At 43.4% G+C, this 143,276-nt stretch overlaps 2 protein-coding genes across 5 annotated transcripts; one reads left to right on the top strand and one right to left on the bottom strand.

The window, feature by feature from the left end:
• The first annotated feature begins 29,991 nt into the window (after positions 1-29,991).
• On the top strand, positions 29,992-107,103 carry LOC138753950 (cGMP-dependent protein kinase 1-like). 2 transcript variants are annotated; one of them, XM_069917578.1, is made up of 18 exons: positions 29,992-30,308; positions 54,241-54,407; positions 56,560-56,673; positions 71,312-71,417; positions 73,142-73,205; positions 74,183-74,260; positions 75,024-75,118; positions 76,456-76,521; positions 78,164-78,238; positions 84,846-84,942; positions 87,118-87,257; positions 89,229-89,318; positions 92,715-92,856; positions 95,726-95,889; positions 100,052-100,174; positions 104,418-104,480; positions 105,223-105,289; positions 106,685-107,103. In XM_069917578.1, the coding sequence occupies exons 1-18, from the start codon at positions 29,992-29,994 to the stop codon at positions 106,781-106,783; spliced, it is 2,067 nt and encodes a 688-aa protein (XP_069773679.1). In that variant the 3' UTR covers positions 106,784-107,103. The 2 variants fall into 2 exon arrangements, with proteins under 2 accessions (XP_069773679.1, XP_069773678.1); XM_069917577.1 differs by lacking the exon at positions 29,992-30,308 and adding an exon at positions 31,038-31,176.
• A 1,647-nt stretch (positions 107,104-108,750) lies between these two features.
• Positions 108,751-140,410, bottom strand: vdac3 (voltage-dependent anion channel 3). 3 transcript variants are annotated; one of them, XM_069917575.1, is made up of 9 exons: positions 140,306-140,410; positions 135,269-135,340; positions 130,172-130,221; positions 120,000-120,152; positions 118,539-118,591; positions 116,718-116,945; positions 112,992-113,142; positions 109,938-109,995; positions 108,751-109,240 (listed from the first exon to the last, which is right to left on the bottom strand). In XM_069917575.1, the coding sequence occupies exons 2-9, from the start codon at positions 135,333-135,335 to the stop codon at positions 109,149-109,151; spliced, it is 852 nt and encodes a 283-aa protein (XP_069773676.1). In that variant the 5' UTR covers positions 135,336-135,340; positions 140,306-140,410; the 3' UTR covers positions 108,751-109,148. The 3 variants fall into 3 exon arrangements, with proteins under 3 accessions (XP_069773676.1, XP_069773677.1, XP_069773675.1); XM_069917576.1 differs by having other exon boundaries at positions 135,269-135,336; positions 140,306-140,373; XM_069917574.1 differs by lacking the exon at positions 140,306-140,410 and adding an exon at positions 138,108-138,144.
• Positions 140,411-143,276: the final 2,866 nt, after the last annotated feature.

Below are 143,276 nucleotides of genomic sequence, written 5' to 3'. Positions count from 1 at the left end.
CTATCTTCTCTCAGTCCTGCTGCAGGGTGTTGGCCTGAAATCGCTAGCCACTCTTTTCCCTCCTCAGATGCTGCTCGCCCTACTGAGTTCTCCAGTAGTTTGTGTTGCAACTGATGTGGTACTAGTGCTGATGTCCATTTTACAATGGTCATCCCCCTCTGCTGATATCTGTCTGGCTGGTAACCACCCAACTTACCAACTTGGAGCTTCATGTTGCTTTGGTTACCACAGTGAAGTTGGTTGGTAAGGGCCTAGGCCTTTTAATGTGGGACTTGCTTTTGGTTCATTGGGGTTCTAAAAATGAGCCATGTAATTTATTCAATGTAAATATCCCACCTTTTCCAAGTTTTTGCCATTAATTGCTCACTGAAATATGACAATAAGTTGAATAAACCATGGCAACTGGATTGATTGCTATGGAAACTATCTTGTATTGACGGATCTCTGAACTCAGCGATGAAATGAAGTACGTCGAACAGTGCTTAAGAGTGGGAGATAAACCAATCTGCTGGAGAAACTCAGAGGTTTGAGAAGCATCAGTGGGAGATGGTCGATGCTTTGGGTCAGATCCTCTCATCATGACACAAGGGCTTCAGAGAAATGTCCACGAGTACCTCTTGGTTGTGTGGAATAGAATGTTACAGCACAGTGCAGACCTTTTTCCCCTCGATGTTGGGTCAACCTATACATTCCTACCAAAAAAATATGAAAAATTCTTTCATCCATGTGCCTGTCTAAGGTTGGATGTGGGTAGGAAGGGAAGGTTGAGAATCACTGCTCTAGACCAAATTGTCACTGAAATATTTTGCTTGAGAAAAATTGTCATTGGCCCTTTTCCTTTGGAGTTCTGAAATGGTGCACATAATGAGTCATTGAGGGACAATTAAAACAGTGGGTTTCAAACTTATTCTTTCCACCCACATCCCACCTTAAGCAATCCCTTACTAATCACAGAGCACCAATGGCATAAGGATTACTTAAAGTGGAAAGAAAAAGATTGAGAACCACCATCCTAGACCGCTAGTAAATTTCCCAGTACACCTGCAATCTAAAGTTAACCGCAGGAATTCCGTGAACAATGGGCTAATGAATAGGACGTATTGATGATGCAAAGTCCTGCCCCTTTAATTACTGCCTTTCTGGCACACTGTCAAAACTCGTGTAAGGAACTGGAGATTTCGTGTTTTGTTCGCTTGTGTGAGAACGGCCAATGCCGAGACCTCCAACATTCTTCAGACTAGTACAATCACAAAAATTCTATCTAAAAAACATAAATGAATCACATCAGCAGCATTGGTGGATGTGAAAGGTTGGGCCACAGGATGCTCCTTCTGACTCCATCCACATTTTTTGCACTTAACCATATAACCATATAACCACTTACAGCACAGAACAGGCCAGTTCGGCCCTACTAGTCCATGCCGTAACAAATCCCCACCCTCCTAGTCCCACTGACCAGCACTCGGTCCATACCCCTCCAGTCCTCTCCTATCCATGTAACGATCCAGTCTTTCCTTAAATGTAACCAATGATCCCGCCTCAACCACATCTGTCGGAAGCTCATTCCACATCCCCACCACCCTTTGCGTAAAGAAATTTCCCCTCATGTTCCCCTTATAATTTTCCCCCTTCAATCTTAAACCATGCCCTCTAGTTTGAATCTCCCCCACTCTTAATTGAAAAAGCCTATCCACGTTTACTCTGTCTGTCCTTTTTAAAATCTTAAACACCTCTATCAAGTCCCCTCTCAATCTTCTACGCTCCAGAGAAAAAAGCCCCAGTCTGCACAACCTTTCCCTATAACTCAAACCTTGAAATCCTGTCAACATTCTCGTGAACCTTCTCTGCACTCTCTCTATTTTGAAACCGTTTGTGTTTCAGATGCTTCCACCAATGGATTTAGTAATCCTGAGGGCACAGGTTCAAACTATGCCAGAAAATAAACACTTTTGATAGCAAAAATAAAGTCAAGTTACCTTTATTTATCACTTATGCCATGCATGCATGGTAAAGACAAGATAGCAGTTCTCTAGGACCACAGAGCATATTTACATAAATATGTTAGAATAGTTACTACATTGAAATATTAAAATATTAAGATATATGGAGTAAAAAGTCCCCGGTGCACTATCCACATCTGCTCTGGGAATTCAGGAGCCTGACGGCTTGGGGGAAATAGCTGTTGCCCAATCTGGGCATTAGGGCCCAAGTGGTATGGTCCCTCCTACCAGATGGCAGAAGGGAGAACAGTTTACCTGAGGGGTATGTGGGACCCTTCACAATGTTTATGGCCTTTCACCTACATTGAGTGTTGTCGATGTCCATCATGGTAGAAAGGGAGCTCCCAATGGTCTTTTCCGCTGACTTCACTATCCTCTGCAGGGCCTTGCGATCCGAGGAGGCACATCTTCCAGACCAGGCAGTATTGTTCTCAATACATCCCCTGTAAAGACGCTGCTGGGTTTTCTTGGCTATGGAGCTGGTGTTAGGCTTATGCTGGCTTGAGCCCTTCATCAAGGTATGGGCAAAATGTAGGAGCGCCTGAATTGAATGCCTGCCCACATTTTGCTCATACCTTGATGGAGGGCTCAAGCCAGCAATATTAGTTATGTATCTTTATACTTGCTACATAAAGTATATTGTCTGCCCAGCTGAGTTTCTCTAGCATTGTGTTTTTACCTCAATCATAATGTTTTACTCCAGAGAAAATTAAATTCATTTAATTAAAAACTTAATTAAGATTGTGACAGCAATAATGATTGTGAAATGATTGAAGTGATTTATCGGGTTCATTAATGTCCTTCTGGAGTGGAGATTCCCCATCCTTGTTCAACAATGCTGATCTCTGTCCGAGGTCGAGATTGATATAAACAATGTTCTTGTTCATGACAACCGCACCAAGTAACACAACTCTGCCAACCAGATGAAGACTCGTTCATGCCTTCACCCTTCTGCCAATCTTTTATGAAACACATTACCTTCTATGCCATGAACGCATCATTCCTGCAATTACTGCACCTGGCCAAATGCTCTCTGAACTAAAGGAGAATGGGCATGAAAGGCAATTAATTTGAGAACTAGTGCTCACCGTGACATTAGATGCCGTTTCAGGTCTGGCATCCAAAATAAAATATGGGTTTCGTCAGACTTCTCCAAAATGGATTGGTGTGTTGGGAGGCAGTAGTGAGCTGAGAGGGTGGTGGGATGTTGTACAGTCAGACAGAGAGTGGTGGGATGCTGTAGTGTCAGAGAGAGAGTAGTGGGATGTTGTACGGTTAGAGAAAGGGTGGTGAGCTGCTGTACGGTCAATGAGAGAGTGGTGGGTTACTGCACTGTCAGAGAGAGAGTGGAGGGCAGCTGTACTATCAGAGAGAGGGTGGTGGGCTGTTGTATTGTCAGAGAGAGAGTGGTGGGCTGCTGTACTGTAAGAGGGAGTGCTAGGTTACTGTACTGTTGGAGAGAGAGTGGTGGGCTGCTGTACTGTAAGAGGGAGTGCTAGGTTACTGTACTGTTGGAGAGAGAGTGGTGGGCTGCTATACTGTGAGAGGGAATGCTAGGTTACTGTACTGTTGGAGAGAGAGTGGTGGGCTGCTATACTGTGAGAGCGAGTGCTAGGTTACTGTACTGTTGGAGAGAGAGTGGTGGGCTGCTGTACTGTAAGAGGGAGTGCTAGGTTACTGTACTGTTGGAGAGAGAGTGGTGGGCTGCTATACTGTGAGAGCGAGTGCTAGGTTACTGTACTGTTGGAGAGAGAGTGGTGGGCTGCTGTACTGTAAGAGGGAGTGCTAGGTTACTGTACTGTTGGAGAGAGAGTGGTGGGCTGCTGTACTGTGAGAGGGAGTGCTAGGTTACTGTACTGTTGGAGAGAGAGTGGTGGGCTGCTATACTGTGAGAGGGAGTGCTAGGTTACTGTACTGTTGGAGAGAGAGTGGTGGGCTGCTATACTGTGAGAGCGAGTGCTAGGTTACTGTACTGTTGGAGAGAGAGTGGTGGGCTGCTATACTGTGAGAGCGAGTGCTAGGTTACTGTACTGTTGGAGAGAGAGTGGTGGGCTGCTATACTGTGAGAGGGAGTGCTAGGTTACTGTACTGTTGGAGAGAGAGTGGTGGGCTGCTATACTGTGAGAGGGAGTGCTAGGTTACTGTACTGTTGGAGAGAGAGTGGTGGGCTGCTATACTGTGAGAGGGAGTGCTAGGTTACTGTACTGTTGGAGAGAGAGTGGTGGGCTGCTGTACTGTGAGAGGGAGTGCTAGGTTACTGTACTGTTGGAGAGAGAGTGGTGGGCTGCTATACTGTGAGAGGGAGTGCTAGGTTACTGTACTGTTGGAGAGAGAGTGGTGGGCTGCTATACTGTGAGAGCGAGTGCTAGGTTACTGTACTGTTGGAGAGAGAGTGGTGGGCTGCTATACTGTGAGAGCGAGTGCTAGGTTACTGTACTGTTGGAGAGAGAGTGGTGGGCTGATGTACTGTAAGAGGGAATGCTAGGTTACTGTACTGTTGGAGAGAGAGTGGTGGGCTGCTGTACTGTAAGAGGGAATGCTAGGTTACTGTACTGTTGGAGAGAGAGTGGTGGGCTGCTGTACTGTAAGAGGGAATGCTAGGTTACTGTACTGTTGGAGAGAGAGTGGTGGGCTGCTATACTGTGAGAGCGAGTGCTAGGTTACTGTACTGTTGGAGAGAGAGTGGTGGGCTGCTGTACTGTGAGAGCGAGTGCTAGGTTACTGTACTGTTGGAGAGAGAGTGGTGGGCTGCTATACTGTGAGAGGGAATGCTAGGTTACTGTACTGTTGGAGAGAGAGTGGTGGGCTGCTATACTGTGAGAGCGAGTGCTAGGTTACTGTACTGTTGGAGAGAGAGTGGTGGGCTGATGTACTGTAAGAGGGAATGCTAGGTTACTGTACTGTTGGAGAGAGAGTGGTGGGCTGCTATACTGTGAGAGCGAGTGCTAGGTTACTGTACTGTTGGAGAGAGAGTGGTGGGCTGCTATACTGTGAGAGCGAGTGCTAGGTTACTGTACTGTTGGAGAGAGAGTGGTGGGCTGCTGTACTGTAAGAGGGAGTGCTAGGTTACTGTACTGTTGGAGAGAGAGTGGTGGGCTGCTATACTGTGAGAGCGAGTGCTAGGTTACTGTACTGTTGGAGAGAGAGTGGTGGGCTGCTGTACTGTAAGAGGGAATGCTAGGTTACTGTACTGTTGGAGAGAGAGTGGTGGGCTGCTATACTGTGAGAGGGAATGCTAGATTACTGTACTGTTGGAGAGAGAGTGGTGGGCTGCTGTACTGTGAGAGCGAGTGCTAGGTTACTGTACTGTTGGAGAGAGAGTGGTGGGCTGCTGTACTGTAAGAGGGAGTGCTAGGTTACTGTACTGTTGGAGAGAGAGTGGTGGGCTGCTATACTGTGAGAGCGAGTGCTAGGTTACTGTACTGTTGGAGAGAGAGTGGTGAGCTGCTATACTGTGAGAGCGAGTGCTAGGTTACTGTACTGTTGGAGAGAGAGTGGTGGGCTGCTGTACTGTAAGAGGGAATGCTAGGTTACTGTACTGTTGGAGAGAGAGTGGTGGGCTGCTATACTGTGAGAGCGAGTGCTAGGTTACTGTACTGTTGGAGAGAGAGTGGTGGGCTGCTGTACTGTAAGAGGGAATGCTAGGTTACTGTACTGTTGGAGAGAGAGTGGTGGGCTGCTATACTGTGAGAGGGAATGCTAGGTTACTGTACTGTTGGAGAGAGAGTGGTGGGCTGCTATACTGTGAGAGCGAGTGCTAGGTTACTGTACTGTTGGAGAGAGAGTGGTGGGCTGATGTACTGTAAGAGGGAATGCTAGGTTACTGTACTGTTGGAGAGAGAGTGGTGGGCTGCTATACTGTGAGAGCGAGTGCTAGGTTACTGTACTGTTGGAGAGAGAGTGGTGGGCTGCTATACTGTGAGAGCGAGTGCTAGGTTACTGTACTGTTGGAGAGAGAGTGGTGGGCTGCTGTACTGTAAGAGGGAATGCTAGGTTACTGTACTGTTGGAGAGAGAGTGGTGGGCTGCTATACTGTGAGAGCGAGTGCTAGGTTACTGTACTGTTGGAGAGAGAGTGGTGGGCTGCTATACTGTGAGAGCGAGTGCTAGGTTACTGTACTGTTGGAGAGAGAGTGGTGGGCTGCTATACTGTGAGAGGGAGTGCTAGGTTACTGTACTGTTGGAGAGAGTGTGGTGGGCTGCTATACTGTGAGAGGGAGTGCTAGGTTACTGTACTGTTGGAGAGAGAGTGGTGGGCTGCTATACTGTGAGAGGGAGTGCTAGGTTACTGTACTGTTGGAGAGAGAGTGGTGGGCTGCTGTACTGTGAGAGGGAGTGCTAGGTTACTGTACTGTTGGAGAGAGAGTGGTGGGCTGCTATACTGTGAGAGGGAGTGCTAGGTTACTGTACTGTTGGAGAGAGAGTGGTGGGCTGCTATACTGTGAGAGCGAGTGCTAGGTTACTGTACTGTTGGAGAGAGAGTGGTGGGCTGTTGTACTGTAAGAGGGAATGCGAGGTTACTGTACTGTTGGAGAGGGAATGGTGGGCTGCTGTACTATAAGAGGGAATGCTAGGTTACTGTACTATTGGAGAGAGAGTGGTGGGCTGATGTACTGTAAGAGGGAGTGCTAGGTTACTGTACTGTTGGAGAGAGAGTGGTGGGCTGATGAACTGTAAGAGGGAATGCTAGGTTACTGTACTGTTGGAGAGAGAGTGGTGGGCTGTTGTAATGTAAGAGGGAATGCTAGGTTACTGTACTGTTGGGGAGAGTGTGGTGGGCTGTTGTAATGTAAGAGGGAATGCTAGGTTACTGTACTGTTGGGGAGAGTGTGGTGGGCTGTTGTAATGTAAGAGGGAATGCTAGGTTACTGTACTGTTGGAGAGAGAGTGGTGGGCTGATGTACTGTAAGAGGGAATGCTAGGTTACTGTACTGTTGGAGAGAGAGTGGTGGGCTGATGTACTGCAAGAGGGGATGCTAGGTTACTGTACTGTTGGAGAGAGAGTGGTGGGCTGCTATACTGTGAGAGCGAGTGCTAGGTTACTGTACTGTTGGAGAGAGAGTGGTGGGCTGCTGTACTGTGAGAGGGAATGCTAGGTTACTGTACTGTTGGAGAGAGAGTGGTGGGCTGTTGTACTGTAAGAGGGAGTGCTAGGTTACTGTACTGTTGGAGAGAGAGTGGTGGGCTGCTATACTGTGAGAGCGAGTGCTAGGTTACTGTACTGTTGGAGAGAGAGTGGTGGGCTGCTGTACTGTAAGAGGGAGTGCTAGGTTACTGTACTGTTGGAGAGAGAGTGGTGGGCTGCTATACTGTGAGAGCGAGTGCTAGGTTACTGTACTGTTGGAGAGAGAGTGGTGGGCTGCTGTACTGTAAGAGGGAATGCTAGGTTACTGTACTGTTGGAGAGAGAGTGGTGGGCTGTTGTACTGTAAGAGGGAATGCGAGGTTACTGTACTGTTGGAGAGGGAATGGTGGGCTGCTGTACTATAAGAGGGAATGCTAGGTTACTGTACTATTGGAGAGAGAGTGGTGGGCTGATGTACTGTAAGAGGGAGTGCTAGGTTACTGTACTGTTGGAGAGAGAGTGGTGGGCTGATGAACTGTAAGAGGGAATGCTAGGTTACTGTACTGTTGGAGAGAGAGTGGTGGGCTGTTGTAATGTAAGAGGGAATGCTAGGTTACTGTACTGTTGGGGAGAGTGTGGTGGGCTGTTGTAATGTAAGAGGGAATGCTAGGTTACTGTACTGTTGGAGAGAGAGTGGTGGGCTGATGTACTGTAAGTGGGAATGCTAGGTTACTGTGCTGTAGGAGAGAGAGTGGTGGGCTGTTGTACTGTAAGAGGGAATGCTAGGTTACTGTACTGTTGGAGAGGGAATGGTGGGCTGCTGTAGTGTAAGAGGGAATGCTAGGTTACTGTACTGTTGGAGAGAGAGTGGTGGGCTGCTATACTTTAAGAGGGAATGCTAGGTTACTGTACTGTTGGAGAGAGAGTGGTGGGCTGCTATAGTGTAAGTGGGAATGCTAGGTTACTGTACTGTTGGAGAGAGAGTGGTGGTCTGCTGTACTGTGAGAGGGAATGCTAGATTACTGTACTGTTGGAGAGAGAGTGGTGGGCTGCTGTACTGTAAGTGGGAGTGCTAGGTTACTGTACTGTTGGAGAGAGAGTGGTGGGCTGCTATACTGTGAGAGCGAGTGCTAGGTTACTGTACTGTTGGAGAGAGAGTGGTGGGCTGCTGTACTGTGAGAGGGAATGCTAGGTTACTGTACTGTTGGAGAGAGAGTGGTGGGCTGTTGTACTGTAAGAGGGAATGCGAGGTTACTGTACTGTTGGAGAGGGAATGGTGGGCTGCTGTACTATAAGAGGGAATGCTAGGTTACTGTACTATTGGAGAGAGAGTGGTGGGCTGATGTACTGTAAGAGGGAGTGCTAGGTTACTGTACTGTTGGAGAGAGAGTGGTGGGCTGATGAACTGTAAGAGGGAATGCTAGGTTACTGTACTGTTGGAGAGAGAGTGGTGGGCTGCTGTACTGTGAGAGGGAATGCTAGGTTACTGTACTGTTGGGGAGAGTGTGGTGGGCTGTTGTAATGTAAGAGGGAATGCTAGGTTACTGTACTGTTGGAGAGAGAGTGGTGGGCTGATGTACTGTAAGAGGGAATGCTAGGTTACTGTACTGTTGGAGAGAGAGTGGTGGGCTGATGTACTGCAAGAGGGGATGCTAGGTTACTGTACTGTTGGAGAGAGAGTGGTGGGCTGATGTACTGTAAGAGGGAATGCTAGGTTACTGTGCTGTTGGAGAGAGAGTGGTGGGCTGCTGTACTGTAAGAGGGAATGCTAGGTTACTGTACTGTTGGAGAGAGAGTGGTGGGCTGATGTACTATAAGAGGGAATGCTAGGTTACTGTACTGTTGGAGAGAGAGTGGTGGGCTGCTATACTTTAAGAGGGAATGCTAGGTTACTGTACTGTTGGAGAGAGAGTGGTGGGCTGCTATAGTGTAAGTGGGAATGCTAGGTTACTGTACTGTTGGAGAGAGAGTGGTGGTCTGCTGTACTGTAAGAGGGAATGCTAGGTTACTGTACTGTTGGAGAGAGAGTGGTGGGCTGATGTACTATAAGAGGGAATGCTAGGTTACTGTACTGTTGGAGAGAGAGTGGTGGGCTGCTATACTGTGAGAGCGAGTGCTAGGTTACTGTACTGTTGGAGAGAGAGTGGTGGGCTGCTATAGTGTAAGTGGGAATGCTAGGTTACTGTACTGTTGGAGAGGGAGTGATGGGCTTCTGTACTGTAAGAGGGAATGCTAGGATACTGTACTGTTGGAGAGAGAGTGGTGGGCTGCTATACTTTAAGAGGGAATGCTAGGTTACTGTACTGTTGGAGAGAGAGTGGTGGGCTGCTATAGTGTAAGTGGGAATGCTAGGTTACTGTACTGTTGGAGAGGGAGTGATGGGCTTCTGTACTGTAAGAGGGAATGCTAGGTTACTGTACTGTTGGAGAGAGAGTGGTGTGCTGCTATACTGTAAGAGGGAATGCTAGGTTACTGTACTGTTGGAGAGAGAGTGGTGGGCTGATGTACTATAAGAGGGAATGCTAGGTTACTGTACTGTTGGAGAGAGAGTGGTGGGCTGCTATACTTTAAGAGGGAATGCTAGGTTACTGTACTGTTGGAGAGAGAGTGGTGGGCTGCTATAGTGTAAGTGGGAATGCTAGGTTACTGTACTGTTGGAGAGAGAGTGGTGGGCTGCTATAGTGTAAGTGGGAATGCTAGGTTACTGTACTGTTGGAGAGAGAGTGGTGGGCTGCTGTACTGTAAGAGGGAATGCTAGGTTACTGTACTGTTGGAGAGGGAATGGTGGGCTGATGTACTATAAGAGGGAATGCTAGGTTACTGTACTGTTGGAGAGAGAGTGGTGGGCTGCTATACTTTAAGAGGGAATGCTAGGTTACTGTACTGTTGGAGAGGGAATGGTGGGCTGATGTACTGTAAGAGGGAATGCTAGGTTACTGTACTGTTGGAGAGGGAGTGATGGGCTTCTGTACTGTAAGAGGGAATGCTAGGTTACTGTACTGTTGGAGAGAGAGTGGTGGGCTGATGTACTGTAAGAGGGAATGCTAGGTTACTGTACTGTTGGAGAGAGAGTGGTGGGCTGCTATACTGTAAGAGGGAATGCTAGGTTACTGTACTGTTGGAGAGAGAGTGGTGGGCTGATGTACTGTAAGAGGGAATGCTAGGTTACTGTACTCTTGGTGTGGGAGTGGTGGGCTGCTATACTGTAAGAGGGAATGCTAGGTTACTGTACTGTTGGAGAGAGAGTGGTGGGCTGATGTACTGTAAGAGGGAATGCTAGGTTACTGTACTGTTGGAGAGAGAGTGGTGGGCTGATGTACTGTAAGAGGGAATGCTAGGTTACTGTACTGTTGGAGAGAGAGTGGTGGGCTGATGTACTGTAAGAGGGAATGCTAGGTTACTGTACTGTTGGAGAGAGAGTGGTGGGCTGCTATACTGTAAGAGGGAATGCTAGGTTACTGTACTGTTGGAGAGAGAGTGGTGGGCTGATGTACTGTAAGAGGGAATGCTAGGTTACTGTACTGTTGGAGAGGGAATGGTGGGCTGCTGTACTGTAAGAGGGAATGCTAGTTTACTGTACTGTTGGAGAGAGAGTGGTGGGCTGCTATACTGTAAGAGGGAATGCTAGGTTACTGTACTGTTGGAGAGAGAGTGGTGGTCTGCTATACTGTAAGAGGGAATGCTAGGTTACTGTACTGTTGGAGAGAGAGTGGTGGGCTGCTATAGTGTAAGTGGGAATGCTAGGTTACTTTACTGTTGGAGAGAAAGTGGTGGGCTACTGTACTGTAAGAGGGAATGCTAGATTACTGTACTGTTGGAGAGGGAGTGGTGGGCTGCTATAGTGTAAGTGGGAATGCTAGGTTACTTTACTGTTGGAGAGAAAGTGGTGGGCTACTGTACTGTAAGAGGGAATGCTAGGTTACTGTACTGTTGGAGAGAGAGTGGTGGGCTGCTGTACTGTAAGAGGGAATGCTAGGTTACTGTACTGTTGGAGAGAGAGTGGTGGGCTGCTATACTTTAAGAGGGAATGCTAGGTTACTGTACTGTTGGAGAGAGAGTGGTGGGCTGCTGTACTGTAAGAGGGAATGCTAGGTTACTGTACTGTTGGAGAGAGAGTGGTGTGCTGCTATACTGTAAGAGGGAATGCTAGGTTACTGTACTGTTGGAGAGAGAGTGGTGGGCTGATGTACTGTAAGAGGGAATGCTAGGTTACTGTACTGTTGGAGAGAGAGTGGTGGGCTGATGTACTGTAAGAGGGAATGCTAGGTTACTGTACTGTTGGAGAGAGAGTGGTGGGCTGCTATACTGTAAGAGGGAATGCTAGGTTACTGTACTGTTGGAGAGAGAGTGGTGGGCTGATGTACTGTAAGAGGGAATGCTAGGTTACTGTACTGTTGGAGAGGGAATGGTGGGCTGCTGTACTGTAAGAGGGAATGCTAGGTTACTGTACTGTTGGAGAGAGAGTGGTGGTCTGCTATACTGTAAGAGGGAATGCTAGGTTACTGTACTGTTGGAGAGAGAGTGGTGTGCTGCTATACTGTAAGAGGGAATGCTAGGTTACTGTACTGTTGGAGAGGGAGTGGTGGGCTGCTGTACTGTAAGAGGGAGTGCTAGGTTACTGTACTGTTGGAGAGAGAGTGGTGGGCTGATGTACTGTAAGAGGGAGTGCTAGGTTACTGTACTGTTGGAGAGAGAGTGGTGGGCTGATGTATGTAAGAGGGAGTGCTAGGTTACTGTACTGTTGGAGAGAGAGTGGTGTGCTGCTATACTGTAAGAGGGAATGCTAGGTTACTGTACTGTTGGAGAGGGAGTGGTGGGCTGCTGTACTGTAAGAGGGAGTGCTAGGTTACTGTACTGTTGGAGAGAGAGTGGTGGGCTGATGTACTGTAAGAGGGAGTGCTAGGTTACTGTACTGTTGGAGAGAGAGTGGTGGGCTGATGTATGTAAGAGGGAGTGCTAGGTTACTGTACTGTTGGAGAGGGAATGGTGGGCTGCTGTACTGTAAGAGGGAGTGCTAGGTTACTGTAGTGTTGGAGAGGGAATGGTGGGCTGCTGTACTGTAAGAGGGAGTGCTAGGTTACTGTACTGTTGGAGAGAGAGTGGTGGGCTGATGTACTGTAAGAGGGAGTGCTAGGTTACTGTACTGTTGGAGAGAGAGTGGTGGGCTGATGTATGTAAGAGGGAGTGCTAGGTTACTGTACTGTTGGAGAGGGAATGGTGGGCTGCTGTACTGTAAGAGGGAGTGCTAGGTTACTGTAGTGTTGGAGAGGGAATGGTGGGCTGCTGTACTGTAAGAGGGAGTGCTAGGTTACTGTAGTGTTGGAGAGGGAATGGTGGGCTGCTGTACTGTAAGAGGGAGTGCTAGGTTACTGTACTGTTGGAGAGAGAGTGGTGGGCTGATGTACTGTAAGAGGGAGTGCTAGGTTACTGTACTGTTGGAGAGGGAATGGTGGGCTGCTGTACTGTAAGAGGGAGTGCTAGGTTACTGTAGTGTTGGAGAGGGAATGGTGGGCTGCTGTACTGTAAGAGGGAGTGCTAGGTTACTGTACTGTTGGAGAGAGAGTGGTGGGCTGATGTACTGTAAGAGGGAATGCTAGGTTACTGTACTGTTGGAGAGGGAATGGTGGGCTGTTGTACCGTTGGAGGTGGAGTCACTGACTAATACATTTTTAAGAAGGCTGTGGAAGGCAGTGATGAAAAAGTATATGCTACGGTATTGTATTCAGCAAGCCTGGCACTGGCCTGTGCCAATTGGAGGCAAGAATATCTTTCCCCAACTATAACCATATATTCTTCTTTGGCTTGGCTTCACGGACGAATATTTATGGAGGGGGTAAATGTCCACGTCAGCTGCAGGCTCGTTTGTGGCTGACAAGTCCGATGCGGGACAGGCAGACACGGTTGCAGCGGTTGCAGGGGAAAATTGGTTGGTTGGGGTTGGGTATTGGGTTTTTCCTCCTTTGGCTTTTGTCAGTGAGGTGGGCTCTGTGGTCTTCTTCAAAGGAGTTTGCTGCCCGCCGAACTGTGAGGCGCCAAGATGCACGGTTTGAGGCGATGTCAGCCCACTGGCGGTGGTCAATGTGGTAGGCACCAAGAGATTTCTTTAGGCAGTCCTTGTACCTTTTCTTTGGTGCATATTACCATATAATCATTTACGGAGCGGAAACAGGCCATGTTGGCTTTTCGAGTCCGCACCGGTTCACTGATTTTGTGCGCCCTCTTCAGGGATTGGTCCTGGTAGATCTTCATTCATTAACGATGGGCGAATTCAATGCAGGTGGAATCTTATTGAAATTGAATGCAAGATTATTGTCCTGGCACCACACAACCAGATTCTTGATCTCCATCCTGCTTTCTGACTCATGGTTTCCAATTGTGGTGTTATCAGCATTGCACTGGGGCCAAACTTGTATAGGGAGAGGGAACAGAACTGATTGGTGAATTCCCCAATATGGGAAATGGGGTAAATGCAGGTGTAGAAAGTGTTCATGATTGATATGAAAAAGTGTGGAAGAGTGACAATTTCTCTGATAATGTTTGACTACTTTTGCTGAAATGTTCATGCTATCTGACACACGAAAGGCTACAAGTGATTTATTGACTGGCCACACGATCTGTTGGTTTGACAGTTTAAATTTAGATTACAGCATTTCAGCCCACAAGCCCGTACCACCTAATTACACCCAATTGACCTAATTGAAGGGTGGGAGGAAGCTGAAACCACCAGGAAAAACCCATGTACAAACTCCTTACAGACAATGCAGGATTTGAACCCACGTCCTGATCGCTGGCGCTGTAACAGCATTGCACTAACCGCTACACCAACCGAGCTGTCTCCTTAAGCCTGGAAAGGTACAGACGGCCAGGAATTAACACTGTGATACAGAAGAAGGATATTTTGTTAGAACAGCGTTAATATAATCTTAGTGGCTTTGCATAACGTGTTGATGGTATTGCCTGCAATTGTCAGGGGCCTCTGGACAGGGACCTTGGATCAAGTGCTATGTGATCCTCAAGTTCAAGCTCAACCTGACCAAACAGTGTTTTCTGGTTCTCAGTGCAAAAAATATGCAAACACGCATTCAGATATAGCACATATGCAATCAATACACATGCAATATGTCTATACATATATAAAAATAAATAAATATTGATATAAATAGTAATGTTTCAGATAGTCAGTTCCTTAGCCTGGTGGTGCTGGCTCTGATCCTCCTGGATGTCTTCCTCAATGGAGTAGCTCAAACATGTAGGGTGGTAGGGGACTTTTTTTTCGAAATTTATTTATAGTATCTCCATACATTCATTTCAAATTGACTTAGTATAATATTACATAATAGATACTAAATAATTTTCTAATTTTCACCCCCCCCCCCCACCTCCCCTAACCCCTTAGGAAACCACCTTGTGGTGGTTAATTCCCAAAAACCCAAATGGGTGTGGTATAAACCACAAGTGGCATATGACTTTCGGGAGCAGAAGTACCACTCCCTCCCCCCCCAGGCAGACAAAATACACGTATAAACCGAAAAATCATCATTTCTTATATCCATAAAACCTCAGTCCATCAATTTAACCAATCTTATTCATAAACTCTTTTTTTTTGAAAATCCAAACTTGATATTAAATTTTGCACCCTTTCCACCTTCCCAACACTAAGTTAAACATTGTTTACAATCAATAAAAGCTTTTTTTAACATTTTTTTTTCAAGTCTTCCTGAATTTCATCCACTGAATTAAAACACCTCTGAACATCCTAGTTCAACACCGAATCTTCCATTCTTCTCAGTCTCAAGTTGAATTTGTAGCTTACTTTCAAAAAAAGTTTTTTCAAATCTTTTAAAATTTTCTTGAACATAATTCCTTCGGTCTTGATCTTCTAAAGCATCAATGTTATTCATAAGTTCTTTCTTCTGTGTTTCCCAATTTAATACCAAATTTTCCACTTTGTCAATCTTCTCAATGTTAAGTTGAAATTATTGTTTATTTTCAAGAAAAACTTATTCAAAATTTTTAACTCTTCTTGGACATTGCTCCTTCGACTTTAATTTTATAAATCATCAATCTTGTTCATAGTTTCTTTCTACTGAATTTCCAAATTTAATAATAAAGTTTCCATTTTTTCCAATTTTCTCAATATTAAACTGATCTTGTTGCTTAATTTAAAAAAAACATTTTCAAAACTATTAAAATCTGTTTGCAATGTATGCATACTCACAGATAATAAATTCACTCTTCCAATATTCCATCCAAAAAAATTCACTGATAAACCTTATTGCAGGTCAAGGAGTTCCATATATATGTTTATCTTCATAAAATATTTCAAATATTTCAAATCAACATTCGTCGCCATCTTTCAAAAAGGAGTCCGAAATCAACTTTAATAAGTTCTGTTCTTGAGAAAATTCCAGCACCAACTCCGGCTCTGTCTGGGCAAATAGGTCAAATTTCTTTCAAAGTCAAAGAATATAATTTTGTTCTGTATTTATAGATAATAAATTCATCCTTCCGATATTCCATCCAAAAAAAATCACTAATAAACTTTAATATTATCTGGATTTTTAAAACTCACGGGCAACCAATGCCAATTACTGCAATTTATCTTCATAAAACATTTCAAATCAATATTCATCACCATCTTTCAGAGGGGTGTCCAAGGCCAGCTTATCCGACAGTCCAATTAATGAGCTCCGTTCTTAAGAAAATTCCAGCCTTGACTCCATGGTTCTGTCTGGGCAAGTAGGCCGAGTTTCTTCCAAAGTCGGAGAGTGTAGTTTTGTTCTGTATTTGAACTCTATTTTCCTTAATTTTTGTTGCCATTTTAAACATCTTTCAGAGGGGTGTCCAAGGCCAGCTTATCCGACAGTCCAATTAATGAGCTCCGTTCTTAAGAAAATTCCAGCCTTGACTCCGTGGTTCTGTCTGGGCAAGTAGGCCGAGTTTCTTCCAAAGTCGGAGAGTGTAGTTTTGTTCTGTATTTGAACTCTATTTTCCTTAATCTTTGTTGCCATTTTAAACGAAAAACAATTGATAAACAAAACAAAGACTTTTAACAGAAAAGAAATATTCTTAAAACGGGTATTTATATAACTGCCTGGGGGAGACCGGGAATGCACGTCCGCTCCCTACGCCATCTTGCCACGCCCCCCCGGTGGTAGGGGACTTTAATGATTTTGCGAGCCCTCTCCAAGCCGTGGGCTGCAGGAAAATGTTTCCTCGGTATTGGAGTCAGGATTGGAGAGGGCGCTGAGGGCAAGGGCTTCCGTAGAGGCCTTGGGGTGTTGATCGTGTCGGAAGGAGCTCAAGCTGTCGACGAATCGAACAGGGGTCTGTGTAGCTGCAGAGACCGTGGGAGCACTGGATGCGAATCTACAGACAGTTAGTGTCTCTTTTGCTTCTCTTTCTCTCTTACTGTAAGGGGCATCAGGCAACACTAATGGTGACTCTTTGCCCTGCGGCAGGCAGAAGGGAATTTCGTGTAATATTACATGTTCCTTATTATTACATGACAATAAAGGAAACTTGAAAGTTTGTTAAATTTTGCAACAGTTTGGTAGTTTTATAGTTACGTAATTGATACCAATTTTTAAAAAACATCCTGAATTATTTAATTACTTCAATTTAAATTCTCCAGAGGCTGAGGTAGGATTTAAACTTGTCTCTGGTAAATATTCCAGACCGCTGGATTCTAAATGAGTGATTGGACTCCTAAACTGCTGTATCCCTTTATGTACTAAATGCACAATGTGAATGGAACAATATGGAAGAGTAAATGACATCTGACATATAACATGACTGTGTTAGAAAATGACAATGTTACTGATCACGTCCTGATTTACAAGAGCAAAAATTACTTATCATGATTTTCTAAGGCTCTAGTGAGAATGCACCTGGAATGTTCCTTGAGGCTCTGCTCTCCCGACATAAAAGAGGGTGTGTCGGGAGTGCAGCAAAGATGAATTGGATTGTAGAGGTGAGGGTGTCGAGTGGTCAGAGACATTGGACAAACTTGAGTTCCTAGCAGTGAGAGGTGATTTTTATCAATATGGTTATACATCCACAGCACTGGGCTGCGTGCCCACCAGGCTACTGCAGGGGGTGACCTCTGTACCTGCAGGAAGACCACCTGGGAGGCTGACTCCACCTGGCTGGCTGTCAATCACCGACCTGCATATAGACTTGAGGCAGGCCCTCCCGGGCCAGTCATACGTGGAGCCATCGAGACTACTACTGGTGTGCAACAGAGTTAAAGTGGATTAAAGCCTGTAGTACAGTCTTTTCCGTGTTTTGTGTCTGCTTGCTGCACCACAATCAAGACCTACAGAATTCTTGCGGGCTTGGCAGGAGGGGGGGGAGACCTGATGTATTTCTGGAGGGAGGGTCTGCCTCTCAAACTATGAGGTTGAGCAGGCAACTAATAACCTGGCAGGGAGGTTTGCTAAAATGTTGGAGGTGGAGGTGGGTTTAAACTAGATTCCCGAGGTTGGGGTGGGAACTAAGTTCAAAGTTCAGATTTATTGTCAGATACGTGACTGTGGTCAACTGCAGTATTCCTGATTACCTGCCCCGTCCTGTGACTGTACCTATGGCCGCTCTCTCTTTAAACTTTGTATAAAGCCTCTAGCTCCTTGACCCTTCCCCAGAGAGCCCGGGTCATAGTGCAGGACGAGGTCCTTGTCCATTGTGAATAAAAGCCTCTAGATCAGTGACTCAGCTTCTCAAGTTACTTACTGTGCGTCAATGACATCACGTACAACCCTGAGATTCTTCTTCCTGTGGGCTAAGCAGAATTACCACTTATTGGCAGTGCAAAAAAAAACTGTACTCAATGTACACACATAAACAAATAAAGAAATGTAAACAAACGGACTGTGCAATATAGAGAAATTTTTAAAAAATCAATAAAGTGCAAAATTAAGAGTCCTTAAGTGACCCCCCTGATTGAGGAGTCTGATGGTGGAGGGGGAGCAGCTGTTCTTGAACCTGGTGGGGCAAGTCTTGTGGCACCTACACCTCTTTCCTGATGGCAGCAGTGAGAACAGAGCATGCGCTGGGTGGGGCAGATCCTTGATGGTTGCTGCTGCCTCTCTCCAAAGGCAGCGTCCCCTGCATAGGGTTTTGGATGGTGGAGAGGGTTTTGCCTGTGACATCCACTACATTTTGCAGGGGTTTACACTCAGGGGTGTTGGTGTCCCCATATCTGACCATAATGCAGCAGTCAGCACACTTTCCACCACACCTCTGTAGAAATTTGCCAGGGTGAAGAAGCAGAGGAAGAGGTGGTTAGAGTACAAGTGGGTGCAGCTGGTGGGGAGTTTGTGTGGAAGGACAGGCAGAGAGGGCAAAATTGCAGCCATGGGGATGCATTGCAATGCAACAAGGACACCTAATCAAATGTAACAAATAAAGGGGTAAAGGGTTTGTATCTAAATGCACACAGTCTAGGAAATAAATTCGATGGCCTTGTAGGACAGCTACATATTGGCAGCCATGATGTAGTTGCTATCACAGAGTCGTGGCTAAAGGATGGATGTTATTGGGAGATGAATGTCCCAAGGATACAGTGTATTGAAAAGATAGGCAGGTAGGCAGATGGAACAGCATCAAATCATTAGAAAGAGGTGACACGGGCCACTAGAGAGCGGTGAATGGAACAAGTTGCAACGCTCCTGCAAACTGTATTAATAAAGTATAATTTAACGGCAATCTAGATAGTGTTCTACCACTCGATTATAGTTGACAATGCGTTTTAATGACAGGTGTGGAGTTTGAAGTGTTAAAATGCTTAATAAAACTATGAAGTCACCCCAGAGGCCTGCCCCACAGAATGAAGCCTCAACCTTGCCTGATCCTGTCTCACCGGGCAGTTCATCATCCAGCCACGAAGAATTGGCAATTGTGGTATTGAAGCTAGAAATGCTAATTGCACTAGGTAAAGACATCGTAGAGACTATTAAAACAGAGATAAGGGCATATATCGGAGAGGATCTAGCTGCCATCAAGTCGGAGCCACAGACTGTAAAAATGCAAATCACGGCTGAAAGAACACCCATAGACAGCAGACTGAGAGAAATTAAAGAGACTATTAGTCAGATAGAACATTCACTGTCTGGATGACATCTGCTTAATGCAAAAGAAAATTAAAACTCTTGCTGTTGATATGATAAAGTTGGAAAACAGATGTGTTAGATTTGGAAGCGATGTTTCGGCACAATTTATAGGTGTTCCTGAAGGAAGCAACAGCGCGAGTACAAAATCAATATCAGTTTTATTAAAAGAGGCATTTCACCTGAATAAAGAACCATTGAAGGACAGAGCACACCACACCCTATGGCCTGAACCAAGACCAGGGGGGTGCCTATGGGCCATAGTGGCCAGACTTCATTATTACAGTGATTGCGTGGATGTCCCACTCCGTGTCAGAGAATGCCACAAGTTAAACAGAAGGGGATGACTATCTCAGTTTTCCCCGACCTTGCTGTGAAAGTGGCTGGGCGATGTTCAGTGATGTCAGATGGGAACTGCGAATTCTGGAGGGGGTCTGATATGGGCTATGGTGAAGGATTTCCTCTTGGCTGTAGAAGCGAGAGCATACGTCAGGATGTTGAAAAACGATTGATTGAAGTGCGAGTCCAATGGGGCTCTGCCACTTGTTGGGCATTCTTATTTTAATTTATTAAACTGCAAATTAAACTGGGACGGCCTGGTTGGCATAGCGGTTAGCACAACACCTTTACAGTGCTAGTGATCGGGACTGGGGCTTGAATCTCATGCTCTCTGTAAGGAGTTTTTAACGTTCAGCCCCTTCCTGCATGGATTTTCCCCCGGGGCACCAGTTTCCTCCCACTGTTCAAAATGTACCAGAGGTGTAGGCCAATGGGGTGTAAATTGGGTGGCACAGAATCGTGGGCTGAAATGGCCTGTATGTCTAATTTTTATTTTTAAAAAAAGTTAATTTTAAATTTAATGAATTTAAATTTAAGGTTGTTAAGGTGGAATTCCAAGGCTTATATGGTATGGAAACATTTACTATTAAATTTGCATTCCCACTTATTGGGCCAAGCGATGCAGAGTCGATTGAAGTGCTTGTCAATCTAATTCAAAGTTCATGGGAGGGATGACTGTGCTTCTTTTTTGTTTAAACTCACTCTCTGAGTCCTGAGCATTTAGGTATAAGGATATTTGGACCAAGTGTTGCCACCCCCCCCCTCCCCCCCCCCCGCCATGGCTTAGTTTTAACACAGGGACAAGCCCACCCTCGTTGGATGTGAATGTGTCCACAGTTTTGTTTGTGTATGTCGGGTGCGAGGGGAGTCGGTGGGGGGGGGGTAGGGGTGGTGCAGGGGAACCACCTTGGCCCTCATACTCAATTATGGCACTATAGACCACAAAATTTAAATGAATCTGGACACGCCTCAGTTGGAATATTAGTGGAATGGGCAATCCTATCAAAAGATCAATGGTCTTCTCCCATCTGAATCAGTTAAAACTTGATATTGTATTCTTACTGGAGACTCACCTTGGCATTAAACACCACTTAAGGCTCTGTGGTCCATGGGCAAGTCAGGTCTTTCATTCTAATTTCAACTCTAAATTACAAGGGGTTGTTATTTTAATAAATCCAATTTTAATAGATCCAATTTGAACCATCTAATGTGGTAGCAGGCTGAAATGGTTGATATATCATAGTGGCAGACATAAGTGCTACTGGTCAATGTTTACGCACCCAACTTCAATGCCGTCTCATTTGCTAGCACGCACTTACGTAGCCTTCCCTCGTTAGATACCCACACAGTAATTTTGGGGAGGGAATTAAATTGTGTTATGGACCCAGCTCTAGATTGATCCCAATCAGCCATGGCTAGGTCATCTTGCGATTTTATCTTGTAGAATGGCCTGATTGACCCTTGGATGTTTTTTTTACCAAAGTTTGTAATTCGTACTCTTGGATGGATTATTTCTTTTTAGATGGCTCTCTCAATCCATGCATGGTTGTTTTTGGATTAGTTGAGTACTGTGATCTCTGATCATCATTAGACCTTCAACTATCCAACCACCCCATTAACCCACCGCACTGGAGGTTCAACTCTCTCCTATTGGCAGACGAAAAATTTGGTGAACTTGTGCCAGTGATTTCCTTTCTCATAATCAAAATGAGTCAACCTTCTATTCCCGACCTTGGGAGTCATTTAAGTGCTATTTGAAGGGCCAAATAATTTCACATTCATTAAATAAGAAAGGTAGTGCCAGGATCAAGGAACAAACTTCTGCTATTAGTGAAGTGGATTGACGGTACACAGGTTGTCCATCTCCAGAAGTATATAAACAATGTCCTGATGTACAAGCAGAGTTTGACCTTGTATCAACTACACAGGTGGACTGTTTACTGATGCATATTATGAACGCGGGGAAAATGCAAGTAACTTATTGGCCAACTGACTAAAACTCAGACGCCATCAAGGCTGATACCCCAAATTAGAGACTCTTCTAATAACATAACATGAGACCCCATGACACCCAAATGAGCCCACTCATTAACAATCTCACAACTCTGGCCATTGACTCCAACCTGGTTCAGGGACTCTGGATGAGATGACTATATTGATTAAAGCAATGCAGTTTCATAAAGCTCCAACAGTTTTCCTATAGTGTTTTATAAAAAAATGTAATGATAAACGATCTCTATGGTTATTATCTGTGAAGTAATGGAGTGAGGAAGCTTTATCAAATACTTTAACTCGGGCTGCAATGATATTCCTCCTGAAGAAGGGTAAGGATCCCACATCATGTGGCTCCTATAGGCGTTATCTCTACTCAATGATGATATTAAAGTGTTAGCTAAGGTCATAGCATCTCGGCCAAAGATTATAAATAAAGATCAGAATGGTTTCATAAAACAGTGCCATCTGTCCTTTAATATCAGTGTGTTTATCTACTGTAAACATTCAACAGGTCCCCAGAAAGTTGTGATTTTAATATATGCTGAAAAAGCCTTTGATAGGATAGAGTGGATGCATCTTTTTGCAGAATTAAAGAAATTTGGATTGGTAACACATTTATTACTTGGATTTGTCTTCTATACATTGCACCCAACAATCTGCACACATAAACAATATTCACTCCAATTGTTTTGCGTTGGAATGTGGTACCCAATAAGGATGTCCCTTTTCCCTTCTTATTTTCGCCACTGCATAATTATCAATTATGTTTCTCTCTTTCCCTGCCTTCAAAGGACTGGAAAAGAGAGATTCATTATATGGAGATGATTTGCTGCTGTTTGTAACAGATCCACAGAGAAGCATCTTTTCTATTTTATTCATTTGGAGGGGGGAGTTTGACTCTCTTTCAGGTTATAATTTGAATCTTCAAAAGAACAAATTCTACCCCATTAATGCAGCAGCTCTATAACTTAATCAGATCTGCCCTTTCAGTTCAGTCGATCAGACTTAAGTAGCTAGGTGTAAACATCACACATACATTCTCCAACCTCCTAAAAAAAAAAATTCTCTTACTAACCAGGTTAAATTCGATTTTCAGAGATGCAGCAATTTGCCCTTGTCACTAGTGGGCACAATTAAACATAGTTAAATGAATAAACTACCAAGGTTTCTTGACTTGTTTCACACTATTCCCTTATTTCTTCCAAAATATTTTTTTCACCCCTTTGGATAAAATAATTTCTGGCTTTATTTGGAACGGGAAATCTCTAAGGGATTGTAGAGCATTGTTGGAAGATTCTAAAGTTAGTTGAGGACTCACTCTTCCCACTTTCCAATTTTACTACTGGGCAGCACGCATAGATAAACTATGTTACTGTGTTCACTCCCCTGAGCTCACCTTTTGTGTAAACTGGAGGAGTCGTTCTGCAAATCGTCTTTTTTAGCCACCAAGGTATATTCTTCATTGCCGACAAAGCCCTCTAACCACACCGAGAACCCAGTGGTGCTCAAATACGTTAAAAGTTTGGTACCAGATTAAACATCATTTTAAGTGGGCAGCTGCATCAGTTTAGGATACCTTAAATAACAATCACTTATTCTCACCATCAGTTGCTGATCACTTATCTAATGTATTGTGACAGAGTATATAGATATGATTTTGGGAGATAAATTGGGGCAGATGTTTTAGTGCAGGTCACATACAAACACTTTAAAACAGATTTTATTTAAAATACTGGAGCTCTGCTCATGCTTGACATGTCAGCCCCAGAGCCTTTGCAAAAGCTTTGGAGAGTGCCCAAGAGACTTCACTAATGGATTGTTGTTTACAAAAAGGCAACAGATGAAAGAACTTGTCGAGCTGCAGATTGTCTAGAGTGGACTTACTGTTCTAAGAGGGAGGGTCATGTAGTTTTGAAAGCAGAGAGAGTCAAACAGGCTTTCTCTCTGAGAGACCGAGATAGAGATAAGTTCTAAAGTTTTAAAGTCAGCAGCAGTAGCTGGGACTGGAACAGGACAAGCTGGCAAGCTTGTGGAAAACCCCTTTTGGAAGATGGGTTGTGAGTGCTTAGATCAGCCTGGTCAAAGCCCTTGTGGTTCATGCAAGAGGGAAAGGACTGGCTGCCTAATGTTACACTTGAAATAAGGGAAACAAAAAAGAACTCTGTGGTGACCTGAAAGAAAGAGGTTATCATCTGGAGAACCCTGAGGGAGCAAGTTTCTTCAACAAGACACTGAAGTGGTTGATTATAAAGGAATCATTTGTGGGTGCCCAGCTTACAACAAATCTCTCTCTGAAAACTGACAAGAACCTTCCTGAGCAGTAACCATTTACCTTTCAAGCACCAAAGCCTGATGAACTTTATAAATGTTAAATTCTGTGCACAGTATAAGAATTGTCTGCAACCAGTGAACTTGAAGGAATGAGAAGTGAGATTGGTCTGTGAACCAAAGAACTTCTCTGAACTTTACACATACATTACACACATGTGCGCAAAGAATTAGAAGGGGGTTAAGTTAGGTTAGTTAAGTCAATAGTGATGAGTTAAAGTGTGATTCTGTTTTCATGTTTAAAGATAATTAAAAGCAACTTTTGTTTAAGTGACCATTTGTCTTGGTGAGTATCTATTGCTGCTGGGTTTTGGGGTCCTCTGGGCTCGTAACATTTTGGCAAACTAAAAGTATCAAATTCTTCAACACCTTCATGCAATGGCGGATTAACCATCAGGCTGAGTAGGCTTAAGGCTAGGGGCCCAGGAGGGAGGGTGGGGCCCAGCAGGAGCAGGGACGTCAGGCTCCTGGAGGGAGAGGGGACCTTGGGCTCCCGGCATAATAACTAATATGTTATTTAACGTAAAATCACTTTATTCTATTCAATGAAGGGTGGGGCAGGGGGGAAAGTTCAGGGGGAGTTTTACTAAAGTTTAGACTAGGGGCCCGGGTGGCAGTTAATCCACCATTGCTCCTTTGTCTCACACACACGTGAATTGATAAGAACATCATAAAAAAAACTCTTTTGCACTACCAATAAGTGGTAATTCTGCCTCGCCAGTAGGAATAAGAATCTTAGGGTTGAATGTTATATCAGGTATGTACTCTGATAATAAATACGAGCCTTGTATTTTTTAGACAGAGATTGATATGTTTTTGATTAGCCAGGGCATCAAAGGTTATGGGGAGAAGGTCGGGCTGAGTGGGGAAATGGATCAGCTCATGATTAAATGGTGGGAAGACTCAATGGGCAGAATGGCCTATTTCTGCTCCCATATCTTATGGACACGTCAAGAAATTTCTGCATCAAGAAGGTTGTGAATCTATGGAAATCCATACCCAAGAGGGCTATGGAGTTTGAGTCATGATGATAAGGGTCAACAGATTTTGGATATCAAGGAATCGAGGATATGAGGTTGGTGCAAAAAGTAGCAGAAGGTCGGCCTATTAAATGGTAGAATAGGTACAAGGGGATGAATGACCTATGCTTGTTTTCCTCCTGATGGTTCAGTTCGATGATAAAATATTCTTCCTTGAACATTGGCAGATGGTAAAGTAAAAAACAACACAGGGAGCCATGACCAAGCCTAACCTTTCAATCACTGGATAGCATTTTCAGTCTGATTGAAGACCCTCTGGTCAAGGATTGCCCATCACCCACTCTCCTCCACCAACTGAGATCTTTTAAAGATTTTGAATCAAAAGAATGTGACACAAATGTCATTAATGGAATTGTCTTGGTTATATATTGCAAACAGCTGCACAGCAGCTTGTCTTCCTTGTGAGCAGTAACTGTCCGTATCTGGAATGGCCTGGCTAGACACTGACTGTTGTAGTCTATACATAGCATCAGCATATGTCAAAGTGAGATTGTGATACCTTGGGAATGGATGCAGAATTTGGTTTGGTATGACATCAGAAACCTTGGCAAATTTCTACAGAGGTGTAGTGGAAAGTGTACTGACCGGCTGCATCACGGTCTGGAATGGGGACACCAATACCCCTGAGTGTAAAGCCCTCCAAAAGGTAGTGATCACAGCCCAGGACATCACAGGCAAAACCCTCCCCACCGTCGAGAACGTCTGCAGGGAATGCTGCTGTCGGAGAGCAGCAGCAATCATCAAGGATCCACACCACCCAGCACACGCTTTGCTCTCACTGCTGCCATCAGGAAAGAGGTACTTGCACCACCAGGTTCAGGAACAGCTGCTCCTCCTCTACCAAAAGACTTCTCAATGACAAACTCAATCAGGGACCCATTTAAGGACTCTTACTTGTGCATTTTGCTGATTTTCTTTTTGTTCTTTCTGCATTATTTATATTTGTTATCTGTTTACAGTTCTTTGTTTGCTTACCTGTTTTACACTGTGCACAGTTTACTTTTTGCACTACCAATTAGTGGTGATTCTGCTATGCCCGCAGGAAAAAGGGAATCTCAGGGTTGTATATGATGTAGTGTATGTACTCCGACTATAAGTCTGAAATCAGAATTTGATGTGGTTTTTTTTCAACAGAATTGTTGAAACAGAGAAATGTTCTTATAGTTGAACAGTGGATCAATGGTATTTTGCTTCAGTCAATGGTCAATACAAACACTCCACAAGAAGCAGGTATTTTTTGTTGTTGAGTCATCACATAGGAATATCAGAGCCAGCACCACCAGGTTGAGGAACAGCTTCTTCCCATGGGCAGTGACCAAAGGAACTGCTCATTCTAACCATCCGAGACTCTCATTTGTACAAAACAACATTCATTTATTTATTTATCTGTATAGATGAATTTGTCCTACCTATGTATTATCTGTCTGTACGTGTGTTACGTCTGATGGTGTGTCTGCGTTTCGCACTGAGGACTGGAGAACACTGTTTTGTCGGGTTGTACTCGTACAATCAGATAACAATCAACGACATGTGGGCTCTGAAGGAATAAATTGTAAATTAAGCCTTTTAACGTGTTTTCTGAATCATGATTGGAGAGAAATGAATATGCACTGCATTTTGCAATGTAGAATAACTCAGTATGGATTGTGAAATTTTGTTGTATAGACTCCAAAGCCCTTCATTGGGAATCCCATACAGAGTAAGACCATAGGTTTCTTTTCATATTTTCCCCATCCCCTGTTCAATATTGTGAGTGTTATACAGTGGTGTGTATTAGTGCATGTGTGACTTGGTTCACTTGAGAAATATGCTTGGGAGGGGGAGGGGGACAGCATTTGTTTTGTGTAAATTTCTTCATCCCAAGTACCCTATGAGGTCCATACTGGGAGAGGGTCTTAGCACCAAGTTGGAGCTTCTCAGGTAATATTTATTGTCATGTGACAAAACAGAAATATGATACACCAAATTACCAATAGTCTGTCATAAGGCAGACAAAAATTTGTCCTTAGCATTGCCCGGCCCCTCTCAGAGAAAGAAAAGCAAAAAAAAAGAGTCCCCTCGGGGTCACTGTCCAAGGATTTGCCTCCAGCGTTCTCTCAGCCGCACAAACTCCTGTTCAGTTCCACAACCTGAGCCCGGATCCAAACCTCCAAGTTGATGAGGGACCCTTCAGTGCCTCAGTGCCCTTTGGCAGCCCTTCTTCCCCTCAGCACCCTCTTGAACCCCGGTTCCGATACCTGGTTCTCATGAGCCGGTCTCTAGCAGCCCTCAGCCTGATGCGAGTCATTTTATCTCAAGTCACCAACAGTGTGTGATTCACTGCTGGACACCACTGGCGAATGCAAATCTCCGCAATGTAAAGTAAGTTGGTCAGCATGCAGTTATTTTAGTGCATGGTAATACCCCCATGCTGTTGTTTTGGAACAAATAACAATAATTATAATTGAACGAGGAAGGATGAATAATGTGAACCACATTGGCTTTGTGGTTTTGTTCCACACAGTAACAGAAGCATTACAATTGGATATGGATCCATAAAAGACAATGGTGATAAAGCAAGAAGTATCGAATTGGTTGAAAATAGTTAATATTTATATAATTCTGAAGATAATTGAGAGTACAGTTTAGAATTTTGAAGACCTAAAAATGCACGAAATGGAAGATTAAATATAATTTCACCAAGATGCTGTTACGAAGACCTCAACTACAGAGATTAGGTGCTGTTTTGGTTGCAAGGGTGAGAATGAATGTTCTACTTCACAAATGCATTTGACTTGGAAAGATGCACTGTTCCTTTAGTTTCAAGATCCTGCTCTTGACTTTAGACTGTGGGCTTCACAGGGGATTGAAGGGTGTCCACTTAGAACAGAGATGTGAAGGACTTTCTTTAGACAGAGGGTGGTGAACCTGTAGAAATTGTTGCCACAGATGGAGGCCAGGTCATTGGGTGGAAATTGATAGGATCAGCCAGGGCAGCAAAGGTTATGGGGAGAACGCCAGGCAGTGGGGCTGAGTGGAAAATTATTAAACAGCGGGGTAGACTCAATGGGCTGAATAGTCTATTTCTGCTCCCATGTCTTATGGTGAGGACAAGAAAGGTTTGGCAAAGTGCATCATGCACTCTGTATGTACTATAGATGTTGAGGAAAGTCCAGCTTCCACCCTCCACCCTCACTACATTCTACAGGGGATAGATTGAGAGCATCCTATGTAACTGCTTCACCACCTGGTTCGGGAACTGCACCATCTCAGAATGCAAGTCTGCAGAGGGGGTTATTGGGATTGCCCTCCCTGCCATGATGGGCATTTATAACTGCTGTTGTTTGCAGAAAGCCATAAACATTGTGAAGGACTCCACACACCCCTCCCGCAATCTGTTCTCCTTCCTGCCATCCGGGAAGAGGTACTGAACCATTCGGACCCTCACGACCAGATTGCGAAACAATTTTTTTCTCCCAAGCCATGAGGCTTCTGCACTCCAGGGAAACAAGGCTAGCATATGTAACATGATATTTATGTGATATGTAATTCATAAAAAAGTTTCAGAGGTAATTTATTCATGTAAATAACCAGCTCCATGGACCGGAGAAACGGTATTTCATTTTCACTGTACACTGCAAGGTTTATGGTATGAACGCCAAGTAAACGCGAGTACTCTGAAAATAAATCTGAACTTCGAACTCCAAGGAGGGCATTTTCAATGAGCACGGTCCTGTAGCAGGAAGATATTTAATTGACAAGGTGTCAGGTCTCTGGGAATTGGCTCAAATCCTGAGTGACTTTGCACTGAAGCTACAATTGTTTGTTGCCAATTGTTCAGCCATCTAACAGTTGCAGATGACTGGAAGGATGCTCACCTATTCTTTAGCAGTTTAGAGAGAATGGACGATTTGGTTGCCATGGTTGGAAAAACAGAAAGTTCTGCTTTAAATGGTTCTGTCTGAATGTAATAGCTCCACTCAAAATACACTCTGGTCAAAACCACGTTCACTCATCACCGCCCTGTGCATTAACACTGTGTGGGCGGGTATCAATGGGGTTTGAAACTGAATCCATTCTAATTAAAGTCTCCAAAATTTAATGTTGACTTCAAATAGCTTCACCTTGAACTCCACACAAATATCAGTAAAAGATATCACACACGCCCACACACACAAAACACACCATGCAAAAGCACTCGCACATAAAGACCCTCATACAAACACACACTGCCACACAAATAGACACACTCACTAACACCTCCGCACACACACTCACTCACACTCTCCATCTTCTCTCTCATCCTCCCCTCATTCTCAATCACTCTCACTCACTCTCTAACACACACACTCTCTCACCCCCACACACACACACTCTCACACACACACTCACCCACATACTCTCTCTCTCTTTCACACACACACACACACACACACACACACACATACACACACACACACACTTGCAGTCATACAATCCGAGGGAGAGAGAGCGCGAACAGTTTGGTCCAAGTCCCATGGCCGTGGGAGTGGACGTGCCTGGCGGGGACTTTGCTGGGCGCTGTCCCCTGACCTGTGGTGCTGAATCTGCCCTGGGAGTGGCCACCTGCCTTCAGCGAACTCCACCCACGGGGCAACAACGACAGTCGGATCGGGTCGATTCCGTTTGATGTGAACATGCTTTCCTGATCCCGAACCATTTTTAACAACCAACCGCGCATCCCCCGTGTGGCTCGGACTGGACTGGAGGAGATCGGGAGAGGCTTCGCGTGTGTGCAGTCCAATTCCGGGTTCGTTGGACTTTGGAGCTGGTTGGGTCAGCTCTCGCTCTCTGGAATCCTGGTATTGTTCTGAGCACACTGGAAGTTTTGGGCTGTCACCCTGGAAGGGATAAGTGCGTATGTTTGGAGAGGCTCTTGCCCACCTCCCAGCTCTCCAGTGGACGCGGAGATGCGTCTGGGAATGCAGTGTTAAACAGCGCGGCTGATCTCCCGGGGACGACGGCGGGGAGTGCACGGGGAATGGTAATCGTGCCCAGCCATCCGCCTGCAAGGCTTCCCGCATTTCTGCGCGCCGCCGGCGGGTGCTAGGGCTTGCAGCTTGTGGTAGAGGGGAGGGGGGGGGGGGGAGAGAGAGAGGAGATGGGGACCCTACGTGACCTGCAATACGCGCTGCAGGAGAAGATCGAGGAGCTGAGGCAAAGGGACGCGCTCATTGACGAACTTGAGCTGGAACTTGACCAGAAAGACGAACTGATCCAGAAGCTGCAGACGGAGCTGGATAAATATCGCTCGGTGCTGCGGCCGGTCGCCCCGCCAGCCGCCGACCACGGCGAGCCCAGCGCCCAAACGCAGGAACAGCAGCGGACCAAGAGACAGGCCATCTCGGCAGAGCCCACCGCGGTCGACCTGCAGGACATCAGTCACGTCACCCTGTCCAGCTACTCCAAGAGTTCACAGTGAGTGAACCCCCTCCCCCCCCCCCCCCCCCCCCACCGTCCACGAGAGAAAGTCCACGAGTTCGCACCCAAGGGGACCGCACCGCAAACCTGAACCCCGTATTGATCCGCTGAGAGTTGCCAGTCTTCTCTGTTTTATTGTTGTCGCTCCCTTTTCAAAGAGACCAGGTGCAAGTGACGCCCCGAGTGTTTGGAGAGAGAGAGAGAGAGAGAGAGAGATCCGCGGCAGGGACACCGCGGACTGAAGGAGCTCTCACTCCCTTTTTGGAGCGGGGGTGGGGGTTTGGAAGCGGGTCCTTAATACATAGGAGCAGAAATTCACCCCATCGAGTCTGTCCCGCCATTGAATCATGAGCTGATCCATTGTCCCACTCAGCCCTGCCTTCTCCCCATAACCTTTGATGCCCTGACTAATCAGGAACCTTTCAATCTCTGCTTTAAACGATTTGGCCTCCGCAACAAATTCCACAGATTCGCCGCCCTCTGGATAAAGAAATTCCTCTACATCCTGAAGTTGTGCCCCCTCTTTAGACATTTCACACCGCCAACCATCCGAGGAAGCGGGTAAACGTTCCGGACATGCTGCACCCTGGCAGTCTTTCCCACTGTACCATGATTTACCTGGTTCATCGGGAACGGGGATTTTAGTGGGTGGGGGGGGGGGGGGGGGTCCCCGCCTCCAGCGGTGACATCGGCAGTGACATATTACATCAGCCCCATCAACTGCATTTGACAGCACGTCAGAGCATGGCCGGCCACGCTGTGAAATATAACTGCCAGATGGACGCAAGCACCCAGTAAGCTGAGTAAACCACTCACACCGCCACAGAGTGATTAGCGAGTTAACTCGGCTGGACTCTGACACCAGGTTGGTTTTTACTCGGCTCTGTCCAGTTGGGACCTTTCACACCGTGAGATTACCTGCGACAGACCTGCTAAATTGGCCGGTTCAACCCACATGTACTTGGCGGTGTGAATACAGACATACCTACATACAGACACACAGCACAGTAACGGGCCCTTTCAGCTCACCAGCCCATGCCTCCCAATTGACCTAGTATTTTTTGAAGGGTGGGAGGAAACCAGAGCACCAGGAGGAAACCCACGCAGACTCTTCCACCATGGGAAACAACCTTTCTGCATCTACTCTGTCCAGGCCTTTCAACATTTGAAATGTTTCAATGAGATCCCCCTCCCCCCCCCAACCATTCTTCTAAATTCCAACCAGCCAAGAGCTATCAAAAATGTTCCTCATAAGCTAACCCTATCATGTAACATCATGGAGTAAGTGGGGAGAAGATGTTCCCATTCAGTAGCCAAGAGACCCTACGTGATTGGTCAAAGAGTCAAACGTGATGGAAGGAAAAGCAGATTATAAAGCATCAGTGGGATGGGTTTGTGGGACCTGTTGACTCTTGTGCTATGTTCATGTGTGGGAGAGGTTAGGGTCTGAAATGCGTGACCAAGACGGGACGGCAGGCAGATCTAATTGAAATGGTAGGAGGAAAACTGTAAGGGTAATTGTCAGCAAATAGCATTCATAGAACTATGGGAGAGGCAAGTGAGTGGCACTGGCTGGATTGCTTTCCCATCAGCGGGATGGGCTGAATGTCCTCCTTCTGTTCTGTCACCTTTTTTGTGTGATTGTTGGGCTGTTGAGGGTGGGCTAGAATTTGGCACTACCCAACTGAGCTGGACCGCTGTCAACAACAACCGTGCAGACAGACAAAAGCTGAAGTCACCCCTTCAGGAAAAGAATGCATAACCATTGGAAGGACTAAAGCTTCCCCTCTGTTTATGCCTGATTGACATCATCTTTCAAAGGGGTTCTTCATGGTTATAAATTGGGAACTGGGGGACATTGACCTTGGTGGGAAAATGGCAGAAGGACATCTCTGATGTTAAAAATTTGTAAAATTTATTTTGTTTTCATATTTAAAATTTAAATATAGCACGGTAACAGGCCCTTTCGGCGCTCCAATTACACCCAATTGACCTATAATCCCCAGTACGTTTTGAAGGGCAGAAGGAAATCAGAGCCCCCGGAGGAAATCACGCAGACACAGGGAGAATGTACAGACTCCTTACCGATAGCGTGGGATTCAAACCCATTCCTGATCGCTGGTGCTGTAACAGCGTTGCGTTAACCGCTACACTAACCGTGCTGTCCTGTTATGTGTTGTTTAAAAATGTCTTTCCAATGACAGGACCTCGAAAGAAATTATTTATGAATTGGAGAAACACTCACAATTTCTCCTGTTTATTTTTATAACACTTGTGCTAGACTTTCAAATGTGTCAGACATGACTGCACTAATAAAGTGACAAATTCTCACCATGAAATGATTATCTTAGTGACATCAGCCAAGAGTTAACCAATTCAGTTTTCCATTGAGATGTTGTCTGTCAAATGGTTGACCTTGGTGTTAGTTCATGATCTTTGTTTGTGGCAGACATCCCTGGTCAGTGGTTTCCTTCTCCACAAAATGTTTAAATAATTAAACAGGTTGAGTAATGCATAAAGGGGAGTGTCAGTGAGTTTTTAATTTAAATTTAGATATACACCACTGTAACAGGCCTTTCTGACCCACAAGCTTCTGCCACCCAAATGCCCCAGCTAACCTACAATCCCCGTATGTTTCGAAAGGTGGAAGGAAACTGGAGCCCCCAGAGAAACCCATGTAGAACGTCCAAACTCCTTAAAGACAGCACTGGATTCGAACCCGAGTCACTGATGCAGCAATAGGGTTGCGCTAACCATGCCGCGGTTCTGAAATAAAAACGGAAAATGCTGGAAAAACGCAGCATCTGTGGAAAGAGAAACAATCAGCAATTCCGCCCTTGATTGGAATTGGGAAAGAGAGAAATAACGCAAGGTTTCAGAAGGAGAGAAGCTGGGGGAGGAATGCCTAGAACAAAGAGAGAGTCTGGGAGAGGATGCACAGGCCTCGAGGAACCAGTACATTAAACCCCTTGGTCTGTGTAATGGGTTGCTAGTGATAACATGGTGAGGCTTACCAAGCAGGCTAGATCTGTAGGCTCAGATATGAAAAACTTGGCTAACGAGATGTGAAAATTAAACAAATCAGACTGCATTTCAGTTCGGGGGGGGGGGGGGGGAACGCGTGCCATGTGATGACATGGGGTTAGACCGAATTCCTTCTCTCTCTGAAAAAGTTTAAAAAGAGAGTTAATAAAGGTTGAAGTAGTTAAAAAAAAAGGAAAGGTTATAACTTCACAAGAAATTGAACAGGGAAAAGAGACAGGTAAAGAAGTGAGGCCTACCTTGAAGAAGAATCCTGGAGCTGTCTGGAAGGTAGGAGTCCGTGGAGAAAAGCCTGGAGCTGGGGAGGCCTTGGACACTGCTGTACAAGGTCTCCCCCTGACAATGGCCACCTGTCATGGGAGGAAAAGTGACTGTGCATGTGCGAGGAGTTGCGCCTGCGCAGAACATTAAAAAAGGGGGGAAATTTTTTATAAAGCCCATGAAGCCTCCTGCTCCAGTGATCAGGTTGAAGACCAAGAAGAACGGGAATCACATCTAGGACGAGCTATGGCTAAAAAGACAAAAAAAAATGAAAGAGCCTTATATATTTACAGCTGAAATGAAGAAATGTATGGAATTTTTTCATCAATCTTTGCTGCAATTAACAGCAGGTTAAAAAGTGTAATGAGAGTATAGTTGAAAATAACAATTTTACAAAGAAGGTGGAAAGAATGATGCAGCAGGTGGATAAGAAATTTGAAGCTGTGGAAGAAAAAAAAATTAAAGGAAATGAATTTGAAATTCAAAATGTTAAAGACCAGATAAAAAAAAATTCAAGCTGAAGCGGCTACAACAAAAGATGAACTAACTCAAAAAATTGACATTTTAGAAAATTTTAGCAAAAGAAATAATATAAAAATTGTTGGACTTAAAGAGGGCGATGAAGGTCAAGATATGAAGAGGCTTTTGCGACGTTGGATTCCGCAATCTTTGGGGGTAACTGAATTTCAAGGAGATATTGAAATTGAAATAGCTGAAGCCAAAACCAAAACCAGATCAGAGTCCACGTCCGATATTGGTTAAATTGCTTCGTTATGGGGTTGTCAGCCAGGGAGGGATGGAGGAACCATTCGCCGACCTCCTAGGAAACGCAAAGAGGCGTTCATCCAGGGTGGTGTTAGTAATGGTGCATAGTAAATACTGGATGGCATGGAAGGCTTCGGGCAAGACGTCCTGCCAGCGGGATACTGGCAAATCTTTAGATCTGAGGGCCAGAAGCGTCGCCTTCAAGGCGGTACCGTTCTCCCTTTCCACCTGGCCATTACCTGTGGTTACAGCTGGTGGTCCTGCTGGTGGCTATGTCTCTGTCCAAAAGGAACTGTCGTAGCTCCTCACTCATGAACGAGGTCCCCCGGTCACTATGGATGTAGTTGGGATACCTGAACAGAGTAAAGATGCTGTTCAGGGCCTTGATCACCATAGCCAAGGTCATATCCAGGCAGGGAATTGCAAAGGGGAACTTGGAGAATTCGTCCACCACCGTCAGGGAAGTAGGGGTTCCTATTTGTGGTTGGGAAGAGGCCCTTGAAATCGACACTGAGTCATTCGAAAGGGCGAGTGGCCTTGATGAGGGGTGCCTTTTCTGGCCAGTAGAACTGGGGCTTACACTCGGTGCAGATTTGGCAGCGTCTGGTTATGGACCGGACATCCTTTATAAAGTACGGGAGGTTTCACGTTTTATGAAATGATACAACCTTGTGACTCCGGGGTGACATAGGTGGTCATGTAGGATCTGGAGACAGTCGAGATGCGCGCTGGCGCACATCCCTCAGGATAGGGCATCCACCTCAGAATCTTGTCATTCTAGATTTTACCCCATTGTTTGGCACTGAACATGAAGGCCACTGCCCTCTGGTCAATCAGCAGGGTAAATCTTTTACTGGCCTGGTAGTGTCGTCAGTGGCGCACTGTCTCAACAATACCTTGAGCCTCCTTCTTGATGGAGGAGTGCCGGTGTTCGGGAGCATGCAGGGTGCAGGAAAAAACTGCTACCGGCCTGCCTGCCTAATTTAACATGGTGGCCAGAGCGACATCAGAGGCATCGCTCTCCACCTGAATGGGGGAAGATTCATCCACAGCATTCATCGTGGCCTCAGCGATGTCTCCTCTAATTTGGTCAAAAGCAGCCCGGGCCTCCACTGATAATTGGAAGGTGGTCATACGGATTAGGGGGTGGGCCTTATCGGTGTAGCTGGGCACCCATTGGACACAATAGGAAAACAGCCCCAGGCACCTCTTAAGTGCCTTCAGGGAGTTTGGGACAGGGAGCTCCATGAGTGGTCACATGTGGTCAGGGTCTGAAGCAATGACACCATGTGCCACGACGCATCCAAGAAGAGCCAGGCGCTCCATGTTGAACATGCATTTGTCCTTGTTATACGTCAAGTTGAGGGATTTGGCCGTACACAAGAACTTTGCGAGGTTCGCGTTGTGGTCCTGCTGGTCATGGCCGCAGATGATGACATTGTCGAGGAAGGGGAATGTCGCCGTCAGCTCGTGTTCCTCCACCATCTAGTCCATCACTTGCTGAAAGGCAAAAGCACCATTAGTAACCCCGAAAGGCACCAGCAGGAAGTGAGACTTGAGGTCAATGGTCGAAAAAATTCTGTACTTAGTGACCTTATTGACCAAGTCGGCTATACGGGGAAGCAGATACAAATCCAACTGGGTGAAGCGGTAGATGGTCTGACTATAATCAATTACCATCTGGGGCTTGCCCGCACCTCTGACCACGAGGACCTGCGCCCTCCAGGAATTGGTGCTAGGGGCTACGATCCCCTCCGCCAGGAGTCGTTGAACCTCAGCCCGGATGAACTGCAAGTCCTCTGAACTATAGCGCCTACTCTTAGTGGCGATCGGTTTGCAATCCGGGGTGAGGTTCGCGAACAGTGACGTGTTGAGGTTGCAGGACGGTGCCGGAGACTGGGTACTGAGCCTGCAGAACGGTGCCGGTGGCTGCATGCTGGGACCACAAGGCGGTGCTGGGGACTGGTGGCTGTGGACGGTCAGTGGTGATTGGGGGCCTCCGAACACCATCGTCAAGCTCCTGAACTGATTCTGAAAGTCGAGGGTTAGGAGGATCAATGTGCAGAGGTGAGACATAATTAACAATACAAATTGTTAAAACACTCCCTCCCCCCACCGTAAGTGACACTACACAATACCCCCAGATACTGGTCTGTTGGTCCTTTGCAGCCATTTAAACGGTCCCAATCATGGGTCGGACCAGAAGGGAGAGTCTCTGGACCACGTCGGGGTGCACAAAACTTTCCGTGGTACTACTATCGAAAAGACAGTTTGTTTTATGCCCATTTACCTCGATCCGCATCATGAAATTCGAGATCGGGTGAGGGCTGGCTTGATTCAAGGTGACCGATGCCAGGACAGGCATCCATTCATTGTCATCATCGGCGGGGAGGCCTTCCCAAGATTGCGACCTCCATGTTGACCATGCAGTGTTCGATGAGGAAGAAGGCGGAAGTGGAGTTGTAGCAGTTGGAAGTGACGTCATCGGGTCGCTGGGCCGAGGTGTTGAGGTTGGGAGGAATGGCCAACAAGATGGCACTCCCCTTACCATGAATCCGGTCAGCGCCAGAAGCTCCTCAGGAATACACTCTGTGCTGCCCCCGGACTGTGGTTGGGACCTGCAGACTTTCTGGTAATGGCCCCTCTTCCTGCAGCCTGAACACGTAGCCCTTCTCGCGGGGCATAGGCTGCCCACGGAAGTTGCATCTTGATGATGCCATTGGCATGATTGCAGACGTGATTTGGTCGGTAGTGCCCGATATAGAGTCCCAGGCCGAAAGCCCTCATGGTGGAACATACGGAGATGGCCCGCTTCTGCCCGCTATCGACACAGTGTAACGCTGGGCTGAGTCTAAGGTTCTGATTAAGTTGATAGCTCTTTTGAGTGGGAGCGGGTCATCCTCAATGAGTTGTTGTCAGATATAATCCGACCTCAGACCCGAGACGCAGGCATCTCAAATCAATTCTTCCACACACTAGGTTAGGGACATCGTGGCCCTGGGTTCCCCCAAACAGTCTTTTCCCAGTGTAACCAGGGACTGGATGAACTCTTCAGTGGACTTACCAGGCTGTTGTTTTCTGGATGCCAGCAGGTAACAGGAGTATATCACGTTCACTTTAGGCTTGTACAGCACCCGTAGCTCAGCCATCACCTCATTGTAGGTCACACTGCCTTAGATGGTCAGGAAGGCCCTCTGGCCGACTCGTGTCTGAAAGATTTTCAACTTCTCATCGGAGTCGACCACCTCAGCAGCAGCGTTGAGGAAGTTGTTGAAGCAGTTCATCCAATCCTCGAAGAGCACCGAACCACCTAGGATTTGGGGGGTCAACTTCCAGCCGTTCTGGGCACAGCAATTTCTCCATTACTGGAGACCTCCAGAATCTAGTACAATAAATTGTTGGGTGCTATCAGTAGCTCCAATAATGACTGAGGGGAACGATAGGCTTTATTGTACTAGAGACTGCTGGCCCAGGTCCAAGTCTAGGAATGAGCAGGAAGGAGATGGGACTCAACCTTTATAGCCCAGGGTCACATGGGTAGGACTAAGGGAGGAGCCGAGGTAGAAGACACCCAGAGGAAGGGCCAGCCAGCACATACAATCATATCACTACAATGGATTATAAAATTGTATCAAAATTATTAGCTAATCGGTTTGTTAAATGTTTACCAAAATTAATGCCTCAAACTGGTTTTATTAAAAATAGAAGAGTGGCAGATAATGTAATTAAATTTTTAAGTTTGATAAATGTAGCAAAAAATAGAAAGGTACCAACGGTAGTGGTTGTTAGATGCAGAGAAAGCATTTGATAGATTGGAATGGGATTTTTTTTTGTTTAAAGCACTTAATGCTTTTGGGATTCCAAATACTTTTGTAAATTGGGTAAAAGCATTGTATGATCAGTTAAAAGCAAAAGTGGTTATGAATAGACAAATATCAAAACCTTTTTTGTTAGAAAGGTCTTCTAGAAAAGGTTGTCCATTGTCACATTTTTTATTTGCATTAGCAATAGAACCATTAACAGAAATAATTAGAATTGATAAATAAATTAAGGGATTTGAGATAGGTAATAAAGAGCATACAATTAGTTTGTTTGTGGATGATGTTATAGTATATTTAACAAGACCAGAAATATCATTGATTAAGTTGGATATGAGATTAATAGAATATGGATTAGATTGGGTTATAAGGTTAATGTAGATAAAAGTGAGGTGATGCCTATGGTGGATATGGATTATTCACCATGTAAAAGATTAACAAAATTGAAGCGGCAAAATGAAACAATTAAATATTTAGGAATAAAAATTGATAGAAATATAAAGAATTTATTTGTTAAATTACCACTTAAAAAAAGATAGAAGATCTGAGAAGATGGAAATATTTGCTAATAACGTTAATAGGATAGGTGAATTGTATTAAGATGAATATTTATTAAGAACACAATATTTATTTCAATCATTGCCCATTCATGTACCAGAAATAATTTTTCAGCGTTTGAATAAAACTATACGAGAATTTATTTGGAATGGTAAAATGTCAAGAATTGGTCTTTTGATCAATTGGAAATTTGATCAGGGAGGACTAAGATTACTGAATTTTAAAAATTATTATAAAGCAGTTCATTTAAGATTTTTGTCCTCCTGTTGTTAAATGGGTGAGAAAACAGTTTGGATTCAGATCAAAACTGTTGTTTTCTGGATGCTAGCAGGTAATGGGAGTATACCACGTTCACTTTAGGCTTGAAGTGAAACTACCCCAGAACAAATTTTATATAAGTGGAATAGTGAATTGTTTAAAGGAAAAATTGAAGTACCAATTTTAAAACATATATTGAAAATATGGAAAGGGATTCATATGGAGAGAGGGATTAAAAATTATCAATGTCCTAAAATGTTGTTAAAACAAAATCAGCTCATTCATTTCACTTTGAATAATTCTTTATTTGATCATTGGTAAAGTAAAGGTATACAGAGGATAAAAGATTGTTTTTTGGGATTTTAAAAAATCTTTTGAGCAATTAAAAGTTAAATATAATATACAAAATTATACAATTTTGCATATTACCATTTAAAATCATATTTTAAAAAGAAATTATGAACAGATTTGAGACTCCCAGAACAAAGTCAATTTGAAAGTATAATAAGATATATTTATTATTAAGAAATTTATTACTAATATGTATATAAAATTACAAGAAACTGAAAGGAAAATAGATTTATATAAATCAAAATTATGCTGGGAGAAATATTTAAATATACAAATTCAGGAGGAAATATGGTCAAAATTGTGCCAAGAGAGTGTTACAAATACAGTTGATGCTAAATATCCAATGGTTCAATATAATTTTCTTCATCAATTATTTTATACTCCTCATAAATTGAATGGACTTAATTCTAATTATCTGGATAAGCGTCTTCGATCTAACAAGGAAATAGGAACTTTTTTCCATTCGGTCTGGTCCTGTGAGAAAGTGGAACGATTTGAGTGTATTGTTAGGACGAATTATGAAGATAAACATGCAAAAAGATCCAAGAATATTTTTACTTGGGAATATATAAACTGAAATTGGATAAATATCAAGAAAAAAGTTTAAAATTAGCCATTGTGACTGCAAAGAAATGTCTAGCAGTAACATGGGAAACTGAGAGTCTGGTACAGTTAGACAGATGGCAATATTGAAATGCAGAACTGCATACCTTTAGAAAAAATTACTTATAGTTTAAGGAATAAAATTGAAAACTTTTATAAAATTTGGGAACCATATATAGATTTAATGAATAAAACTCCATCCCCATCTTTCACCTTATCCACCCCTCTCAGTTAGAAATTTCTCTGATTGAATGAACAGGTGGGATAAGATTAAGTTGCTAAACATGTGTGATCTGCTGTTCTGTAAACAAGACAGAAATGCCAGAGGAACTCTGCATTCTCGATAACACCCTTAGACATTGGAGCAGAAATAGGCCATTCAGCTCCTTGAGTCTGCCCCACCATTTAATCATGAGCTGATCCATTTCCCCACTCCGCCCCACTGCCTGTCTTTGATGCTCTGGCTAAACAAGAACCTATGAATCTAAGCTTTCAATACACCCAATGTCCTGGCCTCCACAACCACCTGGGGCAACAAATTCCACAGATTCACCACCTTCTGGTTGAAGAAATCCCTCCGCATCTCTGTTCTAAGCGGATGCCCTTCAGTCCTGAAGTTGTGCCCTTTTGTCCTCGACTTTCTCACCATAGGAAACAACCATTCTACATCTACTCTGTCTGCACCTTTCAATATTTGAAAGATTTCAATGAGATCACCCCCTCATTCTCTTAAACTTCAATGAGTACAGGCCAAGAATGGTCCAACACTCCTCGTACGACAACCTTTTCATTCCCAGAATCATCCTTGGGAACCTCCTCTGAACCCTCTCCAACTTCCATGGGAGATAGATTACTGACATTTCGGGTCTGAGTTCTTCTTCAAGGTAAGTTCTGGCACACAGGGGCCAGCAGCCAAACCACGCCCCAAGAAGAAGAGATAAAGGTCGGCAGGTGAAACAATTCATGTACAGAGAGGGAGAACGAGATTGAGAACAAATAAACAGCAGGGGCTGAAATCCAAAGCAGAAATATTGGAAGAACCTCGTGTAGTAAAGCAGCGTCTGTAGAAAGAGAAACGGTCAACATTATCTGACTGGTTTCTCTTCCCACAATTGCTGCTTGACTGGCTAAGTCCTTCCAGCCCTCTTGTGGAAGAAAGAGCATGCTATTTAAAGGGAGATTACTCGATATGAAGTCCAGGCGGTGACAAAATGCCCAGATGGAAGATAAGGCATTGTTTCTGAAGCTTTTTAATTCACCTTCCACTCTCACTCTGATTTTCAGCCCCTGTGGTTTCCTGTAGAGTTTCAGTGAAGCCCCATTCGAGCTCAAAGCTTCTGTCTGGGTATAATGCAGCTTTCTGGACGATACTGAATTCTCTAACATTAGGTATCATTCACTTTCTTCCTGTCTCTAAGATACATCACAAAGAAATTCTCTTGCTCAAGTTAGGGTTTCTCTGGGTTGGGGGTAGGTGAGCATCTTAACATTAACTGCAGGTTAGTTAAAGAACAGGGAACTTTTAGTTTGGTCGGTTGATAGGCATGTTTAATAGTTGACCCCACCCCACCTTTAGTGTCCCAAAAATTGTGTTTTGCATATGACACGGGTAAAAGTCGACCACTCCCCCCTTATTTTTGGCCCGAGCACCTGCCCATCTGAGCTCCTGGTGGCCTAACCACGGACACATACCCCAACCGCCTGCCTGTCCAAGGTCCCGATGCCCCATCCACAGCTCCTCGGTCCAGTTGCTCATCCGAGCTCCTGATGACCCGACTGCAGGCTTACCACCCGGTCCTGGTTATCTGAGCTCTCAGCACCTTGAATAACACAGGTATTTACCATGGTCAAAAGATTGACCTGTGTTGTTTGTAAGGAGCTTGTACTGTGTGGGTTTTCCCAGGGATCCGGTTTCCTCCCACCGTTTAAAACATACCAAGGGTTGTAGATCAACTGGGTGTAAATTGGAGGGCTGGAAGGGGCTGGAAGTCTAAATTTATTTTTAAATTTCTGTAAGGAAGATTAGCGCTCTCTCTCAGTGAATTGCTGAATGCCTCCAACATTTTTGGTTGAGGGTGTCACCAGCCTGCTCCAGCTTCAACAGCACTTCCAAGACCATCACACTGAGTATGGGGGCCCCCCAGGGCTGCGTGTTTTGTCCACTGCTGTTCATTCTTCTGAACCACGACTGTGCAGCTAAACACAGCTCGAACCACATCATCAAGTTCGCTGACGACACGACCATGGTGGGCCTTATTAGTAAGAATAAGGAGTGAGCGTACAGAGATGAGGTGCAGTCGCTAACGGACTGGTACATCTGAACGTTAATAAAACAAAGGAGATGGCTGTCGACTTCAGAAGGCCCGAGGGGGACCACACTCCGCTGACCATTGATGGCTCCACCGTTGAGGTCGTCAAGGGTATCAAGTTCCTTGGAGTGCACTTAGCGGAGAATCTCACCTAGTCCCTTAACACCAGTTCCATTGCCAAGAAAGCCCGCAGCACCTCTACTTCCTGCGAAGTATGAGGAAAGACCATCTCCCACCCTCCATCCTCACCACATTCTACAGAGGATGTATCGAGAGCATCCTGTGGAACTGCATCACCGCCTGGTTTGGAAGCTGTACCAATTCGGACCGCAAGACCCTGAAGAGGTTAGTGAGATCAGCGGAAAAGATAATTGGGGGCTCCCTTCCTACCATGACGGACATCGACCACACTCGATGCAGGTGAAAGGCGATAGAAATTGTGAAGGGCCCCCACACACCCCTCACGTAAACTGTTCTCCCTTCTGCCATCTGGTAGGAGGAATGATAGCACTTGGGTCCTAATGTCTGGATTGGGCAACAACTTTTTCCCCAAACCGTCAGGCTCCTGAATTCCCAGAACATTTGTGGATAGTGAACCGGGGACTTTTTACTGCATACGTCTTAATATTTTAATGTATTTAACTTCTATTCTAACTTATATTTGTAAATCTGCTCTGTGGTCCTGGAGAAATGCTATCTTGTCTTTTACCGTGCGAGCAGGGCATGAACGATAAATGAAGGCGACGACTTGACTTGAGTGGCAAACACCTTCCCATGGGTTGTTTTTATCTCAAGCCAGTGGGAAGACAGATGTCTCTGACCTTGATTGCTTCTGTGCACTTGGGCTCCATCACTGTCTCCTGCAGCCTGCGTGGCAACTCTAGAGAAATGTTGAAGCTGTCAGCTTTGATGGGCCACTGAGTATTTATCTCCACTGTGGACAAATATGCCAGAGGCGATCCTGCAGTTGTTTAAAATTAAATTCATACCCATTGCCAATACTGAAACTGCAGTGCCAGAACAAATAATGTGACATTTACAAGGGGCAGAAAACGTAATAGAAATGTTGCACCTGTAAGTAAGGAGGAAGTAAATGTGTGGATTAAACGAAGCAGTGAGAAAATAGATCAGTAAAGATTAGATTGCCTCAAGGGAGAAAGGATCCAATCAAGATACTGAGCGAGGAATTCAAGTTATTACTGAAGTATTCCTTCAGGTCACAGAGACAGCATGAAACAGGCCATATCCTTGCTGACCCACTGCACCAAATCCCTTCCCAACATTAGGACTGTATCCACCACCTTGCCCATTCAAGCATCTGTCTTAGTGCCTCTTCAATGTATGTCATTCCACTGCCTCCTCTGGCGGCGAATCCCAGATGTTAACCTCTTGATGGGCATCCTAAATTTAAATTTAGACAGACAATACGATATCGGGCCATTTCGGCCCACGAATCGGGGCTGTCCAATTTACATCCTGTTAGCCTACATCGCTGGTACATTTGTGTAGGGTGGGAGGAAACTGGAGCCCCCAGAGAAAACCCACGCAGATATGGGGAGAACATGCAAACTCCTTACAAACAGCGCGGGATTCGAACCCAGGTCCAGTCCCGATCACTGTCACTGTAAAGGCGTCGCGCTATCCGTTACGCCAACCGTGTGGAGATCTTTCCCCCTCAGATCCCCACTAAATTTCCTTCCTCTCACCTTAAACCTGTTCCTCTTGTTTTCTGGCATTCTTCTACCGATCCAAAAGATTTTACCTACCCGATTTGTGCCTCTCATAATCTTGCATACCAACTTAGAACACTCGTCAGACTCCTTCGCTCCAGATTTTTTTAAAAACCAAGCCCAAGTTCTCCCGAAAGACTCCATTTCAGGCCACATTCCTGGTGAATCTCCTCTGCACTCTCTCCAGCATGACCTAGCCCCTCCTATTTTACAGTGATCAGAACTCCTCAACTGCTCAAAGTTGCAACTAAATATATCAGATTAAGAATTTATCATCATGAACATGTCATGAAATTCGTTGTTTGCATCAGCATCGCAGGTGATAATTGTGCTTTTGATTGCATTTTTTAAAAAGTAAGGTAGTGTCTGTGGTTCATTGTCCATTCAGAAACCTGATGGTAGAGGGGAAGAAGCTCCTTCATGATGGGAGAAGTGTGAAGAGGGCATGGCCTGGGTGGTGAGGGTCCTGGTTGTTGCTTTCTTGAAAAATTGACTCTTGTAGATGTTCTTGATGGAGTGAAGACTGGTGCCCAGGGGGTCACATGATGTCGGAGAGGGAGTAGAAGTGGAAAAAATGGAGCTCCAAGGAAAACCAAGTGAATTCAGTTTTAAAACAGCCAAAAAGACCCTAATATTAAAAGTGATGAGGAAAAAGGAGAAGAAGACAAATGGTAAAGAAATTGTTGCCTCAATACCCCACGACGATTCTGTGCGACAGCCCCATGGTGGCGAAAATGGCAGAGCCTGCCCGAAGCATTTGGGGGAGGAGAAGAGGATGATGGGGTCGTGACCCGCTCCGCAGGCAGATGGGCCGCTGAAACCATCCCCAGAGGTCTCTAGGAAGCAGAGCCAAGAGAGCGGGCACAGTCAAGGGCAGATCTAAGTACAGTCATGTGACTTGACACTGAGAAAACCTTTGATAGATTGGAGTGGGATGTTTTGGTGAAAGTGCTGGAAAAATTTGGGTTCAGACATTCATTCATAAATTGGGTTAAAGCATTGCACCACAAACCCAAGGCCAAAGTTGTCACTAATGGACAGACATCCCACTGACCAGATCTAGTAGACAGGGTTGTCCGCTATCCCCTGCTCTATTCATATTGGCTATTGAACTGTTAGTGGAAGCCATTCGTTAGGATCCAGGCATCAAAGGGTTTAGAGTGGACTTGGAAGAACACAAAATATAATTTGTTTGCGGATGATGTTTTGATATACCTGACAGAGCTGGCAGGGCCATTGGCAAGGTTGTGGACTATACTGGAGGACTATGGCAAAATCTCAGGATATAAAATTAATTACGATAAGAGTGAAATAATGCCACTAATAGAGGGGGAGTATGAGAAATACCAACTGGAGATTAAGTTTAAATGGCTGCAAAAGAGGATGAAATATTTAGGAATATGGATAGATAAGAACTTACAAATTTTCCCCTACTTGGAAAGATTGAGGAGGACCTACATAGGTGGATGCACCTGCCTATCATGTTGATGGGCAGGGTTAACTGCGTTAAAATGAAAGTGATGCCAAGGCTACAATACCTCTTCCAATCTTTGCCCACACCACTGCCCCAGAGCTTTTTCAAAACACTTAACAGACGTATCAAACAATTCCTGTGGAGGAACAAAGTAGCTAGAGTTTCCATGGAAAAATTAACCTGGGACTATAGCCTGGGAGGAATGAGGCTCCCGGACTTTAAAAAAAACATTATTAGGCGGCCCAGGTGAGGTTTATTGCCTCATTCTTTGAGGGGGATGGTTTACCCTCCTGGGCACAAATTGGTCTACACATGGTAGTGGAGGAGATAGGAGGAGAAATTAGTTACAAAAGGGATACCAAAATTAACTAATTTAAAGTTGAAGTATAATAAGTTACAGTCATATCGATTTGAATGTTTGCTGAATCGTTCAAAAAATAAATTTTATGAATGGGGTGAGAAAGCTTATAAAGTATTAGCTTGGCAATTAAAAAAAGAACAGTTATCTAGGATTATACCAGCTATTAGAAACAAATCAGGTATTACTTTTAGTCAAAATGAAATTAACGATGAATTTTGTAATTTTTATTAAAAACTTTATTTGACTGAATGTAAAGAGATAAAAGAAGATGCAATAGACTCTTTTTTGAAAAATATTAATTTACCACAGTTATCTCAAGAAGACAGACAAGAGTTAGATAAACCTTTTACGGATAGTGAAATTGAAATGGCTATAAAAGATAGGCCAAATGGAAAAGCGCCTGGTGGAGATGGTTTTTCTATTGAGTTTTACAAGAGACTTTTTATGTTGATATATCTTCCTTATTTAAGAATGTAATACAACAACTTTATAATACTTTTCAATTACCTGAGTCCTGTTCTAATGCTATAATTACAGTTATACCAAAAAAAGATAAAGATCCCTTACAGGTAGCTTCTTACTGTCCTATATCTTTGTTAAATGTAGACTATAAAATAGTGGCTAAAGTTATGGCTAATAGGTTGGCTCAGTATTTACCAAAGATAATACATCGTGATCAAACAGGTTTTATAAAAAATAGGTATGCTTCGGATAATATTCTACGATTAATTACTTTGATAAATAGATCTAAATCTCAGAAGAATTATCCAATGGTGGTTTCATTGGATGCAGAAAAGGCATTCGATAGAGTAGATTGGAAGTTTTTATTTAAAGTACTTGAAAAGTTTTCGTTTGGTCTCTCATTTATTGGTATGATTAGGGCTCTGTATAATGATCCGAAAGCTAGAGTTGTTACTAATGGTTTGCTTTCAGAATCCTTTAATTTAACAAGATCTACTAGACAAGGATATCCATTATCACCCGCCTTGTTTGCTTTAGTTATTGAACCTCTAGCACAATTAATACGTCAGAATGATAGTATCAAAGGTATGAGAGTCTTGAATGAAGATTATAAAATAATTATAAATTCCAATTTGTAGAATCTGCTTGTAAGAACCATCCACCATCTGCAATCTCTGGCTTCACGCATCCCTGATTGGGAGGCTATACTGGCCCTACACCTTGCCCAGGGGTGACGTGTTGGCTATCGGATGGCCTCCTTTTGCTGAGAAATTGCGCAGCACCAACACTGTACCGTTGTTCACCAATCACTCAGCACACAACCGGAAAATTCACTTAACCAGCATCACCAATCCCTATAGGTGCTGGATTCCAAATGTACTGTAGTCAAATAAATATCCAGTTTTTATTAGACATCCAGCACAGTAGCTCATGAGGCCCATGAGCCCATGCCGCCAAGTTACACCTTGACTAGCCTACAACCCCCATACATTTTGAAAGGTGGGAGGAAATCGGAGCACCCGGGAAACCCATGGAGACGTGGGGACCACGTGCAAACTCCTGACCCCGGATTTGAACCCTGGCTGGTGGCACTGAAGAAATGTAACGTTAACTTCCTTCCTCATACACACAATTCAATATGATTATCAGAGGCTTATTTGATGCCACTGTTAATATCATTTCCATCAGGCACAGGTCGTTCTCAACCTTTTTCTTCCCTCTCACGTACCACCTTAAGTAAAGTGCCCTGTGGTTCATGAGGGATTACAATGTGGTATGTGAGTGGGGAAATAAAGGTTGAGAACCACTAGTTTAAGATGAGAGGGTAGAGATTTAAAAGGGACCTGAGGGGCACTTGGGGCAGTGGGTTTATGGAACGAGCTGGGTCGTTAGGAGAGGAAAGGTTTCAAGGGATAGGGGCTGAACAGAAGCAAATGAAACAAGTTTGGACAGTACAGACAGGTTGGGCTGATGGGCCTGTTTCCGTGATGAAGAACTCTATAACTCGTGTTGGCTTTGCTTGGGTGTTTTTCCCATGATGCATTTATTTCTTAAGGGAATTGTGAGAACGTCCTTAAATATTTGCTTTTGCTCATCTGTCATCATGTTATTCAACCTTCTTTGGCCACCGAGCCTCCAGCAGCCACCTTGTTTGTGTTGTCCGCAGTTTTCTGACAACTAAATCACACTCTGTTTACTCTTCATCTCTGTTAAAACATCATTTAACTCTGTTTCTCTTTCCTACAAACTGTTGAATATTTTGACCATTTTCTCCAGCGTATGAAGCACAGAAAAGGCCCTGTTATCCTGCACCTATGGGGATCGGTGGATGCAGGATACATGTACTTTCCGGTTGCTTGAGACTTAATCTTACAATCCTAACAAATACACCTGCATTAAGAGTAAACACCATAGAAAACCACAACACAGTAAACAGGCCATTCAGCCCTTCTAGTCTGTGCCAATTCATTCCACTGACCTGCACCCATTCCATAACCCTCCAGTCCTCTCCCATCCATGTATCAATCCAATTTATTCTTTAAATTTAGGAGTGAGCCCACATTTACCACGTCAGATGGCAGCTCATTCCACACTCCCACCACTCTCTGTGTGAGGAGGTTCCCCCTAAACCTTTTCCCTTTCACCCTAAACCCATGTCCTGTCATATTTATCCCTCCTTATCTAAGTGGAAAGAGCCTACTCACATTGATTCTGTCGATACCTCTATCAAATCTCCCCTCATTCTTCTACACTCCAAGGAATAAAGTCCTGACCTGTTTAATCTTTCCCTTTAACTCAATTCCTGAAGTCCGGCAAGATTCTAATAAATCTTCTCTGCACTCTTTCAATCTTACTGATATCCTTCCTGTAGTTTGGCGACCAGAACTGCACACAATACTCCAAATTTGGCCTCACCATAACATCCCAACTCTTGTACTCAACACTTTGATTTATGAAGGCCAAGATGCCAAAAGCTTTCCTCACAAGCCTGTCTACCTGTGACGCCACTTTCAGGGAATTATATATCTGTGTTCCCAGATCCCTTTGTTCCTCCACACTCCTCAGCGCCCAACCATTTACTGTGTACGTCCTACCTTGGTTTGTCCTTCCAAAGGGCAACACCTCACACTTGTCTGCATTAAATTCTATCTGCCATTTTTCAGCCCATTTTTCCAGTTGGTCCAGATCCCTCTGCAAGCTTTGAAAGCCTTCCTCGCTGTCCACAATGGCTCCAATCTTAGTGTCATCTGCAAACTTGCTGACCCATTTCCTACACTATCATCCAGATCATTGATCAAACAATTTAAAAAATAATAATGTACATACCATGAACAAACTTTACTTGCATGAATATATAAACGTTAAAGCATTTTACTTTATTTTCAGTCACATTCTTTGAAAATATTTAACCGTCACTGCATCTGAAGGTTCCTCCCCCTCCATGGAGCCACCCGAAAGATGAACAATAACATAATAGATAATTAACCCCGCCCACACACACAGTTTACTGGTAAAACCTCTGACCAGGGCAACTCTTGCTAAACAGGGATAAGGAAACACTTTGAGTCACCCCAACGGCAAGCGGCATCAACCTGGGCTGTTTCACACAACTTTATTCACACAGCTGCATGAGCAAAGCTCAACCAAGGCCCTCCACTGGCTGAATATTTGCTCCCATCTTCACCAAAGGCTTATGTGTTACCTCAGAGAGCATTTACATTTACAATTTTAAACTTACATATTTTTACCAATAATTTTATTCTTATTTATTTCATCTTATTTTCAATTTTTTTTGCCAGTTGCTTGAGGCTGCCAGTTACTTGAACTCCAGGAACCAAAGGCTTTTTTGCTGTATTTTGTTTAGGTAGACCATCTCTGTTCTTCAACTTATAGTTCTCTTCATGTAGAACCCACTGAGCATTGCCTGTTCAGGCAATGAGACAGCCCAGGGAACTGACTGCAGCCTGACAGGCCATAAAAGAACATGTTTTCTCAGCAACAATGCATAATTCCACTGAAGGCCAAAACATTGGTGATGTATCTTTATCTTTGCTATATAAAGGACATTGTTGATCTGCTGAGTTTCTCCAGCATTGTGTTTTTAGATCAAAGAGTGTCCTTAATATAGCATCCTGAAGAAATTCTCCTTTGTTCACCAAAGGGAGTTCTGTGGGATTCTCTCTCACCAGTCCCCATCTGCTGCTCTCAAGCTCTATCTCCTCCCCCTGACCCTCCCCCCACCTTTTCGTTTGGATGCCTGCCCACATACACTGATGAAGGGCTCAAGCCCTAAACGTTGGTGATGCATCTTTATCTTTGCTCCAAAATGGACCCTGTTTGACCTGCTGAGTTTCTCCAGCTTTGTGTTTTTTTTATCTCAATCATGGTGTCTGCAAACTTTCATGTTTCACATTCCACTGAGGTGTAGTTAGTGCGGTTTACTGGTTCTGGCTTGGCGCTAATTAGTTAGGGTGAGAGTCTGCAGTGGCTTAAGTGTTGTGTATTGATGATGCGTCCAATCAATACTCCATGCTCTGATAAGTACCTGCAGGTAGTGATCCAGAGGTTGGAAGTAAAACACAAAAATCTGCAGACACTGTGTTGAAGTAAAACACACACAACGCTGGAGAAACTCAGCAGTGTCCTTTAAGTAGCAAAGATAAAAATACACAACCGATGTTTCGAGCTTGAGCCCCTCATCAAGGTATGGAAAAATGTTGGTAGGGGAAAGGGGTGGTCACAAGGTAGGAGGCGGAGAAGAGAGGGGCAGCAGAGATCAAGGGGAGGAGGGATGGCTGGGTGAAGGGAGGGATGAGAACTGGAAAGGGTTGGCAGAAACCGGAGAAGTCGATGTTAATGCCATCAGGGTGGAGAGTGCCCAGATGGAAATTCAGGTGTTCCTCCAATTTGCGGGTGGTCTTGGTGGGATAGTACATAAGGCCATGGACAGATGTGTAAGTGTGCGAGTGTGACACAGAACTGAAATGGTTGGCTACTGGGAGGTCTCTGTCATTGGTGCAGATGGAGCAAAGGTGCTGAGCAAAGTGATCTCCCATCTGCGCCCAGTCTCACCAATTTAGAGAAGGCCACAAAGGGAGCACTGGATGCAGTGAATCAGGCTTTCACTTGAAAGGCCTGTTTGGGGCCCCAGATAAGGTGAGGGAGGAGGTGTGGGCACAAGAGTGGCACCTCCTGCGGGCACAGGGGGTCAATTGGTGGTGAGGAATGAGTGCACAAGGAAGTCATAGAGGGAGCGGTCGCTACAGAAGGGAGAGAGGGGAAGATGCAATGATCCAGAGGCTCCCTGGAGAGCTGTGTTGGACATCTAATGAGTTTGCAGCTCATAAAACACACAGCACAATCCCCATTGAACCAGCCAGACATCAAGGTTTGTGGTGTCGAGACTATTATATTGACACACAGACCTGTCTCTAAAAAGTCTATCAGGACCTCTGGACTTTCCAAAATTAATTTAAAAGGCAGTTTTAATGTAGGAAAGGTAGCAGTCAGCTTATTTTTAGTAGGGTTCTGCAATCAGAAATGATATATTGACCAGGTGTTTTTTGGTTTTAGTGACTTTATTTCAATATATATCAGTGAAAGCCCTCAGCTCCATTCGACCTAACAGAGCACATAGGGTTTCCAACTAGCATGTTTACCACATCGTACACAATACTTCAAACGCCCTCACCAAGGCCTTGTACAATTTTAACATAACATCCCAGCTCCTATTACTCAATGCTCTAATTTATAAAGGCCAACATACCATAAGCTTTCTTCATCACACGTGACTTCACCTTCAGGGAACTATGTTCCATTATTCCTAGATCTCTCTGTTCTACTGCACTCTTCACTGTCCTACCATTCGCCACATATGTCCTATTTTGATTAGCTGCACCAAAATGTAACACCTCACACTTATCTGCATTAAACTTCATCTGCCATCTTTCAGCCCACTCTTCCAACTGCCCTACATCCCTCTGCAAGCTTTGAAACCCTTCTTCACTATCCACAGCTCTGCCTATCATTCACATACTTGCTTATCCAATTTACCACCCAATCATCTGGATCATTAATGTATAAGGACAAACAGTCATGGAGCCAATACTGAACCCTGAGGCACATCACTAGCCACCGGCTTCCAATCTGACAACCCTTTATCTACCATTACTCTCTGGCATCTCCCATTCAACCATTGTTGAATCCATTTTACTACTTCAATGCTAATACCTAATAACTAACCTTCCCTGAGGAACCTTATCAAAGCCCTTACTAAAGTCCATTGCCTTTTATCCTCATCAACTTTCCTAGTAACCTCCTCAAAAAATTTGATTAGGTTTGTCAAACATGATATTCCCCTCACAAATCCATGTTGATGGTTTCTAATCAAACCCTGCCTATCCAAATATTGATATATACCATCTTTGCCATCTGTTTTACATTGCCTTGGGTGGTTTATAAGCCACAAAGTGAGTCTGTACTCTCACAGGCGTTCTTAACGGGACAGTAAAATTGTGGTTTGTTCAAATGGTAAAAATTATTCCTTATCTTCTCCAGTCTAGCCAGTTCTCCAAATTCTTCCCTTTAATTGCTTTGCTCCACCCTCCAGATCTGATCTGAGTTTCCCCTCCTCTCCAGTGTAGGACAGCTTCAACCCAGCCACAATATTTCCCTGGAGCCAACAATACACACTTTTCTGAGTCATGAATCTCCAACAAATTCATCTCATGCAAGCCCCTGTCAGAAATGGGCTGTTTCTGTGTTTTCTTGGATTTGCCCAACAGACAACCTTGGTTGTTATTAGGAGACAATATCAATGAAGGGGGTATTGGCCATAAAACAGAGGAGCAGTGGCAAAACCAAGAAGGGATCCAGTGCAGCCATTCTCAACTTTCTTCCCAGCTACGGCCACCCCCTTCACAAGATCAAGGCACGGAAATAGGCCATTTAGCCCATCAAGTCTGCTCCACAAATCCACCCTGTTCTCACCTCTAGTTCCAAGTTCCAGCCTTTTCCCCATATCCCTTGATACCTTGACTAAAGAGATACCTATCAATCTCCTCCTTAAATTCCCCCAATGATCAGGCCTACACAGCTGAACGTGGCAATGATTTCCACAAATCCACGACCCTCTGGCTAAAGAAATTTCTCCTCATCTCAATTTTAAATTGGTATCCTCTAATTCTAAGACTGCGTCTTCTTGTCCTGGACTCACCCACCAAGGTAACTTAATCACATCTACTCTGTCCAATCCTTTTATCATTCGAAATGTTTCTATGAGATCCCTTCTTATTCTTCTTAACTCCAATTAATACAGAACAAGAGCCAATGTGCTCCTTATATGTTAGCCCCTGCATTCCAAGAATCATCTTGATAAATCTTCTCTGTACTGTCTCTAACATTATTACATCCCTTCTAAGATAAGGGGTCCAAAACTACACACAGATACTCCAAATGAGGTCTAACCAGTGCCCCATAGAACCTCATCAACATCTCTTTACTCTTATGCACTCTTCCCCTTGAAATGAATGCCAACATAGCATTCGCTTTATTTACTGCCGATCCAGGTTATCCTGCACAAGGACCACCCCACCACCCACCCCCCCCCCCAAGTCTCTTTGCACTTCTGAATTTTGAATGTTCTCCCCATCCAAAGAATAATCTGCCTGTTTATTTCCTCTTCCAAAATATACAACTGTACATTTCTCAACTGCCTTGGACTCTACTCAAAGTTTATGGCCCCTTTTCGCTGTGAAGCAGTCAAGATTTGGTTTCTCTTACCGACTGCATTAAAAAAAAGTATTTATGTTACACGAGGTGAAAAATTAAACAAGGCTTTTACTTAAATGTGCTGTGGCCCCTGGGAGGGGTTGGGAATAGTTGGGAAGCTGGGCATTTTCAAAGCTTTAGAGTTCAGGAAAATGACATCGAGTTCCAGATATTTTTTTTAAGTTCTGGGGGAATTTAAATGTGACAATAAAATGGTGAGTAGGATCAAGTTAATCTCAGCAATATATTGCAAGAGGATGGGAAGGCCCAAAGCATATTTGGGATTATTTTAAATTTAAATGAAATGTTACATTTAATTTTTTTTTAAATTTAGACACAGCACGGTAACAGGCTCTTTGGGCCCACAAGCCTTTGTTGCCCAATTATACCCAATTGATGGACACGCCGAGGAAACAGCGGGAGGAAACCAGAGCACTTGGAGGAAACCCACACAGACATTCGGAGAGCGTACAAACTCCTTACAGACAGCGCTGGATTCGAATCCCAGTCCCGAATGCAGGCGCAGTTACAGCATTGCGCTAACCGTGAAGCTAACCGCACCATACCCCTTACACTCATTTTGAGGTCAGGAAGTCAGGGTGTGTCCTAAAGCTGTCGAATGACAATGTGATCCTTGATTCTAATGTGCCCCTGGTTCTGTGTCACAGGTCGAAGGATCTAATCAAGGATGCTATTCTGGAGAATGACTTCATGAAGAACTTGGAGATGTCTCAAATTCAGGAGATTGTGGATTGCATGTACCCAGTGGAGTACTCCAAAGACAGCTGCATCATCAGAGAAGGAGACGTGGGCTCAATGGTGTACGTGATGGAAGGTAGGATCTCAGCCAGAAAGCTGAGGCCAACTGGTTTGATTCCTTCCAGTCTCTGAGAGCGGTTACTCTGCAGAATACATCAGTATCAAGCAGCTTATGGTACATGTACTGCAACAGCACCAGGCAATGTAATGAAAAGAGTCGGCATGTGGTTCATTGTGGAGTGTTCCATATTGTTGTACAAGGGTGTGAGTGCAGTGTGTAGAAGTTGCTAAATCTGCTTTTCCATGGTGATGGTTCCTGGCGCATTTCAGCAAAATGATGTGGGAAGTTCCTGAGGAGAGATCTGAGCTCTCAGATTTACCCAAGCCCTACGCAGTGTTTTGCCAACAACGTTTGTCAGCAACATTTGCTTCCTGAAACAAATTGGAGATTACGATTGATAACTTCAATCTGAACACAATTTCAGATTTGCTGTATCGCGTAGGAAGTTGGAGAAACGTTAAATGAACTTTTATTGAATTTAGCGTGTTTAATCACATCACGATGCTGGCACATTGCATTAGTTCAAACTGACCTAAAAATGTTTTGCCGCTAGTTTTTGTTTGTACTCAGCATCTGATGCCTCTCAGTGTCCAACTATAGTCGGCTGGCATTGATGGATTCCGGTTGTCCTGATACCGCTTTTCCATGGTCGCAATGTCCTGATGAAACCTTTCACCATGTTGGTCACTGACTGCACCGAGAACAGCAGGGAAGGAGTCCAAGTTCGAATGCAGAAAATGAATTTCATGTATTTCATGGTTTTGTATGATTGAAGTAGACTTCAATAGGTCATATCCACAAAACGGTACGTGATAGGAAAACTTTAAGGCAAGTTTTGTGATCAGCAGCCCAAAATCCGTAAAATATACCCAGAAGTGTTCAGGAAGCAAAATCTTTGTTGTCCAGTGTAATTGCATGGTGCTAAGATTCTAAAATTGTTCCACAGCATCGCTGACATGTTGTGCGCAGAGTGCCTGGGTAGAGGAGACAAACAAAAAGGTCATTTGGGGCTCTGTTCCTCACTATAAAGATGGAATTTCCTGCTGCTTCTTGTTTAAATTGGACTGTTGCTTTGGAGCTGCCAGACATTAACTGTAGAAATGGGCTGTTCAGGGAGATGTGAGGAGGGGGCAGAGGGTAAACCTGATAGAGATGTACAAAATGCAGAGGGGACATTCCATGGGTGGATGGCAGTCAAGACAGAGGTATGCAAAACTAGGTGTATTGCTTTCTTTGGCCCAGAGATTGTGTCTGTGCAAATTTGTGTGTTGATACCCACAAAAACAAAATCAAATGTAGGAAGTTGCTTTGAACACGAGGGGAAACCTAACCAGTCCTCATCTAGGGCTCAGCAGTGGAGGGGGTCAAGAACTTCAAATTTTTGACTGTCATCATCTCCAAGGATCTGACTGGAGCCTCCATGTTGATGCAATCATGAAGAAGCTATACTGAGGAGTTTGAGGAGATTCGGTATGTCACCCTAGACTCTCGTAAACCTCTACAAGAGGACTGTGGAGAGACTTCTGGCTGGTTGCATCACTGCCAGGTATGGAGGTGCCAACTCTCAGGACAAGAATAAACTCCAGAGGGTTGTTAACTTGGCCTGCGACATCACAGGCACAAAATTTGACTCCAGCTAGCACAACTACAAGAGGCCTTGTCTTAAAAAAGCAAAGATCCCCACCACCCAGGCCATGCCCTCTCCACTCCTCTACCAACAAGGAAAAGGAAGACGAGCACTCAATGGCACAAGGACAGTTTCTTCCCCGCTGCCATCAGATTCCTGAAAAATCAATGAACCAAAGACACTGCCTTACTTTGTCTTTTTTGCACTATTTTTATTAATTTTGTAAGGTGGTTATAGAAATGTTTGCACTGTGATGTGGCCACAAAGCAATGAATTTCATGACATGTTCATGACAATAAATTCTGATTCTGAATAATGTGAACTTTGCAGTAGGCGTCTGGGTTACAAACAGCTAATCAATCTGTCCTGATACCACTGTGACCACTTACTGAATTACTGAACTAAGTCATTTCCATGTAATTGTCTGGCATGCTTAGCTGAGCTCTCTCTCTCTCTCTCTCTCTCTCTATCTCTCATTCTCTTGCCCTCTCACTCTCTCGCACATTCTCTCTCTCTCTCTCTCTCTCTCTCTCTCCACAGAGGGGAAGGTGGAGGTAACCAAAGAGAATGTGAAACTCTGCACAATGGCACCAGGGAAAGTGTTTGGAGAGTTGGCGATTCTGTACAACTGCACCAGGACAGCCACCGTCAAAGGTAAGTGTCTGTGGGCAGCAGCGGATAGGCAAATCTGAAAGAGGAACAGGAGATTGGCAGGGTCAAGCCAATGGCACCCACCCTGGTGGGATTTGCTGTGTGAGGGAGGTTACTCAGGTGGAAAACAGAATCTGAAATACAGTAAAAGTCCAAAAATCTGGACTTTTCGACAACTTGCAAATGTTTAAAATTTGACAGGCTTTTTTCTGCGGGCGTGCTTGAGTTAGCACCATAGAGGTACAATGGCAACCATCCATCTTATACACTCACACAATATGTATGTGTATAGAGAGAGAGAGAGAGAGTGTGTGTGTGTGTGTGAGTGTGTGTGTGAGAGAGAGAGAGTGCATATGTATTTACAAACCATAATAATGGATCCTCGATCAACTTCACAGAGGAAGAAGAGCATGGTGAAATTGAGTGACAAACTGGAAATAATTAAGAAACTAGAACATAGTGGGGCAATATTGTTCCAATGGACACAAACAACATTATAAAGTCTACAATTTATGATCTAACAAAGGCTACTGCAGAAAAGTTCTTGGAAGCGATTATTAAATTTGTGGAACAGAACCATAGCCCCAGTTTTCAAGATGTCATGCATGCACACATAGTGCTGAATAATATTATCACAAAGAAATTACAGTTGTAAACAGGCTCGAACACAATAGTATTTAAAGCAAGCAAAAGAAGTGTCAGGCAGGGCAACAGATGCAGGGGGAGCTGCACGTGTTCCATCCACAAGCAACGTGTGCAGCTTCAGTCCTCCGCAAATTTGAATTTTAAAAGTACTGCCCAAGAAGCTGGAAAACCTGGAAGTCCAGATGAACCCAATCCCTTTGGAGTCCAGATTTTCTGACTTCTGCTGGCAGAGAGGGTAGGATCCAGGGGGTCGGGTGCGAGGTCGAGGTAATGTGAGGTTCAGGGTCAAGGGGTAAAATGTGCCCAGCATGTGTAGCTTTGGAGAAGGTGAGTGAAGAAAAGACTGAGCCACCTGGGCTGAAGCAATTACTGGCAGGATGAGGTTAGCACTGAGTCTAAGAATTGGGCTGCATGAAAGGTTTAATCAGACTGAGACCTACTCACAAACTATTGGTACTTAGACAAGAGGCTCTGGACCAGGGGGTCTCCACCTTTTTCCTTCCCACTCACATCCCCCTTTAAGTATTCCCTACGCCATCGGTGCTCTGTGATTAGTAAGGGATTGCTTAAGGTGGGATGTGGGTGGGAAGGGAAGGTTGAGAATCACTGCTCTAGACCCAATTGATACTGAAATATTTGGCTTGAGAAAAATGCTCATTGGCCCTTTTCTTTTGGAGTTCTGAAACCATGCACATAACGAGTCAATGAGGAGCAATTAAAACAGCGGTTCTCAACCTTTTTCTTTCCACCCGCATCCCACCTTAAGCGCAGAGAGATTACTTAAACTGGGATGTGGGTGGAAAGAAAAAGGTTGAGAACCACCGTGTAGACACTGAAACTTGGAAGCAAGAACTGAATGCTCGAGAACACAGCAGGTTGGGCAGAAAATCTCTTTGCCAACATCTCAGGTCAGGGTTTCAATTCAGAATGTCGATACTCACCTGCTTCCACGGATACGGTTTGACCCAAGAGTTCATCCGTTCTGCCTTGTTTAATAAACCAGAACTCGAAATGAGGAGCATCCACCATTGGCTTGAGAGGCCTCCTCATGTTGGTGGTGGATTGAGATCCGAAGGTGAGATTACAGATGGAAATTATTAACCACTCTGAAGGCAGACACTGTGTACCGCTCTCCCTTACAGGAAAGGTTCCTCTCCAAGTAGGTGTGATCAGAGTGGAGTTGTGCATTCTATAGAGAATTCCTTGTTTGAAGTTGAAAGGTGTTTTTTTTATAATGCTCAGGTAAAGGATGGGTATCAAACTGTGTTGCGGTCAGGTGGACTTGGTGGAGCAGGACTACGGTCCTGAGTGTAGTCACCATTCACCCAGTTCTGTGGACCTTGGCTGGACATTTCTCTGCCTCTTGTCGGAGAGATAGGACTACAGGTTTGTGCAAAACAAGCAAACTACTTGGTGTCCTGATTTTTTTAAGGAGAATTTCTGATGGAAGAACCTGACAACATCAGGAAGCCTAGATAGGGTCGTAGAGATTTCTAGCACAGAAACAGGCCTTTCAGCCTATTCTATTCATGCTGTTCATGGCCTAGAGAGCTAGACTACTTGCCTGCATCTGGATGGTATCCCTCTGATCCTCAATGTAAGACACAAGAAAACTATGTGAGGCGATGCCTCAAGAAGGCAGCCAGCAACATGATGGAGTAGTGGCCAATAGAATACCAGCCCTCTTCAGAAAAGAAGAAAAAAAGTAAAGGAAACACAAAGCTCAAGAAACACAAAACACAACAAATAAAAGATAAAGGTGTGGAGAAAAGAAAAAAAATGCTACCTAAGAAAGAAAAACAACAGGAAAAAAAGAAGGAAAGATGCTGGAAGAGAAAGGAGAAGGCCTTACTTGCACGAAGAAGCAGGGACCCGCCGTAGACAAAGGAGCCCACTCCCCAAGATTAGTGGAGACCCCGCAGAGTCGCGACCTCCCGACCGCGGGACTGCAAAAATGGCTCACTGAGCCAAACAGAGGTGCGCAATGTGCACAATAAGGAAAAGGAGGGGGGGACCAGCTGTGGAGTGAACCACACAGCACGACCAGCTGAGAGATGCTCGACAGCAGGGGTCTCAGCTGGAAGAAAAGGAAATCAATGGGAAAGGGAGGGATGAGAAAGAAAAACGGCAGCAGGAGGCCCAATAGATAACTAGCCCAGAAGAAGAGGACCAACATCAAGAAGCCATGAAAAAAACCCAACAAACTGAGGCAAGCAGCTCGACAAGAAAGTCAGAAGAGACACAGATACAAAAAAGAGAAGTAGAAGACACAAACCCAAGAGGAGGAGGAGGAGGAGGAGGAGAACACCAAGGTCTGCACAGAGGAATAGAAGGTAAAATGAATGACAGTACATAGATTAAAAAAAATTATCAAGAATAAATGAAAGCATTAAAAGAATGGCTGACACTAGAATTTAGTGAAATGAAAAGAAAATGAAAAGTACAGAAGAAAAAGTGAGTAGAATAGAGCTGGTCATAACAGATGTAGGGAAAAGATTAGAAAATGTGGAAGAATGTGTAATGGTGGTAGAAATGGAAGTGAACGACTTAAAAAGAAAATTGGAAGAAAGTGACAAAAAAGTTAAAGAAACACAAGAGTTGTTAGCTCAGAAGATGGATATAATGGAAAACTATAGTAGGTGAAACAATATAAAGATAGTGGGCCTAAAGGAAGATGAAGAAGGCAAAGATATGAAAGAATTTATGAAAGAATGGATCCCAAAAGTCCTAGGAATGCCAGAAATGCAGGAGGGAATGGAAATAGAAAGGGCACACAGAACATTAACCCCGAAACCATAGTCACAACAAAAACCAAGATCCGTTTTAGTAAAATTTCTGAGATACACGACAAGAGAAAATATATCGGAGAAAGTGATGAATAAAATTAAAGAAGACAAAAAACCACTGGAGTACAAAGGTAAAAAAAAAATGTTCTACCCAGACACAAGTTTTGAACTCCTAAAGAAGAGGAAGGAGTTTAATGCAGCAAAATCAATCCTATGGAAAAAAGGCTATAAATTTATGTTAAGATATCCAGCGGTGCTTAAAATAGTTATCCTGGGGCAGCAAAACAGACTGTTCTCGGATCCGGAGAAAGCACGAAAATTTGCAGAACGCTTGCAAGACAGAAGGAGAGATGAAGAGATGTAACAAGAACAAAGAACGACAACAAACTACATATAAAGATGTAAAAATAATGTATAAGTAAGAACTAAAGGAGGGAAGAAAAGGGAAGTAAGGGAGAAGGGGAAATAAAAAAGGAGGGGGAAAAAGAAAAAGAGAAGAGGGAGAGCTTTATTTTAATGTGAAGATATGTCTTTTCCGGAGGGGGTTGGGTGGGAGAGAATATCGGTCACTGCGAAATCAGTTGAGAGTTGCGAACGGGTTCGCAGTCCGAATGAAGAGGGGAATTGTGGTTGCCCGGCAAGGGACAAGGGGAAACTCGGGGGGGGGGGGGGGGGGGAACACTTGGGGTTAAGGGAATTTCAGATGTGGGAGTGGTTGAAGTATTTTATGCTTTAGAAGTGTTGTCATACAGTGCATTCAAAAAAGGAAAACTGAGAAATGTAAATGGGGAAAAGGGGAAAGGTGGTGGTGAGGAAGTGGAAATGAGATGTAAACAGAGTATGAGTTGGCCATGTTGAACTATATGACTATAAATATTAATGGAATACATAACCAAATCAAAATGAAGAGGCTATTAACTTAACTGAAAAAAGAAAAAAAATAGATATAGCATTCGTGTAGGAAACACATGTAATTGAAGTGGAACATAATAAATTAAGGAGAGACTGGGTAGGGCACGTAGCGGCAGCATCATATAATTCAAAAGCCAGAGGAGTAGCTATATTAATCAATAAAAATGTACCAATCAAAATAGAGGAGGAAATAATAGATCCAGCAGGGAGATATGTAATGTTAAAATGTCAGATATATTCAGAACTCTGGAATTTGGTCAATATATATGCACCTAATGAAGAGGATCAAAAGTTTATGCAAGATATTTTTTGAAGATTGTAGATACGCAGGGGAATATATTGATAGGAGGGGACTTCAACCTTAATTTGGATTCAAAGATGGATAAAACTGGACAAAAGAAGCAGAAAGAACAAAGCAGCCAAATTTATGGTTAAATCAATGCAGGAAATGCAACTTTTGAATATATGGAGGAGACAACACCCAAAGGAGAAGGAATACTCATTATTCGAGTAGACATAAAACATACTCAAAGATTGACCTGTTCCTGTTGTCAGCCCACATCCAAGGGAGAGTTAAGAAAACAGAATATAAAGCTAGATTGTTATCGGATCACTCACCCCTGTTATTAGCAATAGTACAGGAGGACATCCCACCAAGAACATACCTTTGGCTTGGCTTCGCGGACGAAGATTTATGGAGGGGGTAAATGTCCACGACAGCTGCAGGCTCGTTTGTGGCTGACAAGTCCGATGCGGGGTAGGCAGACACGGTTGCAGCGGTTGCAAGGGAAAATTGGTGGGTTGGGGTTGGGTGTTGGGTTTTTCCTCCTTTGTCTTTTGTCAGTGAGGTGGGCTCTGCGGTCTTCTTCAAAGGAGGTTGCTGCCCGCTCAGGTAATTATACACTGTTTTTTTTAATTACATGACTATAAAGGAATCTTGAATCTTGAATCAAAAGGGAGGCAAGAAAGCTTTGAAAATGTTGAACCTAACTCTGACCATAACCCTAGGTAGGAGGTCAGTGCTGGAAACTCCAAGGCAGAGGTATTGTACTTTATAGGGCCAGTCAGCATAGTGGAATTATAATTTCCATGTAAACCCAGTCTATGTGTTCTTGGCGAGCGTATGAAGCATGAAGAATATCAACTGGAGAATTCATCCCAGCTTAAAACAAAACACATACACTGAGCCACATTTCAACCATCTCAATGCCATTTATGCAAGAAACTGGGAGACTGACCTTCTTGGTGGCCAATAGTGCAGACAAGCCACTTGGTGGTTCTGGAGTAGTTTAGGGTTAGGGTAGTACAGAGAACTGTTGGAAAGAGAGCTGAGAGCTTGAGCCCAAGTCATTGGGATTTAGGGAGCAGGTGAGGAGAGGTTGCGAGTTGGGTGATGGGGATCTTTTATAATGTTGGCTGCCTTCTTTTTTTAAAATTTTTAAAACTTTTCACACTTTGAACCATATCAATCAAAATACACACAAACATTTCCCTCTTGAATATGCACAGTGTCATTTTCTCCCCTCCCTTCCCTCCCTCCTTCTTACCCCCCCTCCTCACCTACTCAACGTTCAACATATACGATACATTAAACCCATTAAACAATGTCATCACGCAATGAAAATAAACAAGAAAATTGTGTCATCTACTTTTACACACTGGGTCAGTTCATTTCGTCTTCTTCTCATTCTATCATTTTAGGGGGTGGAGGTCCGCGGTAGGCCCTCTCTGTTGTGTTCCATGTACGGTTCCCAAATTTGTTCAAATCATGTGACTTTATTTTTTAAATGATATGTTATTTTTTCCAATGGAATACATTTATTCATTTCTATGTGCTATTGCTGTACTCTCAGGCTCTCTTCTGGTTTCCAAGTTGACATTATACATTTTATTGCTACAGCTAAAGCTATCATAATAAATCTTTTTTGCGTTTCATCCAGTTTGAGGCCTAATTCTTCTTACATTACTTAGAAGAAAGATCTCTGGATTTTTTGGTGTGTGGCTTTTTGTGATTTTATTTAATACCTGATTTAGATCTTCCAAAACTTTTCCACTTTCTCACATGCCCAAATGGCATGTACTGTTGTTCTCGTTTCCTTCTGACAACAAAAACATCTATCTGATAATGTTGGATCCCATTTATTTAACTTTTGGGGCATGATATATAGCCTGTGTAACCAATTATATTGTGTCATGCGTAACCTCGTGTTTATTATATTTCTCATTGTTCTGGAGCATAACTTTTCCCATATTTCATTTTTTATCTTTATGTTTAGATCTTTTTCCCACTTTTGTTTGGGTTTATAGCTTATTTCATCATTTTCTTTCTCTTGCAGCTTGATGTATATGTTTGTTATAAATCTTTTAATTATCATTGTGTCTGTAATCACATATTCAAAGCTGCTTCCTTCTGGAAACCTCAGTCTGCTTCCCAATTTGTCCTTTAAGTAGGTTTTCAGTTGGTGGTATGCAAACATTGTACCGTGAGTTATTCCATATTTGTACTTCATTTGTTCAAATGATAATAAATTATTTCCCAAAAAGCAATTTTCTATTCTTTTAATCCCTTTTCTCTCCCATTCTCTAAAGGAAAGGTTATCTATTGTGAAAGGGATTAGTTGATTTTACATCAATAATAATTTTGGTAGTTGGTAATTTGTTTTACATGAATCTTCTTCCAAATGTTGAGTAAATGGTGCAGTACTGGTGAACTTCTATATTGCACCAATTTTTCATCCCACTTATATGTTCTGGTACCTTCTCCCCTATTTTATCTAGTTCTATCTTGGTCCAATCTGGTTTTTCCCTTGTTTGATAAAAATCTGATAGATATCTTAATTGTGCTGCTCTATAATAATTTTTAAACTTTGGTAGCTGCAAATCACCTTTTTTATACCATTCTGTTAATTTATCTAGCGCTATCCTCACTTTCTTCCAATTTTCTTTTTAAGTCGTTCACTTCCATTTCTACCACCATTACACATTCTTCCACATTTTCTAATCTTTTCCCTACATCTGTTATGACCAGCTCTATTCTACTCACTTTTTCTTCTGTACTTTTCATTTTCTTTTCATTTCACTAAATTCTAGTGTCAGCCATTCTTTTAATGCTTTCATTTATTCTTGATAATTTTTTTTAATCTATGTACTGTCATTCATTTTACCTTCTATACAAGGATCGACAACGAGATAGACAACAGACTTGCCAAGGCAAATAGCGCCTTTGGAAGACTACACAAAAGAGTCTGGAAAAACAACCAACTGAAAAACCTCACAAAGATTAGCGTATACAGAGCGTATACACTCCTGTTCGGCTCCGAATCATGGGTCCTCTACCGGCATCACCTACGGCTCTTAGAACGCTTCCACCAGCATTGTCTCCACTCCATCTTCAACATTTATTGGAGCGACTTCATCCCTAACATCGAAGTACTCGAGATGGCAGAGGCCGACAGCATCAAATCCACGCTGCTGAAGATCCAACTGTGCTGGGTGGGTCACGTCTCCAGAATGGAGGACCATCGCCTTCCCAAGATCGTGTTATATGGTGAGCTCTCCACTGGCCACTATGACAGAGGTGCACCAAAGAAGAGGTACAAGGACTGCCTAAAGAAATCTCTTGGTGCCTGCCACATTGACCACTGCCAGTGGGCTGATATCGCCTCAAACCGTGCATCTTGGCGCCTCACGATTCGGCGGGCAGCAACCTCCTTTGAAGAAGACCGCAGAGCCCACCTCACTGGCAAAAGACAAAGGAGGAAAAACCCAACATCCAACCCCAACCAACCAATTTTCCCTTGCAACCGCTGCAACCGTGTCTGCCTGTCCCGCATCGGACTTGTTAGCCACAAACGAGCCTGCAGCTGACGTGGACATTACCCCTCCATAAATCTTCATCCGCAAAGCCAAGCCAAAGAAGAAAGAAAGATTAGATAATAATTTAGGTCATCTATACGAATTAAATTATCAGCCATTAATGAAGAAATTACAAGGTGACTTAGAGCATTGGAAAGATTTACCACTAACATTGATAGGAAGGGTAAATTGCATTAAAATGAATATCTTCCCAAGGATACAATACCTATTTCAATTGTTACCAATTCCCTTAACAGAGAAATTCTTCAATGAACTAAAGAGAATAATAAGGAAATTCTTATGGAAAGGGGGGGGAAACTGAGGATAGCGCTAGATAAATTAACAGAATGGTATAAAAAAGGTGATTTGCAGCTACCAAAGTTTAAAAATTATTATAGAGCAGCACAATTAAGATATCTATCAGATTTTTATCAAACAAGGGAAAAACCAGATTGGACCAAGATAGAACTAGATAAAATAGGGGAGAAGGTACCAGAACATATAAGTGGGATGAAAAATTGGTGCAATATAGAAGTTCACCAGTACTGCACCATTTACTCAACATTTGGAAGAAGATTCATGTAAAACAAATTACCAACTACCAAAATTATTATTGATGTAAAATCAACTAATCCCTTTCACAATAGATAACCTTTCCTTTAGAGAATGGGAGAGAAAAGGGATTAAAAGAATAGAAAATTGCTTTTTGGGAAATAATTTATTATCATTTGAACAAATGAAGTACAAATATGGAATAACTCACGGTACAATGTTTGCATACCACCAACTGAAAACCTACTTAAAGGACAAATTGGGAAGCAGACTGAGGTTTCCAGAAGGAAGCAGCTTTGAATATGTGATTACAGACACAATGATAATTAAAAGATTTATAACAAACATATACATCAAGCTGCAAGAGAAAGAAAATGATGAAATAAGCTATAAACCCAAACAAAAGTGGGAAAAAGATCTAAACATAAAGATAAAAAATGAAATATGGGAAAAGTTATGCTCCAGAACAATGAGAAATATAATAAACACGAGGTTACGCATGACACAATATAATTGGTTACACAGGCTATATATCATGCCCCAAAAGTTAAATAAATGGGATCCAACATTATCAGATAGATGTTTTTGTTGTCAGAAGGAAACGAGAACAACAGTACATGCCATTTGGGCATGTGAGAAAGTGGAAAAGTTTTGGAAGATCTAAATCAGGTATTAAATAAAATCACAAAAAGCCACACACCAAAAAATCCAGAGATCTTTCTTCTAAGTAATGTAAGAAGAATTAGGCCTCAAACTGGATGAAACGCAAAAAAGATTTATTATGATAGCTTTAGCTGTAGCAATAAAATGTATAATGTCAACTTGGAAACCAGAAGAGAGCCTGAGAGTACAGCAATAGCACATAGAAATGAATAAATGTATTCCATTGGAAAAAATAACATATCATTTAAAAAATAAAGTCACATGATTTGAACAAATTTGGGAACCGTACATGGAACACAACAGAGAGGGCCTACCGCGGACCTCCACCCCCTAAAATGATAGAATGAGAAGAAGACGAAATGAACTGACCCAGTGTGTAAAAGTAGATGACACAATTTTCTTGTTTATTTTCATTGCGTGATGACATTGTTTAATGGGTTTAATGTATCGTATATGTTGAACGTTGAGTAGGTGAGGAGGGGGGGTAAGAAGGAGGGAGGGAAGGGAGGGGAGAAAATGACACTGTGCATATTCAAGAGGGAAATGTTTGTGTGTATTTTGATTGATATGGTTCAAAGTGTGAAAAGTTTTAAAAATTTTAAAAAAAGAAGGCAGCCAACATTATAAAAGATCCCCATCACCCAACTCGCAACCTCTCCTCACCTGCTCCCTAAATCCCAATGACTTGGGCTCAAGCTCTCAGCTCTCTTTCCAACAGTTCTCTGTACTACCCTAACCCTAAACTACTCCAGAACCACCAAGTGGCTTGTCTGCACTATTGGCCACCAAGAAGGTCAGTCTCCCAGTTTCTTGCATAAATGGCATTGAGATGGTTGAAATGTGGCTCAGTGTATGTGTTTTGTTTTAAGCTGGGATGAATTCTCCAGTTGATATTCTTCATGCTTCATACGCTCGCCAAGAACACATAGACTGGGTTTACATGGAAATTATAATTCCACTATGCTGACTGGCCCTATAAAGTACAATACCTCTGCCTTGGAGTTTCCAGCACTGACCTCCTACCTAGGGTTATGGTCAGAGTTAGGTTCAACATTTTCAAAGCTTTCTTGCCTCCCTTTTGATTCAAGATTCAAGATTCCTTTATAGTCATGTAATTAAAAAAAACAGTGTATAATTACCTGAGCTTGCCTTTAGTCTGCTGTTAGGCCGATAGATTCGCCATCAGCAGAAATTGCCTCTTACCATCAGAGAAGGAGAAGCAGTACAGAATCCCCTCAGAGTCACCGAGTTCCCTAGCTCCCCTCCCTTGCCAAAATAATATGAACCCTTCCTGAGAGCCATATGAAACCTGCCCGCCAGGATATCGGTTCCCCCTTTGGATTCAGGTGTAACCCATCCTTTTTGTATAGGTCAAGCCTTCCCCAAAAGGGATTCCGATGATCCAAGGATCTGAAGCCCTGCTCCCTGCACTAGTTCCGCAGCCAATCATTGATCTGCCTAAATGCTTTATTCTTCCCCTCACTAGCACGTGGCATAGGCCACAATCCTGAGATTATCACCCCAGACGTCCTTCCTTCCTAATTCCCCATACTCCCCCTTCAGGACTTCCTCACTTCTTACCTATATCTTTTTAAATATATTTTTATTGATTTAGAGGAGATAACTATTACATGTTAAATATTGACTCCACAACAACCACACAGCATAATACACTAGAATACAGAATCTGAATAATAAGTAATTTATACGTTGTCTTAAATACAATGTTCGGATGCAATGTGAATTCCCTTAAAATAAAACTTCAGCTCACATTCTAATATCACAGCGTATTCATAATAAATTATCCAATCAAATCTCTTCTACTTATAAAGAAAGAAGGAAAAAATGAAAGGAAAAAGAATCCAACCCCTCCCACTAAACATGGTCACCGGCGAATAACATGTAAAGAATTGAGTTTCAGCTCCCAGACAATGGACAAGAAATCCCCCCCATCCTCCCCCAAGCATCCACGCCTATGTATTCAAACTATAATGGTCCATAAAGGGGCCTCATATCTGGTCAAATTCAATCATGGTGTCTTTAATGTTACAGCTAATTTTCTCGAGGCTCAAGCAAGATATAATGTCCTGAACCCATTGCATATGAGCTGATGGTAAACTATCTTTCCATTTCATCAAGATTGGCTATCAGTGAAGTAAAGGCTACAATTCTTTTAAGAATTAAATTTAAGGAAATAGTTTACTGTTGAGAATAACCAAACAAAGCAACACAAGGGCCAAGGTTTCACTTTAATCCTAAGAATCTCTGATAAAGTTCAGAAAAATAGTTCCCAAAAATCTTTTAGTTTTGGGCACTCCCAAAACATATGAATCAGAGAGACCTCAAAGATTTTACATTTATCACATAGGGGATCAATATCAGAATAAAAACAAGATAATTTAACTTTGGACATGTGTGTTCTATATACCACTTTAAATTGTAATAAACAATGTCATGCACAGAATGAAGTATTATTAATCAAATCAAGTGTAGTATCCCAGTCGTCATCTGGAATTGATAAGTTCAAATCATCGTTCCCATTCGTTCTTGATTCCCCTCCCTAGACATATTCTTAGATCCATCAGGTTGTTATAAATAGATATAAAAATTGATATCAAAAAGTAAATCAAAGATAATTGGTTTCAGGAATTTGACGAAAATTAGGAAGTTTGGACTGAGCAAAATGTCTAATTTGTAGGTATCTGAAAAAAATGCCTATTAGAAGATTAAATTTAACTTACCTCAAATATACAGATCCCTAAAACTTTTTATACTCAATTGACCCACTCATTGAAACCTACAACCAAAATAGAGGGTTGAAAAAGACAATTCTTAGTAAATAGGACCATCAAAAGAAACGTTGAGAAAGCCAAAATTTCTTATAAATTGTTGCCTATATCTATGTCTCCTTATGGGATTGTCTGGCAGTTTTAGAAATGAAAAGGGTAAAGGGTAAAAAATTTTTTTTAGAAAATCTCAGTTCCATTTCTACCAAAGAAGAACGATCATCTGAAGTATCAAAATGTAATAGCAACAATAAATTTTGTCTATATTGACTGCCCAAGAGATAAAGCCCCAGATCCTTTTGGTCCTTTGAAGATAGTCCTTGTTTATACAGGGCTGTTTACCTTGCCTTATATATGAGGAAATAATCAAATCAAGTTTTAGAAATGAAAATTGGTGAAGATTGGAACATATACAAAAATGTAGGTAAAATATTCATTCTAATTGTATTAATATGCCCAATCATTGAATAAGGATGTCCATCCTGATAACAAATCTTTAATCTGGTTAATTAACCCTAAAAAAAATTCTGTTTTATCTATGTCATTAGTACCAACCAACGTGTACCAAGACTTCTGGCTATATGAATGTTCTGGACTTGATTAGAGACATCCCGTACCAGGGAGGCAACACACCATCCAGGTGTCTTTATCAGGCTCCCAGAATCTCTTATCTGTTCTCCATTCACCATGGCATTAATCCTACCCCTAAGGATTTCTTCCAAATAGTTTCCCTCTGCCGAATGTAAGCCTGTAATTTCTTGACTTATCACTATGGCCCTTTTTGAATGTGGAGTCAACATTAGCCACTCTCCAGACCCAATACTTCTCCTGTGGCTCATAAAATCTCTGTCAGAATGCCAGAAATCTTCTCCCTTGCTTCCTGCAACACTGGGCCCTGGAGATTGGTCCACCTTAATGTGCATTGATATCTCTGACACTTCCACTCTCTCGACCCATACATGTTGTGTACCATCAGTGTCCACCTCCCCTAACTCTCCAGTCTCACAGAACACCACGCATCTCCCCTGGCTCCACAGAAACACTTCCTTTCGCTCTCTAGTGATTTGACATCATCAGTGTTTCACCCCAGCCCCATGTCTCCTTGAAACAAGGTGGGGGGGGGGCGGGGTGAGGGTTGGAAACCAATGCATTCTCTCTCTTTCCATTATCTTGTGCCTGTCCTGCCACCGATAGGTGAGGAATAAGAAATCTCTGATGGGGGCTCCCAAGTAATCACTAGGTGACTAAAGGGGCCAGTGGTCAGGTGTGCGCCAATGGGTGGGTAGAGCCCAACCTTGATTAGCAAGTGATTTTACTTCCGACGAGGTGCCAGGAGAGGTAGCGTGACCCTCCACAACCATACTCCCATCAGGTTCCAGACGGAGGCCACATGACCCTCCACAACCATACTCCCATCAGGTTCCAGACGGAGGCCACATGACCCTCCACAATCCACGCTACACATCCCTTGGTTTGGGATCCTGACCCATCACACAGCTCTCGCATATGAGACCGAGAGAATGAATTATAAGCCTTAATGAGAAATGCCAGCACATCAGCAGCTGTTGATATAGAGCCTGCTTTAAACTATTGACACATCGGGTTGCTAAATCTGTGGGTGGATCCTGGCTCCGACAATGCTGAATCTGCTCTCCTAATGCACCTGGCAACCTTAGTCATGCCAGCAGTGTGTCAGTGAGGCTGTTGGCACCCGCATGCTTCATGCGAACTATCCAGGTAGTGTTGCACAGAGGGCATTGGCAGTGAGTCCAATAGGATCTCAGCAGGGCCCTGAGCCCACAGTCCTTGTGATTCAGAGAAGACATTTCATTGCACAGTCAATTCGGCACCGGTGCTAGACCAGTGGATTTTCCAGACTTTTGGATGTTGTTCCAATTAATATCCCAACACACCTTTAATTCACCTTTTTTTAAGATGTTCCACTGTGCCTTAATAACATTCTAATGGACCCAGTAAATTTGAAGGGAGGGTAGAAACGAGACCCCAACGAAGTTCAAGGGAGATGGAACCAGAGCTCCTGAGTGTGAGAGAAAGGGGTGTGTGCATGTGTGTGTGTGTGTGTGTGTGTGTGTGTGTGTGTGTGTGTGTGTGTGTGTGAGAGAGAGAGAGAGAGAGAGAGAGAGAACCCAGTCTGTTTTCACCCTGTGTGACCCCATGACATCATTCCTTGTGTCCTCACCCCGCTGTTCCGCTCAGCCAATATGAGCATCACATTTGAGTGCCACGGAGCTGTGTGCTCACCCCTCTGGAGTGGAACTCGAATTTGCACACCCGCTGACTCAGGGGCGAGAGTGGCCACGGAGCTGAGGTAGGCCCTGGGGACACGTGTGGGTCATCAAACCGGCTCCCATGTTTGCACCGTCAAGCTCTCGGTTTGTCTCGACTGCATGTTCTGAGACTTTCCTCTCATCTCCATTGCAGCGCTCTCCAACATCAAGCTTTGGGCCATCGACAGACAATGCTTCCAAACAATTATGATGCGGACGGGTCTCATCAAGCACATCGAGCACATGGACCTTCTCCGGAGGTGAGTCTCAGCTCTCCAACTCCTGCTGACCTAAGACCTAGGAGCAGAAATAGGCTATTCAGCCCATCAAGTCTGCCCCGCCATTTAACCATGAGCTGATCCATTTCCCCACTCAGCCCCACTGCCCCATATAAAATCTTCTCCCCATAAAATTTGATGCCCTGGCTAATCAAGAACCTATCAATCTCTGCCTTAAATATGCCCAGTGATTTGGCCTCTACCTTGGTCTGTGGCAATAAATTCCACAGATTTTTCACCCTCTGGTTGAAGAATTTTTTCTGTATCTCTGTTCTAAGTGGCCGCTCTTCAATCTTGTTGTGCCCTTTTCTCCTAGATTCTCCCATCATGGGAAACAAACCTTTGTACATCTACTCCGTCCACGCCTTTCAACTTTCAAAATGTTTAAATGAGACCCTGATGCACAATCAATTGCACAAAGATTGAAAGTTGCCGAAACTGAAGGCTTTTATTTGCAAGAGGTGGACAGCATCCCTGTGTTGTCGCTCACACTGACCCTGACTCAAACTGGGGGCAGGCTTGTGGCATGACAGCCTTTATGGGGGAGAAAGGGGAGGAATCACGAGCCAGCCAGTGAGAGTAGGGTGAACCAATTTACATATAATGAATATGTATAATAGTGGTTTCATCACATACTGGACCCCCACCCCCCCCCCAGCCCCAAATTTCAATGAGTACAGGCCGAGAGCTGTCAAACGCTCCTCATATAATAACCAATTTTTAGAGTAAAATTTAGGCGGGGTTGACTATTTCACGTATACTTCATTTGACCATGGTAAATGCTTGGGTTGCTTGAGGTGTCGGGAGCCCAGACGGCCAGGACCGGGTAGTAAGTCCACGTTCATGGCGTTGAGAGCTCAGGTGGGCAGGCAGCTGGGGCCAAAAATATGGGGGGGGGGGGGGGTGGGGTTGTCTTTTTCACGGTATCGACTATTACACACGTACTGAGAAATCAGACTTTCCGAAGTGGTCCTTTGGGAAGCTGGTTTCCTGGAATATGCAATTCCATCTCCGAATACATTGAACTATCCAGTCTCTGGTAAGTTTCCGGGACATGGTCCTGGTCGCTGCCTCCCCTACTGCAGGCAGAATGTGTGAGAGCTGCATGATGGGTCAGGATCCCAAACCAAGGGGTGAGTAGTATGGATTGTGGAGGGTCATGTGGCCTCCATCTGGAACCTGGCAGGAGTATAAATTGTGCAGGGTTTTGTGACCTCTCCTGGCACCTCGTCGGAAGTCGAATCACTTGCTAATCAAGGTTGGGCTCTACCCACCCATTGGTGCACACCAGCTTCCCAAAGGACCACTTCGGAAAGTCTGATTTCTCAGTACGTGTGTAATAGTCGATACCATGGAAAAGACAACCCCACCCACCCCCCCCATATTTTTGGCCCCAGCTGCCTGCCCACCTGAGCTCTCAACGCCATGAACGTGGACTTACTACCCGGTCCTGGCCGTCTGGGCTCCCGACACCTCAAGCAACCCAAGCATTTACCGTGGTCAAATGAAGTATACGTGAAATAGTCAACCCCGCCTAAATTTTACTCTAAAAATTGGTCCCCAAAACTCGACCATTACATGAGTATATATGGTAAAAATTTTTGTTGTTGTAGAATACCCTTCTTTTATTTTCCCAGACCAGTCTCCTGGCTACATAAACTGAACTGATCGCACTCTCATACCCAGCCTCTGCCTTCTCTCCACAGTGTCCCCTCGTTCCAGGATCTCCAGGAGGAAGCACTCAGTAAACTCGCCGATGTGCTGGAGGAGGTACTGAGGTTTCAACATCCCTCCCTCCCTTTTCCCATGTTCTGTCCAATTCATCCTTGGGAATTCTGCCCATCTCCTACCTTCCCTCTCTGGTCATCTGTAGTCCCCATGTGGAGTAAGCCAGTTTTAACTCAGAATCTCTCAAGTAGAATGGCATTTGTAACGGTGTCTCGGTGTGATCTTCAGGAGTTAGTCCCCGACCAGAGGATACACCACACGTCCAGTCATTGATCAAGGGTGCAGGTCAGAGATTGGCCCCATCCATGCGACTGTGGGTAGCTCAGAACTCAGCACTGCGTGCATGGGGTGAGGGGGGGGGGGGTGCTGGGAGGGACTCAGTGAACAGTGATGATGTGGGCAAAAGCTTCACCAGCAGAAAAAAGTAGCATTAGAACTCAAATTGGTCACAGCTCCAATTAAATCCAACTCACATACTACTGCAGACTGGCTTTTTATTATTGCAATATTTAGTGTGTCTGTAAGTGTGTGTCTGTGAATAGATGTGTGTGACTGAGTTTGTGTGAGTATGTGTGTCCATGTCTGTGTGTATCTGAGCGCACGTGTGTGTGTGTGTGTGTGTGTGTGTGTGTTTGTGTGTGTGTGTGTGTGAGAAACAGTATCTTACATATAACACACAGTTTTATGACTGGGATTCAAGTGTCTCTTAGTTCCGGATCACGGACCGTGATTGCTGTGCACCATGAATCACAATTTAGGCCAGTCCAGAGTCAGAGAAATTCCCCCCAACCTTCAGCACCTGTGGTCCTGAGCTGCATGAGATTCAGGTGCTCGTACAGGCCTGTGATCATCCACACCTTTCCTAGTGACGCTGGTATCCTCAGGTCTGAAATCCTCCTCAGAACCTCTTGGCCTCTTTCCCACCCATGCCCTTGAGATGAGCTCTTTGACCAAGCTCGTGCGTTTATGCCTTGAACCACAGCCCAGTTTATCCACCACATTCTCGTGTTACCTTGCAGACCCATTACGAAGAAGGTGACTACATCGTCAGGCAAGGAGCCAGTGGGGATACGTTCTTCATCATCAGCAAGGGGAAGGTGAGTGTGGCAACTGTGGCAGTGGTGCCACACCTGGACCAATCACAGCCAATGCAACACACATCTTGACCAATCACAGCACATGCCAGGTCATACTTTGACCAATCACATTCATAGCAACCCACACAACAAATATCAACGCACCCTTGGGAGACTCGTAGCAGACCTGATAGGTTTAGATGGTTTGTATATTGCATAATCCAGGAATAATGTTGCTGTACAATAAGGGGTGTGGGTGTGGCTCAGTTAATGGATGCCTAATTGTGGGGCTGGAGTGTTTGCTCTATAACACTGTAAGCCTTTGGCGGAGAGGGATAAGGGCCAAACACAGGCAAATTTTCACAAACAAGCACCTGGACTTGACCCGGATGGCAGTGAGAGGAGCCTTCTCAGTCACATCCTTCCTGTACAACCGGAACATCACCCTCGCCCTCGAGACGACTGCGGTGGGTTGAAGACTGTCGCCCTCCTCTCTGCTGAATGTACATTGCAGGGACGGTATTGATATGATTGACATCTTGGTGTGAAAAGACAGAACTGTTTTCTTTTTTGTAAGTAGTTTATTGTGAATAAAGTCTAATTTTGGAAAAATAAATAAACATGAACAAACAGGACTAGCTCAACTTGGCCGCTTGGTTGATGTGGACAAGATGGGCTCAACACTTCAGCTCAAAACACTTTGGTTCCTTGCCACTGAGATCCTGAGTTTGTTTAACAAGAGCCTGTTCTCAGCCTAACTGCATCTGCTTTGCTTCGACTGCAGGTGAGAGTAACCCGGGAGCCATCGTCAGACGAGGAGGCAGCGACTCCCAGTTTCCTGTCCCGGGGAGACTGGTTTGGGGAGAAAGCTCTCCACGGGTACGCCCTTCCTTCCTCTTCCTCAGCGGGGCGCCCTGCAGGGTCCCCACTTCCAGCACAGTGGCACAGTGGGTAGTGCCAAAGCCCCAAAGACCCTGGTTCAACCTTGGCCTCAGGAGACGACTGTGTGGAGTTTTCACGTTCCCCCTGTGAGAGTGGGTGCTCCGGTTTTAATACAGCATGGTAACAGGCCATTTTGGCCCACAAGTCTGTGCTGCCCAATTTACACCCCATTAACCTATATGTTTTGAAAGGTGGGAGGAAACCAGAGCCCCCAGGGAAAACGTACAAACTTCTTACAGACAGCGCTAGACTCGAGCCCCAGTCTGGACCTGATCGATGGCGCTGTAAAGGCGTTGTGTTACCACTACATCAACCCCACTGCCCATTTCTTCCCACATGCCAAAGATAGGCAGGTTGTAGAGTATTTAGCCTCTAGTGGAGGTGAGGGGTAGAATCTGGAGGCAGGTGATGGGAAATTAAGTGGAATAACTTTAAAATGCAGTCAGCTAGAGGGAAAACACGACACTGAAACCCAGGTCAAACAGTGTCCTTCATGTGGCAAAGGTAAAGATAGGCAACTGAAGATTACACACCTGAGCCCTTCATCAAGGTATATACAGGCTCGAGCCTGAAGTGGTTGTTCTGTATCTTCATCTTTGCTACTGTTTGACCTGCTGAGTTTCTCCAGTGTCATGTTTTACTTCAACCACGGTGTCTGAAGACTTTCGTGTTGTACTTCAATCTGCTGAAGGAGCTCAGTGGGGTGAACTGGGAGGAAAAGAAAGGTCGAGGTGTTTAACATTTTTTTTTAATTTAGATCTACAGCCCATGAGCCCATAGTGCCCAATTTATCTACAACCCTGGGACCTTTTGAAGGATGGGAGGAAACCAGAGCCCTCAGAGAAAACCCATGCAGTCTCCTTACAGAGAGCGCCAAGTCCAGTTGCTGGCACCGTAACAGTGTTGAGCAAACCGCTACACTAACCACGTCACCCCATTTTGAGTTGGAACTCATCATGATTGTTTTCTGCAAAGGATGTACTAGTACACACACACACACACACACACACACACACACACACACGCACACACGCACGCACGCACGCACGCACGCACGCACGCACGCACGCACGCACGCACGCACGCACGCACACACACACACACACACACACACACACACACACACACACACACACACACACACACACACACAGAGTGAGGTAGTGACATCAGTCACTGTGTGTGTGAGACTCCCCCTCGCTGACAAATGCTGAGGGCAACGATCCCATCTTCATGCAACCAATCGAAGTTCTTTCTCCCTCTTTTCTCCTCAGGGAAGATGTGAGGTCGGCCAACGTAAGAGCAGCGGAGGAGGTGACCTGCTTGGTGATCGACAGGGAGTGAGTATCTCTTTGCTCAGGCCGTGCCTGGTATCACCGCTCACCATGCCCAGACTGGAGCTCACAAGGATTCCCCGTGAGGACAGAGTAGATGTGACAACATTTTCCCCATGGTAGGGGAGTCGAGGACAAGAGGCCACAATTTCAGGATAAAAGGTGTCAATTTAAAACAGAGACGCGGAGAATTTTCTTTAGTCCGAGGGTGATGAGTCTGTGGAACTTGTCGTACAGGCAGCTGTGGAAATGAGGCCGTCAGATGTATTTAAGGCAGAGATTGAAAGATTAGTCAGGGCATTGAGGGTTATGGGAAGAAAGCCAGGGGGTGGGCCTGAGTTGGAGGATGGATCAGCTGATGATCGATCAGACCTGACAGGCCGATTGGCCTACTTCTGCTCTTTTATCTTGCGATCCTGTGAGTGGAACAGCCACCCCACTGAACCCCGCTGCCCGCAGGTACATCGAAGATGCAGGCAGCCCTGGGAGGATGGAGCCCTGTCAGAGGGACAACCAGGTCATTTATGGAGGAGAGGTCAGGTTCCCATGGTGCCTCTATTAATGTAGCTGAAGCAGCCGCCATGTCCAGTGTACCCTGCGAGCTGACACATCATTGGGCAGTGAATGGATGCGGTGGGGGGAGGAGGGGAACGCCAGCTGATGTGGTGGGTGTTCACCCTGTTGATTTCAAGGGAAAAAAAAACCAAGGCTCTTGATCTCCTGCCCAAAACACATTCCCAAAGCCCCTTACAGTCAGAGCAGTGATTCCCACCCACATCCCACATTAAGCAATCCCTTACTAATCACAGAGCACCGACGGCATAGGGATTACTTAACATGGGATGTGAGTGGAAAGAAAAAGATTGAGAATCACTGAGTCAGAGGGACTGATGTAAGTGGGAAGGCCGCAACCAATCGGGGGTCTTTCAGAGATCACTGGCTCATCCAACTTGTCTTATTGGTAAAGGGTAAAAATACAGAATTGCTGGAGGAACTCGGCCAGTCTTGCAGCATCCACAGGAGGTAAAGATATATTACCAACATTTTGGGCCTGAGCCCTTCTTCAAGGTATCAGTAAAGACCAGGCAGGTGTCTGAATAAAGATTGAAGACTGGCCAGGGGAAGGGTCCAGGCTGACAAAAGGTGTTAATCAGATATGATAAGAGGAAAGGTGAGAATTGATTTTGGCTCTGTGAAAGGGGATGGGAGAGAGAGAGAGAATGAGTGAGCTGGGGGAAAGGTGACAGTGGGAAGAAGTAGGGAGTTATATGGAAACCAGAGAAGTCAATGTTAATGCCATCTACTTGGAATTGGTAAGGGGTGACTGCCCATCACACGAAACGGGCAAGCATTGCCCCTGTTCATTTTGTACTGCTTGCATCTACCTCGGGAACAGAAGGGGCCTCATTCACAGCTCCTCTGTGCGGGACACCAGAGCTGAGTGTCTCAAATGCAGAGAGTTTAAACTTTGGCATCAAAGCAACCTCTTGGGCATGGGATAGCTGGGCATCGCGGACTGCGGACAGACTCGGCTCAAAAAGTGACGGGCGGAAGCCAACTCAGCCCAGACCCTCTCTACCCTTCATCATCATCCCCCCCACACCCCCGACATTCTGTCCAAGTGTTGTATTTTTTTTTATGCCCACAGTTCATTCTGGCAGCTAATTGGAGGATTGCAGGATGTAACCGTTGAAGAGTACGAGAGTGCAGAGGTGCAAGCAAGGTGAGTGTGAATGCTGGAACTGTGCAGCCAGATCACCCCCAAGGTGGGGTCATTCTCCTGAACCACATGACGCACCAAAGATTGTAGAGAGCCTGGAACCCTAGCGCAGTTCATCAGACCTGATCAACTGCAGGAAACATAAGGTTGTAACAGTATGAGAGTTTAACTTTCCACATATTGACTGGGACTCCCATTCTGTAAAAGAGCTGGGTGGCTTGGAGTTTGCAAAATGTGTTCAGTTAAGTTTTCTAAATCAATATATAGAGGTACCAACTGGAGAGAGTGCAATATGGGATCTCCTATTAGGGACTGAGACAGGACAAGTGGCAGAAATATGTGTCGGAGAAACATTTTGGTGATCATAAAGCCATTAGTTTCAAGTTAATTATGGTCTGGGCCTTGGGTTGATGTTCTCATTTGGGGAAAGGCCAATAATGATGAAGTGATTGGGATGTTTGAGATAAGTGGAGGACATTCAAAGGTGAAATTTTGAGAGTACAGAGTTTGTCTGTTCCGTCAAGATTAAAGACAACATTAGCAGGCATAGGGAGCCTTGATTTTCGAGGGATATTGGGGATCTGGTTCAGAAGAAGAGAGAGGAGTGCACTGTTAGCCAGAATCAGACACACACAAAGATAAAGACTGTACAACAGGCTTTAATCCACAAAGACTTCCACAGAGCCAGGCTGGCTGTGGCTGCAGCAACTCTGAGTGAGGTCTCAGGAGGCCGGTGCAGGCTTATATCCCAGAGAGTGATTGACACCTGACTGAGTGGGGCTTGATCCATTCAGGCTGACTGATTGGCAGCCAGCCAGGTGTTGTCCTGTCCCCTTGCACTCCTGCAGGTACAGAGGTTGCCCCCTGCAGTAGGCCAGTGGTGTACCACTACAACAACAGGTACAGGCAACATGGAGCAAATGAAGTACTTGACGAGTATAAAAAATGCAAGAAAAACAACTCAAGAAATAAACAAGGAGGGCTAAAAGAACAATGTGAAGGAAAATCCTAAGGTTCCTACAGGTAGATTAAGAGAAAAAGGATACCAAGAGGCAAAATTGGTCTCCTTGAAGATCAGAGTGGTTGGCTTTGTACAGAGCCAATAGAGATGGGGGAGATCTGAAATGGGTATTTTTCATCCGTATTCACTCAGGAAAAGGACACAGAGTCGTGGGAAGTGAGGAAAACAGGCAGTGAGGTCATGGAACCTACACAGATTAAAGAGGAGGTGGTGCTTGCTGTCTTTAAGCAAATAAGAGTAGATAAGTTCCCAGGTCCTGACAAGATATTCCCTCAGACCTTGAGGGAGACTGGTGTAGAAATTGCAGGGCCTCTGGTAGAAATATTTAAAATGGCCATGGGTGTGGAGCCAGAGGATTGGAGGGGAGCTCACATTTTTCCGTTGATTAAGAAAGGCTCCAAAAGTAACCCCTGGAAATTATAGGCCAGCGAGCTTGACGTCAGTTACTACTATTATTGGAAGGTGTTTAAAGAGATCAGATATACAAGTATTTGGATAGGCAGGGACGGATTAGGGATGGTTGACATGGCGTTGTGCATGGTAGGTCATGTTTAACCAAACATATGGAATTTTTAGAGGAATTACCAGGAAAGTTGATGAAGGGAAAGATGTGGATGTTGCCTATATTGACTTTAGTAAAGCCTTTGACAAGATTCCTCACGGAGGGTTAGTCAGGAAGATTCAGACGTTCGGTTTTCATGGTGAAGTAGTGAACTGGATTCGACAATGGCTGGGTGGGAGATGCCAGAGAGTGGTGGTGGATGATTTATTCTCAGACTGGAGGCCTGTGACTAGTGGTGAGTCTCAGGGATCGGTGCTGGGACCATCTATATCAATGATCTGGATGATAATGTGGTAAACTGGATCAGCAAGTCTGCAGATGACACAAAGATTGGAGAAGTTGTGGACAGTGAGGAAGGTTTTCAAAGCTTGCAGAGGGATCGGACCAGCTGGAAAAATGGGCTAAAAAATGGCAATGGAATTTAATGCAGACAAGTGTGAGGTACTGCATTTTGGAAGGACAAACCAAGAAAGGACATATACGGTAAATGGTTGAACACTGAGGAGTGCAGTAGAACAGAGGGATCTGGGAACACAGATGCATAATTCCATGTAAGTGGTGTCACAGGTGGATAGGGTTGTAAAGAGATCTTTTGGCATCTTGGCCTTCATAAATCAAAGTGTTGAGTATAGGAGTTATTATGGTAAAGTTGTATAAGACATTGAATGAAGCCATATTTGGAGTATTGTGTGCATTTTTGGTCCCCTAACTACAGGAAAGATATCAATAAGATTGAAAGAGGGCAGAGAAGATTTACTAGGATGTTGCCTGGACTTCAGGAACTGAGTTACAGGGAAAGGTTAAACAGGTTAGGACTTTATTTCCTGGAACGTAAAAGAATGAGGGGAGATTTGATAGAGGTATTTAAAATTACGAGGGGAATAGACAGAGTAAATGTAGGTCGGCTTTTTCCACTGAGGGAAAGTTAGATTTAGACAGAGGACATGAGTTAAGGGTGAAAGGGGAAAAGTTTAGGGGGAAACTTCACACAGAGTAGTAGGAGTGTGGAACGAGCCGCCAGCTGAGGGCTCAATTTTAACATTTAAGAAGAATTTGGACAGGTACATGCATGGGAGAGGTCTGGAGGACGATGGATGGGTGCAGGTCAGTGGGACTAGGCAGAAAAATAGTTCAGCACTGACTAGGGGTCTGTTTCTGTGCTGTCATGTTCCACAGTTCTATCTCCTAGTTCAGAACGTTCTTTTCCAGAACTACCTCTAAACTTGCTGATTTACATTCTCCTAACATTTTCTTTCCATTTGCTTTAATTTCCTTCCACCTTGCACGTTGACATATTCACCTTCCATGTTTGATTTAGAGGCCTGGTGATTCAGGCTCACTGGGGTGATTGGTCCTGATATTGGTTGCTTCTCCCAACCTGCAGCAACTCGCTGGGTCCGGTCTCTGTTAATTACACCCCTATCGAACCCTCATGCACTGTGAAAAATCCCCGACAGCCGTCAGTGGTAAATTCTGCCTTGCCTGCCCACACCAGTCACCACCAGTGGGACACCCCTGTGTGCTGATTGAGGTCATTTAAATTCCACACCCTTGTTATTGCAGGGTCCAGCTGCCTTGAGTAGATTTTAAAAAGCAGTGTTAGTTGATATAAAAACACAATGCTGGAGAAACTCCACAAATTGGAGGGGCAACACTTAATTTTTCATCTGGCCACTCTCCAACCAGATGGCATTAACATTGACTTCTGGTTTCTGCTAGCCCACTCCCCATGCTCCCTCCCTCTCCCTCTGTCTCCATCCCCTTCACAGAGCCACTCCCTCCCCCCCGTTCGCTGTTGTGCCCTCCCTCCCTTATCCACCTGTGGGAGTGGGCTCCTTACCTTGCCACTCCCCCCATCATTTTAATCGGACTCCTCTGCTCATTTATCCATATCTTGATGAAGGGCTCCAGCCCGAAACGTTGGTTATGCACCTTTATCTTTGGTCTATAAACTACACTGTTTGACCTGCTGAGTTCCTCCCACATCGTGTTTTTACTTCAACCACGGGGTCTGCAGACTTTCTTGTTTTACTAATGTTAGTTCAACCATTGGGGTTTTCACAGGACATCAGTTGAAGGAGCCAATAAATCACTGATTTATAAATTATACCTTGGGTCTCTGTAGGTACTATAATAAAACTGGACAGTGCTGTGTGTAATTACATGTTAAGCGGGGAATGCATAGAGAGCCATTACTGAAGCACATACTTCACTGGAAACTGACAGTAAATGTTATTAACTACTGATCTCCGGAAACAGAAGGATATTAAATATTAGCATGTCCTGCTGCACAGTTTGGCCTCCGCAATCGAAGCCCAGGTCGGGAAGAGATGTCCAATCGTGGGATGAGATGCCGGAGATGCTTTGTTGCTATTTTATAATCATGGGAACTGTGATTGCAGTTCAAGCAGCTTGTGTTAAATGTCGACATATAGCACAGTAACAGGCCCTTTTGGCCCATGGACCCTTGCCAGCTAATTATACCCAATTGACCTGCAATCCCAGGTAGGTAGACCCTGAAGAAAACCCACACAGACACGGGAGAACGTACTGTGACGTGTTATATTATATATAAATTTGTCTTTAAAAGAGATAGATTGTGGGGATTTAGTGTGCAGGTCACTTCAGAGAAACACTTCACAAAAGAGATGTCATTTAAAATCCAAGAGCTTTGCTGAAAGTGAGACATTGAAGCATCGCGTGGCTTGGTAAAGACAATAAAAAAATATTTTGGAGGGGATTTTAAAAAAGCAAGTGCAAATAAATAGTCCAGGCTCAAAGTGCTGATAAGATCTTTCAAGGATTGGGTTTGGAGCCCTGCAAGAGGTTCTGGTTTTTACCAGCCGAGAGAGAGAGGGGGATAAAAACAGGATTTCTCTTTGGGACAGAGAGAGGGAGAGAGTTCAGCAGCTGGGACTAGAACATGACAAGCTGACAGGCCTGTTGAAACTCCATTTTGAAAACGGGTTGTGAGTTCTGAGTTCAGCCTGTTGAAAACCCTTGTAGTCCTTAGAAGAGGAAATGGCTTAGAGTGTGTCTCCTGAAATAAGGGAAACAAGAGGAATTCTGTGGTGACCTGGAAGAAGAGGTTATAATTTGGAAAACCCACGATGGGGCAAGACACTGAAGTGGCTGATCGGAGTGAATCAGTTTGTGTGTGTGTCCAACGAGCAACAAATCTCTCTCTGAAACCGACAAGAACCTTCCTCAGCGGTAACCAAATGACCTTTAAGCACCAGAGCCTGGTGAAAATTCATAAATGTTAAATTCTGTGCACAGTGTAAGAATTGCCTGATACCAGTGAACTTGGAGAAATGAGGAGTGAATGATTGGACTATTAAAGCAAAGAACTTTCCTGATCATACATACATTACATACACATGCGCTTAGAATTAGAAGGGGGTTAAGTCAATAGTGAAAAGTTAAAGTTTGATCCTGTTTTTAAGTATAAAGAAAATTAAAAGCAACTTTTGTTTAAGTAACCATTCGTCTTGGTGAATTTCTATTGCTGATGGGTTTTGGGGTCCTCTGGGCTCGTAACCTTACAGACAGTACGGGTTTCGAACCCTGGTCGCTGTCGCTGGAACATGCTCACTGGGCTGCCCTCTCTTGTCTCTCAATCCTCTTCTTCAATTGCTTCAGTCGTCCCTCGTTACCTGCCTATTTTCCCTGCAGTTTTTTAAGATTCGTGCACGGTCTCGGGAGTTCCCCCTGAGCGTCCTCTTCCTCCCCGCTGCCTCCCGTGATCACCTTCAGCCGGAGTCCAGCTTCCATCTCCTCCAGCGTTTGGTGATCCAGGGGACCTGCAAGGCCTTTCTGCTGCCTACCTCGCAGGGAGATGAAGCCTTCACAGTGGCGTCACTAGGGTTGGTGACTCCCTTCTGCAGTAACTCATGGTAACACCGCCACCCCCCCCCCCCACCCTCCATGGGCCTCCTCCCGTACCACACCATACAGAATCCTTAGTAATGTTTTTTGTATGTATGTTATTCATATATCGTAATTCCTGAAGATCACTGAACACAATTAGCAGTGAGATTACCAACCAGCAAAATTAAATTTACACCTTTTAAGAACAACATTGAGCCCTTTTTTGATTTTTCTCCTTTTCCTTTAATTACTTCATTCTCAAAGAAGTTGTTGATCTAGATTCACAAATACCAATGACCACAATATTGTAGCTAAAACACCAGAAAATCTGACAAAAACAGCGACTGTAAAAAACACCGGCAGGATCAAAAACAACAGTGCGTGCAGACGAAACCTCGTGATTCAGAGCGTCGTTGTAATCGGGTCATAACGACAGCTCTGACTGGAGCGCAGTAGAAGGTTCAAAAAGTAAATGAACATCAAGTTTTAGCCTTGTAGGTACATTGATAACATGTAAGCTTGGCTTACGGAAAATGTTTCTGTTATATATAATTACGGGGATATTTTTTATTTAAAAAAAATGCTGCTGAAACATTGCCCAAAATTTTTTATAGACAGTCATTTTGGTGTCACCCCCCGATGGCATCACCCGGTGCGGTCCGCAACCCCACTAATGACGCCAGTTGGCACCATAGCTGCGAGGTTCCCAATATTTCCTGATGGCTTGGAAGGAGACCATTTCTGCCCATCGAGTCTATGCTGGCTCACCATAATCGTTCCCTCACTAATTTCCCCCATAACTTCCTCTCCCCTCATTCCCATCTATTTGCCCCCAGATTCTACCCTTCAGCTACACACGAGGCAAAATACCCACCGACTCACGCTTCCTTTCTCCTTCTACTGTCTGCCTTTCTGTCCGATCCATTCCTCAGCCATGCTCTCCCAGTATCAGCCTGGCTTCTCCTGACTCCTCTGTTAACAAGCCAAGGCAATTGTTCATGTCACCGGGTTGGGCCCTTATTGCCTCAATCACCCAGGATCGGATCCCAAGTCCCTGGAATCTGGCCCCACATTGCCTCAAATGCCCAGTCTGTTGTCCATGTTCCTGGCACGTGGCCCCTCTTTGCCTCAGGTGATCCATATCTTCTCTGTTCCAGATTGGAGGCAGAAGCTAAGTTTTTTGCCAACTTGTATCGTGCAGACTTCAGTGTCCGTGGAACCCTTGGAGTTGGAGGGTTTGGCCGCGTCGAATTGGTAAGGCTGGTGGGTCGAGTGGTGAGATTCTCCTGTTTCAGGAGTTGGTTACAATGCAGTCTACCATCTGCACTGAAACCGGAAGGGTTGAGAGTTCGCCAGTTTGCTCTGTATCCACTGGACAGGAGCTTTAACACAATAGATGACATCGTTATCGAGCAGAGACATGTCCTTCAACCCATCCTGTGAATGCTGACCATAAGCATCTTTCTGTATGAATCCCATTGGCCAGCCTTCCTGCCTTTGCATTCAACACTTCTTCCGTCACCCAATTACACCCACTCTCTGGATGACACAGATTCCCATTTTCAATATTATCCAGTAGTCTACAAATGTCTTCAATATCAGTAAAGGGATTTAAGATCCCTTTATTATCATGTAATAAAAACAGTGCAATATTACAAAAGTTTGCTTTAGTCTACCTTAAGGCAGACATTCACCATCAGCAAAAATTGCCTGAAGCGCCTCTTACTGTCAGAGAAAGAGAAGCAAAAGAGAGTTCCCCCTGTATCACTGAGTGCCCATGGATTTGCCTCCAGTGCTCACGCAGCCCCCACATCCACACAGAATCCAGTCCAAACCATTGGAAGCCTGAGCTCCAGATCCGAGCCTCCGACACGATCACGGATCTTTCAGCACCCCCTTGCATCCCGGTTCTGATACCGGTCCCCCTCCAGCCAGTGTCCAGCCAGTTTTTGAAGCCCGCAGCCCGCATGGGTTCCCACGCCTCAAGTCTCCCGCAACCTGTATATTCTTCAGCATCAGGACCCCTCTCTAGTCCACCGCTGTGGTCACTGTCCCGTGGGCCATTTCCTCTGCCTCTCCTTCTCAAAGCAGGGGATGTTCTCTCCATTCTCTGGTGCCCTGCGCCAGTCCTCTGCTTCCCCGGAATCTGTAACGCCTCGTGGTCGCTACAGATCGTAGGCGCCACCAACTTGGGCGCAGGCCCCCTGGTCGCAGTATTTTTAAATAAAACCACAATCGACTCTTATAACAGTCCATTTAAGTGCTGACAGCAGTTGGGCCAGGTGGTTGGACCCTGCAGGAGCACTGTGTCTCTGCTCCCTGCTCTCCCTGGGTCCACAGCACCACCATTTTCTTTTACTTTAACACCACCAATGTTTGAGTCATCTGCAAATCAACTAATCGTACATCCTGCAATCAGATCCAAGTGATGACTGAAAGGGACAGTCAGTAAGGGTCCCAGCACTGATCCTTCTGGAACCTCTCTGGGTTGGCGAACTGGATTGTCCCCAAAGTGAACTTTCCGACTCGACCTTGGTGCACATAACAATAAACTGGACCCTCTGCCTCCTTTTACCAAGTCAATTTGGGACATAATTTATCAGCATCCTTTGGATCCAGAGGGCTGTTTTACACTAGCCTTCCCTGTGGGACCTTGACAAAGGCCTTTTGAAGTCCATCGAGACTGCGTCTTCTGCCCTCGTCATCAGATTGGTCAGGCAGCATCTGCCCATAACTCAGCCTTGCTGACTATCTGTGATCATTCCCTGCCTTTCCAAGCGTAGATTCATCAAGGCCATCATAGCGTTAAGGCCCATGATGTTATAGTATCAAGGTCAAGAGTTCAAGGTGTGGAATTGGAGACGTTGGGTTGAATGGGCTTACCTGGGTGAAATTTTGGGAAAGGGAGATGTGATGTGCCTTGAAATGTCTAATAGTTCTTCACTAGGCAGTCAGGATCAGCGTGGAAAGGCATTTTCTGATGAGCCTGATTGTTTCAGTAAAGGTGCGGGTGGTATGCCTGCTTATATTCCCTGTGCGAGGGTCAGGCCACTGTGAAAAGACTGAAGTTAACAGATTATTCCCAGTTCTGTCGTCACTTCAACCATTTCCCATCGTCACTCCAATCAGATTCATCATCACTCTGACCGTTCCCATCATCTCTCCAACGGGAATCATTACTCTGGCCATTCCTGTCGTCACTCCAACAAGCAATGTCACTCTGACTGTACCCATCATCACTCCGACCAGACCCGTCATCACTCTGACTGGATCCATTGTCACTCTGACTGTCCAGTCCCATCATCACTCCAACAGGTCCCATCGTCACTAGAACCAGTTCCGTCGTCACTCTGACCGGTCCCGTCATCACTCCGACCAGTCGTGTCATCGCTCTCTGACTGAATGACTGGTTTTCTGTCTCTTCCTCAGGTGCAGCTGAAGAACGAAGAGTCCCGAAGCTTTGCCATGAAGATCCTGAAGAAGCAGCACATTGTCGACACGCGGCAGCAGGAGCACATCCGCTCGGAGAAGCAGATCATGCAGGAGGCCCACTCAGACTTCATCGTCAGGTACTCCCACCACCTCCACTCAACGTCCTGATCCACTCCCTCCCTGAGCTCCTCGCCTCCTACAGGCGAACTGCTGGCACTGAGTTCCATAAACACCAGTCACACAGACACTATAAGGAGTCTAGTGTGTGAGAGCTGAACCGATAGAACCGGGGTTTGTTAAATGTTTTCTATCGAAGGCGGATTATACCCATTAGAGGAGTGAGAAATCTTCGAACCAAAGTAATAAATGAATATAACTAATAAACAAAGCGCGTGAGGCCTGCTATAACAGAGCAACAACAAAACATAGGACATTACAGCAGAGATCCTTCAGGCCATGATGTCTGCGCTGACCCTGAGGAGTTGACCATAAAATTCTCAAGAATCACAAAGGCAGCAGAAGCTGGAACGTTGAGCTAACAAAGAATTGCTCGAGGAATTTAGCTGGTTCGAGAGAATCCATGGGTAGAGTGGTCCTGGAGAGGTGCAGAGGAGATTCACCAAGATGTGGCCTGGATTGGAAAATAAGTCTTACGGGGCAAGGTTAGCAGAGCTGGGACTTTTCTCTTTGGAGCGTAGAAGGACACTTGTTAGAGGTCTACAAGATGATAAGAGGCATAGATAGGGTGGACAGCCAGCACCTGTTTTCCAGGGCCAGGTGTAGCAAACACCAGAGGACATGAGTACAAAGTGAAGGGAGGGAAGTTTAGGGGTACATTTTTTTTACGCAGAGTTGTGGGCACCTGGAATGCTGGTGGAGGCTGAAACATTGGGGGCATTGAAGAGACTCTTAGACATGCACATGGATGGAAGAAAAATAGAGGGTTACGGGGTAGGGAGAATTTAGTACTTTTTTTAAGGAATATGTGACTCGGCACATTATCAAGGGCCGAAGGGCCTGTCATGTTCTATGTTCTATTTAGGGCCCCTCCCCCAGCTACATTCTCCCTTTACTATGCAGCATTTCCTTTCCTTCACGTCTGGATAAAGGGAAACGTTGACCAATGTGTCAGCAGTGGAGAAGGTCAAGAACTTCAAATTCCTAGGTGTCCGACATCTCCGAGGATCTGTCCTGGAGCCTCCATGTAGATGCAATCACAAAGAAGGTTCACTGACGCCTATAATTTGTGAGGCATTTGAGGAGACACAGTATGTCACTGAAGACTTGAAAACTTCTACAGGTGGACTGTGGAGAGGATTCTGGCTGGTTGCATCACTGCCTGGTGCGGAGATGCCAATGCTCAGGACAGGAAAAGTCTCCAAAAGGTTGTTAACTCGGCCGGTGACATCACAGACACCAGACTTCACTCCATTGAGGACATCGACACGAGGCGGTGTCTTAAGAAAGCAGCCTCTATCCTCAAGGACCCCACCACCCAGGCCAGGCCCTCTTCACTCTGCTATCATCGGAGGAAAAGGTACAGGAGCCTGAAGACGAGCACTCAGTGGCACAAGGACAGCTTCTTCCCCTCCTGAATGATCAATGAACCACGGACACTGCCTGACTGACTTTTTCCTTGCACTACAAGATAAATAGATCTTGAAAGGTGGGTTATAGAAACGTTTGCCCTGTGTCACTGCCACAAAACAACAAATCTGGTGACTTATTCACAACAATAAATTCTGATTCTGTCTGACCTGCTGAGTTCCTCCAGCAATCCTTTGTCTACCCAAACCAGAGCTCTGCTGCCTGCTCCTCATCCATATTCTTGCCCTCCCTGCGTACTCCTGTCTAACGGCCTCTCGAATGCACCTGTTCGATTTCCCCCATGATAGTCCACTCCAGGCTAATATAAATAAGCTTGTTCCAAGCCCCTCCTGCAAACTTTTCCCATCTCTCTCGCCTTAAACACATTTGTCAGTTTAACCCTGTGAAAGAGACTCTAAATATCCACGCTAATCTTGAAACTTCTAGCCTGGCGTTATGTGTGTGGTCTATCCTGACACCAGCGCCTGTGAGAGCCCAACTGCATGGATTGTGTCTTTCAGGTTGTACAAAACCTTCCGAGATTCCAAGTACCTCTACATGCTAATGGAGGCTTGCCTCGGAGGTGAGCTCTGGACCATCCTCAGAGACAGGTAACTGATCACTCTTTCTCAAGACTCCCATTCCCCTTGGTTAAAGAACCAGGCAGTCTGTCAACTCCACAAAGCTGAGGTTCAAAACTACATTCCTGAAAATTGACCACAAACTGTCTGAGCAAGGCTGAGAGGGCACTGCTTCTTGGAGTTGGCATCTTTCCACTGAGATGTTGCACGGAACAGACCCTTCCACCTAAGCAAGGTGACATTCTGGGCTTGACCCATTTTCTCCTGCTCTCGCCCCAAATCCTTCAAAACCCTTCTTATATTTATATTGGTTGTATACTGGTCATTGTATTAGCAACTTGTCCCAGACACAGGCTGTGCTCTGAGTGAAAAATTGCTCCAGCTCCCTCTAAATCTCATCTCTCTCACCTTAAACATCCTGGGCTGTGTGGACAAGTGTGGCCAAGGGGGCCCATCTCTGCACTGTATGACTCCAGGATTCATTCTCTCACCCTTTCTTTCTCTCACTCTCTTGCCCTCTCTCTCCCTGTTTCTCACTTCCTCTCTCACTTGCTCTCTCTTGTTCTCCCTCTTGCTCATGCGCTCCCTCCCTCTCTTACAATGAGAATGTCCGTTTGGAGATTTTTGTATTTTTTAATTCTGACAAATTGTGGTCAGTTTTAGAATTGAGATCTGTACAGCAGTATTCAGTAAGCCTCTGTATTGGGTACCATTCTTCCATTTAGTTTTTCCAAGACCAATAAGGATATATCTAATCCAATACTCAAACATATATTGCGAATAATCCAGTTCCAATTTAGGAAATTTTTTTAATTAAAAAAAATTGTTTTATCTAGAGCTATCTCTTTTTTGGACCATCAATCATTTTTTTTTAAAAACTTTATTTATAAACTTTTAAAAACAACGTAAAATCAATAACAACAGCGGAAATTTTTTTTATACAATATAGTAAACCACTTTCCCTCTCCCCCTCATCCAGCCTATTCAAGGGGAGTAAAAAAAACATAAAACATATACAATATTTTAAGCTAATTCCAAACCCATATATTCTAAATAAGATGACTACATTTTAACAAAAAAAGAGTAATTATTATGTAAATTATATGTTATTTTCTCCATATAAATACAAGATCTGAATTCATTATGCCAACATACTATATTAATCTCTACATTGTCTTTCCAAGTAATCGCTACACATTTTCATGCCACAGATAACGCCAGACGAACAAATGCAATTTGAAACTTATCCAACCCCAAGCCAGTCAACGAAACCATATAACCCAACAAAAAAATCTCTGGATCTAAAGGTAATTTAATTTTAAATAATTTCTCCAAAACCAACCTGACTTTTTCCCAAAATGGTTTTACCCTATCACAAGGCCAAACTGCATGCAAAAAAGTTCCAATACAACCCACATCTAAAACAAGAACCAGAATTATTAATTCCATATTTTTTCAATTTCTCAGAAGTCAAATATAACTGATGCAAAAAATCATAATTAACCAAACCATATCTTACATTAGTCAATTTCGATACCCCTTCATGATACATAACCTCCCAATTCTCTTGATGTATAATGTAAGTTAAATCACTTTCCCATTTATTTCTAGATTTCTCCAAATTCGGTTTTTCCATAGTTTCCTGTAACAATCGATACATATCTAAAATAAAACCCCTCTTTGGTATAAAGGAAATCAAAGATTCAAATTTCATTAACTTATGTAAACTCATCTCTTTACCATAATTATCCCTTATCAAAGCTCTGAATTGATAATACACAAATAAAGAATTTACCGTATATAAAATTTCTCCCTCAATTGATTAAAAGAAAGAAACTGTCCCTCTTCAAAATAATCCTGAAGACCATCAATAACTGATCAATCCTTCTCTATATGGAAAATCAAAGCTACTATTTATTTTGCAAATTTATTTAAGGAAGTTTGTTTAATGTCTTTTGAACAGCTGGCAAGTAAATATGACTTACAAAATATTCTTTTTTTTAATAATTACAGATTAGAAATATCTTAAATACCATATTACTGGATTTTTCATTTGTATATCCACTAGATCTAATTGATAATATTTTTCAACTGAATCCTTCTCAGATATGATAGATTTTTGAAATTACATTCAGTACTTCACAACAAGATTAAAAGGGCTTGGGAATTGTAACTTGCAAGACCTTTATTGGAGGATCTATGGGACAAGATTTTTAAACTGGTGAATACATCTTCAATATGTACCCAACATTCATGAATCCACTTCAGAGTGGTGCATCAGGTTTACATGTCCAAAGATAAACTGGCTTGTATCTTTTCCAATATTAACCCTACTTAAGACAGATAAAAATCTGATTTTGCTCCATTGACACATATGCTTTGGACTTGTCCATCCTTGGAAATCTATTGGAAATAATTTTTTTATATCTTTTCAACTGCATTTGAGGTGGAGCTACGAGCCAATCCAATAACTGCTCTTTCTGGGGTTATTGAACCAGACAGGGAGTTTTTCTGAACCTGCACAACTGATTGTGGCCTTCTCTACATTGTTGGCTAGAAGATCCATCTTATTCAAATGGAAAGTCTCTAGGCTTGCAACAGTGTTTCAATGGTTTTCTCATATTAAGTCCTGTTTAAGTTCAGAAAAAAAAATAGATATCATGTATTTGATCCATCAGTGAAATTTGAAGATACACGGCAGCTTTTTATGTCTTATTTTCATTTGATGTAAATCAGTGGTTCTCAACCTTTTTATTTCCACTCAGACCACCTTGAGTAATCCCTTACTAATCACAGAGCACCGATGGCATACAGATAACTTAAAGTGGGATGTGAGTGGAAAAAGGTTGAGAACCACTAATGTAAATGTTTTTAATATGATTAGATGTACTTACTCTTCCAAATGAGATATAGCCCTACCTTTGTTTTTTGATTCACGGTATGAATCAAAAGCTACAAAAACTATGTAATCCTTAGGATAAGCGGGTCAGATGATAGATTATGTGAGTTTTGTTACATATATATTTTTGATGTCTTTTCTGTCATCACCCAGTGCAGTGGAGGGGAACTGAGTTTAATGTCATAGTTTCATAGTTTTATCTTGATATATATATACATATGTGATGTTGTATTTTCAGTTTTGTTCCCTTTTCTTCATTGTATTGTATTTATTATAAAACCCAATAAAAAAAGATCGAAAGGAGAGTGTCCATTTGGAGCCCAGTGTAATATCACTTTGAGTGTCTTTGGACACTTTACCTGATGAAGTTCCTCATTGACAAGTTGTGGTTGGTGACAGTGGGAAGGCAGAGAGATGTCCCCTTGCTCACGTTTCAGTGTGGCTGTGCCTGGGTATTGGTCACTGTGACTGTTCCTTCCGCTGTTGACCAGTGCAAGCTGAGATGTTGGTTTTGTGATCATTTGCAGGGGCTCATTCGATGATGCTACCACCCGGTTCTACACTGCCTGTGTGCTGGAAGCATTGGCGTACTTGCACTGCAAGGGAGTTATCTTCAGGGACCTGAAGCCGGAGAATATAATCCTCAACCACAGAGGCTATGCCAAGCTGGTAATCAATGTCCTTCCCCACTCCTTAGCCTTTGGGAGGTTGTTCACTTTGATAGGATGGTCACAGGTGATAAACATCACAGTGTGCAGAAAGTGGGTGGACAAAATAAAACAGGAGTTGGCCATAAGTCCCCTCGAGCCTGCTCTGCCATTTGAGAAATGAAACACGAAAGTCAGCAGACACTGAGATTGTAGTAAAACACACAGTAAATGCCGGAGGAACTCAGCCAGTCTCGCAGTGTCCACAGGAGGTAAAGATATAGTACCGATGTTTCGGCCTGAGCCCTTCCTCAAGGTGCAGAGATACCCTGTATAACACGGTTTTGAACAGCGCGGGTTTTGATGTTAACGCAGTTTATAATTTTAATAACCAAAAATTGTTATATTTAATTAATATTGTGTGACCAACAGTGGGGCAATAATTTAACATGTCAGCAATGATGCTCGCAGCTTGGCTACATCCATTTATCTTCATTATTGCTTAACTTGGTTTAGTATTGCTCCAGCCTCTGAGCAAAAAGGGCACGGCTGCTCTGTAATATTTTTATTGTGTTGTATAAAAGGGCACCCCTTACAAACAATATGAGTGGAAAAAGGAAATGCGGTGAAGATGATACACGGAACAAACGTAAATGGCTCACATTGGAAATTATTCAGCAACATGAAGATCGTTCGCTAAACTAGCACAAGACAAAGGCGTGAATGAATCGCCTGTTCGAACTCTAATCGAGAATAAAGATAAAATTAAAGAACATGGAATGGCAACAGCATCTGATATGACTAAAGTGATTGTTAGACATAGATGTTCTGCAGTGGAAAATATGGAACAACTCTCGATGATCTGGATTGAAGATTGCAACCAGAAAAGAATTCCATCAAGTCAAATGACAATTCAAGCGAAAGCAACGAGCTGGACATTAAAATAAAACAGAAATGAAAGGTAAACTTTTTCAGCAACTGATGGTTGGTTTTACAACTTCAAAAAACGCACGGGGCTCCATCATGTTCGAATTAGTGGTGCAGCCGCAAGCTTCCCGACTGAACTAAGAGAAGTGATTGACCAAGGAAGATACAAAGATGAGCAAGTAAAGAGACACCAATAAAGATCCTTTTTTTTCTTTTATAGTTTTCTATATCCCTTTTAAATATTTTATGTTTTGTAAGAATAAATAATTATAGGATTGAAACGTATTACATTATAATGATGCTTTGAACAGTGCAGTTTTCTATAACATTGAACTTTTTTGCCACATATTAACCGTGTTAAACAAGGTACCCCTGTATAAGCAAAGAACAGAAAGGTGTCAGAATAAAGAGCCTGGAGACTGACTGGGGGAGGAGTCCAGACCAAATAAAGGTGTTAATTGGATATGATAAGAGGAGAGGTGAGAATTGATTTTGGCCCTGTGAAAAGAGACAGAGGGAAAAGGGAAGAGAGAGTGAGAGACTCAGTGTAAAGGTTAAAACCTGGTGTTTTTGATTCTTTGTTATTTTTGTGCCTGTCCCTTTAAGAGTACTATTGTTTGTAGTGTTACCATAGTGACTATGATGTAATATGTTGTAATATCCGCCCAGACTAACGCCTTGCTCTCATTCTACAAGATGTGAAGGAAGCGTGAGCACGAGAAATTTTTCTTTGAATTTTGTATCTCTAGATATCTTTGTGTTTTTACAACAGTTTTTAGCTATTGGTTTTGTTATGACAACTTTTGAGTAATTAGAGTCTAAAGGACAATATTTTATACAGAAAATGCTTTGTTATTCACTGTTATGAAAGTCTTGTGGGGAAGCTATGCAAAATATTTATCTGTTTTATCAACGAATTAAAACTACATAAAGTAGCAGCCACAGAGTTTGACTTGTTGGATTAAAGAGATCGAAATTTGGGATATCACAGCTCATGCTTTGGAAGATGATACTTTGAAATTAGGATATATTAGAATAAGGAAAGTATTGTCTACAGTCAGAGCTGGGAGAAAAGCAATGGGGGGTGGGGAGGAAGAAGAAGGTGGGGAGAGGGTTTAACAGAAACTGGAGAAGCCAATGTTAATGATATCTGGTTGGAAGCTGCCGAGATGAAATAAGAGGTGTTGTTCCTCCAATATGGGGTGGTCTCAGTCTGGCAGTGCATGGACAGACACGTCAGCGAGGGAATGGGTCAGGGAATTGAAATGGGCAATCACTGGGTGCAAGGAAATGGGACAGGGAATAATCCCCTTGCAGTGCAAGTATGCCAAAGCTTCCAGCACACAGACAGCATAGACTCAGTAGCCACCCCATTTCAATTCCCCGTCCCATTCCCTTGCTGGCACGTCTATTCACGCACCGCCAGACTGAGACCACCCAAAAATTGGAGGAGCAACACCTCATCTTCTATCTGAGCACCCTCCAACCAGATGGTGTTAACAGCGACTTCTCTGGATTCTATTAAACACCCCCACCTTCTTCTTCCCTACCTTAACCCTTTCATTCCTGATATAATTCCAGTACAGTGGTTGTCAACCTTTCTTTAACCACTCACATACCACCTTAATAATCCCTTACTAATTACAGAAGCATGGGTATGTGAGTGGAAAAAACAAGGTTGAGAACCACTGTTCTAATCGTCTCCAATGCCAGCACGTCTTTTCTCAAATAAGGTGCCTAAAACTGTACACAGAGCTCCAAGTGTGGTCTCTCTGGTGATCTATGGAGTCTCAATGTCCATCGCTGCCCTTCTACACTCTTCCTCTAGAAATGAATGAATTCTACCTGGTTCTCATATGTTTAGTCTTCTGAATCCGGTGCTGTTCAGAAGAACTTTGATGAAATTCTCGGATGAGCCAGCAGAATGTTTCCAAGACATTGAGGATGTTTCTGTCATGACCTAGGTGGACTTTGGTTTTGCTAAGAAGATTGGCTTTGGGAAGAAAACTTGGACGTTCTGCGGGACCCCTGAATACGTGGCCCCTGAGATCATCCTCAACAAGGGTCACGATAGCTCGGCAGATTACTGGTCTCTGGGAATCCTGATGTACGAGCTCCTAACTGGCACGTGAGTATGATCCAGTTCATCTGGAATAATGGGTGGTTCGAATCATGCGCTGTCTGGAATGAGCCTGTATGTTCTCCCTGTGGGTTTCCTCCTGGGGTTCCAGTTTCCTCCCGCCGTTCAAAATGCATCGGGGCTTGTAGGTCATTTAGGTGTAATTGGTCAGCACAGGCTCATGGGCCGAAAGGGCCTGTTACAGTGCTGTACATCTAAATTTAGATGTAATCTTCCTGCCCCTCACACTGTGACCAGAGTTTGGCAATGCCAGCTCTTTATTCCTCCTCCCCATGGGCACACCCTGAATACTGCAGAATTCTCACAGTGCCAACATTCCCTTCTCTATCTACTCCTTTCAGCTATATTCATAGAAGCAGCTGATCTGGGTCCTTTGGCCCATCGTCCCTTCTGACCTTACCACCATTTATTTTGCCCAATCTCATTCCTTTTTCTCAATAAATCAGAAATCTGTCAATCAGTAGAGTTTTCTCCGGACTGCTTCCGAGTAGAGAATTGCAAACATTCACAACCTCCTTGCATTCATCCAAACTGAGCTAGTGTAACCGACTGCTACAAAGAAACTCACACATTCGCAGTGTTGGGAGGTTATGCTCTGAGATATATTGAGGCTGGAAAGGCTCTTTTTATACAGTTGGAGTTTCTGGCGTTTGTTTGATTGGCTGACATCAGCGGCATGAATAACAATAGCGGGCGGGAACATTCTTGCATGTGAGTACCCTTCTTCCCCAGCCTGTTATTGATCTGTTAGCTGGGCAGCTTGGCCAGTGCCATTTTAGGGCTGCTGGTCTTGTACTGCTCCAGCTTTTACCCCCGCTGGTTTGTTGTCCTGGGAGTCGCTTTAGCGATCTCTGTCTGTGTCTGCTGCCGCGCGATGTGCCGGCCCAATCTCCGCAATTGCGGGCCACCACACAAGAGCCTTTATCTCTTAGTTCTTGACCCATCAGCCCAAGGGAACAGCTTCTTGGCTGTTGTCCTGTTCAGTTCAAGGATCTCCTCATTCTTATCATCTTCAGAGAAGATGGTCTAGACCAGGGGTGTCAAACTCAAATTCACGGAGGGCCAAAATTAAAAACTTGGACTAAATCGAGGGCCGAACTAAATATTTATTGAAAATTTTCAACAACATCTGCATGTTTTCTCTTCTTTCAACATATGTAATGTTAAACTTTTTCTTATTAAAAAAAATGTTTAATAATAGTTTTGGATAAACTCTTTCCAGAACCATTAACAAATGGGAAATAAAATATTCAATAAATAATATTTCTCTATAGAGGATTTGTCAAATGTTGCTAGTGTGCTGTCGAATAGTAAAATCTGAGGGCTATTGAGAATGTGGGAGAATAACATGATTCCTGAAACAATCAAATGGGTGACTGATTGTGGGCATGAACTCTAGCAGGGTTATTTGCCATGCCCTTTTTCCATTGGTACGGATATCCTTTGATTTACACACTTTTCAAGTTTTATGCCTAATGAGCTTGTATCCAGGTGCAGGACCATTTTTAACCAGGAATATATTTATCACTGTGACATGAAACTATTGGAAGATCGTTTTATCCTGAGATTAAAGTTCATAATCCTTACTCAGGCCTGTGTGCGGGAGGGCGGGGTTTGCAGGCGATCGGGTTGGACAACGACAGTGAGGGGGCATCGGCTCTCGCTGCAGGCCCCATCACCGTGAGTCGTGGGTCGGCCTGCGGCAGGGAGGGGGAGTTGGCAACGGTCCTGGCGAGGTCAGGCCCGAAGCCTCCGGTTCCGGGCGCTGGGAAGCGGCCTTGGCTTCCCCTGACACCGGCCAGGCCCCAAAACTAGAGTCCACGGTGAGACCCTGCAACGTAAACAGAGGAGGTGGGGGCGATTAGCGGGCTGATGCCAATGCATTCTAGGATTTGTTGTATTACTGTGCATGTGCTATACTGGCGTGGCGGCCAGCGGGCCACCTCTAATACATTTTTGAAATGATCTTGCGGGCCAAATATAATTATATCGCGGGCCAAATTTGGCCCGCGGGCCAGAGTTTGACATGTGTGGTCTAGACCAATGGTTCTAAACCTCTTTTTTTTCCACTTACACCACATTAAGATTTCCTAACAAATCTCTTCATGGATCGAACAGTCCCTTCATTCTTAGAAGGTTGAGTGAATCTTTCTTGCCCCACTCTATGGAGGCACAGCTTTCCTTCACTAAGACTGTAGGTGTTTCTCAAGGAGAGGTCACACAAATGCAACAGATTTCCTCGTCCTTACACTGCAACACCCTGCAGCCCAGAAAATGGAGGAGGAACACCACATTGGACCAGGTTTGACCCTTCCCGCAGCAACGCAGGCAACTAGTGGAGAGCCAGCAATGGCTTTCGACACAGACTAAAGTTAAAATTCCGCATCTAGGGAATTGTAGAATGATATAGGAGGCCATTCAGCCCATCATACCTGTACCAATTCTTTGTGAGCAATCCAATGTTCCACTTCTTTGGACATTTTTTCACTCAAGTACTTATCCAATTCCTGTGTGGAACATCATGAATCCTGAGTTCTATGTAAGCACTTGAGCCAGCAGGAACTCAATAAGCCAAATGATGTCCTCCCAAGCCTGACTAATTTACAATCCGGTGCACTGATCCTGGTGGGTTGTAGTGTTAACCAAGGTGAGTGAAACCGAGGTGGCCCACACACACTTGGGGTAGAAGGGAAGCAGTATGATGCATAGATTCATTATCCCTAGAGAACCTTAGCTGTTGGGAGATTCCTCATTTTTGGTCTGTTAGGTCAATGAGATGATTTCTGCAGCTGAAGGAAATTGTTTCTCTCACCCAGAGGTGGCCAGAGTATGGCCTCCAGGGCAACTGTAGCCAGTTGCCCATTTTCAAGTGGTCCAGGGTGAATTTTAAGAATTAAAATGGGACATGACCCGTTAGAACATCATCTCTAACAATAAATATCACTGCCATTTTGAACAACTACTGATCCAATCATTACTCATCGACAAAAACATTTACCTGTTTAAAAATTGTCTCCTTTAAAAAGTTTACCTCAGTTTTAAAATAATTACCCGTTAAAAAAAGTTTACCTCACCTCAGTTAAAAAACAGTTTACCTCAGTTAAAAAAAAGTTTACCTCAGTTAAAAAGGTGACTCAGAATTGAAATGGTTGGCTACGGGGAGATTGCTGTTGTTGCAGACGGAGAGGAGGTGCTGGGCGAAGCGATCTCCTGAATTGGGAGATCCAATGTCAAAAAGGCCACAGAGGCTGCACCGGATGCAGAAAATGAGTTTTCTGGAAATACAGGTGAAGTGTTGCTTCACCTGAAAGGTCTGTTTGGGACCCCGGACCGTGGTGAGGGAAGAGGTGTGGGAGCAGATATTACACCTCCTATGACCACAGTGGAAGGTGCCGGGGGAGGGGCGATGGGTGGGGAGGGAAGAGTACACAAGGGAGTCACAGAGGAAGTGGTCCCTACGGAAGGTTGAGAGGGGAGGAGAAGGAAGGACGTGTCTCGTGGTAAGGTCCTGTAGTAAGTGCCGAGAATTCGGCGGTTAATGTGTTGGATGCGGAGGCTGGTGGGGTGGTGTGTGAGGACGAGGGGGATTCTGTGTTTATTATTTCTAGGGGTGGTGGGGCTAGGGCAGATGAGCAGGGAATGGAGGAGATGCAGGTGAGAGCCGAGGTAATAGTGGTGGAGGGGAAGCCACATTTGTGGTAGAAGGCAGACATTTCAGAGGCTCTGGACTGGAAGACCTCATCTTGGGAGCAGATGCGGCAGAGACAGAGAAATTGAGAGAAAGGGATGCAGGGGATAGGGCATGAGGATGAGTAGTCCAGGTAGTGGTGGGAGTTAGAGGGTTTGTAATGAATGTCAGTGGAGAGAGTCTGTCATCATTAAATTACTGTCATGTCAACAGTTACACCATTCAGTCATGTTGTTTGGTTATTTTGGTGACAAATAATTTTTCAATGGCACAGGGGTTTTTTGGGTTGTAAAACATTGTTTTTCTTGCAGTGGAACTGGTTGAAAACTGCCAAGTTTAATATCGCTTGGCCCGTGACACCTTATATTTTTCTATATGTGGCCCAAAACCAAAGATGGTTTGGCCACCCCCAGTCTAACCAATGAACGAGCTCCAGTTGATTCATGCTCTAATCTCCTACAGCCCTCCATTCTCAGGAGCTGACCCGATGCAGACTTACAATTTCATCCTGAGAGGGATCGATATGATTGAGTTCCCAAAGAAAATCACGAAGAATGCTGGCACCCTGATCAAGAAACTGTGCAGGTGAGTGCTACGGATAGATAGTTCAGGTCGCCACACGGCCGGCTGGTTACAGGGGCCAACAGGTCTGACCAGCGGGCACTTCAAACCCCACCACAGCCAGTGAACACAGACCTTCTGCCAATTTGTGGGAAACAGGGCACAATAATCGTGAAGAAAAATCTTTATTAAAAATTTAGATAAAAAATTTAAGAAGATTGAAGAATTTATTGATTGTAAAGATGATGTGGAACAATATAAAGAAAGGATGGGACAGATGAAGGATTCATTTACTGGCTGGGAAATTCAGAAAAGTAGTTTGTTGAAGAAAATTGATGCGTTGGAGAATCAAAGTCGAAGAAATAATGTTAAAATTGTTGGTCTTCTGGAAGATTTTGAAAGTCATTTTTTTTCAGAAGTGGATTCCCGAGGTTTTGGGAACAGAATATTTTCCAAATAGTCTGGAACTGGACAGAGCTCATCGAGCAATAAGGAGGAAGCCACTTCCTGGTCAAGCTCCATGTTCTATTTTGATTCAATGTCTGCGTTGTTAAGATAGAGAGTTGATTTTAAGAGTTGCTGTTCAAAATGCGAGAAATAATCAAGGCCCCTTGGTAGTTAAAAATAATAGACTTTTTTATGCTGATTTGAGTCAAGCAGTTATTCAACATCGTAGAGAATTTAATTCGTCTTGTGGAAGAAAGGATACAAATTTGCTTTCCGATACCCTGCTGTACTTAAAGTTTTTTATGGAGACTTTCATTCTCAGTTTTTTTAGTGATGACTTGGTAATCCTTTACCCAATAATAAGCAGGTACAAAGTCAAGAAAAGTTTCCTCAACAACCTGTTCTGATTCCGAAGAGGAAGAATGGAAAGCGAGAGATGGAATCTAAGCAGTTGATTGATATTGGAATTGATAATGATCAAGTTAATTGAGATTTGGAGGAAGCATTTCATACTTGAAATGATTATTTCATATATTATTTTTTGTTGTTCTGTTCAGAGGAGGTGGTTCGGCTATTGATCCTTCCGGTCGTTGGCCACTTTGTGGCATTGGTCACTCTCGTATAATTGAGGGGGGGGTAATACTGCTTTTGGTTCTCGCACCAACCCTCTTTTCAATCTTCTTCAGCATGATGCTGAACCAAGCCATGAAAGACCCCAACAATGAAGACGCTGTTTACATCCGGTACCGCACGGATGGCAGTCTCTTCAATCTGAGGCGCCTGCAAGCTCACACCAAGACACAAGAGAAACTTGTCCGTGAACTACTCTTTGCAGACGATGCCGCTTTAGTTGCCCATTCAGAGCCAGCTCTTCAGCGCTTGACGTCCTGCTTTGCGGAAACTGCCAAAATGTTTGGCCTGGAAGTCAGCCTGAAGAAAACTGAGGTCCTCCATCAGCCAGCTCCCCACCATGATTACCAGCCCCCCCACATCTCCATCGGGCACACAAAACTCAAAACGGTCAACCAGTTTACCTATCTCGGCTGCACCATTTCATCAGATGCAAGGATCGACAATGAGATAGACAACAGACTCGCCAAGGCAAATAGCGCCTTTGGAAGACTACACAAAAGAGTCTGGAAAAACAACCAACTGAAAAACCTCACAAAGATAAGCGTATACAGAGCCGTTGTCATACCCACACTCCTGTTCGGCTCCGAATCATGGGTCCTCTACCGGCACCACCTACGGCTCCTAGAACGCTTCCACCAGCGTTGTCTCCGCTCCATCCTCAACATCCATTGGAGCGCTTACATCCCTAACGTCGAAGTACTCGAGATGGCAGAGGTCGACAGCATCGAGTCCACGCTGCTGAAGATCCAGCTGCGCTGGATGGGTCACGTCTCCAGAATGGAGGACCATCGCCTTCCCAAGATCGTGTTATATGGCGAGCTCTCCACTGGCCACCGTGACAGAGGTGCACCAAAGAAAAGGTACAAGGACTGCCTAAAGAAATCTCTTGGTGCCTGCCACATTGACCACCGCCAGTGGGCTGATAACGCCTCAAACCGTGCATCTTGGCGCCTCACAGTTTGGCGGGCAGCAACCTCCTTTGAAGAAGACCGCAGAGCCCACCTCACTGACAAAAGGCAAAGGAGGAAAAACCCAACACCCAACCCCAACCAACCAATTTTCCCCTGCAACCGCTGCAATCGTGTCTGCCTGTCCCGCATCGGACTTGTCAGCCACAAACGAGCCTGCAGCTGACGTGGACTTTTTACCCCCTCCATAAATCTTCGTCCGCGAAGCCAAGCCAAAGAAAAATACTGCTTACAGTACTTTTTTTTGGTTTGGGTTTAAAAAAGAAATAACAACAAAAAAATTACTGTAAAGTACATATTTTGTATTAAAAGTGCTGTATACAGTGGTCTCCACACCCGGCGATGACCACAAATTCCCGCTCCACGCGGCAGCTCGAGGTCGAAGCTTGTGGCACATTGGCCTTCATAAATCAAAGCCTTGTGCACAGGAGTTGGGATGTTATGGTCAAGTTGTATAAGACATTAGTGAGGCCAATTTTGGAGTATTGTGTGCAGTAGTTCACTGAACTACTGGAAAGATATTAATAAGATAGAGAGAGTGAAGAGATTTACTGGGATGTTGTCCAGACTTCAGGGCATGAGTTACAGGGAAAGGTTAAACAGGACTTTATTCCCTGCAGCGTAGAAGGATGAGGGGAGAATGAGAGGTATTTAAAATTATGAGGGGGACAGACAGAGTAAATGTAGACAGGCTTTTTCCACTGAGGGTGGGTGAGATTCAAAGAAGATGATGTGGGTTAAGGATGAAAGGGAAAAGTTTAGGAGGAACATGAGGGTGAACTTCTTCACTGAGAGTGGTGGGGATGTGGAATGAGCTTCCAGCTGAAGTGGTGAATGCGGGCTTGATTTAAGGGAAATTTGGACAGGTGTACAGATGGGAGAGGAATGGAGGGCAATGGACTGAGTGCACGTCAGTGGGACTAGACAAGAAAAGTGGTTCGGCACAGACTAGAGGCGCCAAGGTGGCCTGTTTCTGTGCTGCGATTGTTCTTTGGTTCTAGTTTTAAATTTAGGCATACACCACAGTAACAGGCCCTTTCAACCCACCATCCTGTACCACCCGATTGACCTACAAACCCCCCCTACCCCTGGTACATTTTGAACGGTAGGAATACACCAGAGCCCCTGGGGGAAACCCACACAGACAAACTCCTTACAGAAAGCGTGGGATTGGAATCCCCGGTCCCGATCGCTGGAGCTGTAACAGCTACTGTGAATTTTTGGTCTGTAGGGGTATCAAAGGTTATGGGAAACAGGAAAAATGGGACTGAAGGCAAGATCAGACCAAGCCTTGGGGAAAAGGGTTCAAGAACAATATTGGTCAAAATTGTGCTCTGATAATTTATTAATGCCAGATTATGACTGGCTCAATACAATTTTATGCACCAATTATACCTTACACTGCAAAAATTACGTGGTTTAAAATATGAAATTCCAGGCTCCTGTTTTAGGGGATGGTATAAAGGTTGGAACATTTATACATTCAACCTGGCTCTGCGTGAAAGTAAGATCCTTTTGGTATGTCTTGGCAGAAATTTTAACATAAATTATCGAAGTGGATTTTCCTTTGGAACCAGAACTGAATTTATTGAGCAATCTGATGGTTATTGGCACAAAACTATCCACATATCAAATCCAGTTCGTGAGGTGGCCAGGAAATGTATCGTTGTTACCTGGAAGTCCGGCTCCCCCCTACTGGAATATGGAAATGCAAAGTTGTGCCCCCCAGGAAAAAAAAATAACAATCTTAGAAAGAAATGTGACATGTTTGTTAAAATATGACTATCTTATTTAAATCATTCTGACTTAAGGATATGATTAACTTCCCCAAAAGGTTTACATAATATAGTGAGGTTAATAGCGTTGAATTCTTGAAGATCAAGATTTGAACTAATTAATGAAGGCAGCTCAAACACCCTTTTTTTTTGTTAGCAGTGGGTGAGATTTGGGCAATTATATGAGACTCTTGTCATTTTAAAATGCTATTTATACGAGTCTTGGTAAAATTAAAATATTCAAAAAAAGATCTGACTGAGCATGGCCACACCGAATGGTCTCAAGTGCTGTGCAGCCGATTGTTGCTTCCGTTTCCTGTGTGAGGTGAGCATAAAATACTTCAACTCCACTACCCTGTATTAATCCAAGGACTCACCCCTCCCCCCCCCCCCCCCCACCCCCACCTTGTGTATCCCATCTGTAACTCTTGTGTTTCTGCACAGGGACAATCCATCTGAGCGGCTGGGCAACCAGAAGAACGGTGTGAGAGACATTCAGAAGCACAAGTGAGTGGTGCGGAAGAGATCAGACAGGGGCCACCTGAACGCATGGAGGGCAGGTAGAGCTGGGCCCTCGCTCCCACCATGTGCGCGGACAGCGGTTTCCAAGCCGGTGGTGCTCGGCGACAGCTGACTGGAATTGTGCGCCCCAGTTACAAACTGGTCTTCATCTGAGCACCTTCACTCTGCCCTCATCAGCGACGGGGATCTCCCCGTGGCCAACCATTTCAATTCTGCGCCCCACTCCCCTGCTGACATGGTCTGTCCGTGGCCTCGTGCACTGTCAAACCAAGACTACCCATAAATTGGAGAAGCGACACCTAATGTTCCGTCTGGGCACTCTCCAACCAGGTGGCGTTAACATCGACTTCTCCGGTTTCTGCTAGCCCATTCTCCGTTGTCCCGCTCTTCTCCATCCCTCTGTCTTCTTTCCTCCAGCTCTCTATCCCCTTCCCTCTCCATTTACAGAGCCATTCCCCTCCCCCACCCTGGTCTGCTGCTGAGCCCTCCCTCCCTTATCCCCTGCCTGTGGCCGTGGTCCTCACCCTGTCCCTCTCTCCCCCGCTATTTTGTTCGGGCCCCCCCCCCCCCCCACCTGCATATCATTCATACCTTGACGAAGGGCTCAAGTCCGAAACATTGGTTATCTTTGCTAAAGGACAGTGTTTCACCTGCTGAGTTTCTCCGGCATCGTGTTTTTACGTCAAGCACAGCACCTGCAGACTTTCGTATTCTACTTCTGTTCCAGGTGGTTCGAAGGCTTCAACTTTGAAGGGCTAAGGAAAGGGACACTCACTGCACCGATTGTCCAAAATGTAAGTGATTGGTTGAATTTGTTTTCCTGTTATTGATTGGTGTAAATGGTCCCTATTAAAAGGTGAACCCCATTTAGTTTCATCCCACCCTCTGATCAATTGATGATCTTTGTCTCACATTAAAAGATTTTTTTTTAAAATAACAACATAGACAGCTTCATACAGAGCAAGATTACTTGAGGAAGGGCTCAGGCCTGAAATGTCAGTAATACCTTTGCCTTACTATGGACATGACGCGACCGATTTCCATGTTTTCAGTACAATCACAGCGTCTGCAGACTTTCGAATTCCACTCTAATGTGTGGAACCTCATTTAGGTAAATTGAATTTTTAAAAATTTGGGTATACAGCACAGTAATAGGCCCACGCCACCCAATTGACCCAGTACGTTTCGAACAATGTGAACACCCGGGGGAAAGCCCATGCAGACATGGGGGGAATGTACAAAATCCTCACAGACAGTGCCTGATTCGAACCCCAGTCGCTGGTGTTGTAACAGCATTGCACCAACCATGACACCCTTGCGAAGCAGCTAGACGCTTATGGCCGGGGACAGTTCAGCCACACACAGCGGGAACTTCCTGAAGTCAGTAGAATTTAACAGAATTTTCTGATGTGGTTTTGGAGTAAGTGCAAGGACTGAACAACCAAAGGAGCAGCTCACAATAACCATCCGAGACTCTCATATTCATGAAAGAAGATTTATTTGTTCTGCATATGTATTGCTTGTCTGCATGTGCGCTAGGTCTGGTTGCAAGTCTGCGTGTTTTGCACTGAGGACCAGAGAACGCCGTTTTGTCAGGTTGGACTTGTGCAATCAGAAGACGATAAACTTGACAGCATTGCCAGTTGTCAAAACCTGGTCCTCTGGTTAGGTGTTGGCTCCAGTTTAGCCTCTGCCATAACCCAGTATCCCAATGCACCCCAAGTCATCGAGAGGTCCTGCACAGAAACAGACTCACCTCAGAGTTTGGAGGAGAACGTACAACCTGTGGGAAAGGTTGAAACTGGATCCGTGGAGTTGGGAGGCAGAAGCTCTTGACCTGCTGCACCACCCTCTTCTGCCCTCGTCCTCTGTGCTGCCTTGCTGACATCAGCTTCTGGCTAAGCGTTGCCTCAGTGATATCTCCACTATTCCCAGATAATAATTTCTAGTCCTGCAACCATCTAGGTCTTTGCACTCTTCCAGCTGCAACAGACGTGCAGATCAAATACAAAATAGATCTAGTCCACACCAGTTTTTCTGAATTAAATGAAGGGGTGGGTGAACCAGCCCCTGCTTCCTTCACCTCAACAATAGCCAGGTCTCTGCCACCTGGACTGTCTGCTCTGCAACTCTCTCCCCTCACCCTACTCCTGCCATGTGTATAAATGTGTGCCTCTCCCCTCCATCAGGTGTCAGGTCCCTTGGACACCAGCAACTTTGACTCGTTCCCCGAAGACACAGAGGAGGAACCCCCCGATGAGGAATCAGGATGGGATGCTGATTTTTAAATTCTGTTCCCTTTGAGTGGCCTGATCTGCTGTGGACACCGGAAATCAGAGAATCAATGACGGGTACTATTCGGAAGAGCAGAAGTGAGACACAATGGGGGTCAATGCAACAATTCCGACTGTGCAGCGTTAATAGAAAGAGAAATAAGACTGTAATCTATATGTAGAATAGATGCAAATTAAAACTGTTTGGCTGCATACTAAATAAAGGGAAAAGTCAGGTAAGGCGAGTGCTTGTTATTTAAACAGGTTTCTAGAACATTGTTGGCAACATGCAAATCATTTAAAATCTCAGCATAAACTATGTATCAGAGACACCAGTCCTTGGGTCTGATGAGTATCCTTGAGACATCAAAAAGACGGATGAAAATTAGATGGACCCGAGTAAGGCAGTTCCACGCGCATAGTGAATTTACAAGGAGGAGGAAAGTCATGGTGTTAGCAGTGGTCATTAGGCTGAAATCTCCAGGGAGCTGCACATGGCACTAGGGCCATCGTGAATTGCCAACTCTACTTTTAATCACAGTGCCTGTGCTTCCTTTCAAGGGGTTTCTCTCAATTACCAAATAGATATTCTGTATATGCCATCGTTTAGGACGACCCTGGAATGTTGGTTTAGAGCGAAACTCTTTGCAAAAGACAACTCAAAATCTGGCACTTGTCGCGGTCTCCAACTTGCCTGCGTCGGGAGCAGCGCCGGTCACCACTGATGTATCCTACACCATGCGCGGGAGTAGCAGCGCCCAGACACGGGTCGGAACGGGAGGGGGGCCGCGCAAACGGAGACAGATCTTGGACGCAGGAGGATATTGAGAGAGTCGAGATTTGGCAGAAAGCCAAATGAAAAAGGTCAGGGGGCTTTGGCTGAGTGGTGCTTTGCGGGATGAAGAATTCATTATTGTGGCTGAGAAGAATAAACAGGGTCGTCTGCATTTTGTACTGATGAACGAGTGAGTGTATTCTTTTACTGGGTAAATTGTAGCAGCCACACACGTACCGCTGACCAGCAAGTCACAATATTTTAATAACAAATCATTTAAAGGTTTAAATTTTATTTGGATATTTTTAAATAAACCACTATCGGCTTCTGTAACAGGCCATTTAAAAGCATGTACAGCACCGACTGCAGTTGGACCAGGTGAATGGACCCTGCTGGGTAGCGCTGAGACTTTGCAAATAACTAATGGGGCATGCGTGAGATTGTGTTGGATCCGGTGGGAAGATGGCAGTGGTGTTGAGACTTCATCGTTGAGGATCTTTGTGTGGAACAACCCCTGATTTTATGGTTACTGATACCAGTTAGTTTGGAGAAAGCAGCTTACTTTGCCTGTCCCTTGAGGCGATATTCCTGGTTTTATACGCAGGTTGCAGAAGCCAATTTGCCGGGCAGGGGCGAGGGCTTCTTCCCGTGTGTGATGTTCTGGGACAGGTTGTTCCAGAACAGGGGAAGAAGGGTGCATATCCTTTAGCTAAGCCAAGCCTTTCCACATAATTATGTTGGGAACACAACTAGATACGAGTTCCAGGGATTGATTAGAGCTGGCCTGAATACAGAGGGATTTAAGGTGAATTAGGAAACACATTCTGACATGAAGAATATCAAAGCAGCTCCCAACACAGACCTTGAAGTCTTCTTCAGCCACGTGTTAGTGTAATGGAGTGCTTGGAGGTCAACTCAGTGGGCCTGATTCCACACATGACTCATGTCCGTCCACAGGCCTTGCTGAGTGGTTTCCAACCAGAGATGCGTGTGTGCACAGCCCTCTTCTGTCAAAGGGGCTCAGACTGCACGTGCAGCAAAGCGGCCTTGCTGAGTACTGCTGATAATGGCATTTGGAACCAGTCTGCACGAACTGCGCGTGCAACCAGTAACACTAATGTAGTGTTAGGCCATCGCTTAGAATGAGTGGAGACAGCGGCTCAACATGACAGTAGAACTGACAACAAAGCTTCCCACAGGTCAGCAATTGAGAAACTCAATTATTTCCTTTTATTTTTTGTTGTATGTTTGATACACAACAGTGATTCAAAAATTGCCATGAAGCTCTTTGCCACATACACAGAAAAAAAGAAATAATTGGCTGATTGTAGTGTATGATTTGAAGCTTTTAGGGAAATAATTTAGAACGTTAATATCTGGCAGGAGATAACCTCCAAGTGGTGTGGACTGGGAAATCATTGCAGCCCGAGGACTGGAGATCCGCCGTCAGAGGGAGAGGCAGGTTGGCAGGATCCCAGTCAGTCAATTAAGGCCAAATATTCTCATGATTCTTCCGTGCCTTCTCCATGGAGGGTTGGTCACTTAAGTTAAAGATGTTTGTATTTAAGCAGCTAAACTGAAGTCGCTGCAACTCTCTCCTCAGAGTTATGCTTCGAACTCAAAGCCCATTCCGACCTTGTGACCCCCACCATGGATGTTCTTTGCATCAATCAGTCCAGATAGTGTCAACTTCACACCTGCGACAGGGAACGAGAGGGTCAGCAAGGATAATGGACCACCATCCTGCATGCTGCATTCAATAATAATCCTTTCGTGGGCTATCATCCTCTACACAAGTCGTGCTATGACCCCCCCACTGCTCTGCATGAATGCAGCATGCTCCACAGTGGTTACAATAGAAAGCCATAGGATTTTATCTTGTGTTGGAAATAACCATGCATTTCACTTTTGTTTTTCCTCACCACCACGTGAGGCTTCGTTCAATACTCCTCTTCAGTCAGACCACTCAGACACTCAACAGCACACTCAACAAAACTCTGGCCTCGCACGGCCAACCCTGCCAAGCTATTGCAGTCTATCCATTCGCCAGCCTCCATGAAGCAGGTGGCAGGCAATTCTCTTCCCTTTGCTGGATGCACCCAGGGAAATCTCCTCATTGGCAGCCAATTAATCCCAGTGAAAAAAACTAAGGTGAGATTGCAGCCCAGCTGTTCAATTATCCATGGCCTGGTGTAATCGGTAAGTTGCTGAGAGATCGGTCACCAAGTGGGTGATGTTGTACACACCATCTATGCCCCCCATTTCTAAAACAAAAATATTCGGAAAGCACAGAGCAAGCTGTTAACAATGCGTCACCAGAGTGGAGCGCAGGTCACAGAGCGACACATTAGTAGAGGATAGTTCAAACAGGGAAGATGGGTTGTCTGTACGCACCTGGTCTGAGAGTGTGAGTGTATCCCAGTCCAATCAGGGAGGAGTTATTTACTTTGGCCTGGAACAGAGCAAGCACACATTTAAATCCATGATCAAACAGAAAAGATCCCACAGTAAAACCCCTAGTATCTGGAATTCAAGCAACACCCCCGGCAAAAAAAATCAAGGAAAATACATTTAAAAAATTAAATAAGAATAAAATAATAGGTAAAAAATTGTAAAAGTAAATGCTCTCTGAGGTAACACATAAACCTTTGGTGAAGATGGGAGGAAATACTCAGCCAGCAGAGGGCCTTGGTCACAGCAGCTGCTTGAATGAAGTGTTTGAATAAAATGGCGTCATCCAGGATAAAGAGCTGATTGTGGTGACTTTCTTAGAGTCGCCTGGTCAAAGCTTTATCTGTAAACTTAGGTTGGGGGGGGGGGGGGGGTGTTAATTATCTATAATGTTATTGTTTGTCTTTTGGGCGACTCTGTGGAGGGGGAGGAACTTGCAGATGCAGCGACGGTTAAATGTTTTCAAAGAATATGACTGAAAATAAAGTAAAATGCTTTAAGGTTTATACATTCATGCAGGTGAAGTTTGTTCAGTGTAAGTACAGTAGAGTATTTTTGTCTTTTAAACTGTTTATTCTTAATGCAGGTGTATTAGTTAGGCATTGTAAGGGTAAGTCTCAAGCAACTGAACACTTGCTTATCCAGCATCTCCCAATCTCCATAGGTGCCAGAAACCAAGGGTTTTATTGATCCCACTAAACTTTTTGTTAAATTGCAATTTAATTTTTACTCCTCCATGGCCTGTTCCAGGTAGTTAAGCCTTCCATTATCCTTTCCCTTTTTTTGTTTTGAAAGAGCAATTCAATTGGTCTCATTCCACAGCATTTGCCCATAGTAACACTAGACCACAAAGATTTTGCTTCCTGAACACTTTTAGGTGTATTTTATGGATTTTGGGCTGCTAATCCCAAAATTCACCGTAAAAATTTTCCTATCGGGTACTGTCTTTTAGCTATAACCCACATCAGTGATATCCTGTCGTATTTTAAGTCTACTAGCATATTACCCACAAAGCAAGCCACAATGGTCAGTCTAAGCAGGCCTGGGCATGCACTCAGTGCAGGTGCTATGTAAATGTTATCTTCGGTCTGGGCACACTTAGTCAGGATAGATGCATGCAGGCTATAAAAGCAGCTCACATATTCAGAGGCTGTGCATTACATTGATTATAGATTGAATGCATTTATTGTCTTCAGGAAGATTCAATGCAGCTGAAATGTCCCATCATTGTTGCCATAGCTGCGATACGTTCTGTTACATCTGTGGCAAATTTACACTTAAGGCTCAAAGATGCAGCATGACTTCACTTATTAAGAAAGCCTATGAACTCTACTTCAGTTGTAAAATTGGTGACCAAGATAAACCCTGGTCTCCTGACATTTGTAGTGCAACACATGCAGTCAACCTGAGAGCTTGGCTCAGAGACACATTATGCAATTAAACATGCTAAATTCAATAAAAGATCATTTAATGTGTCTCCATCTTCTTATGTGATACAGCAAATGTGAAATTATCTGAGTTCATCTTAAAGTTGTCTATCATAATCTACAATTTCTTTTCAGGAAGCAGACCTTTTGAAACAAACTGTTGTCTAGTGTAATTGTGCATATTTTCCCCTTTTAATTTAAAGCCACACACGAGGGCATCTATTTTACAGTCACAACCAACTCTCTCTTGTCTACCCCTGCCTGTTCTTTCATTCTTTTTAAAATATTTTTATTGTTTAATATATAAACCTGCATACAAAATTCAATTATGACAGTGTATTTAGAGGTGGTTTGGGAGGAATTGTTAGAGCCGATTGCACACACACATTTTAAAACACTGAATCTTTGCAGGACTTTTGCAGAATGCTTTTTGCAGGAGGCAACAAAGTATCGACAGCAGCTTGCCTGGGAGAGCATGTGATCTTTGCAGGCAGAGAAGAGTTTTGCTCTCAGAGAGGGAGGGTGTGAAACAGAGAGGAGAGACAGAAATCAGTTCCAGAAGGACAAGCTGGCAAACTTTGGAAGGCTGCCTGGTCAAAGGAGGAGATTGGCGGTCTGAAGGTGACCTGAAAGAAAGAGGATCATCTGGAGAACCCTCAGCAAGACTGATTGAGAAGGAATCAGTTGCAGATGTCCTGGAAAAGGAATCTCTCTTTAAAAACCAGCAAGAACCTTCCTGAGTGGTAACTATTAGCCTGTTAAGCACCAAATACTGGTGAACTTTGTTAATGCTAACTTCTGTGCATTGTACAAGAATTGCCTGGAACCAGTGAGATTGGACTGTGATTCAAAGAACTTTTCTAATCTTAAATAAACATTACACACTTCTGCGCTTAGTATTAGAGGGGGGGATTAAGTAGTTAGGTAGGTTAAGTAATAAGTTAAAATTTAATTCTGTTTTCTTGCTCAAATATAATTAAAAACAACTTTTGTTTAAATAACCCTGTGTTGCTGGTTTTTGGGATCCTCTGGACTCTGTAACACAATGAGATATATAACCAGTCATCTCATATGCAAGTAAAGAAAATCAGAAAGAATATAACAGCATTAGCCAGTTGCCTATTCATATGAAAAACAATTAACATTCTTAATGTACATAATTAAATCCATTTACCAAATTATTTAGGTAAAAGAGATAAAAAAGAAAACCTATAAAACTAAAACTGATCTACCCCCTCCCTCTAATCAATGCTGCTGTTAATTATACAAAAAGAAGTTTGGAATCAGAGAGTGACCTCCAGCTATTGTACAACAAACTCCCAGGCTTTTCAAAGTTCTTAATTTTTCCAATCATAATATATTTACCAAGAATGGGCTCCACATCTTTATAAATTGCAACTTTCTCTCTTTAATACTGTATCTAATTTTCTCCAAGCTTACATTATGTAACCATTGTACACAGGAAGGTGAAGAATCATCCTTTTCAGTAAAATGACTCCTCTGGTCATCCTTGTTTGAATGCCAGGAAATAAAACGTCCTCCAAGTGTTACCAGTGAAGACAATACTCACTGATACATAAGCATCCTTGTCTATCTGGTATTTGGTGGCAATTCCAAAGCGAGTGTTGTTGCTGCCAGCAGTCCAAGCAAGGTTCACTGCAGTCTCCACCTTATCGTTCACTTTCTGGTAGATGGAACCTCCAAATTCAGCGCCATCATTTCTGAGAGACAAAAGAGAAGAATTCTAAATGTGCAGCACCCATGCATAAGAAAGATGGATTCCAGACATCAGATGGTACAGCAGCCTGCTACAGATTAATACCTCTAGTAAAACCAAACAGGACTCGTACTCCACAAATTAACTAAAAAATTTTAATTTAGACATACAGCAAAGTAACAGGCCCTTCTGGCCTATGAACCCGAGCCACCCATATACCCTACAATTCTTGTATATTTTAGAGGGCGAGAGGAAACCAGAGCACCCACACAGATTCAGGGACAATGTACTAACTCCTTTCAGAAAGCACCGGATTCGACCTGGAGTTGCTGACGTTGCGCTAACCTTGCCTGTTTTGATCTTTTTTTTTTAAATTTTTTATTTTTCACACCATAAATCACATTAGCCATGATATACACTATTTCTTTTTCACACATATACAGTGACTTTTTCTCCCCCGCCCCTTTCCTCCCAAACCACCCCCTCTCATCCATTTTAGGTATACAATCTAGGTTGCATTAAGCCAGTCAGACAATGTTGTCATTCAACAAAATTACACCAGAAATTCTACTGAGTCCATTCTTTTCTTTCCTTCTCCTTCCATCAACTTAGGTAATGTTTGTCCCCAGTAGGTTTACGCTATTGTATTTAATGTAAGGCTCCTATACTTGTTCGAATATTTCAATATTATTTTTTAACCTATATGTTATTTTTTCTAATGGAATACATTTATTCATTTAAATTTAGTAGTTTCTTCCTTTTAATTTGGTCATGTATTCCATTAATATTTAAAGACATATAGTTCAGCGTAGCCCTTTTATATTTTGTTTATCTTCTCTTTCCGTTTTTCCATCATTACCTTTCCTCCTTTTCCATTTCTGTTTTCTTATTTTCAACTCTTTATAAGACAACATTCCTACAACATCCAACATTTTCCTTATTCTCCTATTTCTATCTTATTTATCCCCAATCTCCCCTTCCCCTCCTGAGTTGTCCTTTATCCCTTGTCGGACAACCACATCTCCCCTCTCCATTTGGATTTGCGAATCCACTCGCAAGCGTCAACTGATTTTGCAGTGACCGCTATTTCCCCCCTCCCCGCCTCCCCCAGAAAAGATTTCACTTTTCATATGTCACAAAGGTCACTCTTTTAATTCCCTCCTTATTCTCTCTATTCCATTACCTTCCCTTATTAATTCTTGTCTATACTATCTATATTTTCCTCTAAGTACAGATACATTCATGTATGCTCATTGTCTCTATTCACTCTTATACCTCTTTACCCGCATACATATCAATCGTGATCATTTTTACTCTCATTACCCGTCTTCATCCCTCAGTCTATTTTTGTCTTTACCCACATACATATCAATCGTGATCATTTTAACTCTCATTACCCGTCTTCCTCCCTCAGTCTATTTTTGTAATTGTTCTGCAAATTTTCGTGCTTCTTCTGGATCCGAGAATAGTCTGTTTTGTTGTCCTGGAATAAATATTTTCAATACCGCTGGATGCTTTAGTATAAATTTATACCCTTTCTTCCATAAAATCACCTTTGCTGTATTGAACTCTTTTCTCTTCTTTAGGAGTTCAAAACTTATATCTGGATAAATGAAGATTTTTTGCCCTTTATACTCCAGTGGTTTGTTGCCCTCTCTTACTTTTTCCATTGTCTTCTCCAGTACCTTTTCTCTTGTAGTATATCTTAGGAATTTTACTACAATAGATCTTGGTTTTTGTTGTGGTTGTGGTTTAGAGGCCAATACTCTGTGTGCCCTTTCTATTTCCATTTCTTGCTGTAGTTCTGGACATCCTAGGGTCTTAGGGATCCACTCTTTTATAAACTCCCTCATATTCTTGCCTTCTTCATCTTCCTTAAGGCCCACTATCTTTATGTTATTTCTTCTGTTATGGTTTTCCATTGTATCTATTTTTTGAGCTAGTAGTTCTTGTGTCTCTTTAGTTTTTTTATTAGATTTCTCCAATTTCTTTTTTAAGTCTTCTACCTCCATTTCTGCTGCTACTGCCTGCTCTTCCATCTTGTCCATTTTCTTTCCCATTTCTGTTAAGGTCATCTCCATTTTATTTATTTTCTCTTCTGTGTTGTTTATTCTTTTTCTTAAATCCTTAAATTCCTGTGTTTGCCATTCTTTAAATGACTCCATGTATCCTTTAATAAGAGCAAGTATATCCTTTACCTTGCCTTTCTTTTCTTCTTCTATTTCACCATACTCTTCCTCTTCTTCTTCCTCTGGGTTGACCATCTGTTGTTTCTTTGTTGCCCTTTCCTCCTCTTCTTTCTTGTTTCTATTGTCTTCTGTGGTCTCTTCTTGCTGCAGGTGTTCTGCAGCTGTCGTTGCCGGCTGTGGAGATCGACTCCCCAGCTGGTCCCCCCTCCCGTCGGTGTGTTTTTTTTCATTCGCATCGCGCATGCGCGGTTGCGCACTTTTACTCGGCTCTGCGAGCCATTTTTGTAGTCCATTATTTACCGACCTGAGGGAGCGGGTTTCTCTCTCCGCAGCGGGCCTCTTCGGACAGGTAAGGCCTTCACCTTTTTCCTCCTTTGTCTTCTCTTCCTCTCTTCTTACCGTTGCTTTCGATTTTTCTTTTTTTGTCGCCATCTTCTTTCCACCTTTATACTCACTTTTCTGTAGCTTTTATTTCTGTGCCTTTGTGTTTTCTTTTGTTTTTCCCGACTTTTCTGGAGAGGGCTGGAGTTCACCGTCCGGCCACTACTCCATCACGTGACTCCTCCCCCTGTTTTGATCTTTCCATGTAATTGTACACTGTCGGAAAAGATGTGCAACTGATATAGCATACTGAAATACAGTGCAAGTGAGAAAAGAACACGGACATCACTTGCACGACCAAAGCCTCAATCCAGTGCTCCTGCTGTGGCCTTCTCTACATTGGAGAGAGTCGGGGAGATCACTTCGCTGAGCGTCTTCACTCTGACCACATCATTGACAGGGATCTCCTAGTGGCCAACCACTTCAAACCTGTGCCCCACTCCCGCGCTGACATGTCTGTCCATGACCTCGTGCACTGTCAAACCCAGACCATCCCTAAATTGGGAGCAGCGCTGAATTTTTCGTCTGAGCACTCTCCAAACTGATGGCATTAACATTGACTCTCCAGTTTCTGCTAGCCCAATCCTTGTCCTCCCTCTCTTCCCCACCCCTCTGCCTTCTTTCCTCCAGCTTTCCACCCCATTCCCACTCCAACCAGAGTCATCCCCCTCCCCTCTTTTGTTCTATGCTCTCCTCCTTTATCCACTCCTGCTTGTGGGACTGTGCTCCTCCCCCCAACCATTTTGTTTAGAACCCTGCCCACATTTCTCCATAACTTGACAAAGGGCTCAAGCCTGAAACATTGGTTATGTATCTTTATCTTTGCTACATAAAGTACAACTTTTGACCTGCTGCGCTTCTCCAGTGTTGTATTTTGCTTCACTATGCGACTTGCTTCCACGCAGCAGAACGATTGAACAGACACGATGATGTCTTCTTACTGGAATTGAGGTTCAACAGGGAAAGGGAAACATGAACATTAGCTGTGCCCATTCTCAGCTGTACTTACACATGGGTGTGCAACTGGAAGTCCCCAGCCTGGTAACCCAAAGCGAAGTTGTTCTGTGCCAACTTGGACTTGGCTGTGTCAAAGGCCATCTGATGTCCGATGAGCCAGCCCTCGTACCCGAAGACTGCCGCACTGTGGATGGTGGGACCAGCAAAGTCAAAATCAACATCGCAACCCAAATTAATGTAGTCTCGCTTGTAGGCAGTCTTCAGCTTTCCACTCTTCTTTCTGCAGGAAAAGCACAAACCAGATTATTTGCACTAAGTATGCAAGTGCTAATCCGAGGTCCCAGAGGAGGCTCCGACCATCTAAATGGGTGGTTCCAGACATTTCCAGCACACGGAAGTCTAAACAGGGCATCAGTTGAATTTCTGTCCAGTGGAAGGCCTCAGGGTGTTAAACCTGATCTTGCCTTTATACCAATCACATATATTCTTGCTGGGCAATGAGATAATCATCATGAACCAGAGCACTTCCACAGGTTGGAATAACATTCACCTTTAATCCTACAAATTTGATTCGCAGCTTCTAATGTCCATAAGACACCATAGGAGAAATAGACTATTCAGCCCATCAAGTTTGCCCCTGCCACTCAATCATGAGCTGATCCATTTTCCCACTCAGCCCCACTGCCTTTGATGTCCTGGGTAATCAAGACCCTATCACTGCCTTAAATACACTCAATGACTTGGCCTCCACGACTGCCTGTGGCAACAAATTCCACAGATTCACCATCTTCCGGCTAAAGAAATTCCTCTGCTCTTAGTGGACGCCATTCATTCCTGATGTTGTGTCCTCTTGCACCACAGAAACAACCTTTCTACATCTACTCTGAAGCCTCTAAATTGTGCTTACTGGCTGCTCCGCAAAGACATTAGCGGATGAAAGTTTTCACTTCATTCTGAAAGACTTTAACTCCTGACTTTATTGCCATCTCTGCAGCACAGTAAAAATTCTCAAGATTCATCATCAATCCACAGCAACGAGTAAAATGCTTTCCCTGTAATCTCTGTACACCAGAGTCTTTGGGGCCAAGATACAGTATACCAATCAAAGTGGACTTGATTTTCATCACTGTGGCAGCATTGGGGACTCTTGACCACAATGGTTTCAGTAAAGAGGCAAACTCCCAATTGAACCATTACACAAAACAGGAGAGAGAATCGACATTAGTTGGTTTCAAACTTTTTCTTTCCACTCACAAACCACCCTAAGTTATCCTTATGGCATAGGTGCTCTAAATAAGGGATTACTTAAAGTGGTATAAGTGGAAAGAAAAACAGTGAAACCCACTGTTTTAATCGTACCTAATTGACTTGTTATGTGCATGGTTTCAGAACTCTAAAGGAAGTGGGCCAATTACAATTTTTCTCAAGCAAAATATTTCAGGAACAATTAGGTCTAGAGCAGTGGTTCTCAACCTTTTTTTCCCCACTCACATACCACCTTAAGTAATCCCTTACTAATCACAGAGCACTTAAGGTGGTATGTGAGTGGAAAGAAAAGGTTTGAAAACCACTGATTTACATATTCTTCTCCATTCTTTCCAATAGGTCAGTGGTTAGAGCACTGGTCTCGTAAACCAGGGGTCACGAGTTCGTTCCTCGCCGGGGCTTAATTTCTATGAGGGCGGTGGATAGAAGTGGTGACATTCTAAATGGAGTATTAGGTGACTATAATGGAACCTTTACTTTAGCCTCCCCAAAGATTCTTTATACACCTTTAAACAATGAGCATTACTCATTGACGCTGAAAACAGAGGCAGTGAATTCAAGTACTGAATTCCACCCACCCACTCCCAAAAAATAGTACAAGGTTTACCCTGTGTTTGGTACAAATGTTGTGTCAAAGGTCAACTTCAGCCCTTTAGCAAGCTGTGGAAAAAGCAAAGAATTAGTATTTTATGTTGTGACTAACCTGTCAAATACACTGCATTTGAACAACAATTATCACAAGTAGCATATGTTGGGGGATTGCTTTTTGAAAACCTGTAAAGCACTGTCTTAATTTCCAAATTCATGCACCAGGTGAGCATCCTCTCGCTCACTCACTCACGTGCCATTCTAAAGACCGAGTACAGGCTCAATCCAGAGGAATGTCGGTGTGCTGCAACCTTCCAGGTCCAATACTGCCACCATGGCAGCTACATCTGCCATCTGTATCCAGTTACCCCAGCATAGACAGGTATCTGTCGTCTCTGCACCCTGAGCTGGATAGAGTGAACAAAGCTTCATGTTCCATACATGTTAATGAGAGCACTGAGCCAAGATAGATCTCCTCATTTCCAATACCCCCCCCCCACCCCCCAAAGACTCTTTTTAAGACTGTACTCCCATTGATGCAGCAGGGATCTGGGTTTTGAATCACGACCAGCAGGATGAAATACCCAATACAAATTACAAAATAATCCAAAACCTCTTTCAGGCAGACGGTTAAGAACGCCATAAATTAAAATTTGACGTAGCCGAATCTCTGAAGGAATAAACAAACAGAACATTAGCAGGCCACAGTAAGAGGCAGAAATTACTAAACTGCATCAGTCAGCACTAACTGAACTAACAGAAGTGCTTGCTGGTTTACACAAGCAGAGTCCAAAAAAGCATCTGAACAGATGCGGGAATTCTTTATCATACAATAGCTGATGCAGCATCCATTAAGGAATTAGATGCTTGTACAATTGGACCACTAAAAGCGTGCGGGAGTAAGATGGAAAATGGAATTACACTTGCTCAGGAAGAAAGCTCAAGCAAATAGACAATTTACACACATCAACAGTCTTTACAAATTGGAACTCTTGTTTGCAAACATGCAGACCAGTCAACATTTCATCCTGCAAGGCCCATCTGGACACACCCTGGATAGAACATGTCAGCTCTGCATCTGAATGGTCAAAAGAAAATTGATGGAATTGCCCGGAGTTCATTTTAATTATGAGTTGATTCACCAGACACTATCCCAGACTATTAATTCATAATGGAGTGAAACACAAAAGTCTGCAGGCACTGTGATTGTGATCAAAACTCAGCCGGTTTTGCAGCATCCATCGGGGGTAAAAATATATTACTGGCGTTTCAAGTCCTTCTAAACCTACCTTGAAGAAGAGCTCTGGCCCAAAACATCAATAATATATCTTTAACTCCTAAGGACGCTGCAAGACCAGCTGAGATCATCCACCATTTCAGTGTTTTGACTACTTATTCATAATTAACAGTTAATTCACCAACAAGTTTCCTTCATTCACATCTAAAGTCTGTTGACCCATTCCCATCCTGCTCTGGATACCTGATCTTCAATGGTGATCTCAGCAGCCACATGGTTTTCAGTCGTCCACTTTTCAGTGAAGGTGATGCCATAGTCCTTCAGCTTGTACTTGGTTTCCAGACTGCCTGCAGCTCTACCTGTATCGGTGTTTGAAGTCCCAGAGGTATTAAACTCCTAAAAGAGAAAACAATATTCAGATCCTTCCTTTTCCTTCACCATCTCACCGCTTGTGAGATAGTAGACGTTTTTTAATGTGCTTATTAACAATCAGAAAGATATCTCCAAATTACAACATTTCCATAATTTCATCACAAAGTTAAAGACAAAAAAGAAACAATCAAGTTGTTAGAAAAGAGCAAATAACAAAAGATATTGATAGCCCGTCAAGATGCACCAATACTCCTCTTGTAACTTGGTCAACTAGTTTCTTTTCACAAGTTATCATGCATCAAGTTAGATGTTAACTTGGGGGAACATGGGAGTACACGAGACAAGGCAGGCAGGCCCATGCACAGAGAAACAGAGAGAAATTATTCCCTCAACTAGGAAGAAATAACAATCTTCATAAGTGGTCCAACTAAGGCTAAATACAGAATAATCAATTTCAAATGAAATTCCAAAATGCCTCTAGAAGATTTAACTAGCAAACCAATCTGGGAACTATCTGACTGCAGCCCACATGAAATGTCATTTCTTTTGCAGCATCTTATGAGGGAGTTGGTGGGAATGTGGGAAGAATAAAATGGATTAAATTGAATTTGCCGCTCAAAGATTCGTAGGCTAAAAAAAAAAACATCACATGTAGATAGGGTTGTAAAGTGAGCTGTTGGCATATTGGTCTACATAAATCAAAGTACAGTATTGTGTATAGGAGTTGGGATGTTATGGTAAATATGTACAAGACATATGGAGTATTGTGTGCAGGTTTGGTGTCGGAACCTCAGGAAAGATATCAATTAGATTGAAAGAGTGCAGAGAAGATTTACTAGCACATTGCCAGGATTTGAAGAACTGTGATACAGTGAAAGGTTAAACAGGTTTGGACTTTATTCCCTGGAGCATGGAAGAATAAGGGGAGATTTGATAGAGGTATCCAAAATGATGAGGGGTATATACAGAGTAAATGCACGTAGGGTTTTTCCACTGAGGTTAGGTGAGATACGAACCAGAAAACATGGGATAAGGTGAAAGGGGAAATGTTTAAAGGGCACATTAGGGGGAACTTCACACAGTGTGGAATGAGCTGCCAGCTGAAGTGGAGAATCTCAATTTGTAACATTTAAGAAACATTTGGACAGGTACATGGACGGGAGTGGCATGCAGGAATGTAGACTGGGTGCAGGTCCAATAATAATAAATTCGGCACAGACTAGAAGGGCCTGAATCTATGCTATGATGTACACCAAAGTCTGAAATGGGCAATAACATTGGAGTCCTGCTGAGATAGCATCTCGAATATATCAGAATCCTTAATCCCACCTATGATGAACAAGGACTGACACCACTTTGACTCTTTCTCGCAGTTTTTAAAAATTTTCTTTTTCTGTAAGGGTTTATTTTAGACATACAGCACAGTAACAGTCCCTTTTGGCCCATGAGTCTGCGGCACCTAATTGACCTGCAACCCCCACTACATTTTTGAATGGAGGAAACCGAAGCCCCCGGGGTAAACCCCTGCAGACACGGAGAACATACAAACTCCTTACAGATAGTGCAAACCTTCCTGCCTCATCACAGCCCAGGAACCTCATCCCAGAAATATAAATTACATCACATGAGGAATATAGGACCAGGGTCATATTAGTTACAGGAGAAGAAATTAATCAAATATTCATCAAGCCCAGGCATGGTGCTAACTAAATGTCAAAAGACGAGGAGAAAGGTGTCAGAGGGCACACACGGATTCATTATCTTACCATCTGATTGCACAAGCAGGGTCAGGCAACAGGAGAGTGAAGCAAAGAGGAAAAACAGTATGTTAGAATTCAGCTGCAAGATCACGTGCCAATAAATACTGACAGACAGCAGATGGGACAGTAGGATCAGTACAGCCAGACTTCAAGCTCAGTTCAAATTGGGCACAAGGCTAATGAGAAGCTGCTTCTGACATTGGAATGCTTTGGCCAAAGTGCTAAAATTGTGGTTGAACTTCAATAACCAAACTGCTTATTGTGAAAAGATTCCAAAGGTATCACGAGGGTAACGACAGACCATCAGAAGTAACATTTGTGGGCGACCATTAACAAGACTGAGGTTACTTCTGGTTCAATTAAAAACATTTGATCAAAATTAACTCCAGTTAAGTGTTCTAATTATAATTATTTTAACGTACAATTGTTAACACTAAGACCACAAATCCCAAGTCTGTCCCGTAACTACCTCTCCAGATCTTTCTCAATGCGGTTTCAAGCCAAGTTGTAATCTGAAGCAATTCTACCTGCCCACGCAGGAGCCTTGACAGGCAGTTTTTTTAAATTTTTTTATTTTTCACACTATAAACCATATTGACCAAGATACATACAGACATTTTTCTTCTTAAATATATAGTGTCGTTTTCTCCCCCTTTTCCCCCCCTCCCTCCCTCACCCCCTTCCCCATTTATTTGAAGTTCAATCTATAAGATACATTAAACCCGTTAAACAATGTTGTCACTTAATAAAAATAAACAAATTTTACTGAGTCAGTTCTTTTCGTTATCCTCCTTCTGTCTTTTTAGGTGGTGGAAGTCCATGGTAGGATTTGTCTATTGTGTTTCATCTGTTCGAATATTGTAATGTTATTTCTTAAATTATATGTTATTTTTTCTAATGGAATACATTTATTCATTTCTATATACCATTGTTGTATTTATTCTCAAGTTGTCTTCTAATTTCCAGGTTGACATAATACATTTTTTTGCTACAGCTAGGGCTATCATAACAAATCTTTTTTGTACTCCATCCAAATCGAGTCCAAATTTTTTATTTCTTATATTACTTAGGAGGAAGATCTCTGGGTTTTTTGGTATATTGCTTTTTGTGATTTTATTTAATATCTGGTTTAGACCTTCCCAAAATTTTTCCACTTTCTCACGTCCAAATTGCATGAATTGTTGTTCCCGTTTCCTTTTTACAGCGAAAACATCTGTCTGATACTGTTGGATCCCATTTATTTAACTTTTGAGGTGTGATGTATAGCCTATGTATCCAGTTATATTGTATCATGCGTAACCTCGTGTTTATTGTATTTCTCATAGTTCCAGAGCATAGCTTCTCCCATGTTTCATTCTTTATCATTATGTTTAGATCTTGTTCCCATTTTTGTTTAGGTTTACCATTTGTTTCCTCGTTCTCCTTTTCTTGCAGTTTGATGTACATGTTTGTTACAAATTTTTAAATTATCATTGTGTCTGTAATCACATATTCAAAATTGCTTCCTTCTGGTAACCTCAAGACGGTTTCCCAATTTGTCCTTCAAGTAGGTTTTCAGTTGGTAGTATGCAAACATTGTATCGTGAGTTATATTATTTATCCTTCATTTGTTCAAAGGATAATAATTTATTTCCCGAAAAACAATTTTCTATTTTTTTAATCCCTTTTTTTTTTCCCATTCTCTAAAGGAAAGGTTATCTATTGTAAAAGGGATTAGCTGATTTTGCGTCAATATTAGTTTTGGTAGTTGGTCATTTGTTTTATTCCTTTCTACATGAATCTTCTTCCAAATGTTGAGCAGATGATGCAATACCGGTGAATTCCTACGTTGCACAAATTTTTCATCCCACTTATATAGTATATGTTCAGGTATTTTCTCCCCTATTTTATCTAGTTCTAATCTGGTTTTTCCCTTGTTTGATAAAAATCTGATAGGTATCTTAATTGTGCGGCTCTATAATAATTCTTAAAATTTGGTAGTTGTAAGCCTCCTTGTTTGTACTATTCTGTTAATTTATCTAGTGCTATCCTCAGTTTCCCCCCTTTCCATAAGAATTTCCTTATTATTTTCTTTAACTCCTTGAAGAATTTCTCTGTTAGGTGTATTGGCAATGCGTGAAATAGGTATTGTATCCTTGGGAAAATGTTCATTTTAATACAGTTTATCCTTCCTATCAGTGTTAGTGTTAAGTCTTCCCAATGCTCTAAGTCGTCTTGTAATTTTTTCATTAATGGATGGTAATTGAGTTTATATAGATGGCCGAGGTTTTTATTTAGTTGTATACCTAGGTATCGCATTGCTTGTGTTTGCCATCTAAATGGCGTTTCTTTCTTAAACTTTGTGAAATCCGCATTATTTATTGGCATTGCTTCACTTTTATTTGCGTTGATCTTGTACCCTGATACTTCTCCATATTCCTTCAATTTCCTATGTAATTCTTTTATTGATATTTCTGGTTCTGTTAAGTATATTATAACGTCATCTCCAAATAGACTGATTTTATATTCCTTCTCTTTTATTTTTATCCCTCTTATTTTATTTTCTGTTCTTATCAGTTCTGCTAGTGGTTCTATAGCTAACGCGAACAGTGAGGGAGATAGTGGACATCCCTGCCTTGTTGATCTGCTTAAGTTAAATTGTTTTGATATATATCCATTGACTGTCACTTTCGCCAATGGCCCCTTATATAATGCTTTAATCCAATTAATATATTTCTCTGGTAGGCTGAATTTTTGTAGTACTTTGAATAAATAATTCCATTCTACTCTGTCAAAGGCCTTCTCTGCGTCTAAAGCAACCGCTACTGTTGGAGTTTTATTTCCTTCTACTACATGAATTAAGTTAATAAATTTACAGATATTGTCTGTTGTTCGTCTTTTTTTAATAAATCCAGTTTAGTCTAGATTTACTATTTTTGGTACATAGTCGGCCAATCTGTTTGCTAATAGTTTAGCTATTATCTTATAATCTGTATTAAGTAGAGATATTGGTCTATATGACGCTGGTGCAAGTGGATCTTTCCCTGTCTTTGGTATTACTGTAATTATTGCTGTTTTGCATGAATCTGGTATGCTTTGTGTTTTATCAGTCTGGTTGATTACTTCAAGGAGGGGAGGAATTAATCAGTCTTTAAAAGTTTTATAGAATTCTATTGGGAATCCATCCTCTCCTGGTTTTTTATTGTTCGGTAGTTTTTTAATATCTCCTGTAATTCTTCTATTTCAAATGGTTTTATTAATTTATTTTGCTCCTTAGTTTGTAATTTCGGTAGTTCAATTTTAGTTAGAAATGCATCTATTTTGTCTTCTTTCCCTTCGTTTTCAGTTTGATATAGTTGCTCGTAGAATTCCCTGAAGTTTTCATTGATCTCCGTTGGATTATATGTAATTTGTTTGTCCTTTTTCCTTAATGCCAATACCATTCTTTTAGTTTGTTCTGTCTTAAGCTGCCACGCTAGAATTTTGTGTTTTTTCTCCTAGCTCATAATATTTGTTTTGTCTTCATTATGTTCTTCTCCACCTTATATGTTTGTAGTGTTTCATATTTTATTTTTTTGTCTGCCAATTCTCTTCTTTTTGTTGTATCTTCCCTTGTTGCTAGTTCTTTTTCTGTACTTACTGTTTCCCTTTCCAGCTGTTCTATTTCCCGATTGTAGTCCTTCTTCATCTTAGTTACATAACTTATTATCTACCCTCTGATGAAGGCTTTCATTGCATCCCATAATATAAAATTGTCTTTCACTGATTCTGTATTAATTTCAAAGTACATTTTAATTTGGCGCTCAATAATTTCTCTAAATTCCTATCTTTTAAGTAGCATGGAGTTTAATCTCCATCTATACATTCTTGGTGGGATGTCCTCTAGCTCTATTGCCAATAACGGGGGTGAGTGGTCCGATAATAGTCTAGCTTTGTATTCTGTTTTCCTAACTCTCCCTTGAATGTGGGCTGATAACAGGAATAGGTCTATCCTTGAGTATGTTTTATGTCTACCCGAATAATATGAATATTCCTTTTCCTTTGGGTGTTGTTTCCTCCATATATCCAAAAGTTGCATTTCTTGCATTGATTTAATTATAAATTTGGTTACTTGGTTCTTTCTGTTAGTTTTTTTTCCAGTTTCATCCATGTTTGAGTCCAAATTAAGGTTAAAATCCCCTCCTATTAGTATGTTCCCTTGCGTATCTGCTATCTTCAAAAAGATATCTTGCATAAATTTTTGATCTTCTTCATTAGGTGAATATACATTGAGTAAATTCCAAAATTCTGAATATATCTGACATTTTATCATTACATATCTCCCTGCTGGATCTATTATTTCCTCTTCTATTTTGATTGGTACATTTTTATTGATTAATTTAGCTACTCCTCTGGCTTTTCAATTATATGATGCTGCTGTTACATGTCCTATCCAATCTCTCTTTAATTTCTTGTGTTCCACTTCAGTTAGATGTGTTTCTTGTATGAATGCTATATCAATTTTTTCTTTTTTCAGTAAATTTAAGAGTTTCTTCCTTTTGATTTGGTTATGTATTCCATTAATATTTAAAGTCATATAGTTCAACATAGTAATTTCATACTGTTTATCTTTCCTTTCCGTTTCCTCATCACCACCTTCCCTTCTTATCCATTTCTGCTTTTTATTTTGAACACATTATAAGACAACATTTCTAAAACATAAAATATTTCCACTATTCTCATATCTAAAATTCCTTTAACCCCAATAGTCCCTCCCCTTTCTGAGTAGCCCTTTGTCTCTTGTCAGGCAACCACATCTCCCCTCTCCATTTGGATTTGCGAATCCGCTCGCAAGCGTCAACTGATTTTGCAGTGACTGTTATTCTTTCCCACCCAGCCCCCCAGAAAAGATTTTAATTTTCATATATAACAAACGTCACTCTCTTAATTCCCTCCTTACTTCCTTTCTTCCCTTTTTTCCCTTCTTAGTTCTTACCTATACTCTATTTTTTAATATATATATACATACACATATTCTTTGGCTTGGCTTCGCGGACGAAGATTTATGGAGGGGGTAAATGTCCACGACAGCTGCAGGCTCGTTTGTGGCTGACAAGTCCGATGCGGGACAGGCAGACACGGTTGCAGCGGTTGCAGGGGAAAATTGGTTGGTTGGGGTTGGGTGTTGGGTTTTTCCTCCTTTGCCTTTTGTCAGTGAGGTGGGCTCTGCGGTCTTCTTCAAAGGAGGTTGCTGCCCGCCGAACTGTGAGGCGCCAAGATGCACGGTTTGAGGCGATATCAGCCCACTGGCGGTGGTCAATGTGGCAGGCACCAAGAGATTTCTTTAGGCAGTCCTTGTACCTTTTCTTTGGTGCACCTCTGTCACGGTGGCCAGTCGAGAGCTCACCATATAACACGATCTTGGGAAGGCGATGGTCCTCCATTCTGGAGACGTGACCCACCCAGCGCAGCTGGATCTTCAGCAGCGTGGACCCGATGCTGTCGACCTCTGCCACCTCGAGTACTTCAACGTTAGGGATGAAAGCGCTCCAATGAACGTTGAGGATGGAGCGGAGACAACACTGGTGGAAGCGTTCTAGGAGCCGTAGGTGATGCCGGTAGAGGACCCATGATTCGGAACCGAACAGGAGTGTAGGTATGACAACGGCTCTGTATACGCTTATCTTTGTGAGGTTTTTCAGTTGGTTGTTTTTCCAGACTCTTTTGTGTAGTCTTCCAAAGGCGCTATTTGCCTTGGCGAGTCTGTTGTCTATCTCGTTGTCGATCCTTGCATCTGATGAAATGGTGCAGCCGAGATAGGTAAACTGGTTGACCGTTTTGAGTTTTGTGTGACCGATGGAGATGTGGGGGGGCTGGTAATCATGGTGGGGAGCTGGCTGATGGAGGACCTCAGTTTTCTTCAGGCTGACTTCCAGGCCAAACATATTGGCAGTTTCCGCAAAACAGAATGTCAAGCGCTGAAGAGCTGGCTCTGAATGGGCAACTAAAGCGGCATATATACATACATATATGTACATACATACACACATACATATAGTTTGTGTCATTTTTGTTCTTGTTACATCTCTTCATCTCTGTCTGTTTTGTAGTTGTTCTGCAAATTTTCGTGCTTCTTCCGGATCCGAGAATAGTTTGCCTTGCTGCCCCGGAATAACTATCTTAAGTACCGCTGGGTATTTTAACATAAATTTATAACCTTTTTTCCATAGGGTCGTTTTTGCTGCATTGAACTCCTTCCTCTTCTTCAGAAGTTCAAAACTTATATCTGGATAGAAAAATTTTTTTTTGACCCTTGTATTCCAGTGGTTTTTTGTCATCTCTTATATTTTTCATTGCCTTCTCCAATATATTTTCTCTTGTTGTATATCTTAGGAATTTTACTAGAATGGATCTTGGTTTTTGTTGTGGTTGTGGTTTAGGGGCTAATGTTCTGTGTGCCCTTTCTATTTCCATTTCTTCCTGTAATTCTGGTCTTCCTAGGACCCTAGGGATCCATTCTTTAATAATTTTTTTCATATTTTTGCCTTCTTCATCTTCCTTCAGGCCCACTATCTTTATATTGTTTCTTCTCTTATAATTTTCCATTATATCTATTTTCTGAGCTAACAGCTCCTGTGTCTCTAACTTTTTATCAGATTCTTCTAATTTCTTTTTTAAGTCATCTACTTCCATTTCTATGGCTTTTTCTCGTTCTTCCACCTTGTCTACTCTTTTTCCTATATCTGTCATGATCATCTCTCATCTATTCACTTTTTCTTCTGTACTTTTTATTCTTCTTTTTATTTCACTGAATTCTTGTGACTGCCATTCTTTTACTGTTTCCATATATTCTTTAAAAAAAATATATCCATGTACTTGCCCTTCCCTTCATCTTCCATTTCTCTGTGTTCTTCCTCCTCTTCTTCTGAGTCCACTTCAGGATCTGAGTCCTTTACCTCTGTCTCTTCTGGTTTTCTTGTTGGGTTGTTTGTTTTATTTTGTTGGGTATTTTTGGTCTTCTTATTTTTATTAGAAGTGTCTTGGTGTTGGTCTTCTTCCTCTGGGTTGGTCATCTGTTGTTTCTTTGATTTCTTATTTTTATTCTCTTCCTTCTTGTTCTCGTTATTTTCTATGTTTTCCTCTTGCTGTTGTGTTGTACTTGTCTGTTTCAGCTGTGGAGATCGACTCCTCAGCTGGTCCCCCCTCCCGTCAGTGTTATTTTTGTCTTGCGCGGTTGCGCACTTTTGTTTGGCTCCGTGAGCCATTTTTGTAGTCCCGAGTTTGGGGCTTCCACTGACCTCAGGGAGCGGGCTTCTCTCTCCACGGCGGGCCTCCTCGTACCGGTAAGGCCTTCACCTTCCTCCTCCGACGTCCTTCCTTCTTATTTTCTTCCCGTTGTTTTTGGTTTTTCTTTCTTCGCTGCCATTTTCTCCACACTTTCACTTTGTTATGGTTTATATGTTTGTGCCTTTGGTTTTTCTCTATCTTTTTTTTAAACTTTTCTGGACAGGGCTAGAGTTCCCCTACCGGCCACTACTCCATCACATGACTTCAGCCTTGACAGGCATAGTTGAGAAAGATAATAACCACTGTCTCATCTATCCCTAAAATAGATGAGCCCCTGTTATCTATGTTCTCCAAACATTGTTGTCTAATACACCATAAAGTGTACTGCAGTAAAACCCCTGTTAGCTGAAATACAAGCAACTGGCAAAATAAATAATAGAACTTTCAAAATAAATAACAATAAAAATTTAAGTAAAAGTTTAAAATTGTAAAAGTAAATGTTCTCTGAAGATGGGAGTACCTTGGTCATGCAATGTTTGTAGCAGATGTTTGAATAAAGTTGTGTTTGAATTAAATGGTGTCAACTCAGGATGAAGAGCTGGTTGGTGCCCCTCGTTGTTGGGAGTGACACTCTTAAAATATCTCTTTATCCCTGCTTAGTAAGTCATTATCTTTTAGTATATTATTAAGTATACTAGTAAACTTGGGAGAGGCGAGGTTAATTATTATGTTACTGATCATCATCTGGGTGGTTCTGTGGAACCTGCAGATGCAGCGATGGTTAAATGTTTTCACAGAATGTGGATAAAATAAAGTAAAATGCTTTATGGTTTATATAGTCAAGCAAGTGAAGTTTGTATAGTGAAAGTACAGTGTACTTTAAGCTGCTTATTCTTAATGCAGGTGTATGAGTTAAGCATTATAAGAGTGAGTCACAAACAACCGGAAAACTTGCTTATCCGGTATGCCGGATACCAGAAGCTTTACTGTGTTCAGAAACAGACATGCCCTAACTCATTGGTTCTCTGTAATACTCACCACTCCACTTGATGATTTGGTCTTGAGATCCAGCTTCACTAAGCCAAACCCTAAAGAATAAGAACAAGAGAACTTTACAGTGGACAGGAAGGAAAACAGTACTACTGGTAGTGTAGAGGGGATGAAGCAAAATTGTGAACATTTCAATGTCAAGGAAACTCTAAAACAACTATACTTTTCAAGGAAGAAAAATAACCCAGCTAAGTTTGATTTTAAAAAAATCAGCCTTTAATCTTCCAAGATTTGAATAATCACTTCATGGGAGATTAGACCTTTTCATCTTCACAACTTTTAGCCAAGACATAGAAAAGGGCTTCATATGAGGGGATAAAAATATTAAAAGCAGCACATTGACGGGATTGATTTAATGTGAATGGACAAAAATGTGATGTTGCCTCTCAGGTTGATGGGGTAGTTAAGAAGGCCTATGGTGTGCTGGCGCTCATTAGTTGGGGGATGGAATTCAAGAGTCGTGAGGTAGTGTTGGAGCTCTACAAAATTCTATTTGGACCACATTTGGGTCCTTCGCCTCATTACAGGAAGGATATGAAAGCTATGGAGAAGGTCCAGGGAAGATTTACCACGATTTTGCCTGATTGGAGAACAGGTCTTATGAAGCAAGTTTAAACTGGAGCTTTTCTCTTTGGAGTGAAGAAGGATGGCAGGTGACTTAGAGGTCTACAAGATTATGAAAGGCATGAACAGGGTGGTCAGCCAGCACCCTTTTCCTGGGGCAACAGAAGCCAATACCAGAGGACATCTGTTTAACGTGAGTGAGGGTAAGGAAGTTCAGGGAAGATGTCAGGGTTAAGTAGTTTTTTTATATTTATATATATAATACACACAGAGAGTAGTGGGTACCTGGAAATGCATTGCCAGGGGTTGGTGTGGAGGCTGTTATAATAGGGACATTTAAAAAGAACTAGTCGGGCACATGAATCCAAGAAAAATAGAGGGTTATGGGTGTGGGGAAGGTGAGGTTTAGATTGATGAACAGGTTTACGAAGGTCAGCCCAACTTTATGAGCTGATTGGCCTGTGCTATTATGTTCTATGTCTGTATCTAAATTTAATGGGCATCATTAGAATTAGTAAAATATGATGGTATCCCTTAAATGATTTTAAAATTTGCTCACTCCACATACCAACTTTGGAGTGCAATTTTAAGTGCTCTGCTATCTTTTATATAGCTAAAATCCCAATATTACACTGTTCATATTAAATGGTGCAAATTCTTTACAGGATTCACACTCTCAATCATTTTTTTGACAAATGCACCTTTAAAACAGACATACAGCATGGTAACAGGCCCTTCCAGCACACAAGCCTCAATTATCCTCCAATCGCTGTATGTTTTGAAGGGTGGAAGAAACCCATGCAAACACGGGGAGAACGTACAAACTCCTTACAGACAGCATAGGATTCGAGCCCGGGTCGTTGTCGCTGTAACAGCGTTGCGCTAACCTCTACGCGAATCGTGCCACCCCTTTTGTAATCCCAAATCATTATTAAGGCAGAGAAACAGCGGATACAGGAAATTTACACCAATCTTCACTCTCAAGGCTCTTTGCAAACAGTTACCATGTCAAGAATCATTGCATCATCTCCACTGGCTTCAACTAAAATGACATAATCTGAACTATCTCACATGATCCCAGAGGAAAGTAGAGAATTTAATAAGTGTCTCTGCTGCCACCATTCAGCAGTAGACTAACTAACCTGAAAAATCAATGAACTCGCCTTCCCCTCACAGAAGAAGCTTCTGCAACAATGTTTAAAACCAAATATTGGCAGGAATACAGGGAAAGTAAACCCCGACAAGCACTCTCCACCTGCCTTCTTCATCAGAGGGATGATCAGATGCAGCATTGCCCGGTACCTACTGAATTTTAGGGTGGATACGCATTGACCTACAACACAGTAATAGGCCCTTTCAGCCCACAAGTCCAACTGACCTACACCCCCAGTATGTTTTGAAGGGGAAACCCACGCAGACACAGGGAGAACATTTAAATTCCCTACATATAGTACCGCATTTGAACCCAGGTCGCTGGCTCTGTAACAGCGTTGCACTAAACTTGCCACCCCTTTATCACCCCCCCGCCCCCACCCCGGTTTACAATTTTGAACCGAGGGTGACTGGAAGCATGCGACCTAGCAGAGAGGGGCTTCAGACAAACTACAGTTCCTCTCTCGAGGATCCACTAATCGGAAGGAATTCAGCATGGTGCAGAAAACAAAACGCCAAGGGTGGAAATAAAAGATTACAATAACTCTTTAATTCTTCCAGAAACACTAAGTTACTGGGACAAGAATGATGGCCCCAAGATCATTTCCAACATTAAGTGTGATGTTGCCTTTGTTCCAATCATTAAGCTTTATTCTTCCAATTATTGAACATGACCACTGCCTGTAACACTTGACATTTCCATACTGCAGCATAGAAAACAGGCCATTCAGCCCTTCTCGTCTGTGTCGAAACATCATTCCTCTAATCCCATTGACCTCTCCCATCCAATTTATTCTTAAAAATGCAAGTGATCCCGCATTTACCACATCAGATGGCACCTCCATTTAAAGCACCTGCCAGCCTCATCCTTGTAGTTCCAGCAGTATCCACTTTTGCATTGCACTACCTTCCCATAATCCTCAGCATATACTCTCCTCCAGTCACATGGTTCTACAAATAATTTTATTTGTATATATGAATACTATATGCATTTTGTATTGTGTGTTTGTATGTGTTATGTCTGGCTGTGTGTCTGAATGTTTTGCACTGAGGATCGGAGAACACTTTCGTCAGCTTGTACTTGTGCAATCAGATGACAGTAGATTGGACTTCATCCATAGATAATGAAGGTTACAAGTGTCCATTCAGCCCTCACCAATGTCCTCACTTAATTTCCATACCAGCCTAGCAAAAATCTTTTTGGATTTATCCATCTTTATGCACCCAATACATCTGGCACCTCCTCTTTCTTAACCTGCTCCAGAATATTGCTGTCCTTCACCCTGAACTCTCCCTCCACCATGTTCTTCTGTGAATACGGATAACAGTATTCCTTCAAGACACCAAAATCATCTCACAGCTTCACACACAGATGCCCCTTTGGTTTCTACAGGTGTGGTGGAAAGCGTGCTGACCAGCTGCATCACAGACTGGTATGAGAACACCAATACCCCCGAGAATAAAACCCTGCAAAAGATTGTGGGCACAGCTCAGGACATCACAGGCAAATCCCTCACCACCATTGAGAACATCCACAGGGAATGCTGCCGTCAGAGAGCAACAGCAATTGTCAAGGATCCACGTCATCCACCACACACTCTGTTCTTGCTGCTACCATCAAGAAAGAGGTTCAGGACCAGCTGCTCCCCCTCCACCATCAGATTCCTCAACAACAAACTCAATCAGGGGCTCATTCAAGGACTATGACTTGTGTACTTTATGGATTTTTTTTCTCTGTATTGCACAGTTGGTTTATTTTTCTTTATTTGTTTGCATGTACAATTTTGAGTACAATATTTTTTTGACCTACCAATAAGTGGTCATTCTGCTTTGCCCGCAGGAGAAAGAATATCAAGGTGGTATGTGATCTCATGTATGTACTCTGACTATAGATGTGAACTTGGTTTCTATGGTGAGCTGCTCTTGCCCTGGCTTCTTAATGCTGTGCACTCATGGCTTGGGATTCATGTTACTCTTGTCTTCCCATGCTATTTCTACGCTGCTTTTTGCCCACCGCTTTAAGTACCCTCCTATATTTCCTTTATTCTTCAAGGGACACTGGTGCTCTTCATCTATTCCTCAACATGCCTTGTTATGTAGGCTTGCTATCTTAGTTCTCACCTTCACAGGAACATGTTAGATCTGAACTCATGATCCCCCATGTCAAAGACTCCCATTAATCACATATTTATCCACAAGTAGCTGCTCCTCATCTATTCTCGCCAGGTCAAGTGTTATTTTTTTTAAAATGAACAATTCAACACCTAACGGAGACTATCTCCATCTTCCCCCCAAACCTGCAGTAAAACCCCTGGTATCCGGCAACTATGGGGATTGGTAGATGCTGGCTAAGTGAATTTTCTGGTTGCTTGAGATTGTGTATTGCGTGATTGGTGAACTAATGGCAAGGCACGCCAATTTTAAATGTGTATTTTTAACCTATTTATTTTCCACACTTTTTTTGCCGGTTGCTTGAGACTGCTAGTTGCTTGAATTCTGGATAACAGGGGTTTTACTGCATCTTGAAACTTACAGAATTATGATCACGATTCTCAAAATGCTCATCCACTGAGCATTTGACTGCAAACCATGCACCGGTAAAATCTTCCTGGGATGGATGGCAAGGTAAGGGATCAGATTACTTACATCAAGACTGAAGAGTCAGATTCAGTGAAGAAAAGAAATGCCCAATTATAAAATGTAGAAACCAAAGCAGCAAGAGTGTGTGAAAACCACAGCCACACTTTCACAAAATACAGTGCCAACCCTGGTCATTGGCAAGTTGCTTTCCATCCCAGAAGTCCACATCAGATTTCTAATTAAATTTAAAACAAGAAAGAAAGCACTCCAAAACCAAATCAAAAATTCAATTAATGACTGGGAGGCATGGTTAGCACCATGCTGTTACAGCCCCAGTACCGTGGGTTCAAAACCGGCAGTCTGTAAGGGGTTTGTACATTCTCCCCATGTCTATGCTCATTTTCCCCAGGTGCTCCAGTCCCCTCCCACCCTCTAAATCATATGGGGTTGTAGGTTCATTTGGGTATAATTAGGCAGCACGGATTTAAACGGCTGGAATCGGCTTCTACCGTGCTGTGAATAAAATTTTTTACATTTATTTTAAAAAGTATTTTAAATCTAAAATTTGCTTCAATACTATTTCCATTAAATAAAAACACATTATTACTGCTACATCAATCCTTTATTAGATGTGAAGCGTTTACATATTCAAGGATAAATCAATTCTCTTTCTCTCAATGAGGCAAGGCACACTGACAAAACCCTAATCAATTTACACAGATAAATTGCTAATCTCTTGTTTAACCTTTGGAACAAGTTCTTAACTCAGTTTAAAAAAAATAAACCTACCATATCCTTTGTTGAAGAGGTCTCTGCTGGATTTCCCAAGGTCTGTGTAAGAAGGTGGCACAAACATCCTGCCTTTGGAAAGGACATAAACCATTAGGTAGCAAACAGAAATTGAACACAATCAGATTTAATTTATTTCTCTCACACCAAAGTTTGTTGCTGTAAATATTGAATTTATCATTTGTCAATTAAGCTCCAGTTCAAATTAAACAAACTTTGATTACTTTTGTGCCAGTGACTGAGTGACCTTACTGAGGTACTTGTCAAATAGACTCAAAAGAGGTCTCTTTTTTCATAATTTTATTTTGATAATAAATTTAATCTCTACTTATTCTGTTTAAGATTTTGCTTACACACAAAATTCCTGAGGCCCCTGGTGGCTTTTTAAAAAATCTTCCCATTACATTGGACAATGAAGATTTTGCTTCCTGAACACCTTTGTATTTTATAGATTTTGGCCTGCTAATTACGAAGATCACCTTAAAATTTTCCCATCACGCAAGTTCTTTAGAAAAAACCCATTTTTAAAAATTTCCTGTCATATTTCAAGCATACAAAACTATGAAGTGCAACATGTCATTGCAAATTCATTTTCTGCATTCACACTTGGACTCCTTCCCGGCTGGTCCTGGTGCAGTCGGTGACAACACGGTGAAAGGTTTCACCAGGACATTGCGACCATGAAAAAGTGGTATCAGGGCAACTGGAATCCATCAATGTTGGTCGACTATTGTTGGACACTGACAAGAGAGGCATCAGATGCTGAGTACAAATGAAAATCACAGCAGCATTTTTTTTAGGTCAGTTGAACGAACACAATGTCTCAGCATCATTATGCAATTAAACACGGTAAATTCAATAAAACAATGTTTCTCCAACTTCCAATGTGATACAGCCATCAGAAATTATCTTTGTGTTCAGCTTGAAGTTGTCTATCATAATTATTCCAGGGACAAATTTTATTCCAGGGTGCAAGCTGTTAGAAAAAAATTGTTGTCTAGTGTAATCGACAAATGGAAATTAAAAACGCTGGTAAAACTCAACAGGTCATGCAACATCCATGGACAGAGAAACAGTTAACATTTCAGATCCAGGACTCTTAATGAAAGGTCCATCCCTTTCCACAGATGCTCTCAGTTTTTCCTGTACTCGATCTAATTTCAGATTTCCCACATCTGCAGTTTTTTTTATTTTCATTTTTAAGATGTCACCACACTTGCTTCCGTCAGTAACCCAAGAGTGATTATGGACCAGGTAAACTTTTAATTGAGAATACAAACCTTCACATGCAGTTATTAAAAAATATAAATTTTTCAATATAGGTAGTTCTCGACTTACAACCGTAATGGAGACCGAAAGATCGGTTGTAACTTGTCGTAAGTCAGATTCGCTCCACCGTGCACGTCCAAGGTCGTGCAACATTCAACAAACGAGCTTTTAATGGGGACCTTGGACAGCCACAGGGAATAGGGACTTCTGTCTGCCACCGAGAGTGGGGTCCACTGTATACAGTGCTTTTAATAGATTTTTAAAAGAAATTTTGAATTGTATGTGCAGGAGGACGTAACTCACGAAGGACAGAAGTCGAGGAATACCTATACAATTTTTGACATTGTGCTTTTACTTTTACACAATATTGTGCTAAAATAATGACTTCTGATTTCATTCTTCTATACAAATCTCCTAAAAAATCCTGTTGGCCAAAAACAGGTCTCACCCTGCATCTCCCTCGTCCACTCCTCCCTTCCCACTAATCGCTCCCCTTGCACCTTGCCCTGTGACTGCAGGAACTGCCACATTTGGACCACACCTCTTCCCTCACCACTATTTGAGGCCCCAAGCAGTCCTTCCACGTGAAGCAACACTTCACTTGTGAATCTGCGGGAGTGATCTACTACATCCAATGCTCTCACTGAGGCCTTTTCTACATCAAAGAGACCTGACGCAGACTGGGAGGTTGCTTTGCTGAGCACCTTTGCTCTGTCTGCATCAATGACAGAGGTCTCCCAGTGGCCAGCCATTTCAATTTTGCGTCCTACTCCTACACCAACATGCTTGTCCACGGCCTCATGCACTGTCAAACCAAGACCAAACCTGGGCACTCTCCAAACAAATGGCGTTAAGTGACTTCTCTGGTTTCTGCTAACTCACACCCCGTTCTCCCGCTCTTCCCTGTCCCTCTGCTTTCCTCCAGCTCTCCACCCATTTCACTCTCCATTCACAGAGCCACCCCCCCACCCCTGTTTGCTGGTGTGCCCTGCCTCGCTTATGCACCTGTTACCTCCTGCCTGTGGGACTATGCTAATCTCCCTATCATTTTGTTTGGGCACCTGCCTAAATTTTGCTCATACCTTGAAGGCCTTAAAGCCCGAAACAATGATTAAGTATCTTTATCTTTGCTAATATAAATTATGCTGTATGACCTTTTGAATTTCTCCAGCATTGTGTTTTTCTTCAACACGATGTCTGCAGACTTTCATGGTTTACCTCACCCTTCATCTAACATTACAGAGATACCTTGTATAGCATGGATTTTGATATAACGCAGTTTATAATTTTAATTTAATAATAGCCAAAAATTGTTACATTTAATACTGTGTGACCAACAGTGGGGCAATAATTTAACGTGTCAGCAACGATGCTCGCGGCTTGGCTACGTTCATTTATCTTCATTATTGCTTAACTTGGTTTAGTAACGCTCCAGCCTCTGAGCAGAAAGGGCACGGCTGCTCTGTAATATTTTTATTGTGTTGTATAAAAGGGCACCCCTTACAAACAATATGAGTGGAAAAAGGAAACGCGGTGAAGATGATACACGGAACAAACTTAAATGGCTCACATTGGAAATTATTCAGCAACATGAAGATCGTTCGCTAAACTAGCACGAGACAAAGGGGTGAATGAATTGCCTGTTCGAAATCTAATCGAGAATAAAGATAAAATTAAAGAACATGGAATGGCAACAGCATCTGATATGACTAAAGTGATTGTTAGACATAGATGTTCTGCAGTGGAAAATATGGAACAACTCTCGATGATCTGGACTGAAGATTGCAACCAGAAAAGAATTCCATCAAGTCAAATGACAATTCAAGCGAAAGCAACAAGCTGGACATTAAAATAAAACGGAAATGAAAGGAAAACTTTTTCAGCAACTCGTGGTTAGTTTTACATCTTCAAAAAAATGAACAAGTTATATCCCTTTTAAATATTTTATGCATGTTTTCAAAAGAGTTCTAGATTAAAGAATAATTAATTATAGGATTGGAACATATTACATTAAAGTGCATTATAATGATGCTTTGATCAGTGCAGTTTTCCATAACGCTGAACTTTTTTGGAACATATTATACAAGGTATCCCTGTATTTAACTCAGTATCAAATTTTGGGTTTTTGTTTTTAAGACATCAGCAATCGATTCTCACAGCAATAAGCAGTAGGTTGGAGGGGAGCCCAGCCATCGAACAGGGATGGCGAGTGTTTCAGGGTGGAGCCCTTCCCACTCCCACAGGTAGAGCTGAGTCTTCCAGCAGGGTCTACCTGTAACTTCCAGGTAGACGAGCTCTTCTGTCCTACGAGCCCATGTCGCCCAAGTACACCCATGTGACCAATTAATCTACTAACCATGTACATCTTTGGATTCAAATTCAGGTCACTGACACTGTTATAGCATTGCGCTAACTGAGAAGCTACTTTCCAACTGACTAAACTCATCCAGACTTTCCAATCTCATTTTTGTCCCCCACCTTCCTGTAAGCCTCTTCAAGAATGGCAGAGCACAACACCTTTACAGTGCCAGTGATTGGGACTCGACCAGGGTTTGAGTCCCTTGGTGTCTGTAAGGAGTTTGAATGTTCTCCCCATGTCTGCGTGGGTTTTCTCCGGGGACTCCGGTTTCCTCCCACTGTCAAAGCATACTGTGGGTTGTACATTAATAGGGTGTAAATTGGATGGCATGATCTTGTGGGCCTGTTACCATGCTGTTTGTCTAAATTTTTAAAAATCCCTCTGATCCTCACTGCTTTATCTTCACTGTGGATGTGCAATCTCTCTATACAGCCACTCCCCATCAGGGAGGTCTTCAGGGTCATTTTCTGCCCAATTCCAGCATCTCAACAATTCCCACAGTCACTTTGCCCCTTATTTCTCCCAGAACTGTCCATTCTTGTTTTAGAGAACAAGAAATTGGAGCAGGAGTCAGCCATCCAGCCTGATCAGACGATGGGCTCATCTCCACCCCCATATCCTTTAAATCCCCTACTATGTTAACATCTATTCATCCTTGTCTTAAATATAGTCACCTCCACTGCTTCAAGGGGCAGCAAATTCCACAGATTCCCCACCCTCCTCATCTCTGTCCTAAATCTACTGCCCTGGATCTTGAGGCTTCATCCCCTAGTTTTAGTCAATTCCACCAATGGAAGCAACTATGGCTCTCATAGTTATACATTCCATTAAGATCCCCTCTCATTCTTCTAAACTGCAGCGAGTACAGTCCCAGACGACTCAATCTCCCCTCACTCCACTGCCCTTCCCCGCTATTATGAGCCTAAATATTTGCTCATGCCTTGATGAAGGGCTCCAGCTAATATAACGTGCACCTGGTGAGTTTCTCCAGCGTTGTGCTTTTACTTTTGGATTCGTCTTTAGGTCATCAGTTATCGATGCCAACAGGGTGTGGGAAGGGCCCGAGCCGTGGAGCAGGGTGGGGTCCATCTCAGGGCCACAGATGCTGCTGAGCTACTCCAGCAGAGGGTTTCCTGCCCCATTCCAGCAACTCATCAACCCCCCTCTCCCCTCCCCCAGTGTCACCTCGCCCCCTCCTTCCTCCCCAGCCCCGTACATTGATGCTTTCGGCCAAACAGCTTCATAACGGGCGAACACCACGCCAGGCCACCAGGCCGAGCTCCCCGCCCCCTCCCCCAATGGGGAGCACAGGACCCACGGGCGGCCGGGCTCTCCCCCATCAGGGACATGAAGACGGGCCGGGGCCTCCCCAGCGGCCGCTCGGCCCTCCCCGCGTGTCAGCCGGCTACCTGCTGCTGCTGCCTCTGCGCCGCTCCGGGAGGACAACGTGAAGGAGAGAGCTCGCAGCACTGCGCCTGCGCCTCACTGCGGGAGGGGGAGCGAGAGAGCCGACTCCACGCGTGCGCGGGAGCAGGGCGGCTGAGAGGTTCGCGCAGGCGCAACGCTACGCCGTACCGTACAATCCCTCGTTCCCATGGAGCCCCGACTCTCCAGTCCTGGAAAGAAACTATGGTCATAGGTCGCAAATGACTTGCCTTTCGAAACAGCTTCATAAAATAGCTCACATCACTCATGCTCTAACCAACCGCGGGGATTCTATGGGCTCCCTACAAATCTACAGTGTGGGCTATATTCACAAATACCTACACCAGGGGTGTCAAACTCAAATTCACAGAGGGCCAAAATTAAAAACTTGGACTAAGTCGAGGGCCAAACTAAATATTTATTGAAAATTTTCAACAACATCTGCATGTTTTCTCTTCTTTCAACATTTGTAATGTTAAACTTTTTCTTATTAAAATAAATGTTTAATCATAGTTTTGGTTAAACTCTTTCCAGAAGAAGCATTAACAAATGAGAAATAAAATATTCAATAAATAATATTTCTCTATAGCCTTTAAGCTCCTTTTAAATGTATTTTTTTTCACAAGCCAACAAGTCAAAAAAATAACAACTTGCTTCAATGAAAATCCAATCTTTCAACTATGAACAGTCCAGTTAACCAAAGAAAATATGAATTCAAGCTTAGCTTGCTACACTGTGATTTACTCTGATGCACCTGGGTCTAAACCAGATACTTGGCATCTCTTCTTAGATGCAAGTTCATCAAACTCTGGGGTCAGAGTTTGCCTCCCACTTGTCTTGAAAGGTCCTGTTTTCTGTCTTTCGTTTGGCCATTTTTCGTAACGGGTTTATTACATGTGAGTTGGGCGACAGGTCGCAGATGCTAAAGTAAAGAGAGGAGGTGGGGGCGATTAACGGGCTGACACCAATGCATTTGCAAAGCATTCTGGGATTTGTAGTATATATGTGCATGCACTATACTGGCGCAGCGGCCAGTGGGCCAACTCTAATACATATTTGATATGATCTTGCGGGCCAAATATAATTATATCACGGGCCAAATTTGGCCCGGGGGCCTGAGTTTGACATGTGTGACCTAGACTGTCAAACAGAAAGATTACTTCATTATAATATGTAAATTAGAGGATCAATCAGAGATTACCTAATTATAATATGTAAATTAGATGATTGATCAGATTACCTCATTATAATATGTAGATTAGAGGATCAGAAATTACCTCATTATAATATGTAGATTAGAGAATCAATCAGGGATTACTTCATTATAATATATAGATTAGAGGATCGATCCGAGATTACCATTATAATATGTAGATTAGAGGATCGATCAGAGATTACTTCATTATAATATGTAGATTAGAGGATTGATCAGAGATTACTTCATTATAAGATGTAGATTAGAGGATTGATCAGAGATTATTTCATTATAAAATATATATTAGAAAATTGATGCGTTTACTTCATTATAATATGTAGATTAGAGGATTGACCAGAGATTACTTCATTATAAGATGTAGATTAGAGGATTGACCAGAGATTACTTCATTATAATATGTAGATTAGAGGATCGATCAGAAATTACCATTATAATATGTAGATTAGAGGATTGACCAGAGATTACTTCATTATAAGATGTAGATTAGAGGATTGACCAGAGATTACTTCATTATAATATGTAGATTAGAGGATCGATCAGAAATTACCATTATAATATGTAGATTAGAGGATTGCTGAGAGATTATTGCCATGAATGTGCCATGAAATTCATGCAAGGGCACGGTTGGCATAGTGCTTAGCGCCATGCCTTTACAGTGCCAGTGATTGGAACTGGGGTTCGAATCTGTCTCGAAGGAGTTTGTATGTTTATTTCCCCAGGAGTTCCAGATTCCTCCCACCGTTCAAAAACATATCAGGGGTGTAGTTTAATTGGGACTCGAGAGCTGAATTGGCCTGTTATCGTGCTGTACGGACTAAAAAAATTTAAAATTAACAAAGACAAAGTAAGACCATTACTACAGTTCATTCAGGCATTCAGGGATCTGATGGGGGAGGGGAAGAAGCTGAGTGCTTGTCTTCAGGTTCCTGCACTTCTTCCTGAAGGTAGCAGAGTGAAGAGGGCATGGCCAGGGTGGATCTTCAATCTTTTGAAGGAGAGTAATTTCTTTAAATCAAAAATAACTTTATTCTCAATAAATTATTGACAAAACTGAACAGTAATAGAATGATAGAAGTAAAACACGGAAGTCTGCAAACACTGTGGTTGAAGTAAAAATACAACACTGGAGAAACTCAGCAGGTCAAACAGTGTCCTTTATAGAGCAAAGATAAAGGTACAGAACCGACGTTTCAGGCTGGAACCCTTCATCAAGGTACCAGCAAAAGGTAGCCAGGTGCCCGAACAAAATGGTGGGGGGGAAAACAGGCAGGGGGAGGAGCACAGTCCCACAGATAGGATAATGGGTGGATGAGGGAGGGATGGCACAGCTGCAATCAGGGGGAGGAGGGATGCTTCTGTGAATGGAGAGGGACAGGGTGGAGAACTGGAAGAAAGAAGACAGAGCAATGGGGAAGAGAGAGGAAGAACGGAGAGTGGTCTAGCAGATATCGAAGAAGTCAATGTTGAAGCCATCTGATTGGAGAAAGCCCAGGCGGAAAATTGGGTCTTGCTCCTCCAATTTTCAGGTGACCTTGGTTTGACAGTGCATGAGTCCATGGACAGGCACATCACCGCAGGAGTGGGGCGCAGAATTGAAATGGTTGGCCACTGGGAGAACCCTAATGTGGACAGAGTGAAGTGGCTCAGCAAAGCAATCTCCTACATGGGAGAAACTGCTTGCCTCCTGGGAGATCACTTCGTTGAACACCTCGGCTCTGTCCGCTGCAATAGCGCGGATC

The sequence above is a fragment of the Narcine bancroftii genome, chromosome 2, assembly GCF_036971445.1.
Source record: "Narcine bancroftii isolate sNarBan1 chromosome 2, sNarBan1.hap1, whole genome shotgun sequence".
In the NCBI taxonomy this organism is placed as follows: domain Eukaryota; kingdom Metazoa; phylum Chordata; class Chondrichthyes; order Torpediniformes; family Narcinidae; genus Narcine; species Narcine bancroftii.
The sequence above is the reverse complement of the archived record's forward strand: the minus strand, read 5'-3'. Positions and strand labels throughout refer to the sequence as shown.

Excerpts from the sequence above, each read along its gene's own strand:
- LOC138753950 (XM_069917578.1), top strand. The coding sequence starts at position 29,992 with ATGGGGACCCTACGTGACCTGCAATACGCGCTGCAGGAGAAGATCGAG. Across the intron at positions 71,418-73,141 it reads CACATGGACCTTCTCCGGAG|TGTCCCCTCGTTCCAGGATC; the intron begins GTGAGTCTCAGC and ends TTCTCTCCACAG. Across the intron at positions 73,206-74,182 it reads TCGCCGATGTGCTGGAGGAG|ACCCATTACGAAGAAGGTGA; the intron begins GTACTGAGGTTT and ends GTTACCTTGCAG.
- vdac3 (XM_069917574.1), bottom strand. The coding sequence starts at position 138,129 with ATGTTGCTGAATAATTTCCAAT. Across the intron at positions 130,222-135,268 it reads CCTCTTCAACAAAGGATATG|GGTTTGGCTTAGTGAAGCTG; the intron begins GTAGGTTTATTT and ends CTTATTCTTTAG. Across the intron at positions 116,946-118,538 it reads ACATTTGTACCAAACACAGG|AAAGAAGAGTGGAAAGCTGA; the intron begins GTAAACCTTGTA and ends CTTTTCCTGCAG.